The sequence below is a fragment of the Ovis aries genome, chromosome 24 (genome assembly GCF_016772045.2).
Source record: "Ovis aries strain OAR_USU_Benz2616 breed Rambouillet chromosome 24, ARS-UI_Ramb_v3.0, whole genome shotgun sequence".
In the NCBI taxonomy this organism is placed as follows: Eukaryota; Metazoa; Chordata; class Mammalia; order Artiodactyla; family Bovidae; genus Ovis; species Ovis aries.
The window spans coordinates 41,753,099-41,885,468 of NC_056077.1; the positions used below are offsets into that span (position 1 = coordinate 41,753,099).

General features: G+C 65.3%; 8 protein-coding genes across 23 annotated transcripts; 5 read left to right on the plus strand and 3 right to left on the minus strand.

Moving 5' to 3' along the window:
- The first annotated feature begins 13,031 nt into the window (after nucleotides 1–13,031).
- On the plus strand, nucleotides 13,032–14,717 carry PSMG3 (proteasome assembly chaperone 3). Its single transcript, XM_004021069.5, has 2 exons — nucleotides 13,032–13,841; nucleotides 14,248–14,717. The coding sequence occupies exons 1-2, from the start codon at nucleotides 13,626–13,628 to the stop codon at nucleotides 14,398–14,400; spliced, it is 369 nt and encodes a 122-aa protein (XP_004021118.1). The 5' UTR covers nucleotides 13,032–13,625; the 3' UTR covers nucleotides 14,401–14,717.
- A 3,483-nt stretch (nucleotides 14,718–18,200) lies between these two features.
- TMEM184A (transmembrane protein 184A) lies at nucleotides 18,201–31,020 on the plus strand. 8 transcript variants are annotated; one of them, XM_060406099.1, is made up of 11 exons: nucleotides 18,201–18,340; nucleotides 19,955–20,094; nucleotides 20,997–21,232; nucleotides 22,199–22,387; nucleotides 24,744–24,909; nucleotides 25,286–25,376; nucleotides 25,482–25,557; nucleotides 25,673–25,764; nucleotides 26,593–26,762; nucleotides 27,200–27,397; nucleotides 28,090–31,020. In XM_060406099.1, the coding sequence occupies exons 3-11, from the start codon at nucleotides 21,089–21,091 to the stop codon at nucleotides 28,350–28,352; spliced, it is 1,389 nt and encodes a 462-aa protein (XP_060262082.1). In that variant the 5' UTR covers nucleotides 18,201–18,340; nucleotides 19,955–20,094; nucleotides 20,997–21,088; the 3' UTR covers nucleotides 28,353–31,020. The 8 variants fall into 8 exon arrangements, with proteins under 8 accessions (XP_060262082.1, XP_042096108.1, XP_042096110.1 ...); XM_042240174.1 differs by having other exon boundaries at nucleotides 21,122–21,232; XM_042240176.1 differs by having other exon boundaries at nucleotides 21,157–21,232.
- Nucleotides 30,722–41,490, minus strand: MAFK (MAF bZIP transcription factor K). 4 transcript variants are annotated; one of them, XM_042240179.2, is made up of 3 exons: nucleotides 41,414–41,490; nucleotides 33,786–33,865; nucleotides 30,722–33,089 (listed from the first exon to the last, which is right to left on the minus strand). In XM_042240179.2, the coding sequence occupies exons 2-3, from the start codon at nucleotides 33,819–33,821 to the stop codon at nucleotides 32,655–32,657; spliced, it is 471 nt and encodes a 156-aa protein (XP_042096113.2). In that variant the 5' UTR covers nucleotides 33,822–33,865; nucleotides 41,414–41,490; the 3' UTR covers nucleotides 30,722–32,654. The 4 variants fall into 4 exon arrangements, with proteins under 4 accessions (XP_042096113.2, XP_027817077.1, XP_027817076.1 ...); XM_027961276.2 differs by lacking the exon at nucleotides 41,414–41,490 and adding an exon at nucleotides 41,040–41,223; XM_027961275.3 differs by lacking the exon at nucleotides 41,414–41,490 and adding an exon at nucleotides 38,976–40,532.
- A 249-nt stretch (nucleotides 41,491–41,739) lies between these two features.
- Nucleotides 41,740–52,329, minus strand: LOC132657145 (uncharacterized). The gene is made up of 2 exons (XM_060406101.1): nucleotides 44,352–52,329; nucleotides 41,740–41,851 (listed from the first exon to the last, which is right to left on the minus strand). Exon 1 carries the CDS (start codon nucleotides 51,342–51,344, stop codon nucleotides 50,421–50,423), a length of 924 nt encoding a protein of 307 aa, XP_060262084.1. The 5' UTR covers nucleotides 51,345–52,329; the 3' UTR covers nucleotides 41,740–41,851; nucleotides 44,352–50,420.
- A 3,451-nt stretch (nucleotides 52,330–55,780) lies between these two features.
- INTS1 (integrator complex subunit 1) lies at nucleotides 55,781–80,634 on the plus strand. Of its 2 annotated transcripts, none has more exons than XM_042240170.1 (47): nucleotides 55,781–56,145; nucleotides 56,792–57,082; nucleotides 59,201–59,397; nucleotides 59,488–59,625; nucleotides 59,874–60,033; nucleotides 60,133–60,238; nucleotides 60,332–60,518; nucleotides 60,602–60,747; nucleotides 60,981–61,122; nucleotides 61,356–61,532; nucleotides 62,018–62,126; nucleotides 62,681–62,801; nucleotides 63,145–63,222; nucleotides 63,795–63,952; nucleotides 64,399–64,495; nucleotides 64,969–65,060; nucleotides 65,218–65,278; nucleotides 65,743–65,940; nucleotides 66,226–66,355; nucleotides 66,541–66,720; nucleotides 67,463–67,612; nucleotides 67,943–68,122; nucleotides 68,267–68,371; nucleotides 69,185–69,352; nucleotides 69,502–69,613; nucleotides 70,262–70,423; nucleotides 71,081–71,227; nucleotides 71,383–71,481; nucleotides 71,711–71,835; nucleotides 72,100–72,354; nucleotides 72,546–72,705; nucleotides 72,913–73,053; nucleotides 73,200–73,374; nucleotides 73,453–73,576; nucleotides 74,167–74,297; nucleotides 74,638–74,767; nucleotides 74,856–75,082; nucleotides 75,164–75,287; nucleotides 76,233–76,366; nucleotides 76,661–76,853; nucleotides 77,305–77,432; nucleotides 77,741–77,853; nucleotides 78,639–78,752; nucleotides 79,609–79,679; nucleotides 79,892–79,983; nucleotides 80,091–80,200; nucleotides 80,321–80,634. In XM_042240170.1, the coding sequence occupies exons 1-47, from the start codon at nucleotides 56,088–56,090 to the stop codon at nucleotides 80,434–80,436; spliced, it is 6,612 nt and encodes a 2,203-aa protein (XP_042096104.1). In that variant the 5' UTR covers nucleotides 55,781–56,087; the 3' UTR covers nucleotides 80,437–80,634. The 2 variants fall into 2 exon arrangements, with proteins under 2 accessions (XP_042096104.1, XP_027817035.2); XM_027961234.2 differs by having other exon boundaries at nucleotides 74,680–74,767.
- A 2,268-nt stretch (nucleotides 80,635–82,902) lies between these two features.
- On the plus strand, nucleotides 82,903–107,577 carry MICALL2 (MICAL like 2). Of its 5 annotated transcripts, none has more exons than XM_060406104.1 (17): nucleotides 82,903–83,771; nucleotides 96,355–96,403; nucleotides 98,018–98,159; nucleotides 98,896–99,074; nucleotides 99,708–99,820; nucleotides 100,081–100,824; nucleotides 102,246–102,505; nucleotides 103,296–103,386; nucleotides 103,947–104,107; nucleotides 104,452–104,610; nucleotides 105,161–105,225; nucleotides 105,312–105,432; nucleotides 105,559–105,649; nucleotides 105,771–105,844; nucleotides 106,350–106,464; nucleotides 106,838–106,884; nucleotides 107,384–107,577. In XM_060406104.1, exons 3-17 carry the CDS (start codon nucleotides 98,075–98,077, stop codon nucleotides 107,476–107,478), a joined length of 2,400 nt encoding a protein of 799 aa, XP_060262087.1. In that variant the 5' UTR covers nucleotides 82,903–83,771; nucleotides 96,355–96,403; nucleotides 98,018–98,074; the 3' UTR covers nucleotides 107,479–107,577. The 5 variants fall into 5 exon arrangements, with proteins under 5 accessions (XP_060262087.1, XP_060262086.1, XP_060262085.1 ...); XM_060406103.1 differs by lacking the exon at nucleotides 82,903–83,771 and adding an exon at nucleotides 88,657–88,948; XM_060406102.1 differs by lacking the exon at nucleotides 82,903–83,771 and adding an exon at nucleotides 89,037–89,952 and having other exon boundaries at nucleotides 106,845–106,884.
- Nucleotides 84,428–88,438, minus strand: LOC105604880 (uncharacterized). Its single transcript, XM_012104899.5, has 2 exons — nucleotides 87,734–88,438; nucleotides 84,428–86,930 (listed from the first exon to the last, which is right to left on the minus strand). The coding sequence occupies exons 1-2, from the start codon at nucleotides 87,920–87,922 to the stop codon at nucleotides 86,490–86,492; spliced, it is 630 nt and encodes a 209-aa protein (XP_011960289.2). The 5' UTR covers nucleotides 87,923–88,438; the 3' UTR covers nucleotides 84,428–86,489.
- Nucleotides 91,922–96,340, plus strand: LOC132658592 (uncharacterized). Its single transcript, XM_060406106.1, has 2 exons — nucleotides 91,922–93,347; nucleotides 94,128–96,340. Exons 1-2 carry the CDS (start codon nucleotides 92,368–92,370, stop codon nucleotides 94,459–94,461), a joined length of 1,314 nt encoding a protein of 437 aa, XP_060262089.1. The 5' UTR covers nucleotides 91,922–92,367; the 3' UTR covers nucleotides 94,462–96,340.
- Nucleotides 107,578–132,370: the final 24,793 nt, after the last annotated feature.

A 132,370-nucleotide genomic window follows, 5' to 3' on the forward strand; every position in this document is an offset into this window, starting at 1 on the left:
GGCCGTGCAAGGCCTGTGTGTCGACAACCAGGCAGGCAGCCGTGAAGGTCACCGTCTCCAGCTGCGCTGGGTGAAGCCTGCTGTCCTCGCTCGTTTGGGGAGGGAAGGGATCGGCCGGCGGTGCTCAGGACCAGTGCTCACCCCCCAGAGTGTGTGGCGGTGGGGGGGCCACAAGGGACTCGCTGGCGGCGGCTGACCCCCGGAGGGCCCAGCAGAACCGCAACCTGGGCGGATGTCAAGCCCCCACTGGGTGCCCCCGCACACCGGGAGTCTGACCGGTCGCACGGGAGGGAGGGTTGGCCAGGATGGAGGCGCGGTGCGGCCCGCCTGCCCCCGTTGGCGAGGACAAGGACAGACACGGCGCGCAGGAGTTTGAGGCCCGTGCGGGAGCTGCGCTCACAGGGGTCCCTCGAGCGTCTCTACAGAAGTGCCTGCCGTGGCTGGGACGGGCCATGCCCTTCGTGGCGGGCGGGAGGAAGGCGGACTGAGTGTCAGACGGGGTCGAGGGTCGGAGCTCATCGCTGGAGAGGCAGCGAGCGGGGCGGGCAGGCGAGCTGGGCTGCCGGCACCCCAGGAGGGACCAGAGACACACAGCTGCAGGCGCGCAGGAGCACCCACGTGCAAACACTCGCCCACGCGTGTCCGCACAGCGCACCGTCCCCAGCAGCCCTGCCAGCACGCACCGTGAGGCCCTGCACAGGGGCGTGTTTTATTGTTCAGTAGCTCAGTTGTGTCCGACTCTCTGCAACCCCATGGACTATACCCCGCCAGGCTCCCCTGTCCATGGGATTCTCCGGGCAAGAACAGTGGAGTGGGTTGCTGTTTCCTTCTCCAGGTGATGTCCTGGAAAAGGCAAAACCGTGGGGATAGAGAAGAGCCCAGGGATCATGGGGGCCGGGGGCCAGGGGGAGCTGGGGGCGGGGCACAGGGTCACGGTTATGGGTCGACACATGTATGTCAGCACTCAGGATGGCATGCCAAGGGCAGCCTCCGCATGGACATCACGCCTCAATTTTTTAAAAGACTAAACACCCGCTCTGAGAGTCCTGCTGTTCAGGGAAAGTCATGGCCCCGAGGGCCCCAAGGCTGAGCCCCAGGGGAGGCTTGTTCTCCGTCCCCCAGCCGCCCAATCCTGTCTGAGTGATGCTCCGGGGCCACATCCCAGCAAGGGGCAGCTCGGACCCTGCAGCGGCCCCTGCAGAAAGCCTGGAGAGGCCCGCCCTCCCCGCGGAGTCTGCGCAGCCCAGGCTTCTGACCGTGGACAGCGGGGGAGGCACCTGGATGCCTGACCTTGCTCCCCTTCTCTCTGCGGCACCAGGAAGCACAAAGCTAAACCTGAGGCCAGTCTTGGCGAACGTGGGACCCACGGCCGCGACGGTCTTGTCCAGTGGGACTTCCTAGCGCTGAGGGCAATGCCCACACGGGGCTCACCCCACGGGCTCCCAGGTGCCAGGGCTGGGCCTGAGCTTCCTGCTAGCCCTGCAGCCTGCGGCTCAGAGTCCAGGCCCCAGGACAAGCTCGGCAGGTGACTGTGGCATAAAGTACAGATGCTGACACCTCTGAAGGACAGAGAGTTTCGTCCTCAGGTGGCTCCTTGGATGGGGAGAGAGGCAGAGGAGGAGGCATGGGGAGGGCAGGGAGAGAGTGGGAGGGTGGGTGCCCTGGGGTGGGAGGAAGAGTGGGTAGGGGGGGAAGGGGGGGAGGGAGGGGAGGGAGGGGGAGGGGAGCAGGGAGGGGGAGGGGAGCAGGGAGGGGGAGGGGAGCAGGGAGAGTGGGGGGGTCGGCGGGGAGGAAGAGTGGGGGGGGAAGGGGGAGGGAGGGGCGATGGCGTCGGGGCGGCGGGGAGGGCGGCGGGGAGGGCGGCGGAGAGCAGAGTCGGCCTCTGGCCTCTGGGAAGAGGCAGGACGGCTGATGAGGTGGGAGGGCCTGAGGGGAGGAGGCGGACAGGGCCGGTCCTCCGCCCACACTGGGGTTGGCCGGTCCCTGCTCCACACGCTGAGCGAGTTCTGCGGCCTCTGCTGCCCCCCAGGGGTGTCTGCTGGTAACGCAGGGACTCCCCGCCCAGCTCCTCCGTCCCAGACCGTACTCAGACCCCAGCCTGGGTTCACCTGGGGCTCGGGGTGCGTCTGCACAGGACAAAACCCCCTGACAGCCAGGGGTACCTCTCCTTCCTTCCCCTTTGTATTTCTCTTCTGAAAGATGCTACAGATTCAAATGGGACAAAAATGCATGGCCGTGGAGACCAGAAGTCCCGCCTAACTCTTGACCCCCACCACCCCAGAAGGCCAGCGTCGTGACGGGCCTTCTCACCGGGCAGCGGCCCTGTGTCTCAGGACCTCGCTGCGTATGCATCTGCCTCCTTGCGTTTCAGAGCTGTCTGCCTGGAGGAGCGCTCCCCCTGCGCTCTCAGCCTCCTCTGAAAGTCTCACCGGCTCCCTTTGTGGGGCGGGGCTTTTCCTGCTTCTGCCTGACGCCGCCTTGACCTGCAGCTGTTTGCTCGTCGTTGGCCTCTTGTCTGCAGTGAGGTGGTGGGCATCTGGGGGCCCTCAGACCAGCTCCCCGCAGAGGATGTCCACTGACTGAGTGAGCCAGCAAGCATTTCACCGCTGGATGGATGGAGAGGCGGGCGGAGAGCGCAGGGATGAATGTGTGGATGATGGACATACAGATGCGTGCACGGATCTGAAGGCTGGACGGTCTCCCACTGTAGGGACGGCCCGCCTGGGGTTTACCCGTGTGCCTGTCCGTGGACACCTGGGCCGCTTCCACTCCTGGCTGCAGGGAACGATCCCGCGGTGAGCATGCACGTGCGTGCTGGCATATCGCTTCAAGGCCCTGCTTTCAGTTTTTCTGGGTGGATCCACCTTGATCACATCATGATTCCGTGTTTTGAGGAAACGCCACATGGTTTTACCCAGCGACCGCACCATTTACAGCCCCCCGCACAGCGCCCAGCGCCCAGCTCCCCCACACGCCAGCCAACGCTCGTTCTCGCCACGTCTGTGCATACATGAGCCACCCCAACGGGTGTGACGGGCCCCGTTTAAAGGCAGTCACTGCTGGGAGGGGGTGGGAGTGTCCGACTGCTCCTGTCTGCTCTTCACGTGAACCATTTCCATGCCCTTCTTTAATTTACAAAGCTGAGGATTCACTCCTGACACACAGATCTGAGTGTAGACGAGTGCTCAGCCACCATCACACTCGGGACACGGCAGATCCGTCCTCCCCCGGGCGTCCCCCATTTTCATTCAAGCCTGCTCCTCACCCCCGCCCTGCAACCACTGACCCCTACAGAATCCTGCCTTTTCCAGAACGTCGCCCGAGCTGACCCACAGAGCACACTGCCTTGGATGCTTGGCTCCCTTCCTGGCCGTTCTTGAGGTCCACCCGCCATCAAAAGCCCCGATAACGCCGTCCTTCCTGTCAGAGAGCAGTGCTCCGTCCGCAGATGTACACAGCTTGTCGTCTGTTCGCCTGCTGCAGACAGCCGGGTCTTATTCGGGTTTTGGTCAGTGCGAATGCCTGTGTGCAGGCGTTGGTATGGGCATGATGTCCGTGTCTCCCAGGTAAACACCAACATGTAGGGAGTCGTGTGGCAGGCGCGTGTTCACCTCCGCGAGGAGCAGCCACACTGCTTTGCAAGGTGCCTGTCCTGCTCAGCAGCCCCAGCAGCGGTGCAGGGGCGCCCCAACTGCTCCGAGTTCCCGCCAGCACTTGGCGTGGTGGGTCCCTGCGGAGTTCACCGTGTGTCTTGCTGGAGACGCTCTAGTACCCACATCTCTTGTGGTCATCGGCCCACACTGACTCACAGAACTGCAGATGCTGGATTTGGAAAAGCCTTCAAACTCTTCTGAGTCCAGTCCCCTCAGCGCAGACACCGTAGCACAACCATTACCCCCAGTGACCGCCCAGCCTCAACACCTCCGGAGATAGCGTGCTCACCACCTCCCATGGGAGGCCCAGCATCCCCGGGGGCCAGACAGTCCCTGTGTTGTGCCCAGTCTGCCTTCCCAGACCCTCTGCGGGGTACAGGCCCCCAGCCGAGTGCGCAGATGCAGAACAGCCTTCAGAAAGGTGAGCCTGCCTCTGACCTCCCCAGACAGCTCCACGCCCTCCCTGCTTGGACGAGACCAACGCCAGGTTCCCCATCGCAGGCCCGGAGCTCAGAGGATAGATCAGAGGCACCTGGAGGCCACCCAGTCAGTTTGCCCATTTCCAGTTCAGTTCAGCTCAGTCGCTCAGTCGTGTCCGACTCTTTGCGACCCCATGAATTGCAGCACGCCAGGCCTCCCTGTCCATCACCAACTCCCGGAGTTCACTCAGACTCACGTCCATCGAGGCAGTGATGCCATCCAGCCATCTCATCCTCGGTCGTCCCCTTCTCCTCCTGCCCCCAATCCCTCCCAGCATCAGAGTCTTTTCCAGTGAGTCAACTCTTTCCATCAGGTGGCCAAAGTACTGGAGTTTCAGCTTTAGCATCATTCCTTCCAAAGAAATCCCAGGGTTGATCTCCTGCAGAATGGACTGGTTGGATCTCCTTGCAGTCCAAGGGACTCTTAAGAGTCTTCTCCAACACCACAGTTCAAAAGCATCAAGTCTTCGGCGCTCAGCCTTCTTCACAGTCCAACTCTCACATCCATACATGACCACAGGAAAAACCATAGCCTTGACTAGACAGACCTTAGTCGGCAAAGTAATGTCTCTGCTTTTGAATATGCTATCTAGGTTGGTCATCACTTTCCTTCCAAGGAGTAAGCGTCTTTTAATTTCATGGCTGCAGTCACCATCTTCAGTGATTTTGGAGCCCCCAAAATAAAGTCTGACACTGTTTCCACTGTTTCCCCATCTATTTACCATGGAGTGATGGGACCGGATGCCATGATCTTCGTTTTCTGAGTGTTGAGCTTTAAGCCAACTTTTTCACTCTCCTCATTCACTTTCATCAAGAGGCTTTTAGCTCCTCTTCACTTTCTGCCATAAGGGTGGTGTCATCTGCATATCTGAGGTTATTGATATTTCTCCCAGCAATCTTGATTCCAGCTTGTGTTTCTTCCAGTCCAGCGTTTCTCATGATGTCCTCTGCATATAAGTTAAATAAGCAGGGTGACAATAGACAGCCTTGATGTACTCCTTTTCCTATTTGGAACCAGTCTGTTGTTCCATGTCCAGTTCTAACTGTTGCTTCCTGGCCTGCATACAGATTTCTCAAGAGGCAGGTTAGGTGGTCTGGTATATCTTCTGCTTCTGTTAGGTCCATACCATTTCTGTCCTTTATCGAGCCCATCTTTGCATGAAATGTTTCCTTGATATCTCTAATTTTCTTGAAGAGATCTCTAGTCTTTCCCATTCTGTTCTCTTCCTCTACTTCTTTGCATTGGTCGCTGAAGAAGGCTTTCTTATCTCTCCTTGCTATTCTCTGGAACTCTGCATTCAGATGCTTATATCTTTCCTTTTCTCCTTGGCTTTTCGCTTCTCTTCGTTTCACAGCTATTTGTAAGGCCTCCCCAGACAGCCATTTTGCTTTTTTGCATTTCTTTTCCATGGGGATGGTCTTGATCCCTGTCTCCTGTACTATGTCACAAACCTCATTCCATAGTTCATCAGGCACTCTATCTATCAGAGCTAGACCCTTAAATCTATTTCTCACTTCCACTGTATAATCATAAGGAATTTGACTGAGGTCATACCTGAATGGTCTAGCGGGTTTCCCTACTTTCTTCAATTTAAGTCTGAATTTGGCAATAAGAAGTTCATGATCTGAGCCACAGTCAGCTCCTGGTCTTGTTTTTGTTGACTGTATAGAGTTTCTCCATCTTTGGCTGCAAAGAATATAATCAATCTGATTTTGGTGTTGACCATCTGGTGATATCCATGTGTAGAGTCTTCTCGTGTTGTTGGAAGAGGGTGTTTGCTATGACCAGTGCATTTTCGTGGCAAAACTCTATTAGCCTTTGCCCTGCTTCATTCCGTATTCCAAGGCCAAACTTACCTGTTACTCCAGGTGTTTCTTGACTTCCTACTTTTGCATTCCAGTCCCCTATAATGAAAAGGACATCTTTTGGGGGTGTTAGTTCTAAAAGGTCTTATACGTCTTCATAAAACCGTTCAACTTCAGCTTCTTCAGCATTACTGGTTGGGGCATAGACTTCAATTACCGTGATATTGAATGGTTTGCCTTGGAGACGAGCAGAGATCATTCTGTCGTTTCTGAGACTGCCTCCAAGTACTGCATTTCAGACTCTTCTGTTGACCATGATGGCTACTCCATTTCTTCTGAGGGATTCCTGCCCGCAGTAGTAGATGTAATGGTCATCTGAGTTAAATTCACCCATTCCTGTCCATTTTAGTTCGCTGATTCCTAGAATGTCGACGTCCCTGAGGAAATGGAGGCCCAGAGCACGGAAAGGCACTGTCCGTGCTTGTCAGATGTTAATGCTGAGGCCTAGGGGCAGGGCTTCCTCCTACCCCATCCCTGCGCCCACCCACCACCCTGGAGCCCTGTCTCACACCCCTACTAGAAGACGCTCCAGCTTGGCCAGCCTTTATCAAAGGCGTACGCTGGCTTTCTGTCCTCTCCCTGTAAGAGAGGAGAGGACGAGCAACGACCAGCCTGGCAGGCTCTGTCGTTCAGCTCAACATGGGCGACAAGATGGCTTCTCACCAGGGGAAGTAACTTCTTAAAATGTTGAAAGAAAGGCTTTCAGAAATTGCACTTGGATTAGGGTTTCATTTATTAAAGAACTAAACAAATAGTGCAAGATATGAATACAAGGAAGTTTTCAGTGTCTCTAATGGGGGCAGGAAGCTTCACTCCAGGAACAAAAATACTGAAGCCTGACTAAGTTCGGCAGAAAACAAGGCGACGAGCTAAACTCTTAACTCCTCGCGCTGCTGAAACGAGGTCTGAGAACAGAGGGTTTTCTTTGTGTTTACCATGTGACATTAAATAAAAATACTCCTGCTGACATAAAGCTCCAAAGCTGGGGCACCGCTAGGCCACGCAGCAGGCACCCGGCCGGAGAGACGGCACCCGCCTCCACGGGCAAGTGCTGCTTCCGCTGCGGGCCTGCGGAAGGGGATTTATGCCCTTTCCGGGGAAACACTCGCCGGACCCTTACAAACTGGGCTCGGTGTCTATGGTGTTTGTTTCCCTCAGGAAAATTCAGAATTTCTGGGAGTCCCAGGGGTTTGTTCCTGCAATAAAATACACGTGATTTTCAATGGGCGCCTTTAAACTTTGTGTCCTTCCCCCTCCCTCCCTAGTTTGTAAAAGATTCACGGCTCGCCATCTTCCCAGATAACCGGGTGCAGTGGAAGGCCACTCCTGGGCCCCAGAGCCTCCTGGCCGGAACTGCCATTTCCGTGCTGCTACTCAGTCGAGGCTCTTTGCAACCGCGAGCGGGGGCGCCCCCCACCGCACAGGTAACTGCCGGGCACGCGGCCACACCTGGAGGCTAGGCTGCACCCTGCCGAGGGCAGACAAGGAGCAGGGGCAGGCTGGGGGTGACAACCGGGGTCCGCAAGCACGAAGGCGCTCCACCCTGGGCCCCAGGGCTGCCGGGCGGCCAGAGGCCTGCAGACGCCCTGAGGCCGACCCTGAGGCTGACCGCGGTCGCCGCGCCGGCTCTCCCGGCCCCGCAGCTCTGCGCCTGCTTCTGAATGCGCATCCTGCTTCCGCGAGACGCGGCTTCTGCGTCACCGCAGCCTTTCCCCAGAGAGGGGGCCACGGCATCGGGACCCCACGGCCCCGACGGTCCCTGGGACGCTGCTCTGATGCCAGACTCGGCATCGAGGGGACTCAGGGACCGAGCCTCTCCTGGTCTTTCTGCTTCTTGCAAGGCCCGGCGCATGGAGTGGCTGGTGTCACGGATCATGCGAGGGCCTGTGCGCAGGGCACTGCCAGTGACACTCAATGACTCATGAGGGGAAGGGGACTCTAAGCACCTCGTACGGGACAGGCCCTAAAGGAGGCCCTTCTGCAAGTGGGATGTCACTTAATCCTCCCAAGTGTTGAACGAGCAAGAATGGGTTCCTCCAAGAGGGAAAAGCACTGACCCAGGCCACAGCACAGATGAGCCTCGAACGCCGAGGGAGGAGGCCGGACATGAAAGGCCACAGAACGTCAGCCCATCTGTAGGAAACGCTGAACCAGGACAAGATGAACCATAGAAGCAGAAAGTGAATGAGTGGCTGCCAATGGGAAGTCCTGAATATTCTGTCAATCCACTCACAACCTCTTCTTTGACGCATATTATTTAGGAGTATTGTTTAAGCTCCTAGATACATGGGTTAATGCTTTTGCGTTAACTTTTTCTTTTCTTTTTTTGACCGAGCCACACGGCTTGCCGGATCTTAGTTCCCCGACCAGGGACTGAACCCACAGCAGTGAAAGCTCTGAGTCCTAATCACCAGACAGCCGGGGAACTCCTGACATTAACTCATTTTAAAAACAGTGGCTGATTCGAGGACAGGCGCGTGACCCAGGATGGTCTAAGGAGATTCAGTCACGGCACTTGCGCTGAGGGCCCAGCCCATCCACGGGTGGGGCCCGCGCCTGCAGAGCTGAGAGGTGGAGGGGGACGTCGGGGCTCCGGTCTTCTCTGTACAAGCCCGTCTGCTCTCCTTTTGGGCAGAAGATGGTTTCACATCTGTGTCTGCCACCTACACTTGAAAAAAACCCTAGCGGATGCAGCTTTCTCACTCACTCGATCTCTATGACCTAAATGTAACGAAATCCCTGCCTCTGATGGCTGTGTCTCAGGCCTTCATCACAGATGTGATCTGCAACGGCTGCGACCCAGACTGGCCGAGAGAAGTGACAGCGAGCATCGTTCATGCAGGTAAAGTGGCGCTGGGACTTCCCCAGTGGCCCAGTGGTTAGCACTCAGCGTTTTCACTGCGGCAGCCCCAGGCTCAACTGCTCGTCAGGGAAGTGAGATCCTGAAAGCCAGGAGGTGCAGTCAAATAAACAAGTAAAGAGGTTCCACTAACTGCCGCGTCTCATAAAAGTTTAGAGGGGTGTTGCCTCTACAAGACCGAGGCAACCCTGGCAATGCCTTACCTGTTCCAAGACGGCAATACCCGGAAGTCCTGCTGGTCCAGGTGTCAGCTGCCTGAGTGCCTGCGGTCGGAGGCTGCAGAGGAAAAGAGGCCTTGTCACAACACAAGGAGTTTCATGAATGAATTGACTATTTGCATAACTGGGCTCCGCTCAGGCGTCCCTCACTGTGTAGCTCCAGAATCTACTTCTCTCCGCCTCTTTCTCTGTCTCTCTCTCTCTCACACACACACCCCCAACACTGAACGCCCTGGGAATCGTGTTGTGAGGCTGCGGAAGTGCGGTGCAGATCAAGTCAGATTATAAACCTTGCAAAAGATGCAACATTTCAGAAAGTCCATAAACGAAATGCTGAGGGATGTTCAGACCTGGCCCAAAGCCATTGGCAAGTGTGGGAGGGCCTGACTTCCCTGAGGCCCAGGGAACTGACAGAGCTGGTGTCGGGCTGGGGCTCCCACTGTGAGTGACGTGAACAGCAAAGGGCTAGGAGAGGCTCCTGGGGAAACGGATGGCGAGCCTGTGTATCTCAGCACAACTGACGGTTTTTATGACAGAGCTGAGAAAACCATACACGACGTGGAGGAGGACGTGGAGAGCAAGCGTTCAATTTGTTGGAAAAAGTATGACCTGCCAAACCAGCACCTAGCGGATCCTTCGCTGGCTCTACAGCTTATCACTGCAGTAAGAACCTAAATGTCCTTGAATGCAAGACACATTCAAGACACTCCCCCTCCTTTTTTTCCAAGGTAAATTCTCAAACTCTTCTGCCCCACTGACCTCATTACTGCGTCACCCCCATTTCCAGTGAGTTCACCTAAGGGTGGATCTTTCTTTCCAGTTCGAGTCTCATCTTGCACTCAAGCAGTCGAGGGCAGGCGGTGACCTCCCGCTCCGATATTGTAACTGTAAATTCTGCTCACACACCCACTCAGGCCACCAGGAAGCCCCCCGCCTTGACGGCCATCGCCGCAGTCTGGGACGGCTCTCACCTCATGTGTCCTCCACGCTCAGTCTTCACCAAAGATCTAAACCAAAGACACCATCATAAAAACAGTATCCAGCTTAGGGACCTCCCTCGCAGTCCAGTGAGAATAAGAGCTCACCTTCCAGCACGGGGGCTGTGGGTTCCCACCTTCCAGCACAGGGGCTGTGGGTTCTATCCCTGGTCAGGAAGCTAAGATCCCACAAGCCTCACCGCCAAAAATCCAAGACATAAAACGGAAGTGATATCACAACAAATTCAACAGAGACTTAGAAAACGGTCATCAAAAAGAGTCTTTAAAAAAACTATCTACTTTGTTCTTCAGCATCTCTTTAATAAAAGCGATAAGCTTATTCCAGACTCATGGGGTTGTTTTGTTTTGGGTGGGGTTTTTTTTCAGGGGGTCAGATTTCTTGTACCTATTTGCCTTGAGAGAGAGAATGCATGAATTGGTAAATAAAAGTAAATGAACCTTTTACAGGTTTCACACGGCAATACATTGGCAATTGGCTTTTAAGGCATGTGCGGATGGATGGGTTTTTAAATTTAGAGCCAACAAAAACCTAGACCCTCCTGAGAAACTGTATGCCTCTTCTTTTGAATATTCGAACCATGAAACTCCTAATCTTTCCCTTGGTGAACTGGCTGCAAAAAAGCTCAAAATACAAGGTTTCTCTTCACTTCTATGTCTGTCTTGATCATGTTTTGCAGGCAAGCCTTTTGCTTTCATGCCACCAGAAATCACTGTGCACGGAGCAAGTTTCATTTGACATAACCTGGATTGTGCACGGAGTTATTAAACCCTGAGAAAAAGCAGTAAGGATAGGAGGGTGCCAGCCAGGGCTTCCCAGGTGGTTCAGCGGTAAAGAATCTGCCTGCTAAGGCAGAAGGCACAGTTCCAATCCCTGGGTCAGGAAGATCCCCTGGAGGAGGAAATGACAACTCACTCTGGTATTCTTGCCTGGGAAATCCCATGGACAGAGGAGTCTACTGGGCTAGTCCACGGGGTTGCAGAGAGCTGGACATGACAACAGGGCTTCCTGAGGGGTTAAGTGATGTGGACAGACCAGGCCGGGGGGAGCCTTCCTTGAAAGGCTGTCAGGAAGCCGGACAGGTTTCTGAGGGGGTGTTCATCTCTTCAGCGAGAGGCTCAAGACTCTGATTACTGCAGAGTCAGCACAAGACCCCCCACCTCTGCCAACATCACTTCAGCTCAGAGAGAGAGAGATGCATGTGGGGGTGGGGGTGGGGGGCTCTAAGACCCCTGGGGGGACCAGAAGTCATCCTGCTGCAGGACAGCACTGCCCCCGCTCTGCCCCTTTACCTGGGCGTGCGCATCAGGAGACCAGTAATCAAGAGTAAGTTTCGGAAGCCCAGATCCCGCCCCTCTCAGCTTTGTGACCTGGGGCAAGTCCTGCGAGCCTGAACATACGGTCTCTACAACGGGGATGGTAACGTGTCTACTCAGCGGGGTTGAGGTTGGACGCGTCACTGTCGGAAAGCACGTGGCACAGCTCCTGGCACACACTACGTGCCAGATTAACGCCAGCTGTCACCATCCCCTCGGCCGTGGACGGCTGGCCCGGAGGGGCTTTCAAGGGTAGAGGCTCCTGGAGCCACCTAGAGGGGTTCACCGGCCTTAGTCAGGGAGCTCCCTAGAGGCCCAGTGGTTAAGACTCCGCACCTCCAATGCAGCAGACGTGGGAACTGAGATATTCGAAAGTCAGAGATTGCAGCAAACCGCTTTTGGTTGCACCACGCGGCATGTGGGGCCTTAGTTCCCCGACCAGGAACGGAACCCTGCGCTGGGAGCATGGTGTCAGCCACTGGCCCACCAGGGAAGCCCTCTGAACTCTTTCCCAACTAGGCGCTCACTTCTGGACTTCTGTGACCCCCGATCCTGCATGTCTGGTAACCGCCAAAGTCTAACCAGTTCCTCATCCCCCACCGTCCCCCAGGTGGTCTGAAGCGTCCCTGGCCTGCCTCCAGCAGGAGTTCTCCTGGGTTTTCCTGCCTAGAAACCCCCCACCCCCCTTTCCCTTAGTAATTTCCCACCCACTGACTCTGTCCTGATCTTTGGCTGTAAATCCCCACTGGTTCCTGCTGCTCTAAGTGAAAAACGTCACGTGCTGTATCAGTAAGCAAAGAATGCTGCCACCTACAAGCCGTCACATCACAGTTGCCCGACGGTGCACCCTGAGGGGACTCGGGGTGAGAAAGCACGAGAAGGCACCCCAGGAAGCTGAGGTGCACATCAAAGGAACGTGGGAAAGCGCTGAATTCCTGGAGATGCCTGGTTTTCCTTTATTAAGCAATCTTCTGACTTTCGGACTACCCGGTCTTTGTTGCAAAAACCTTATACACCCTGGCTCCTCCCTTACCTCTTCGGGGCAGTCCCTCAGTTATCTGGGATGCTGCGTCCTGGGCTCAAGTCCTCAGTTTTGTCCAAGGAATAAAACATAACTCCCGACTTTTAGGTCGTGTGTTTTTTTTCAGTCAACAGGCATTTGGGATGAACCCAGAGGGCCCCACACTGAGGTCTCTTGCGCCCTCCATCAAGGGTCCTGACTGGGACGTTTTCGGTGCTTAAACTGGCGTCCGGCCCTGCTTCTCTCTCAGCTCCCCGTGTTTCCCTGAAGGTCCTGGAACCCATGGCCAAGGGCCAGAAACCCCGTTTCTGAGGCTCCTCAACCACAGAGCTGCAGGGTCTCCCTCAGGAGGGCGCGAGGACGCCCTTCTGGAGAAGTCAGGCGCCCCTCGCCTGAGGGCCAGGGGCCGAGAGGCCCACGGGTTGGTGCTGCAGCCTCTTTCCGCAAACATGGCGCCCAGCCCTTCCCGCGCGGCGGCGCGGAACCCCACAGCGCAGAGTCCCGAGGCCGCAGCAGGAGCCGGAAGTCCCCAGGCTGCACTTCCGGCGGGGGAGGGCTCGGCGCTCGCGGGGCGGGGCCTGCCGGGGCGGGCCCGCGGGGCCTGCGTGCGTCACTTCCGGGCGCGGCGCGGTGAGCGCGGGCGGCATGGCGGGTGGCGGGGTAGTGGGCGTCCCGCGCGGCTGGAGCCGGGCGGAGGGGCTGGGCGCCCCCGGGGGCGCCGCCCGGCCCCCGCCCTCTTCCCCGCGCTGTGGTGGTTTTGCTGCTGCTTCTGTGGGACCGACGGTTTCTCAAAACGCAGAAAACGATTAAAACGATTAGTGGGCGGACCGGAGGGGCGGCGGAGGCGCGGCCCTGCTCTGCCGGGTTTCCGAGTCTGCGGCGCCCACTCCCCTGCGAGGGCGGGCCCCGGGACTCAGGGAGGGCCCTCGGGGTGGGGTGGGGCCCCCGCGCGGGGAGGGATTGTCCTCGTCTGCCTCCTCAGGGAGAAGCGTACTTTGACATCCAGCCTGTGTGTGTCTGAGTGAATCCAGAAAGTTCCGGGCGAATAAAGCCTGTGTGGGCGAACAGACAGGCTTGTGAATGGGCCAACTTGTGTTTCTCTTTTGATACCAAATAGTGTTTATTCTGGAGCTCCCAGGCTATCTGCCATTGACTGATTTCCTTTTCTGTTTTTTTCCTTAACATAAATGAAAGGTGCCATTGAGCAGACTCAGCCATGGAAGGTAAACCATTGTTGACATCCAAGCAGAAGACTGCAGTGGTGTGTGGAGTCCCCACCCAGGTGGTCTGCACAGCCTTCAGCAGTCACATCCTGGTGGTGGTGACCCAGCTGGGGAAGATGGGTACCTTGGTCTCCCTGGAACCCAGCAGCGTGACTGGCGACATCGGCAAGCCTGTGCTGACCACTAAAGTCCTCCTCGGGAAGGATGAGGTAATGTGGTTGGGAAGGGCTCCCCGTGCCCGTACTTTGTCAGGATGGGGAGCGTCTGGAGGCAAGCACAGCCCCCGTCCCCCGCCACCTCAGCCCAGGGCAGCACTGTGCGGGGCCCCCAGATAATTTGAGGGTGTCCGCCTGCTGCGTGCAGCCCGTCGGCATTTTATCAGACAGATGCACAGAGGCACTGATTCTGTAACGTAAGCCTCATGGTAATGAGTTCCTGTTCTGCCCTGTTCTGGAAAGATCATCTGTGAGGTCTGACAGGGTTTCCCTCTGTGGACTCTCACGGCCCTTTCAGTAGAGATAACCAGGAGAGAGAGGAGCCGGGAAGCTGGCCTGGGCTCCTGAGAGGTACTGGGTGAAGGCAGTTAAAGTGGTCTTCTCCCCTTGCCCTCGTCAGCCCCTCGTCCATGTCTTCGCAAAGAACCTGGTGGCGTTTGTTTCTCAAGAAGCTGGAAACAGAGCCGTTCTCCTCGCCCTGGCCATGAAGGACAAGAGCATGGAGGCGGTGAAGGGCCTGAAGGAGGTGATCCAGACGTGCCAGGTGTGGTGACGCTGGAGTGGCCACCCCTGCCGTCCGGGAGGGCCCTGCGGCAGCTCAGACACCTCGAGGCTCTGAAGGCGCTCCTTTAGTTAGGAGGAGGCGCTCTCTGGCTGTGGCCCTTGGAGCTGGAAGAAACACAGACGCCTCAGGCTGACGTTGGTTTGGAGGCGGACGGCCCCTGTGGAGGGAGGACAGGAAGCGTGTCCTGAGGCGGTTGTGCATCCTCCCCAGGTCCAGAGAGCCCCTCGCGCGTGAGAACTGAGTCACGGCCCTCAGTTGTTGGGGGATTTCTTTTATTATTAAAAATAAATGCATATCCCCAAATACCTCACCGTTCTTCTTAACGATGCTGAGAAACGTCAAGCACTCGATACGCGTTCACTTCAGTGAACAGCCGAGGGAAGGAAAACCTATTTGGCAAAAGCTCGATCTGAGGTTCATGTGGTGAGATGGTTCCAGGAGCTGACTCTGCCCCTCCCTCCTCCTCCTCCTCTTCCCCTGGCTTTTCTGATCCTTCCGCTGCCCAGACGCGGCTCACAGCCTCCTGATGGGCTGGCACCCTAGCCTCCAGAGCCGTGTGCTTAAAGGTGGAGGGTAGAGGCGCATCCCCCCACAGGCGCTGGTGCTTATGGGGGTGGCCGGGGGGCAGAAGTGCAAACTGGGACTTTAGGGGCTGCTGAGGACTGGTGATGGTGATGGTGAGACCACGCTGCTGGTCTGAGAAGGACTCGGGTGGGGTTGCTGAGCATGGGACAGGACAGCCGTGTTCAAAGGCTCGTTCCCTCAGCAGATGCTGGGGCCCCTGGGGAGGCACGTCCACAGCCCCTTGGGACCATCGGGTAAACCCGCAGGCACACACCAGCTGTGGGGTAACCCGGTGACCTGTGTCAGGAGGGCCGGGCAGTCATACAAAGGTCCAGCAGACTTCTGGAGCGGTGCAGATGCCCCTGTGTGGGGAGCTTGAGGGATCCGGAAGCCAGGCCCCCACCAGGGGAAACAGGCAGATCCATGCCGGGCAGCTCAGGGCTCTTCGGCGGCTACATCTGGTGGGGGCTCCGGGTCCCACCTCCCTGCTGCTCGCTCTCAGCCCCGGCCTTTCTCCTGAGAAGACCCTGCCCGGCGTCTGCTCTTGGAGGGCCTGCACGGTCACTTTAAAAGCCTGAAAGCAGCTGGCCAGTTGGAGAAGGGGAAGGCCTGTCCACCCACGAGAGGACCCGAGGGGCGACACAGGTCACAGCAGGTGTGGGGACACGCACCTGAGGAGAAGAGAGGTGCTGGGGGTCAGCAGGGCCTGGGAATGGTGGGGGGCGACGGCTCCCGGAGAACCAGCCCCTGGCCGGGCACTCGGGGCAACGCGAGCTCTGCTGGGCCAGAGCCGCCTCGATCCGTATCAGCCTGTAATTAGCACGCTTGTCATCTGGGCATCAGACGCGTCCGGAAACGTGCTTCTCCTGCTTGTCCAGCCAGGAGCCTGAACCTCGGGTCAGGCTCCAGCCTGGGGCCAAGGCGATTGGCAGCTTTGGTTTTCCGACTCGGCCCCTAAATGTATGAGAGGTCCGGCTCACGCTGCCCGTTGGTGAGCTCTGGGCTCACCCTTCAGTCCTGGTAACATTTAATCCTCCCGCCCACCCCATGAGGTCTACACGGCAGTTGAAACGGAGGCACGCTGCCACCAAGCGGCAAGGCTAGGGTTTGAAGCAAGCAGGGGGCCCTGAGGCCACGCCCTTCACCCGTCCCCAGGCCCCTCCCGGACACTCCTTGGATGAGCCGCACTGGCTTTCCTAGTAGCTCAGCTGGTAAATAAGCTGCCTGCGATGCAGGAGACCAGAGCTTGATCCCTGGGTTGGGAAGATCCCCTGGAGAAGCGAAAGGCTACCCGCTCCACTACTCTTGCCTGGAGAAGTCCATGGACAGAGGAGCCTGGCGGGCTCCAGTCCGTGGGGTCACACAGTTGGACGTAACCAAGCAACTTTCACTCTTCCACACTGTTTACCCGGCCCCAGCCCCACGCTGGCACTCCCTGGTCCCTTTTCTAAGGGACAGGCCATCCTAGTCGACGCTGAAGGCGGACGTCCCTCCGTGCTCTGCGTGCAGGGCTCCAGTGCAGCCTTGTGCGGAGGCCTCCTGCACGCCAAACCCTGGCGGCGCCCCTGCCATCTGACCGAGGCCTGGTGACTGCGTTAAGAGGCAGGTGGGCAGTGGAGGCAATCAAGGCTCAGCAGGACGGGGCAAATTGCTCAGACCCCCAGGGGACCGCCCCCAGGAGGCAACACACTTGAGCCTGTCGTCTGTGCTGTCCCACAGCTGCCCGCCTGGAATGTGGGGGGACGGCTGACGTATAATCGAAACCAGGGTCCCCAGCACTGTCCCAAGTGGCACTTACAGCTGCCCAAAGCTGTCTGGTAGCTATCGAGAGCAAAGACTTCCGTCACTGAAGCCAGCGCCTCGCTGCTCTGCTCTGCCTTGTAAATCAAGACGAGCGGCTCGTGTGAGAAGGCGCTTGGCCCTTGCCTTCCCCGGTGCTCTGCTCGCAGCTGCTGTATTTCAGGAGGAGAGATACACGCTCCAATAAAAAGGCCCTTAAAGCCGCGCTTTCCGCAGGCAGGGCTGTCGGCTTCGTGGAAATTGTTGCTCCTTTTGATGGAAAGGCTGCACATGGAGCTTCACCCACAATCGAGCTGTAAGTACAGCTCCCGGCGATTTATGGCCGAATGCGGGTAACACATGCGGGGTCGGTGTGCCAGCCCCTGCAACGCCAACAGGTGCAGGAAGCGCCCTTGTTCAAGGCCGTGCCCTTGGACCAGCGCAATGTGGGGTGGACGCGCGGTGTGGTCTGTGTGGACGCACGGTGTGGGGTGGACGTGGGGTGGGGTGGGGTGGTGAGGACACCCCTGCTGCTGAGCTGCAAGCACGGAAGTCCACGCGCTCCGCTTGCTGCCTTTTCCTGAGTGGATGCGGGCCTGCAGCCCCAGCTGAGTCAAGGGCAAGTGGGTCCCTTGGCGGTCATCCTCGGTTATCCATACAAGCAGCATGTCCGGGGTTTGATGGCGCCCTGGATCCCCCTGAACCAGTTATGACAGACAGCCCACGGAATGAGGCAGCGGGCGCGGGCCCAGCTGGATAAGCTGGCGTCAGCCGTTCTGTTTCGCGCCTTGGAAGGTAACTGGAGATCAGGAGGGGGTGCTGGGCAGGGGACGAGGGTGATGGCTGGGTCCGCGAGAACGCGCTCAGAGCTGGCTGAGTGGCGTGGACGGTGAGTGCGCTGCCGGCTTTCACAGCCACAGCTGGAGAGCAGGGGGCAGGCCCGGCTTCCTGTGGGCACCAGGGACATCAGGAGGGCACATTCTACATGGACTGCGAGACGGGGGCGGTGCCGGAGCCCCGGGAGGCGCGGCTCCTTGACAGTTGAGGGCAGAAGGGGCAGAAGACAGGGAAATGGGGCAGCATGAGCAGAGCAGGGCCGGGTGGGGAGCTCCGGGGGTCAGAGGCCCCGTCACCCCCTCAACCCTCGCCGCACGCAAAGCGGGCCTCAGACCCCCGGCCACACGGACGGGCCGGGCAGACGCAGGGCCCAGAGCCACAGCGGTCAAACTGGCCCAGCAAGACCCGCGCCGGGGGTGGGGGCCGGGGCAGCCAGGTGGGTGGTGGGCGGGAAGGACTGCCGGCCCCAGCCCTGGGCAGGGCACAGCGGAGGGTGTGGCTGGGCTACCCGGGCAGGTAGGGCCGGCCCGGCAGGGCGGCTGGGGCAGGTGGCAGGGAGGCGCTTGCTCGGTCTGGGGCAAGGCCAGTGCTTTCCCAGCAGCAGGCTTATCGACGGGCCCCGGCCGCCGGGAGGAGGCACGGCAGAGGCCTGGAGGTCTGGCGGTGGTGCCGGACAGCCCGCCACCCCCTCAGGCCCGGAGGCCTGCGTCAGACCTGCCTCAGGGGCCCCGAGGGCATGACCAGGGAGGTGAGCTGTGTGTGTGTGTGTGTGTGTGTGTGTGTGCGCGTGCGTGCGCATGTGGGCACGCCCGCACACCCAGGAGAGAGATGTGTCTAGGCTGGACCCCTGTGCACCCCTGGAGAGAAACGTCCACACCCTGAGATTCTGAGCTTCACAGCGGTTCTATCCGCAGCCCACCTCCACCCCAGAGGCTGTGCCCCCAGCCAGGCAATCCATGCCCTGGGTGCCACCGGGTGGTCAAAGAGGGCCTCAGCCCGGTCAGGCCGGGCCCAGGTCCGCACCCCTGCCCCAGAGCCACCGGGAAGAGTGGCCCCCCCAGGCAGGCGCCAGGGCTGGCAGTCTGCTCTGGGGCAACGGGCAGGTATGGACAGGCCCTGGGCAGCCACAGGCTCTCCCAGGGACCGAGGCAGCAGGCCTGGGAGAGACTCGGCTGGGCACGGGCAGGAAAGAGGGCAGGATGCAAGGAGAAAGCCTCGCGTGGGTCCCCGCATGTTGCAGGGCAGGGCTGGTTGGCTCGGTGACGGGGCAGCAGAAGGCTGCCCATATGCGCTCGCTGGCGGGACCCTCGCCCAGTCCCCGGCGGCGGCAGCCAGGCCGCCTTTGGGAGGAGCGAGCAGAACCTCCTGAGTCCCGCGCTGACCAGGGCTGCCCTGCCGCACACGGCCATCATCACCCACGGGGCCCGGAGAGGCCGCAGCTGGCCAAGGCCGCAGACACTGAGGGGCCCGCAGGGACCCAGGCCTGTCTCTGCCCAGGCTTCAGGCCCAGGGCCCCACCCAGGCAAGGAGCCGGCACCTTGGACAGAGGGAGGCCATGCTTCCAAAGCTGCCCCCACACTAGAGCTGGAAGGCCTCTTAGCCCCCGCCCCGCTGAGGCCCAGACGGAGTGCAGGAGGGGCTTGGGCCCCCCAGGCTGGTGGGTGGCCAGGCCAGGACTCATCCCCCGCAGGCTGCAGAGGTGTTCTGGGGGCCTGACAGGCGCCCAGCGCAGGCCGTGCTGGTGTTGGCTGAGTCAGCGGCCGTTCTGCAGGCAGCAGCTACAGCCCAGGGGTGCGTCCTTTCGCCGCTCGTGGGCACTGTCAGCGAGGGCCTGGGGGGCATCAAAGGACCCTGGCGGGCTGGCCCAGGGCAGGTGCTCTCAGCACGGGAAGGGCCTGGATGTGAGGAGGGCGGGCAGGGAGAGTCTGCCCCTGCGTGCCCCCGGACATGTCCCCAGGCAGCAAGCCAGCCTAGAAAGGGGCTGGTTCGGCCGGGACGCATGGAGGGAGGTTCAGTGCCCGACCCATGCTGAGCGCCCCAGGCGTCAGGTCCCTGAGGTGAGGGACAGGCGCCGGGAAAAGGGCACTGAGGTCTGTGACAGGCCCGTGGCGTCCCAGCCTCCTGCAGCCCGGCCGGGAGCCGCTTGGGGCCCCGTCACCTGTCAGGGGACCCGCAGTGAGGGGCCTCAGCCTCTGGGTGGGCAGGTTTGCCCCGAGACAGGTTCGGTTGGTGTCCAGCCCCAGGAGGGCAAGCAGGCCCAGCCGGACCGGCCACCTCTCCCAAGGAAGTGTGGCTGTGTGCCTCCTTTGGCCAAAGAGTCCCATGGTAGCCGAAGAGTCAGCCTCCCCCTGGCCCTTCCCAGGACAGAGATGCTGAAGCCCTCGCCTCCCCAGACCCAGGACCCTTCGCCGGTCGTGCGCGGTTTTGACACAGTTGGTCCTTCCCTCTAAGCTGGAGAAGCCACGCCTCACCCCCCCAGGGCCCCTGATCCTGCTGCGCCTGGTACGTGGCCCTGCTCTGCGGTGTGCGGTCTGGGGTCTGGGGCTCAAGGAAGGAGCAGGTGGGGCAGGGCCTGCAGTCTGCACACAGCACCCCACGGAGGGGCTGGCGGAACCCAGACTCACCTACACAGGCGAGAAAGCAGAGGTGAAGGGGCCTCCGAGGAGGCCGGGATCCTGGCAGGAGGCAGGGCTGAGGCAGCCGCTGGGGTGACCTGATCAGGAAGCCGCAGGACAGGCGGGCGCCCAGGCTTATAACGTGCGGCCACTGTGCGGTGGGCAGGCGGGGCTGGGGTCTGCGGGAACTCGCGGCGGCGGGAGAAGCCACAGGCCGCAGCGGCCACCCACCAGGCAGCGTGGGAGCCCACAGGCAGGGAGCTGGCTCCCTGGGGCCCGGATGTGGGCTGGGCAGGGCACAGCGATCCTGACGTGCCTGTGAAATTGAAGGAGGTGACATTTGGGACAGAGGACGAGGACACTGGGCCCAGGGGACCCCGGCCGAGGCGGCCTGCAGGGGACTGGGGGAGGGGCAGTCCCGGGCTTCCCGGGTCAGGACCAGGACCTCAGGGCATGTCTGGGGGCTCCCTGAGGTGGACAGGTGCAGGCACAGGGACTGGCAGCCTCCCTGGGGTGCCCCCATGCCCCTGGGGAACCCCAGTCACGTCCCTCCAATGACTCCCACCTCTGAAAGGAGCCTGATGCCTTGACCCAGGGCCTCGGGGAGGGTGGGCAGCACCAAGGACGGACCGTACGGGCAGGTACCCGTGCTGATGCCCGCCAAGGCGCCCCCCGCCTCCTCCTCTGAGGCCAGGCGGGTGAGCCACCCCCCGGGCCCTGGGCCCAGGGCTGACCCTGCAGGCCTAGCTGCCTTTCTCACTCACCTGGGCCCCTCCTCCCCTCCCCCAGCAGACAAACACAGGAACGCTTCCAGTAGACTTTTTGGGGCTGGGACCCGGTGATAGATTTACCCATTTTAAGGGGCATGTAATCCACCCTCTATGTCACGCTATGCCCACTCTGTCTCCTGGGAGAACTCCATCAGCCCGACTGAAGCCCGTACCCACAGGGGCGCAGCCCACCCTGGCCCGCTGCAGACCCGCCCATCTCAGGCCCCCGTGGGCCTGGCCTCCTGGTCCACACAGGTGAGAGCTCCTGGTTGCAGGCAGTCCCACCAGCCGCCTGGAGCAAGCAGCCGGGGGAAGGATAGGGTGTCAGGGGAGGGGCCCGCCCTCCGCGCCGCCCCTCTACCGGCCCGCCCTCCGTCCAAGGCTGGGGGGGCCATGGGGCTGTGCCTGCTGGTGGCTGCCCCTCCCCCGGCCTGGTGTGGCCTCCTGAAGGTAGCCCGGTCCCACCCCCACCGGGGCTGCCCGCTGGGTTCACTGGCCACGTAAACGACCGGCCTGGCTTCCCTAGAGGCCCGGCCGCTCAGAACTAGCCCGGGAGCTTCCTGCCCGAGAGGTAGGTGCAGGGCCCTGTGACCAGGGCCGGAGGGCGGGGTGGAGGCCTCGAGTGCGAGAGCGGGGAGGCGCCTGGCGCCCCAGCAGGTTACAAGAGGCTGAAGAGCGGGCACCCAGGATGGGCGAGCGGTCCTGAGGTGGCCAGGGGCCCCGGCCAAGCAGGACGCCAGATGGTCAGGCAGGCAGGCTGGATGGGTGGGTACCGGGCGCGCCCCTCACCCCGTCTGCTGCTGAGGGCAGGGCCGGTCTGGCTGGCCTCCCAGACCCCGTCCCCGGCGGGCAGGCCCATGGGCGCTCCCCGACTTCCTCTGACGTCTTTGGCTCCTGGACGAGGACTCCCCGCAAGCCCAGGACACCAGAGGGGGCACCGCCCCAGGTCACGGGCGGGCGGCTGACGTCTGCGCCCGGGCAGCCGACACCAGGAAGGAGGCCACCTCGGGGCCGGGCCTTGGAGTTGGGTCCCGGCACACAGAGGGCTGCCCAGAGCCCAGGCACACGGGCAGGAGGGTCCGGCTGGCACTCTCACGGGAGGGCCAGGGGCCGAAGCCCAGCATGGCCACGCAGCCCAGCGCTGCCGCCCGCCCACATGCCGCCCGCCCCTGGTGCACCTTTGCCCCCTCCACGCCCCATGTGCCCTCCTTCCCTCTGCAGATGACTGACGGCCCCAGGCTCCCGGGCACCCCCTTGGCGTGGACACCGCTGGCCGGGCCTGCGGGGCCGCAGATGGAGCGTGCGGGGAACGGCTCCCAGGGCCCCGGGCCCCTCTTCCTCACCTCGCCGCTGGCCCGCGGCGTCTCAGGCGTCTTCGTGTGGGCAGCTCTGCTGCTCACCGGCCACCAGGTGAGCCTCCCCTCGGTGCCCCCCGGGGACCCGCAGCCCAGCCCCAGGGGGCCTGCTTGGCCTTGGGGCAGACCCGGAGGCCTGGCCGGCTGGAGGAGTACCACCCGGGGGCTCACCACAGCTGCGTGGGGCCGGGAGGGGGCGGTCAGGGGACGCAGAGCCAGGCGGAAGACGGACAGCCTCTGCCCAGCAGTGGGAAGAACTCTGGCTGGACGCCCAGCCCCCCTACCCCGCCCTGGGGCGCTTTGTGAGCCCGTGGGCCCGTTTGCTGAGGTCAGCAGCAGGGTCCCCTTTCACAGCTGAGGAGACTGAGGCTGTGAGAGCCCGGGGGTCTTTCCCAGGCTCGTGTTGCTGGGAAGGGAAGAGTACTCTGCTCCCAGGGTCAGAGCATGGCTGGAGGGGCCCAGAGCTGGGGAGCCAGGTCGCCCCAGGTGGAAGTGCCGGGCCTGGCAGAGAGATTGAGGAAGTGGCTGGGGTGGGGGTGAGAGGCAGTGCTTGGGGGCAGCGCTGGGCAGTGGGTACCAGGCATCGCAGATAGCAGAGTGGCTCGGGAGCCCAGGACCAGCCCAGGGAGGCATGAGCAGAGGTGGGCGGGAGCGGGCTGCCCGGGCTGGAGGCACTCCCCGGACATGCGGGGGTTTGGCCCTCAGCCAGGGGTGCTGAGGAGCCAGAGGAGGCTGCGGTTGGGCACCAAGGGCAGGGTGGCCCTGTAGGATGGCTCGGCTGGCACTGTTGCAGGCGCTGGGCTGGCGGAGTGAGCCTGGGGCAGGGGCAGTCGGGAGGCTGGCTGGCAGGACAGCAGGTGGCCAGAGGCCTCGAGGCAGGGCCGTGGGGGCCGATGTCCCCCCAGTGAGAGTTGCCCCCAGGGTGGTGCACGTCTAGGCGTGGCCTCAGATAACCGGTCTAAGGGGGACGGGGCAAGCATATGAGGGCGGGCCAGGTGCAGCTGAGAGCGGCAGGAGGAGGCGGCCCCTTCCTGTTGGGGCCATCCAGGAGGCCTTCCTGGAGGAGGCAGTATTTGCCCTGAGGTTTAGCAAGCTGTCCCGGAGCGTCTGGACGGGGAGACAGGACAGGTGGGTGGTGCGTTTGCATCACACGGAAGCCAGGCCTTCTTCCTGGTGGCAGCATGGCTTTAGGTTCCCAGGCGGCTGTGCTTTGTGGGACAACAAGCACCTGAGGGGGCGGGGCACCCAGCGTCCTAGGTCCAGGCTGTCCCAGTTCCAGCCACAGTCTGGTCCTTGGCTTGGCCCTCTGTCCAGCACTGACCTTCCGGGAGCGTGTGTCTGGAGCCCAGCGTCCTGGGGCCTCATGGCCTGGGCAGGGCTGACGGAGAGCCTGTGGGCGGCACTTCCCAGGCCCCACCGCCCCCTCCTCCCCCGACCCCGATGGGGAGTCCCTCACTCTCCACCCAAGGGGACAGAGAGCGACTCAACCCTCACTTTAAAGACGGGGTACTGAGGCCTGGGAGGACAGTGGCTGGCCTAGGCCCACAGCAGGCAGTGCCTGCCCAGGGGCCCAAGTCTGTCTCCTGATGGCTGGTCAGGCCGTGCCCTTCCCACTGCACCCGCTGGGCAGGGAGCGGCTGATAAGGAACCTGACTGACGCCAGCCTGCCCCCGCCACCCCGGGCTGTGCCCCCAGAGGCTGGGCTTCTGTGCTCAGCCTGCCCTCTGCCTGCCCCTCCCCGCCCCCCCCCCCTCCGCCATGGCTTCCTCCAGGAAGCCTCCCAGGGGTGCTGGGGACCACGCCCAGCTACCTGTTTGCCTGGCTCCCTGTGCTTCTTCCCCTCACTGCTTTTTCACGTCCTCATAGAAAACAAGGACGATGTGGGAAGGTTACAGGCGATCACGGGGACCACCCCTCTGTCCCTCTCATCCGGGGACGTCCTCCCCTTTGTCTCTGCCCGGCTGCGGCACACACCTGGGCCCCACTTGCTTTGCCGTCCTGTAGCATTCTCTCGGAGCAGCTCCCCAGGCTGGTGCCCGGGGCTGAGGGTTGCCCTCTTCGAGGCAGTCACGGGCCCACCACCAGGCTCGGTCTCCCGTGTCCCTACGATGAACGTCCTTGAACGTGAATCCTGTCTTCGTCTCTGAATAAATCTGTTCCGTGGGCTAAGTCCCAGGAGGGGTGGGAGGCATCAGCTGTTCTAACGCCCCCATGTCGCCGTGCCACACTGCTCCTCAGGCCAGCGCACACGCCCAGCCCTGAGGTGAATGAGCGAGCACACCCATGACTAACCGCGTGCTCCTGGGGCGCAGCGTCCGCCCGAGGCAGGGCCTGGGGAGGCTGGCTCTACCTTCTCCCGCTGGCGGGGGCCGGGGGCGGGCAGCGAGCCCAGGCCTGCCTTTTCCGCCCAGATCTACCTGCACCTGCGCGCCTACACGGTGCCCCAGGAGCAGCGGTACATCATCCGCCTGCTGTTCATCGTGCCCGTCTACGCCTTCGACTCTTGGCTCAGCCTCCTCCTCCTGGGGGCCCACCAGCGCTACGTGTACTTAGACTCCGTGCGGGATTGCTATGAAGGTGGGTGCTGCTGGCTCTCCAGGGCCCAGGGAGCGAGTGAGGGACTCCCAGGGGCTTGCACAGCCCCTGCCAGCCTGAGTCTGGCTTAGCGAGGACCCCACCGGATGGCCAGATCAGCGGTGCTAAGGAGACTCCCAAGGTGGGGTGGGGCTGCAGCTGGGCCGGCCCGGAGCCTGGGAGAGGTTGTGGGCCAGGTCGTGGGGGGAGTCAGAGCCACACGTGGCGGGAGTTCCCCGCCGCGGGGAACGTCCCAGGGCTGGGCTGCGAGCCCCATGAGGAGGGGGTCTGTGTCTCTTGGGCAAGGGAGCCCAGGAGCTCTGTGCAGCCAGCAGGCCTCGTGGGTGGCCCAGGCTCAATGCCCACAACCTGCTTGCAGCCTTCGTCATTTACAGCTTCCTGAGCCTCTGTTTCCAGTACTTGGGGGGCGAAAGCGCCATCATGGCTGAGATCCGCGGAAAGCCCGTCAGGTAAGCTTCTGCCCAGAGCCCGCGGGTCCCCCACCCCCTGCTGGGCAGCCAGGCCACTCTGGGGGTGTCCTCCGGGAACACGCCTCAGGGACTCCTGCACCCCAGGACCAGCTGCTTCCACGGCACCTGCTGCCTTCGGGGCATGACCTACTCCATCGGCTTTCTGCGCTTCTGCAAGCAGGTGAGTGCCTGGGCCCCCCGGCCAGCCCCCCCACGGCCCCTGCGCGACGAGCGGGCTGGGCTGGCTCCTCACCAGCGGCCCCAGCCGCCATCCTCAGCCGTTCCCCGACCCCCAGGCCACGCTGCAGTTCTGCGTCGTGAAGCCCGTCATGGCCTTGGTCACCATCATCCTGCAGGCATTCGGCAAATACCACGACGGGGACTTCAAGTGAGGCCCGGCTGGCATGCGGGCAAGGCGGGGAGGGGGCAACCTGGGGGGGCTGGAGAAGGAGGCAGGGCTCAGCGCAGGGGGAAGGGCCGGGGGCAAAGCTGTGGCAAACAGACCCTTGTCACAGGTGAGCCCTGGGGACCCCAGCGCCTCGAGGCCCCGACCCCACGGCCCCCGGACAGCCAGGACGGAGTTAAGGGCACCCAGTGAGCCAAGCTCCGCCCTCGCACGTGCCCCTGGGCCAGGGCCACAGGCACATCCCACACGCACGCGCACTCCTGCTCACGTCCCACACGCACGCGCACTCCTGCTCACGTCCCACACGCATGCGCACTCCTGCTCACGCCCACACGCACGCGCACTCCTGTATATATCCCATATTCATGCGCATGCCTGCTCACATCCCACATGCATGCGCACTCCTGCTCACGTGCACACATATGCTCACACATGCACATGTGCAAACACACGCTCTCACAGAGGAGCGCACACATAAGGCTCACGTGTACACGCGTGTGCACGCTCACACGGTCACATGCACACCAAGGCCCGCACACGACGTGGGGTTGCCTTGCACAGGGCTGTTCCCATTGCGGAGGTTGGGGAGGGGCAGCGGGTCTCCTGTCTGGAGGGGGCGGGGTCTGGAGACCAGCGGCCGCCAGCTCCTCGGCCTCCCACCCTGGGTGCCCCTTGCGGCCCTGGAAGGGGGGGCCCAGGTCTGAGTCTCTGCGGTGCCCAGGCTGGGGGCTCAGGCCAGTGGCACAGCGGGTAGGGTGGGGTGGGCACTGGGCTGTGGCCGCCCTGACGGGCTCCCGCCCTGGCCCGCAGCGTCCGCAGCGGCTACCTGTACGTCACCCTCGTCTACAACGCGTCGGTCAGCCTGGCGCTCTACGCCCTGTTCCTGTTCTACTCCGCCACCAGAGAGCTGCTGCAGCCCTTCGAGCCCGTCCTCAAGTTCCTCACCATCAAGGCCGTCATCTTCCTCTCTTTCTGGCAGGGTGGGTGGGCACGTCCCTAGTGCCCTCAGGCCCAGCCCCACCCCCAGCTGCAGCCCCGGTCAGCGGATGGCCCTCTCAGCAGAGGAGACAGCGAGGGCCCCAGCAGATGGGGCCTGATGTGGGGAGACAGGACGCCCAGAGGGGTGCTGGAGCCCTGTGCCCACCAGCCCCTGGGCACTCCTGGTCCCCACTTCTCAGAGGACAGTGAGCAGCTGGGGCCAGGGGGAGAGCAAGACAGGCCCTTGGGGATTCTTGATGCCCACTGTGCCAAGGACCCAGCACTGGAGGCGCCCAGCCCCCCTGAACTGAGCTCAGACCCTGCAGACCCCTACCATGCTCACGCAGCCCCAGCTGGGTGGGGGGCTCTTGGCTGGGGTCGGCTCCCATCCAGCCTCCTGTCCGGAGCAGCTGACTGAGCGGCAGTCACCACCCCCCAGGGCTGCTGCTGGCCATCCTGGAGAGGTGTGGGGCCATCCCCGAGGTCCAGGTCACCGACGGGAGCACGGTGGGGGCCGGCACGGTGGCCGCCGGCTACCAGAACTTCATCATCTGCATCGAGATGCCCTTTGCTTCTGTCGCCCTGCGCTACGCCTTCACCTGCCAGGTGTACTCGGAGAAGACAGAGAGCTCGCCAGGTGTGCAGGGCCCGCAGCCCGGGTGAGGGGCGCCTGGACCGTCTCGAGGGCAGGGATGCTGAGGGGGCCCTGGGCAGCCCCCAAGCCACGCCTCTGTTCCCCATCTCACCCTGGTGGGCAGGGAGACAGCCCCAAGGAGGGAACGAGCCCCCAGCAGTGTGTCACCTCCACACAGTCCCAGGGAGGAGACCAGGGGCGGGATGAGCTGAGTGAGATGGCGGGACCCGGCGTTTGGGCCCAGGGTCCCTGTAGTGGTAGACAGTTCTTGCCCCCGTCCCCACCAGCACTCCCAGGCGCTCAGACAGGCCTGGCAGGAGAGTCGGGGGGCTGGCTGGCACTGGTGCCCCTAGAGAAAGGCCCATGTGGGCAGGGACGGGCCTCGGCCTGGACTGGTCAGCCTGGAGCGGTGAGGAGGTGAAGGAGTCACCCCAAGGTGGAGATAAGGTGGGGCCAACCCAAGGCAACCTGGCAGAGGGTCTGGGCTGGGAGCGCCCCAAGGCTGGGCTGAGATCCAGGGGTCCTGGAGTCACCCCTGCTGGCTGAGCCAGGACCGGGACATGCAGAAGAGAGGCCTCAGCCCTGGGCAGTGCTCAGGCTGGCAGGGAGGAAGCCAGGTCCTGGGGGCTGGGAGCACGAGGGGCGGGGTGGTGCGTGCCCAGGGAGCGTGCAGCCCACCCGCCGCCCACCCCCAGCCCCCTCAGCACCCATGCAGAGCATCTCCAGTGGCCTCAAGGAGACCATGAGCCCGCAGGACATCGTGCAGGATGCCATCCACAACTTCTCCCCCGCCTACCAGAAGTACACGCAGCAGGCCACGCAGGAGGCCCCCCGGCCTGGCCAGGGCAGGGCGCCCTCACCCCGCACGCCCCCCCACAGCCCGGACGGCGGCCCTGGCGGGGGCAGGAAGGGCCGCCACGTGGAGAAGAGGATGCTAATAGCCGCGGAGGAGCTGTAGGGAAAGGACAGGGCGCCCCGCCCACTGACCATCTTGCCAAAAGGTCAGGCCTCTCCTGGGAGCCTCCTGCCCACCCACCTGTGGCCGGTGGAGCGGGTCACCTGGTAGCCCTGCCAGGCGCCCAGAGGCCGCTCCCTCACCCAGTGGGCCTGCAGCCCCAGAAGAGGGCACTCACGCCTCTCTGGTGACCCCAGGGACCTGCCAGGCTCCCCCGGCCAGCAGCTCAGGTGGCCTCCCGGTATAGACAGACCCCGGGCGGGGCAGCGGTGGAGGATGCTGGGCGGCTGGGAGCTGCGGGCCACACGGGAGGGCTCCACGCGGGCTGCGGGAGGCGGGGCAGGCTTTGGAGGGAGGTCAGCCGGCCTGCCAGGCGCAGGGTGGGCTGGCTGTGGGTCGGAGGGCGGCAGGGCCCCCAGCGGAGAGCACAGGGTCTCCTGGTGAGCTGCACGTGTTGATACATAAACAGCCGGGGCTTCCAGTGCCTCCAGCGGCCTGTGTCCCTGCAGGGTCAGCACTCCAACGGACGGATCGCAGGGTGGGGGGTGGGGGACAGATGACACCACCGTCCTAAGCCTGGGTGCTGCGGGGAGGGTCTCATCCACCGTGGGGCGACCGGCCACGGTCACAGCTCGAGCAGGCAGGTGAGGGGCTTGAACCCGAGATGTGGCAGCCTGCCCCTCGTGGGCCCTGAGATCCAGAGCCTCCACTCTCCTGGTGTGAGGCCCTGAGCTGCCCCGCCTGGGATGGGTTGAGGAGGCCGGGTGTGCAGAGCCCAGAGGCCAAGGAGGGAAATGGTCCCTGGAGCCGCCTCCCCATCCTCTCCCCTGCCCTGTGCCAGGCTGGCGTGCGGGGGGAGCCTGGGACCCGGGAGGGGGAACAGGAGGGGGGAAGTGAGGGCGGGCCCCAGGCATAGGGGGTCAGCACGTGGGGATGGAGCGGCAGCCACCCGGGAGGCTGAGTCAGTCCAGTGTGTCTGGGGGAAGGAGGAGGGCGGGGGCAGTGGCCCGGCTGGGTGGGCAGGAAGGCCCAGGCACCAGCCAGCCGCGACGCCCCCTGCCTCCCAGTCACTGGTCCTCACCTCACCAGGCAGAGAGCGAATGGCCGAGGGGCTCGGGGAGGCTCAGCCAGGCAGGAACGGCCTGCGGTGTCTGGGCCAGAGCGTCACCCCTGGGCCTGGGGACACGGGGCTCAAGGCCAGCAGCCTCTCCCAGGGCCCAGCCTGCCTGCCTGCCTGATGAGATAGGCTGGCGTCCTCCCTGCCACCCCCTGGGAAGTCCCCACCTGCCTTATCGCCCTCTGCGGCTGTCAGACCAGCTCGGGGAGGCCCCTCGTCTGTCAGCTGGTGTGGGAGCAGCCACGGGGCTCCCCAGAGACGTGCCGGCCCAGAAGCGAGGTTTTCTGGAGGCTATAGGACAGGCACCTGACGCCCAGGCTCCATGGTGAGCCAGGGGCGCGGCGGCCTGGAGGCCCTTGTCCGCACGGACCCCCGTGCGGCGTGAGTTGCCCGAAGCTGTGCACCCAGAGGGCCCGTGGGCCAGGCCTCCTCCTGGAGACCCCAAAGTGGTGGGGTCCTGGGGATGGGGGAGCACCCATTGTGTGTGTGTGTGGCTCTCTCTCACAGACACCCATACACTACACAGACGCTACTGAGAAGCAGCAGGCTGGGGCTGGGGTCCAGCCTCGCTGAGGGAAGGCAGGGGGGAGCTGCGTGCCCGTCCCCACACCTGACTCCACGGAAGGGTGCTCAGGGCAAGCAGGAGGAGCCGGCGGAGGCCGGGCATGGACTCTCGCGGAGCGGCTGGCGCGGAAGCAGAGTCCCTGGGTTATCAGGTGCCGCCCAGGTCAGCTCAGGCAGGGGTGGGCAGGAGGGCCCCCAGCGGTCAGAAACGCCGATCAACAGCTCCCCTGCAAGCCTCTCTTCAGAGGCTGAGTGCTGACCCGCCTGACCCTCGGCAGGTCCGTGGGGCATGGAAGGGGCGGCATCTGAGGACGGGTGCCCCACCCCAACAGGCCCAGGCTGGCTGGGCCCTGGCACTGGCTTTCAGGGGAGCCTGCCTCCTTGCTTTGCCCCACACCCCGGACAGACCCCAGCTCTGCCGCCTCCTGTGGGCTCACTGGAGCCCCAGCCAAGACAGCCGAGCGGGCGTCCGCGACGGGGTCTCCACGGCAGGACAGTGGGGTCCCAGGGAGCCCACCCACCGCCGCCTGACCCCCGCCCCACGCAGCCCGGGCCGCCCACCCCCGGCAGCTCTGCTGCTGACCCAGCCCCGGGGGGCGTGGTCACGGCGCTGAGTGCCCGCAGCCCCCTCAGGCTGGGGAAGGACAGACAGACGGCTGTCCCTGAGCAGTAGCCACGCGGCGAGACGCCGTGAAACCAGAAAACTCTTTATTGAAAGGTACAAAAGCGTCACAGCAGAGATGTACAGCAATAAGTTAGGCGTGGCCGGCCGGGCGGGCCGCTTCGCACCTCAGGGCCACGACATAGGGTCTCTTCTCAATAATTTATATCATGATAAAGGCAGCACAAAAATAAATATTGAAATGAAACTGCTGAGTGGCCGGAGGTGTGGGAGACGGCTGTGGAGCTGGCGCGCAGGGCCCTGCTGCCCGGGAGCAGGGGGACGGGCCTGTCTTCTTAAATAAAAAAAACCATATATTGAAACCGTGACAGTGAGACACCAACGCTCTGAGAGGAGGAGGGGCACACGGGCCTCCCAGGCCTGGTCCTGGGGAGGGGGCGGCCCGGGGGGCAGCACTGGGCGGTGGGCGGCCGACTGGAGAGGCCAGGCGTGGGAGGGGGTACCCCCCCCACCACCCGCACTGCCAGTCAGCTCTGCTCTATAGAGATTTACAGTATCAAATAGGAAGAAAAGGTACGAAAATCTGAACGATAAAATGTGTATATAATTTTTTATATATATATATACTTTTCTCTCTTTTAAATATCCCCATGGTTCTTATTGATATCCAATGTGGATTACCTACCACGGCTATGGTACGGACAGCTTCTCTACACTCCCGCCTGGCTCTGAAGGGACCCAGACGTCCCCCCTAGACCACGCCTCCCCCCAAACAGGGGGACACTTTCCACCCGCAGCCCTTGGGGCCCTGTGCCCTCCCCGTGCGCCGCCGCCTCCTCCTGGGTGGGCTATCAGTGGGAAGCAAGCCGAGGAGCCGGGAGCTGGAGCTGAGAGCTTCCGGCCCGCGGGGGTCTCGGGGCTCACCATGCACCCCCACCACCCGCCTCTGGGCCGGGCACCTTCCCAGGAAGGGCAGGAAAGGGCGCCCAAGCCTGGCCACGCTCGGGGAAGGGACACCCAGCAAAGGCCACCCGACCATCAGTGGCTCCGAGTGCCGAGAGGGAAGAGCAGATGAAGGTTCCAGGCAACGATTAAGCACCAAGGCGGCAGAGTGCCATGTCCTCCGCCGACCGTCCGCGTGCCCCCGAGAGGCTGGTCCCTGCCGCCGGCCCAGCCCAGCGCCCACCCCACCCCCGTCCTCCCCTTCCCTCACCACCACCACTCCTCGTCCGCCAGCCCACCCTCCTCCCTGCCTCCCGTCTCACCCAGCAGGACCTCGGCCGCGGCCAACTTCACACCTGCTCCCCAGAGAACGTGCCCCCCCCCCCGGGGCTCCCCTCTCCTGGCCAGGTGGCTGCTGCTCCTCGCTGGGGACCGCGCCGGGCCACCCGACACGGAGGGGAAACGCAAAGCGTGTGCGGGCCCAGTGACAAGCCGCTCCCGAGGCCGCCAGAGCGGCGGCGCCCCGCGGGAGGGCAGCACAGGTGCGCGCATGTTCACACGCACAGGCGACCTCGCACACGCTTGCACGCGCACACAGCCCTTCCTCCGCCCACTCAGGGGGTCTGGGACTCTGGCCGAGGCTGCAGCGGGATCACAGTGCTTGGACCCTGCGGGGGGGCGGTTCCTCCCGGGCGCCCAGGTGCAGTCAGCGTGTTGAAGGGGTGCTGGCCCAGTGGGGGCCCGTGCAGGGTGTGGACACGCTGCCGCGTGCGGACAGGCAGCTCGAGGGAGTGGTGGAGGACGTCTGGGCCAGGGGCCTCCCGAGGGCCTTCCGTCCACACCCCCTGCCCCCGCCGGCGCAGGACAGAGCCTAGGAGGCGGCCCGGGGCGGGCGGCGGAGCCCGGGGCAGGCGGGGCGTGCAGTGCGCGTGCGTGTGCGCGTGTGCAGGGCGGGCGGCGCGCGGAGCCCCGGCTGAACCCCGTCTGTTTGCGCGGGCCGGTCCGCAGGAGTCCGTGGGGCTCCCTCTCCGCGGGACCACGCCCCTCGGCCGGGCGGGCACTAGGAGGCGGCCGAGAAGGGCACAGAGGCGGAGGCGGCCATCTCGGCGGACTTGACGATGGTGATGACGCTGGTGGTGGCCACCTTGGGCGTGACGGGGCCGCGGGCCACGGTGCGGGCGAAGGTCTGCAGGGCCTCGTACTTGGCCCGCAGGGCGTCCAGCTCGAGCCGCATGCTGCTGTTCTCGCGGGCCAGCTTCTCCACCTCCTGCTGCAGCTCCACGCGCTGGCGCTCCAGCTCCTCCTTCTGCGTCACGCGCTTGATACGGCAGCTGGCCGCGTAGCCGCGGTTCTTGAGCGTGCGGCGCCGCTGCTTCAGGCGCACCACCTCCTCGCGCGTGAGGCCCCGCAGGTGCTGGTTCAGCTCCCGCACCGACATGGACACCAGCTCATCGTCGCTGAGCGCCGCGGCGTTCTCGCCCGCCTCCTTCTTGACCTGCGGGGCCACGGCGCGGGGTCAGCTCCGGCGGCCAGGACTCGGGCAGTGAGCAGCGCGAGGGACCGGGCCCCTCTGCCCCCCAGGCTGCCCTCCACCGGGCATGGGACAGGCACTGCGGCCTCACCGGGCATCGGGCACACACAGCGCGGGGCATCCCGAGGGAGCCACTGGCTACGACCTGCTGTGAGCCGGCTACCCCAACCCCGCGAGGCCGGCCCAGCTGTGCTGCCGTCTGGGGACCTCCAATGCCTGGTGCGGGCTGCTGGTCAGACAACTGCCCCGCCTGCCCTGCGCGCCCCTCCGGTCCATGGGGTGTCCCCAAGGCCACCTTGACCCAGCGGAACCCAGCAGGGCCTGGAGGTCTGCAGGCCACACACACACAGAGAACCGACTCCGGCCAGCCCTAGGGGCTCTGCGGGATCAGAGACCACGCGCCTACATACGGGTGCTGGGCTGACAAGCACATCCTGGCCAGCAGGCACCCACCCCTCCTCCCCAGCATCTCCTGAGGCCGCAGCCCTGACTCTTCCCGCCTCCCTCAGATACTTCCTCCAGCCTGCAGGCCCCTCCCCACCCTGCTGACAGGCTCCCCCCACACACACGCCAGGGCAGTCCCGGGCTTCTGGCGCCAGAGGGGGCCTCTCCCAGGCGGGTGCCCGGGGCAGAGACGGGGCTGCGCCCACCCTCCCTTACCTTCAACGCCTTGTTCGCCTTGGGATTAGTCGTCATAACCTGGGCACAGTCACCCGGACAGAACCACCTGGAAACGGTAGCTGGAAATCAGAGAGACGCGTGCGGTCAGTTTCTGGTGGGGGGTGGGGGGACAGGCCACTGTCACGAGTGACCCGAGCAGGGACAGCCCCCTGCAGGGGCACCCGGGAGGCCCCACTCCCCAGTCCGCACCATCCGGTCACAGCTCCCCGAAACCGAGGGCATCCTGGTGGGCCTGAGCCTCTGCCGTGGGCAGAGGGGACGCCAGGTCACTCCCTCCAGCCCGGAATCTGCCCGTGGGGCAGCCTGGACACACCTGGTCCAGAGCCAGCAGTCGCGGTGGCCGTCCCGCCCGCAGGGCCCCGGCCATGAGCGCCGGCGCCAGGCAGGAGCCGCGGCTGCTTCCTGCTCTCGCCCTGAGCTGGACGGCGGCACCTGGGCAGTGCTCGGGACGCCTCGCCTGGGGGTCCACGTGCGCAGCAGCAGAGTCCCTTCCCGGGAGGCCACGCCTCAGCCGAGAAGGGCGCCGGCCGCAGGGACGTACCCACCCGGGCGGGACCCCGTCACCCTGGAACCGCCTGGCCCCCCACAGGAAGGCCCCCTTTGGGGAACCCCAGCCTTGCTGAGCTTGCCCCCACAACCGGTGGGGGCAGCCCCACCCTCCCTGGAAGACCCACCTCCTCCAAGGGCACTGCAGCGGTGACATCACCCCCTCCACTGAGGCTGCCCCACAGCCATGACCCGAGGCTCAGAGGGTGAGTGGGGGCTCCCGCCGCCGGCCAGCCTGGGACCGGGGGAGTGGGAGCCGCCGCCTCCAGTGCCCACCGCCCGTCTGGCGGGCGCCGCCCCCGCCGCCCGCCGCCCCCGCCCCATTTTCGCGTCTGCATTGTGTCACGCATTCTAATCATTCATGAAAAACCAGCCAAAGCATCCCAAGCATGAGTCCCCCTGATAGTTGCCATGGCGACCTTGGGAAGTAGCCAGCCCCGATGGTCGTCATGGAAACGGGGAAGCCCACGGCAACAATGGCTCTGGGCAGCCGAGCCGACAGCACAGGTCACAGGTCGTGGGGTGGCGAGCAGGCCCCCCAGGCCCGACGCGGGGAAGGGTGCGGAGGACCTGGCCCGACAGCACAGGTCGTGGGGCGGCGAGCAGGCCCCCCAAGGCCCGACGCGGGGGGAGGGTGCGGAGGACGCGGCCCGACTCGTGCAGGAGTCGGGTTCACGGGACCAGGGCCCGCCCCCTGGCTCCGAATGCCACAAGGTGAACTGAGCAGAGACAGACGCCCGAGGAGGGTCTGGGGCCAGAGGCGGAGCCGCAGCAGAGGCTCCGTCTCAAGGTGAGGGGGACCTGCTGGGCAGTCTCCCCCTGCAGCCCGAGACCCTCACGGTGGCCCCGCCTGGACCCCCCCAGGCACTGGCCCCGCCTCTGGCAGCCCGCCCACCCCTCAGCACCAGACAGTCTCTGCTCTCCCAGCCCTGGAGGCACCGGGTCCCTGGGCCCTCTCGAGCTCACGCGTGTGTCCATGGTGGACACACGGCCACCCGGGTGACCCCACAGGAGGTGAGAGCTGCCGCCTGACTGCGGCCTGACCCCTGGGGACCCAGGGCGCCCCGTGGGCCACCCCTCCCTCTGGCTTGGGAGTCAGCCCCGGCCTGGAGAAGCCACTGCGAGGGCCGGCAGGCCGGGTGGCTGAGAGGCCATGAGAAACTTCTCCACGTTGAGCGAGGAGGGGCCGCTATCATTCCAGCCCGCTCCCAGCACGCCAGGGCATAGCTGGGCGGTGAGTCACCAGCTGTTTACAGAGCTGGGCTCACATTCCCACAGGCGGAGGCCCCGCCCACCCCCGGTGGGAAAAGGAAGGGCAGGGGGCCTGCGCTGGACCAAGCAGACCCTCAGGGACGCGCCAGCCTGGCCGGGACAGCAGCGCCTTCCCAGGGACGCCTCCCCTGGGGACCTGCCCACCGTGACGTTGCCGGGTGGGGCACCCAGGGGCCCAGGACGCACACGGGACTGGGGCTCGGCACCCCGTGGGCTCAGCAACCCAGTCCACCGGGTCAAGTTGGCCACAGACCCCAGGCCCCACGTCTGCTGGCGCTGAGCCCACCTAGTCCACCGCCTGGCCTTTGGGCCCAGGACCTGGGCGAGGAGCCTGGGCAGAGACGGGGGAGGGCAGCCTGGCTGGGGTACCCCCGGGGCCTGCCCTCAGTCCTCAGGCCCCCACCCAACCAGACAGAGCCGAGGGGCTGTCTCCAGCCTCTGAGACAAGCCGCGGGCAACACCCTCTCCTCCCTGCCGGCCTTGGCCTTCTCTTCTGAAAAATGAGGGGATCGGAACCAAGGGCCCAGTGCCAAGCGTCCTCAGCCAGGCCATTCCGGTGACCCCGGAGACAACACCCTGACCCTGGGCTCTCACCCCAGGGGCTGCACCAGGACCCTCACCCCAGGGGAAGGGGGGCGAGCCCCAGGCAAGCAGATGCCGGCCGGCCCCCACAGACCCAGGCGTTAGCGCTCAGCTTCCAACGCCCTCAGGGCCCAGGGGCTCACGTCGAAGTCAGGCTGTGGGTCGGCGGAGCCCTTCCATGGACTCAGTTAGGGAACTCAAACGGCAGGCTACTTGGCTCTCCCCAAAACACCCCCAGAACCGACCTTACGTCACTTCAGCCTTCAGAAAACAATAGCTTGCTTTTGGAAAGAGGTTCGAGAAGAGTTTTGCAGGTGTGAACGAGAGTTTGTAGAACAGCTGACTGGGAAGAGCTGCCCTGAAAGGGTGTTTGTGACCCCGCAGCCGTGCGGGCCAGCAGAGCTCAGAGGCGGGAACCGGCCGGGGAGACGGCGGCCAGGGGCAGGCAGGGCACCCAGGGCCAGCGCTGCTGCGTCGGAGCCTGGACCCTCCACACACCTTCCCGACAGCCCGGCCAGCGGCTCATCCTGGTGCCGCCACCCGAGAAGCCGGGCCCGCGCCAGGCTGGGACACTGGATGGGGCTGCGCTGCCCCCTCTCCTGCCCCTCAGAGCCGCTGGTGCAGCGAGCAGCCAGCACCTCTCCCAGGAACACCTCCCAGCCAGCTTTCGGCTCAGAGGCTGCTTTTCAGCCCAAAGCCAGAAACTCCGTTCCGATGTCCAGCTGAACACGAAAGAGGACGTCCTCTGTAGGGAAGGGGACCCTAGACAGAGGTAACCCTGGGGACCACGCGGTCAGCGGTAAATTCGGGAGCGTCCCTCCCCTTCTGGGCCCATGAGAAGCCTGGCAGGGCAGGGCGCCCGGGTCTGACAGCGCAGGACTGCCCTTCCAGCAGGCAGGTGAGCCAGGGCCAGGATCACTTCCTGCCCTCCTCCTCGCAAGTCCCTGCCTCGGCTGAGACCTGGCTCCCGGGGTGGCACATGGCCTGACCGGCCCCTGTGTGCTCCAGCCCTCACTGGGCCAGGCCAGGGGCTGGGGCCCAGGAAACCAATTCTTCCTCAGGGCAGCCACTGGCGAACGGGGCTGCGACCCACCTGGGCAGCCCTGGGCTTAGATCAGCCAGGAGCAAAGGGGCTTCGAGAGTCTCAGATTCTCACCGGACTGCACAGTCTGCAAGCCCAGGCCGTGAGCCCAGGCGGGAGAAGCCGAGTCTCCAGCGTCAGCGTCGAGCAGGGCAGGCTCCCGACACCTGCGGCACTCAGCTCAAGAGAGGGGGTCGGAGGGGACCTTCCGTTGCCAGGCCTCAGGGGTGTCTGGGTGGCATGGCAGCCGAGAGTGAACCTCAAAGCCAGAACCACCATGCCGCGCTGCCTCTGCTCTGGGGGCTGGGGGCCTCCTCTCGACAGACCCCTGGCCGACTGCCCCTCGGGCTGGTGCCACAGCAGGAGCCTGTCTGCCGAACAAGCGCCCGTCGACTCATCCGACCCTGGAAGCAGGTCCCAGAACCAGGAGGGCACCCACCGCCTGCGCCAGCTCCCTGAGATGGGGGTGTGTCCCGCCGCGCCCTGCCGGCCACCCCACCGGCCCGGCCCGCACCCAGCCTGCAGGCTGGCCCTGGCTGGCTGCCCTCCGGCAAGACGTGACTGTCTGCCTGGCCTGGAGGACGTCTGGTCACCTTGCCTTTGCAGCCCGAGGAAGCTGTGTCATCCTGGCCACGTCCAGAGGTGACTCAGGCAGGGCTAACAGAAGGCTGAACGCCGCCCCACCCCCGCCACCAGCTTCAGGCACCTGCTCCCCTGGAGCCCCCACGGCAGGGGGTTCTGCTCTGCCCCAGCCCCGCGGGGCCGGCCAGGGCTCCGACCGGCCCCACCTCTCTGTCCAGCCAGGGACACGACGGCCGTGGACCACCCCAGCCTGCACGGCCCCGGAGACACCTGCTCTCGTGCTGCGCTCCTCCTGGGTCTCCAGCTTGGGTGGCGGCCCCAGGCCCACCCCCCCACACACACACCTGCTGGCCTGGCCTGCGTCCCCACCGATGCTGCAGCCCTTCGGCACCGCCCGGGCACGGGCCCCCGAGTTCGGTCTGGACCCGTCCCCGCGCCTTAGCTCCCACAGGCAGGCGGGGGAGTCCCTCCTGAAGCCGTCACTCCCAGGGCCACCTGTCACCACGCCAGGCCTCCCCCACGGGCTCCCTGAAGCCCCCGCCCATCTGTGCCGGGGACGCCCCTGCTTCCAAGCTCCCGCCCCTCTGCCATTGCCCCCTTCCTTCCCTTGCTTCACGTGTGGGAGGTGGGCGCCCCTCCTGAGCATGCATCCAGGGCGGTGCTCAGGACCAGGGCTGGCCCTTCTGTCCAAGGCCTGCCTCCCTCGATGGGCAGAGGGCAGGGGCGCTCTCACCTCCCCACTCCCTGCGACTCCTGGCAGGTGGGAGGCCCGCTGCTTGAGCAGATGCCAGCACCTGCATGAGGGAGGGGCCTGGGGCGCTCCACCCTATCTCCTCTCTGCCCCTCTGCCCCAGGCACCCAGGTGGGCAGCGCAGAAAGGCAGGCCAGCCACACCAGGTACTGGGCGTGGGGCCCGCCCCTCTGGCAGGTGAGGCGCTGGGAGGCTGTTTCCTTGGGGAGAGCTGTGTGTCTGTAGACTGAGACCCTGCAGGTTCATCTCTACCTGCTCTAAAATCCTACAGCTGTAAGATGACACTCTCAATTTCCTGAAACTGTAAGAAAGAGGAAACACAAGTCTGTGACTTATAAAAAGCAAAAGTAAATACCGGAGCAACGCATCTTCCACCAGCCGAGAACAGGGAGGCGGGGAGCAGAGAGGAGAGTGAGTCACTGTTTACTGCCCCAAGAAGCAGCCACGCAGAGGACTGTCCCCACTGGCCGGGGCTCCATTTCCCGTGCGGACTGGACCTGCTGTCCACAAAGTCCATCCAGAAACCTTTAGACTCAGGAACAGCCAGGACACAGGCAGGAATCCTGAGACTGTAAACAAACTCTCCAGCTATGGCAGAGCCTGAGAGAGAAAGCACGCACCGCAGTGGACAAAGAACGGCCCGGAAAACGACCTCGCTTGGCGGCAGCCTCAGCCGCAGGGCTGGAACGCAGCGAGCCCCGGAGCCGACTTCCCCAGTAGCCGCGATTCAACTCCCATTTTTAGCAACTACCTTGAAAGTGAACGACGCTGAACTTGGAAGCTGCCCCTTAAAGGCCAGCCCTGCTCAAGCATGAGGCACAAACGCGCTCGGGTGAGAAGCCTCGCTTGTGGTTCTGAACCAATAAATGTTTTACTCTGGAATACCGAGCGGTCCAGCTTTAAGTTGTAAGAGCAGACACCCTCTACCGAGCTCAAACATCCCTCCTGGACCCAGCGAGGGAAGCTCTAGGACAGGAGGCAGCCATCCACAATGCAACAAGCCGCTGGCGTGCCCCCCCCCTCCCCCGCACAGCCCACCTTCAGTGCTCCAGGCCCTCCCACCTGCTTGAAGGAATGCTTTTTAAAAAAGGGTCAACCCCCCCACCAGCCAGCAAAGACAGCAGGCTTGCGGACTGGGCTTCAGAGATGGCAGGCAAGGCATTCGGTCACCCTTCACTAAGACTCCTGGGCAGCAACCACTGTGCTGGCAAAACCTGGTCGATGCCAACAAAGGGGCGAGGGGAGGGCAATGGGCAGCCAAGCCACTGATCTGTCACTATGGGATGCCTGTGGACATCCGAGTCCTGGGACCGTGGGAGAACAGGCGCCTGGCAAGAGGGGGCTGAGTGGCAGTCAACTCTGAATGGACTGTCAGGGGGAGGACCTCACTTCTCTAGGCTACCCGACCGTGGGGAAGGTAAACAAGAGCGTAATCATTAACACGAGACGGAGAGCAGGGGACTTCTAGCAACGCAGCCGCAGGCTGCTCCCGGAATGTGGGCAGAAGGGGCGAGTGCCGCTTGGTTGAGGGCTCCGGGACACGTGGCGAGTGAGGACACTGCTTCGGGGGACAGCGGACGGGGGGCCAGGGCGGAGCGACCGTGCTTTCCCAACGCAGACCCGAGGCCAGGTGGCGGGGCAGGTGTGTGGAAGCGCGCGGTGTCCGGAACTCAACACAAGTAGCGAAAGGCCTCTGTTTCCAGTTAGAAGAGGCGGAGACCCCCACTCAACGAGGAGAAAGAGGAGACGCCAGCCACGGACTTCGGGAAATGACGCGCTCGTCGCCCCCCTCCCCACCACAAGCTCCCACGCCGAGGCCTCCCTCGGTGAACCCCGGCAGGTCGGCTGCTCGGACAGGGACCCGGTCAGCGAGGCCCCTGCTCCTCGCCCTGCGCACGTCCGGCGCGGCGGGGACCCGGGCGCGCGCGGGCAGCGCAGGCCGGGCCTGAGCGCCGCCGGGGCGGGACCGCGCCGCCAAGCCGGGCAGCGCCCAGGTGCGCGAGGCCCGGGTCGCCCGGGTCGCCATGCGCTCCCTGGCACGTGGCCCTCGCCGCGCCCCCGCTTCCCCCAAGCGCATCTCCGGGGGCCCGGAGGGCAGAACAGGTGGGGCGGGCCTGGCAGGGGCGTCGGGCCCGCCGAAAAGCCGCGCTGCCCACCCGACCCTCCCCGGGCCCGCCTGGCGCCCGCCGCCCCCGGACGCGGGCCGGGGCGCAGGGATGGGGGCGCGCCCCCGAGGAAGGGCCCCCCGGCCCGTACGGCGCGCTCGGGGCGGGACACCCGACCGCAGGTGCGCCGACCGGACCGAGCTCCCGAGGCCCGACACCAGCGGCCGCGGGTCCGAGGCGGCAGAGACTCGGCGGCGGGCGCGCCCCGGGCGGCCCCACGGCCCCCCGCCCGGCCCCGCCCGGCCGCCCCTCACCTGGCGTCGCGCGGGGGGCGCGGGCGCGCGGCGGCTGCTCGCGGGCACGCGCTCTCTTCGCGCTCAGTCTCGCGCTTCCCGTCGGCCGCCGCCTCCGCCAAGCGCTCGGGCTCCGACCTCGCGGAGAACAACAAGTCCCCCGCGCCGCCCGCCGCCAGCCCGCCCGCCCGGCTCCCCAGCATCTGACACCGCTTCCGGGATCGGCGTCGGCGCGCGTCACGCCGCCCCGCCCACCGCGCGCCGCCCCGCCCACCCGCCGCGCGCGCCAGCGCCCCGCCCACTCGAGGCACCACCCACCGCGCGCCCCGCCCCGGCCCGGCCCCGCCCAGCGGAGGCTCCGCCCCCGAGCCCACCTGCGCGGAGCCGACCCGTACCTGTGGCGCAGGTGCCGCGCGCAGCGCGCGGTGGCGGCAGCAGTCCCCAGACGTCGAGAGCCGGGAGCACCCCCAGTCTCCCTCGAACTCGTCCGCTCTCAGCTCGGTGGAAGGGCAAACTCCTGTCTGCAGTCCACATCCGTATTCGCCAGGTGGCCTCCCGAACCTAACCTTAAACGCCCCCCACCCCCCAGGCCCGCGCATCCCTGAGACTCACCAGGGCCCTCAGAGAACCCCCGATCTGCCCAGGGTTGGCCGCGGGAACCCCTGTTGGGGAGTCCCTGTTGGGAACAGTCTGGTACTTTCATCAAAAGAGAAGGTGGGTCTGGGACACACCAACCTCCCCGTCTTGGGTGGGGGCCTGGCCCCACCAGTGAGGGAAGAGCCCTGACATGCCCTCCAGATAGGCAGCGCTGTCTTTTGGTTTCCCAGTTTGACCTAGATGTGGGTAAAGAGAACAAGAGAAAATGGTGTTACATGGTTTCAACCCAGAGCCTCAGTGTTAAGGGGCTCCAAGACCCCTGGCCTGGAAACAGTGCCCACCTAAGGCCCAGCTGATGGTTGCTGTGGGGTGGCAGACCCCGAAAAAGCAGAATAGAATGCCGCCCAGACTCAGGCCAGGGCCAGCCTGGGAGAGGAGAGCCCCCTCCTGCTGCACGTGGAAGCTGAAGCTGGGGAGCTGACCCACACCCCCTCCCCAGCACTTGGACGGCAGGCGGGATCCCTGGACGGTTTCTGGATCCTTCTCGGAAATAATGAGCTATGTCCATGAGGCCACATTTCTGAGTTCTGAGACAGCAGGAAAAGTTGCTAAGGCTGGTATGAGGGCGGGGGGCAGGGGGGCGGGAGGGGGCCTTGAACCATCTTGGGCCCTTCAGAGTGTATCCCGGCAACAAATGGGAGCAAGTGCCAGGAGTTTTCGAGTTCCCACGACAGGTGGGTTTCCTTCTGAGCGACCTGCTCTGCCAGGGTGCCCTGGCCTTGTGGAGCCACCAGGCACGCTGGGCTTTGCCGACGGCCTCAGCAGTAACAGCTGCCAACAAACACAGCGGCGTTCGCCTCTCCAGGATGTTTTCAGAGCTGGAATTTGAAAGGTGTTTCCCCTTCTCCCAGCCCACGCCCTCCCGTCCTCAGATTGTGGCTCTCTCAGCAGGACACCACGGTGAGAGGTCAGCGTGATGGACTCTCTCCTCACTCTCCTCATTCCCCTCACTGGCCTGCAGACTCTGTATTAGCTTGGTTACCAAGGGCGCTGTCTAAATGGCCTCCTCAGTGCCGCGACCGCCCGGCACGCAGAAGCGGCAGCAGGTGGATGCGGGAGCCGGAGGACACACCTGTGCTGGGGCTGATCACGTGGGTTCACTTCTGGGCCTCAGTTTCCTCAGCTGGAAAATGGGCTTGATAAACGAACTTCTTTACGAGACAGAAACTGACTCACAGACTTGGAGCAGGAGCTTATGGTTACCAGGATGGGGGCGGGGCGAGTGTCGCGGGGCAGGAAGATCGGGAGTTTAGTACTGACATGCGCACGCTGCTGTAGTTAAAACAGACCACCAACCAGGTCCTGTATCACAAGCTCCCTGAATAGCACAGGGAGCTCTGCTCAATACTCTCTAATAACCTAAATGGGAAAAGAATTTGAAAAACAAGATACATATACATGTGTGACTGAATCACGTTGCTATGTACCCGACTAACACAGCAATGGCAATCTCCAACATAAAATACATTTTTTAAATAAAAAATAAGATGGGCTTGATAAAACCAAAATGAAGATGGGCTTTTTATTTTTAATTAATCAATTACTTGGGCTGCACTGGGTCATAGTTGCGGCATGTGGGATCTAGTTCCCAGACCAGGCATCGAACCTGCGCTAGCAGCCCCAGGCCCCCCACCCTGGGAGCACAGCATCTTAACCACTGGACCATCAGGCAAGTCCCGAGGTGGGCTTTTTAAACAAGTGATGTTGAGACAACATGATAACCATTCAGGATAAGATAAAGCTGGGCCCATAATACTGGTATGGCAGTATTATGCATCTCAAAGGGATCAAGTAATTATTAATAATACTTTAAAAGAAACCATGAAATGATGAGAAGGTTCTGGAAATGGACGGCAGTGGTTGCCCAGCAATGCGAGTGTGCTTGACGCCCCTCAGCTGAAACTCCAAAAACAGTTAAAATGGAGAATTACGCCTTATTTGTATGTCACCACCACACACACACAAAAAGCTTAAGAAACCATTCACATATTGAAGAATACATGAGTGACTTCCGTTATAACTTCTCAGTGGGAAACGGTTTCTTCAGATTATGATGAAAAATCCAAATACGTAAAAAATGACTTAATAACTTCCCTGGTGGTACAGTGGCTGAGTCTGCCTGCCAATGCAGGGGGCCTGGGTCAGTCCCCGGTCCAGGAAGATCCCATGTGCTGCGGAGCAAGAAAAGCCTGTGCGCCCTGGAGCCATGCAGTGCAGCGAGAGAAGCCTGGCACCCCGATGAAGAATAGCCCCCACTCAGCACAACCCGAGAGAGCCCACGAGGAGCAACAAAGACCCAGCACAGCCACAAAACACTAAGAATTTTAAAAGCAATTTAAGGCAAAAGTCACCATAAGCAAAGTTACTACACAAAGAATAGACCAGGACTATTCTCCTCGTACGCAAAGGACTCCTAGAAACGTAAAAAGCAAATAAAAGGCGCAGAGGATAGGAAGAGACCAGTCACTGCAAAGGACATCTACGTGACAGACGCAGCAAAGACGCCCATCGCAGAGAAGACGCACATAGCCATGCATTGCAACACCACGGCTCATCTTCCAGGGTCCAAAAGCCAGAGGACGTCCTTGATGGAGAGGCTGGGGAATGAGCCCTGGAGCGCACTGCTGGGGGCGGGGGCGGTTGGGGGGCGTATCTGGCAGCTTCTTCCATACTTACCTTGGACCTTACTTGACCTCAGACCCAGTCACTCACTTCTGGAAATGTGGGCCACACGTGCACCTGGTCACATGTGAAGTTGTGGGTATATGAGCTCACCGTTGTGGCGGCACCTGTAACAAAGAAGATGGGAAACCACCGCCTCCCCATCTCATCATCAAGGGACCCGCTGAATAACTGTGGAGCGCCTGCACGACAGAGCACTACGCAGCCGTGCAAGCAGAACGCGAGAGCCCCACGCACTGATACCAAAGACCTCGGTCTGTTTACACGAAGTCAAGGTGCAGAGCTGGGGGGTGATGCGCTACCTTTAGTGTGGAAGGGAAGGGCATGAAAACGGAGAGTCAGCGCTCTGTAGCTTCAGATGCAACCAGTCTCAGATTGAAAATATTCAGGGGTAAAACTTCTCTAAAGTTCCAGAAAGCAGAAACTCGAGTCTGTGATGCACCGGCAGCTATTTACATAGAAATTACATCGTGTTAAGTGTCACAGGTCGGAGAAGGCGATGGCAGCCCACTCCAGTACTCTCGCCTGGAGAACCCCAGGGACGGGGGAGCCTGGTGGGCTGCCGTCTATGGGGCTGCACAGAGTCGGGCACGACTGAAGTGACTCAGCAGCAGCAGCAGCACGTGTCACAGGTAATCTAGAGATGATTGAGAGTATATGTGTGTAGGTTTCATGCAAATACTGTGTGATTAAAAAAAAATCATTTTGCTTATGCCTCACTGCATATGGGATCTTAGTTCCCTGACCGAGGACCGAACCTCTGGCCCCTGGAAGTGAAAGGGCAGAGTCTTAACCGCTGGACCATCAGGGAAGTCCCCTGTGCTATGTCATGGAAGGGACTTGAGCATCCCTGGAGCTTGGTTTCCATGGCGGACGTTCAGCAGTATTCACTTCTCTACCTGCAGAGACAGGCTGGGGGCAGAATAGAAGCCGGGGGCGAGGGCTGCCTGTGGCTGGCGGGGCCAACGCTGCGGGGACAGAAATGAGTGCTTTGTCAGCCTCTGTGCGTCAGTTCCACTGGCAGACCGTGCAACGTATTAGCTATTCAAAGCTATAAAGTCAAATTAAAAGTGAAATAAAATGGAGGGAACTAGGCTGAACTCACAGGACCGTCGTGAGAGTGCAGTTTCTAAATGGCTGAGAAGACCTTTGCACAGCCCTGGGTCCTGGCTGGCCTTGACAAATAGCCCTTTTATGATGGCTTTATGGTGAAGGCAGAGCTGGTTACCAGATAAACGGCTCCTCTTTGCCCTGGGAAGAGGCTTGTGACCTTCAGGGCCCCCGCCTGCAGCAGACAGACCTGCCTGTTGCCCAGCTGGGTAGAGCTGGTTCCCAGGGAGGAGTCTGGGCCCCCCTCCTCGCCCAGGATCCACCCGGCTTCTCCCTCCTCCCAGACAGCTGGAGGCCATGGGCATACTCAGGTGGCCCTGGCCAAGGTCCGGGTAAAGGGAGGGACACTGAGGCCCGAAGAACAGTGACTCTGTCTGCAGGGAGGGGACGAGCAGCCCGCTTCAGCCCGGGGTCTCCCAGCAGTTACGACCCCTCAGCATCCCCACAGTTGCCCTCAGGATCCCGGACCCCTGAAAGGGGGGGTCTGGAGCCTTGGGTGCGGGCGGACAGGCCAGCAGGGCTCTGGAGGAACCACGGGCTGGTGCTGGCCCTCAGGCCTGCGAGGGGCTGCCCTCGCTGGGGGGCGTGTGCACCCGCTCCAGGACTTGGGCCCTCCCCCAGGGGAGCTTCCGGGGCCAAGGCCCCGCCTGGGAGTGCAGAGCCGCCCCGCTCCTTGCAGCCTAGGCCCCACCAGGAAGCAGGGGTTGGGGGGCGGCTGGGAGCCTCTGCCTGCTGGTTCCCACCCGGCTTCTGGGGCGAAGGAGGTGGTGGTCTGACCGGGACCGGGCCGTCTGGAATCCTCTGTGTCCCAGCGGTCTCCTCCCCCTCTAGCTCCGGGGAAAGGGCCCCTCCATCTCCACCCTGGGAGGGGAGCAACAGGCCACTGAGGGAGGAAGCGGAGTCAGGCTCCCAAGGGTGCTGTGTGCCTATGGCCCTCTCTGCGTCCATCCGAGCAGGGCTGCCCGAGGATCACACGGGGGAGCTCTCCGTGAAGGGACGAGACCTCAGTTACTGCGGCCGTGACGGCCCCAGGTTCACGTTACTGGGTAATAAAGCTGGTGTCCAGTCACACTTTGAGAACAACTCTATCAAGTGTCCTAAAGAAGTTACGTCCCTCCACCCCCCACAACCTCCCTGCCCACCACCTCTCCCTGGGGCCTGGGGCTTGAAACCGGCTCCTGGAGTTGTGGGGGTCCTCGCGGGCCTGAGCCCCCACCCATGGGCCTGCACTGACCCTGGGAGTTAGTGCCGGAGTAGAACTGAGTTGCAGGAGCCAGGTGGCAGCCGGGTGCTCTGCAAAGCTCCCGCTCCCAGGTGAGGGTCCCGTGACTGCCCCACCCTGACATTTCCAGCCCATCCGCAGCGGCCAGCCAGGGGGGCCATGCTGGCTGACCTCGTGGTCTGCAGCCCCACCCCACACTGGTACCCATGGGCTACCCAGGTGCTACTCGGCCCCCTTTCCCAGGCGGAGCACCTGAGGCCCAGGCGATGGCAAGCTCGCTTGTGGCCACCATCGTCTCACTGAAGATGCTCACTCCCTTGTCTTGGGGCCCCCAGACCCTGCAGGTTATAAAGGAGGAGGGGAACCCGCGGTGACGGCGGCTCTGAGAGCTGGTTCTCACAGGAGCCTGTGGGGCGGGGAGACCGCGTGCCACGCCACGTCCCCTCCATCCTTTGATTCTACAAAGAAACACACCTCTCCTGCCCGTGGGACTTAGAGATGCTGGAGGGCGGGGTTCTCAACCAGGATGATTCGGGCCTGGGGACACTTGGTCAAGACTGGACACTATTTTGTATTTGGGGTCGTCACACCTTTGAGAAGGGACAAAAATTGTGGTCAGAAGCTCCTCTCTCAGTATCCAAAACTAAAAATTCTTTTTCCAAGTCATGCCTTTCCGTCTGGAGTCGTACGTGACCACGATAATGGTCCGTGTTTACACAGCCATGTGGCCTTTGCTTCAGAGAGCACGCCAGGGGCTTCCTCGCCAGTGAAGCCAGCGACGCTTTGCGTGTGTGGGACGGACACAAAAGCCCTGTAGCTTTCCCTGCCGATGCTGTGGGTCTGCTCAAGAGGACATTTTGAGCGGTTCTCCCCTGTCCTACTGAGAAAAAAAATTGCTACTGGCATCTAGCATGCGGTGGCCAGGAATGCTGCTAAACATCCCACAATACACAGGATAGCCCCGGAAAGCAAAGAAGCCTGCAGGGCAGAACGAGAAGGAAATGGCACCCCACTCCAGCGTTCTTGCCTAGAAACCCCGTGGATGGAGGAGCCTGGTGGCAAGGCTTAGCGGCTAAGCGACAGCTATACATACACAGCGGTGAAGCTGCTCAGGCGTGTTCGACTCTGTGCGATCCCATGGACTGCAGCCCACCAGGCTCCTCCGTCCACAGAATTTTCCAGGCAAGAGTGTTGGAGTGGGCTGCCATTTCCTTCTCCAATACATACACACAGTTCCTATCAATAAACAGTATATTGATTTTTTTAAGGATGGTAAGAAACTGCTCTGCGGAAACGCGAGTCTTGTGTCCCCCACGCCCCACAACAACAACAAGAGGAACAGCTGCGTTTTGCGTCCTTCTCGGCCCCAGACGCAGGGTGAGGCCGTCAGACGCCTTCACTAGACGCCCCCGCCGAGGACCCGGAGACACAGCTCTGTCACCTCCCAGTCACGGAGGACAGAGAGCCACGTCTGGGTGACTGTGTGGAGGTGACGTCCGTCCAAGGAGCAGGCCTGCGCACAGTTCACTTTGGCCTGATCTGTAATCGCCCCAAACTGGAGCGCCCGCTGCGTCCTCTGAGCAGCAGGCAGAGCTGTTACCACGCGCTGTGGTCACCGGTGGCCGGGCCCTGAGTCCCGCTTTCAAGACCAAAGCGCGCCGGCCCCAGAGGATGGTGGGGGTGCGTCCACCCCAGCTCACCAGAGGAGCTGTTCGGTTTCTCCAAATACCAGCCAGCTCTGTGACTCTCCAACGCCAGCGGAGTGTCCTACAACTCAATTCGACTCGAGCACTAGGTCCTGGGGTCAGCGCAGACCCCGCAGAAGAGGCTCGGTCCCACGAGGTCCCCCCACGATTTCAGGAGCCCCTTTCAAACCCCAGGTCCCCAGGCTCCCCAGTCATCTACCTGTCTGAGTGCAGATTTGGGGGGTTCCCATGACTCCAACCTCGGGTTCAATGATTCATTCAAAGAGACCCACGCACAGGGTGCAGGAAGGGCTTGTACTCAGGGCAGGGCGTCACTGAGGCTGCAACTCGGGAACGACCGGGGCATGGTCACAGGGAAGGCGTGGGGAGGGCGTGGGCCCGGTCACAGGCCGTGGGTGGGCGGGCAGGGGCGCAGAGCTCCAGCCCGCCCCGCACAGACGTCCTGCCCGCACCGCCGCACCTGCAGTGGCCCGGAGGCTCCTAGGAGCGCTCCTTCCAGAGTTTCCATCAAGGTTTCGCTACGTACACATGATTGATCCAGCCCCTGGCCACTGACCACTGACCTCACCGGAACTTCTCCGGTCCCCCCCGCCCCCACCTCCTCTGAGTTGGGGGTGGGGTGCAGCTGTACGCTCCATCCCCTCCTCCCGGGGGCGGTTCCACCCGAAGGCGCGCAAGGCCCCGCCTCCTTAGCGTGAACTCTGGTGGGGTCCACGGGGGCTTGTTAGGAACAACTGCAGGCAACCCTGCCCTTCAGGAAGCTTCAAGGCTTCAGGAGCTCCCCGCCGGGAGGTCTGCACGAAGACCAGGTGTATCCTTATTTTAAAACAAAGGCCATTCGGCTGTGGCGTGTCTTAGTTGTGGTCCAGGGGGCTAGTTCCCTGACCAGGGATCGAACTCCCGGCTGGGAGCGCGGAGTCTTAGCCCCTGGACCACCGGGGAAGTGCACACCCTTCCTGCTATACAGTGTTGCCGGCCCTGTCTCTCTGCCTCCTGACCTGGAAACCTGGTGTCCCGCAGTGAGGTGGCCGGAGCCGCGGGCAGCTGCCCCTAAGGAGGTCCCGGCCCCTGACCAGACTGACCGCGGGTGCTGCCGTCCGGCCCCCTGTCCCTGCCTCCCCGCCCACACGTGTGCACACACACACACACACACACACACACACACACACACACACACACACCCCAGGACTGCCCAGCTGAGTCCAGTGAGCCCTGGGCCGGGAGAGATGGTAACATGGGCTGTGAATAAAGAGTCCCGTGACCCGTGGGGCCTGCGCCCCCCTCCCCCACCGGCCTCTGCTCAGCCTGAGAATATCGCGGAGACCAAGCCAACCTGGGGACGTCGGACTCGGTTCTGAGCCAAGTTGGAACACGTGACGGAGCGTGAGTCTGTGAGGGCACTTCCCACAGAAAAGTGTCAACTGGGAGAAGCAGGCCTGGGAGGAGGTCGGAACCTCTGCGACATTTGTCTGTGTGTGTATCTGCTTTTAAGTGGGAAGAAGAAAGAAAAATCTGTGAGGGTATTTTTCTAATTTCAAACCTGGGGTACGCTCTTAGCAGGCAACTTGGGCAAACCCCACAAGGAAACTGAACCCGGCGGGGAGCGGGGAGGTTCCGAGGCGGTGTCGGGATGGCAAGACGGGAGCGTGGACTCGGGGCTGCCCTGGGCAGAGGGGCGCCGCCTCGCTATGGGCATCTCAGGACCCCCGTCCGGCCCACCAGCCGGCGGATAGGAGAGAAGGAGGGGCTGGCCTGAGGGTCTCCGTCCGCCGACCAGGGCGAGTGCAGGCCTGGAGGAGACCCTCCCGTCCCGTGAGCCTGGCCCTGACACCAGTGACCCCAGCCCTGCCAGCCCCGTGCCCTTGACCCCTGACCTCTTCTCCCCACTGTAGCTGACCAGCCCCTCAGGTGCACCTGGGGCTTCCCAGCCACGGTGGAGGTGCTCAGCTTCGGCTGTTCTGGGGAGCCTGGAACCCGGTGGAGCGCTGGTTGGGGGGTCGGGCTGGGCCTGGGGTCCCTGCTGCTTCATCCCCTTGCTCTGGCTCTCCAGTGGGGTTCCCTGGGGCCCCAGGGTTCTGAAGGTGGAAGGGTCCTGGCCCTCCCCCGCGCCCCCCGTCCCCGCCGCCCTGGGGCACCCAGCTCCTCCCCGCCCTGCTGTCTGTGGCTGACACTTGCTTCCCGCCGCCTCGCAGGCTCTCGAAGGCGTGGGAGCAGCGTGTCACAAGTGGGTTGGCATTTCCACCGGAGCTGGGCCCTGGGCTCAGTCTTGTCCCCAGAGGCGCTGAGCCTGGTCCTGGGTGCTGGGGTGGGTGGGTGCAGGCCCCACAGAGTGTGCCACCCCTCACTGGGCGGGAGGGGGCGCCGGCTGACATGGGACCATCCCTGGAATCTGTTTGCTGGGCATGCCCGCAGCCTGGTGGGAAGCGTGTCCTCAGAGAGGCTCTCCCGTGGGGGGCCGCCCCCCAGGCCTGCATCCTCAGCCTCAGGTCCCCACACCCGGGTGGTGCTGGTGGAGAAACTGAGGCCTGGGGCCCCTCCGGCGGGCAGCCTTCCTGCTCCCACCCCTTCCCCTGACGGGTCAGCTTCCTCGGGAGCTGCCTGTTCTATTTTCAGACCATTGTTGGAAGGCGCTTCCCACCTCCGGCCAGAGGCAGCCTCCCTGGGGCTTCCGCGCCACCTCCCCGGCCCCCCAGCCCCAGGAGAGGCTTCAGGCGGGGTGGAGGTGTGGGGGGCATCCAGGGCCCCCGCTCCGCAGCTGGCCTCACCACAGCCACACCCCGTGGCAGGCCCCTGAGCCCCCCGACAGCCCTGGCGTTGGCGGAGGGAATTCCCGAGAGTCCCCACGGCCGCTGACTCACGGCTGACCCCGTCTCCAGCGCAGACGAGGTGGCTTCTAGATTTAGGAGCTGATGGGCCCCCAGCCTGTGGTGGTCGCTGGGGGGCGCCCATCTCCCAGCCCCCGCAGCGTGAGTGCTGGGCCGGGCCAGGCCTGGCTGGGCTGGGGACCCCTGCCCCAGCCAAGGAGACCTCAGCTGGAGACCCCTCGCCCCCCGGGGCTGGAACCCAGCTCAGGGGGTGCCCAGGGCCCCAGACAGGAACAGCTGCTTCCTGTGTGGAGGCCGTTAGACCACACGCAGCTGCAGCCCTGCCCCCTCCCCAACCAGGGGGGCCGGGGTCAGTGCCTCTCACCTCTGACCCCCACCTCCCGGTCCCCTCAGCTCCTGAGACCAGCAGGTGCTGGGGAGGGGCCGCCCTCCTGCCTCCTGCAGAGCCGCGGGGGCTTGGTGGAGGTGTGTGCCTGCCACACGGCTGCCAGGTCAGGAGTCTGGGGGCCGAGGGTTCTCACCATGGCTTCGGGGTCACTGCCCAGATGGCCTGGAGCTGCGGGGGTCAGAGGCCTGGGCTTGTCCAGCCGACGCGTCCATCCAGGCTGAACCCCATGCTGGCCCTTCCCGGCTTCTCAGGTCGCGACCTCGCTCTGCCTGCCCGGTCCACTCACCCCACCCACCTTCATCTGGCAGGGGACACGCCGGCAAGGTGCTGCTGGGGGAGGCAGGAGGACGAAGGCCTTAAAGACGGAGGTAAACGATAGGATTTCAGGGTGGCGGGGGCTCCAAAGGGAGCTGCTGGGGGCCCGGGCCACGGTCCTGGGGCGAGGGTGGCAGCGCCTGGGGTTTCTGATGCAAGAAGAGCCTGGGCGGGCAGAGGGCCTGAGACAGGAGCCTGGCGCACGCAGAGATGAGAAGGCTGGGGTGCCGGATGGGCTTGGGGGGGCGGCAGACCAGGCGAGGGTCCTGGGAATGCAGCTGACGTGGCGGGAGGGTGTCCCCAGGACACAGGTCCACCCCGGACACCCTGAGTGGACGTGCTGGGAAACAGGGTCTTGGTGGCTCTAATTCGGGGAAGGCCCTCGAGCTGGGGTCGTCTGGGTTGGGGGGGCCCTACATCCACCGAGAGAAAAGGGGACCAGAGAGGGGCAGCCTGGGGATCAGGCAGCAGAGACGGAGGATGCGGCCGGAGCCCAGGAGCTGGTGCCCTGCGAGCTGGAAGGGGCAGAGGGCCCCTCCTTGGATGCCCAACCTCGACGCCCAGCCTGCAGGGCACGCTCGTGCTCCAGCCGCCCGGCAGAGGGGCTTCCCTGGGAAGCTAACGAATGCAGTGGGGTCTCAGGGAACCTGTGGAAAGCAGGTCCGCCCCCCAGACTCAGTTCTGGGGGCAGACCAGGTGGCCCCTCGCTGCCCCTGCAGCCCCTTCCTCCCTCCTGGGCCGGGCGCAGCAGAGCTCCAGGTGGCCGGCCGGTGCCATGGGGGACGGGCCTCCAGCGCTGCTGCCCCAGAATCCCAATGGGAAAGATCTGTCCGTCACCCCTTGACCTCTGACCTCTGTGACCCCAACCTCAGCATCTGGGGCTTGTCCAGAAAGTTCAGGCAGGCAGGCAGGCTCCATTCCACAAGGGCTGGGCGCTGTCCCTGGGGCACTGCCCGTGAGCACAGATGCCAGGTGTGTGAGCTGCCAGGGTGGAGGCGCCAGCAGGGGGACGGCCACCGCCTGCCCCGGCGAGGGGAGCCTGGAGGACTTCATGGAAGAAGGGACTGTGCTGGGAGGCCGGGCTGTGAAGGAAGAAGAGGCTGTCCAGTGAGAAAGAGGCTGAAGTCCCAGGGAGAGGCCAGGGTGGCGACTGCCTGCCTGGACCGTGCCTGCCCCTCCTGGGACACAGAGGGAGGCTGGGGCCTCAGCAGCCCCCGTGGGAGGAGCCGGGACAGCCCCGTGGGGCAGGCGCGCTGCCCTTCACTCCCTAGTGGAAACCTTCTCTGGGCCACTCACATATCAGTGAAAACGAGGCACCCAGAGAGGCCGCTTGCCCGGCCGTCCCCGCCCAGCCCGGCCTGCTGGGCGTGTTTGCCAGCCCGTTTCCACCATTAGGCAGATGTGTTCACTTCCGACATCCTGATGCACGGGGGCTTCTTCCCTTCGCCACCCACCGGGCTGTTCCATCACAGGAGGTCTGCTCGGCCCTTCCGCAGCAGCTTCTGACGAGCGCGCCGTCTGGACGCCCTATGGCTGTGCTGATCGGTCCAGGCAGCCGGACCCCGGGCCTCCAAGAAGCTCAACTTGGTGCTGGAATTCCTGCACATTTGGGGTCAGACCCTAGGTGTGCTGGCTGGGTCAGAGGTCGGGCACAGCTGACAGAATCAGGTTGTCGCTAGACATCGCCCCCTGGATGGTTGTACGCTCAGGTGGCGTGGGGGCGGCTGGAGGCCCCGGGGGAAGGCCAGCTTCGGCTGAGCCTCTGCCGGAACCTGGCCTTGGCGTGACGGCTCCCTGAGCCGTCTTCCTGGAGCCCCGCTGTCTGCAGCAGTCCCAGGTTTAAGGGAGCCTCTCCAGCGCAGCCAGGGGCAGCCTTGATGAGGAGCGCTGGGTGGGCAGCCGGGAGTCTGATGCAGAGGGGTTGTCTTTTTTGTTTGTTTCAATTTTTAAAATTTATTCTTAATAGAAGGATAATCACACTACTGTATCGGCATCTGCCGTGCACCAACACGGCTCAACACGGCTCAGCCACAGGTGTGCGCGTGTCCCCGCCTCTGCAGCCCCCTCCCACCTCCAACCCCATCAGAGGGGGAGTGTCTTGACCTGTGCGCCCAGACGCAGCCCTGGCTGTCCACCCACCCCAGCGCCCCTCCAGCCCAGCCTCCCCGCCGGTCTTCCCTCTCGGGAGGCGGGCACCTCTCTCCTCACTGAGTGTCCCTCCCTTGCTCCACCCTTTACTCTTCACCATCCGCTATTCCTCTGGGCAGACCAGCTCCAAGGAGGCAAATCAGAGTCCAGCCCTCCCTGCAGCCTCTGCTGAGCCTTTGGCCCTCTAGCCCCCGCTCCCTGCACCTGGAGGTGCTGGCTTCCTGGCACCTTCCGGAGCTTGCCTGGCACCACCCGGGGGTGCTCAAGGTCAGCCCCTCTGGTGTTGAGGGTCCCTGGAGAGCAGTCCTTCCTGCAGATGCCCCTGGCAGCCTTTAGACCCTTGGCCTAGAACCTCAGCACCCCAACTGCAACTGATGTCGTCACAGCAGAGGGAAGCGTGACCTCGGCCCCCCCTTACCCCAGGTGGGCAGCAGACCCGCGGGGGGGGTGGCGGGGGCGGGACTGGTGGGGTCAGGGAAGGCCCCTCTCGGGCTGGGGCTGGGCTGTGAGACCCACACAACATCTCTGCTCAGGGGGTTCCCTGGCAGCGCGGTGGATAAGAATCCGCGTGCCAATGCTGGGGACACAGGCTCGGTCCCTGGTCCGGGAAGACCCCCCATCCCGTGGAGCGACCAAGCGTCTGCACCACAATTTCTGAAGCCCCTGCACTCAGGAGCCCGTGCTCTGGGACAAAAGAAGCCACTGAAGTGAGCCGCTCGCACCCCAAAACCGTAGGGAGCCCGCACTCGCCGCAGCTGGAGGGAGGCCCACACTGCAACGGAGACCCAGCGCAGACAAAAGCAGGTAGACTCAATTTTAAAAGCCAAACAAGAAGCCACCTCTGCACAAACACCCTCACAGAGACGCGACCGAGAGCGGCAGGGCTGCTAGCTGGCGAACGTCCCGGGACGCCGCCTCCGTGTGCGCTGCGTCCGGCAGCGTCGGGGCTGCCGAGAGGACCGACCGTGCGGCCGGCGCCGGCCCCGGCCCCGTTCCCCGGCAGGGGTGTCTCCAGGACGCAGCCCTCTCTCCGAGCGCCATCCTCGGGAGGAAGGCCGGCGCGGGGCTCGCAGGGCAGGCCCCGGCTCTGACGGCCGCCGGCAGCCGGTCCAGGGCGTCTTCGCTGACGCCCGTCCGCAGGTTTTCACCGGAGCCCACCCCTCTGCGCCGCTCAGAGCTCAGCGCCGCGCCCGCCGCAGCGGCCGCGGAATAAACTCCGCTCCGCGGCCCCCACGCGGTGCTCGGTCCCGGCCGGGAGGTGGGGCGGCGCGGAGGCCCCGGGAGGAGCCGCGCGTGGGGGGCTGCGCGGGGCCGCACTCGCGCGTGGCCGGCGGCCCCGTCCTCAGCACGGAGCGGGCCCGCTGCGCCGGCCGGCGCCCCGGGGCCGCGGGAGGCCCTGCCCGCTGCCGGCGCGGCCCCCTCCCGGCGGCCGGGCTCCCTCCGGGGCGCCCCAAGGGGACCCCGCAACCTGCCCTGCGGCCCACAGGTGGGCGAGCACGTGCGGGGAGCGGCCGAGGCCCCGCTTCCGAGCTGCGCGCCCTGGCGCGCGACGCGCAGTGAGGGCAGCCGCACCTGCGGGGGCGGGCCGAGGAGGCGGCACCGGCCTCCCGCCGCCAGAGGGCGCTGCAAGCACCGCGGCCCCGCTCGCCTTCCCACCCTCCTGCCCCGCCCCTCGCAGTTTTGCTTCCGGGTGCTCCGGAAGTCGGGCTGGAAGGACGACTTCCGGCTCCGGGCGGCCGCGGCGGTACCCGGGCGCCACTGCGATAGGCACCTATCGATCTCACCAGAAGGGACTGGGCCGCCTCCGCCGGAGAGACAGAGCCTCCCGGGATCCAAGGCGCAAAGGCGGGGTCGCGCGGCCGCTTCAGGAGTTGCTGCCCGCGGCGGGGCGGAGCGTTCGCCCCGGGCCGCAGTCCCAGATTGGAATGAATGGGCGAGCGGCGGGCTGCTGACTAGCGCCGCTCTTCCCCCCAGCGCGGCGTCGGCAGCGCGGAGCGGCGAGGGCTCGGGGGCAGGATGAACCGGGCCAAGCCCACCACTGTCCGCAGGCCCAGCGCTGCGGCCAAGCCTTCGGGTGCGCGGCCTCTCCCCGCGGCACGCGGCGCAGCGCCTAGGGTCGCGGCTTTGTTTCTCCGAGCCGAACGCGGTTCCTAGGAATGTTGTCTCGGACAGCAGTCCTTGGTCCCGGGGGCCCTGGGAGTCCCGGGACGGGGGTTTGGGACCGCTGCCACCGCCTCCTCGACCCAGGCCGTCTCGTTGGTCTGTGCATCCGAGGCCGCGGACAGCAAGCAGCCCAGGAGTGCCTGGCGGGAGGAGGGGGCGGTACAAGCAGGGGCTGACAGCGGGCTGGAGCCAGACTGGCCTCCAACCCGCGCTCCGCTCCTCCTAGCTGAGTGGCCTGGGCGCTTTACCTAACCTCTCTGTGCCTGGTGGTACTCAACCTGTAAAGTGAGGTTAATGATGCCTGTTTCAGAAACTTGCTGAGGGTGGAGGGAACGGATGCTGATCGGCTGGAAACGGCCTGGTCTGTAGTCAGCGCCGTGTGACTGTGCGTTGTTGCTCACTGGCCAGTCCCAGCACTGCTGTGGACTTGCTGGGTGTCTTGTTTTTTGGCCTGCCCCAACCGGAGTTGAATCCCCATGGAAATCGTGGGAGGTTGGAGTTGTTCTCGGACTCCCTTTCCACCTACCTGCTTTGTGAAGGCGCGTGTCCCTCTGTAGGTCACCCTCCACCGGGAGACTTCATTGCTCTGGGCTCAAAGGGTCAGACCACTGAGTCGAAAACAGCCTCCACCCTGCTGAAGCCTGCCGCTTCCGGCCTGCCCTCGGAGCGGAAGCGCGATGCGGCCGCTGCATTGGCGGGTGCCTCGGCGTTGCCTGGGCTCACCAAGCGCCCCAAACTTTCCTCCACGCCCCCGCTGAGTGCCCTGGGACGCCTGGCTGAGGCTGCGGTTGCAGAGAAGCGTGCCATCTCTCCCTCCATTAAAGAGCCATCCGTGGTCCCGATTGAAGGTAAACACAGCCTCTGGACATCTCCCAGAAAGCACAGCCCCTGCCTCGTCCCAGCACCAGGGTTCAGAAAGGCTACTTCCAGGCTCAGCACTGGAGGCTCTGGAGAATGGAGGATAGGAGTCAGCTGTGAGTTTGTTTTCCAGAGCATCTCATAGAACCGCACCTCTGCTTCAGACTGACAGTGATGAGAGGTGCTTGGCACTCAGGGCAAGGTGGCCCACATCGATCCGGGGCCGCTGCTGAGTGTGCGGCTCCGTGGCCCTCTCTGGGGAGCAGACAGCCGTGCAGGGGGCTCCTGCATTGGAAAGCCTCGTACGGATTTCTGTTGGCCCTGCTCCAGGGCTGGAGCCGGCGTGAGCCTGATGCCCTCCTGGAGAGCTGCCTGCTCCGGTCCTTGGGGAACAGGCTCACTCTTGTTCCCTTTGCTGGTCTGGCGTATTTTCTGAGGCTGACTCTGTGACAATTTTCTCTGAGCACAGGAAGTCCAGGGCAGTGCAGACAGGTGCTGTCCTTGGGGGCTGTGCGTCTCGTGAGGACCCTGTCCACCCAGGATGAGGTGGTTCCTGCTGCCTCATCCCTCTTCCCAGTTCCTAACAATGCAGAGTTTACCTGCGTGCTTTCTATCTCTTAGCTGATGAGGTCTCATGATAGCATTAGAGACAGGCCTAAAGCTTACCCACAGAAGCTGTCAGTTCTGCACCTGACACTCCCCTGTTTTTCTGGAGGTCGGGTCTGTTTAACATCACACCAGTCCCAGGTGTTAAAGTGTACAGGTGATCACGAGGCAGCCGGGGAGGGGAAGGCCCATCAGGGAAGCGGGGAGAGAGGAGGCCCGTCGGGGACTGTGGCAGGAAACAGCCCGACAGGCTGGCTGGGATTCGACTGGCAGTGAGAAGCCGTGGCGTGGCGGCCTTCTTGCTGGTGGAGGGGCCCGTGCTTGGGGCAGGGCCGGGGCTGCGCTGGGCAGCGGTGAGACCAGGGCGGAGGCTGGCCTTGGGCTGCACCGAGTGGTGGCCGCCTCGGATCTCCGTCTCAGGGTCCCTCCCCGGCAGCTGGGCCAGGTCAGCGCTGGGAGCACTTGAGGGGCTGAGTCCCAACTCAGGCCACAGCTCTCTCCTCACTGGCCGTGCTTCGGTTTTACTGTCACACAAGCCCCAGGTAAGGTGGCTTTGACGGTTACGTGGAGCATGGTTACGAAAGGCATGTCATAGAAGAAACGCATTTAGCAAAACAGAAGAGGCCAAGTTCAGGCGTCTGGCACTTGGAGTGTCTCCACGGCCAGGACCTTCTGAGCGCCACCCCTCCGTCCTGTCTGTCTGTCTTTCTCCCTGGCACGTGGAAATCACTCGGGGAGTGTCGTCCACCTCTGTCCTCCATGCATTTGAGTCAGAAATCTGTTGCGTCGCCATCACTTGGGTATCTAAAAACACAGTCCTAAAAAAATTTCTGAGTCAGAGAAGAAATCACAGTGGGAGTGAGAGAGTAGGTGGACCCAAACGGTCACACGTGCGGCACAGATCGGACACGAGGGGAGCCGAGCCTGGCCCAGGGGCCCCCAGAGGTGGGGAGCGGGGAGGGGCGCTCTGGTCCCGTCAGAGAAGGAAGGTGCGGGCCAGGATGCCCAAGCAGGTAGCAGGAGGGAGAGAGCACAGGGCAGCTGTGCGGGGGGAGAGTTGGAGCCCCCGGCGGGCTCTCTCAGAGACGTGGGGAGCAGCCTCTGAGGGGCAGACACGGGGAGGCTGTGGTGGAGGAGGAGGCCCACAGGTGGCGCCCGGCCGGCTCGCTTGGAAGCTTAGGAAAAAGGACCAATTTGTAGAAAAAGAGGTGTTCCTAGGCCAGGTCACCCTCGAGTAGCCATGTGGATGCAGTGAGAGGGCTCTGGCAGTGCCCGGTGGGCTCCCGCATGGCCCCTCCTGGGGCTGGTCACTCCTGGGGGTCGGCGACCCCTGCACTGCCAACCTGGCTGCGCCCCTACTTCGCTGGGGACCTGGGGTCGTGGCTCCACCCCAGGCCCTCAGTCAGGTCCCTGGAGGTCACCCTTGGCAGCCCCTGGCCTGGGGGCCCCGTGGGGCGGTCTCGCTCGAGGCTGCCCGCCTGACCGGGCTGTCCCCCCGGCAGTCCCACCCACGGTGCTGCTGGACGAGATCGAGGCGGCCGAGCTGGAGGGCAACGATGACCGGCTGGAGGGTGTGCTGTGCGGGGCCGTGAAGCAGCTGAAGGTGACGCGGGCCAAGCCGGACAGCGTCCTGTACCTCAGCCTCATGTACCTGGCCAAGATGAAGCCCAACATCTTTGCCACGGAGGGCGTCATCGAGGTGAGGGCCGCCGCCCCCTCCGTGCCGGGGAGTGGGGAGGGCGCGGGCGGCGCTGGACGGGCCTCCCTGCCACCGTGCGGTCTCCCGCAGGCCCTGTGCAGCCTCCTGCGGCGGGACGCCTCCATCAGCTTCAAGGCCAAGGGGAACAGCCTGGTGTCCGTGCTGGCGTGCAACCTCCTCATGGCCGCGTACGAGGAGGACGAGAACTGGCCCGAGATTTTCGTCAAGGTGAGCGGCTCCTCCCGGGCGAGCGCTCTTGGTGAAGGGGGCAGGGGGCTGCGGTCGGGGCGGGGGGACTGCTGGACCACCAGGGGGTAAAGGCATCTGAGGGCTGCGTGTGGCAACCCAGGGCATCTCTCCTGACCTGCTGGCTGTGAAGGGGCAGCCGGGGCCTGGGGAGGCTCCCAGCTTGCTCCTGCCCACACGCAGGGGGTCGCAGTGGAGGGCAGGCTGAGGTTCGGGCTCCGTCCTCACAGGTATACATCGAAGACTCCCTGGGGGAGCGGATCTGGGTGGACAGCCCACACTGCAGGACCTTCGTGGACAACATCCAGACGGCCTTCAACACCAAGATGCCCCCCAAGAGTGTACTCCTGCAGGGGGAGGCGGGGCGTGGTGGCGGGGACCTCAGTGCTGGTGAGAGCCCCTGCGGCAGCTGGGCTGGGGTTCCCTGTGGGAGGGGCCTGGACATGCGGCGCCTGGGGGAGCCGTGTCCACTAGGCGCTCTTTCTGCAGGAAGCAGCCCACACCCGTCCCTCACGGAGGAGGAGGACAGCCAGACGGAGCTCCTGATCGCCGAGGAGAAGCTCAGCCCCGAGCAGGAGGGCCAGCTCATGCCCAGGTAGGTGTGCCACACGCCCCCCGCCTGCATGGCCCCAGGAGAGCACCCCCCCCGCCTGCCTTCCTGCCTGCTGCCGTCCCCCCTCTGGCCTAGGTACGAGGAGCTGGCGGAGAGCGTGGAGGAGTATGTCCTGGACATGCTGCGCGACCAGCTCAACCGGCGGCAGCCCATCGACAGCGTCTCGCGGAACCTCCTGCGGCTGCTCACCTCCACCTGCGGCTACAAGGAGGTGCGGCTGATGACCGTGCAGAAGCTCGAGATGTGGCTGCAGAACCCCAAGGTGAGGCGCGGGACGCGTGCGCGGGGCCCTTCCGCGCCCGAGGCTGCGGGGCTGACGGCGTCTCCCTGCCCCCGTGCCCGCAGCTGACGCGGCCCGCCCAGGACCTGCTCATGTCCGTGTGCATGAACTGCTGCACGCACGGCGCTGAGGACGTGGACGTCATCTCCCACCTGATCAAGATCCGCCTTAAGCCCAAGGTCCTGCTCAACCACTACATGCTCTGCATCAGGTGCGCGCGGGGGGGGGGGGGGGGGGGGGGGGCGGGGCCGCGGGGGCCACTGGGGTCGGGCGGCAGGAGCACGGGAGTCTGGAGGGCGGGGGGCGCGGGGCCGCGGGGGCGGCGGGGGGCACAGGGCCACCGGGGTCGGGCGGTAGGAGCACGGGAGTCTGGGGGGCGCGGGGGGCGGGCGGCGGGGGCGCAGGCGGCAGCCGCTGGAGCTGCCTCTGCTTGGCCGTGCCCAGGGAGCTGCTGAACGCGCACAAGGACAACCTGGGCACCACGATCAAGTTCGTGGTCTTCAACGAGCTCTCCAACGCTCGGAACCCCAACAACATGCAGATCCTGTACACCGTGCTGCAGCACAGCTCCGAGCTGGCGCCCAAGGTGGGCCCCGGGGCCCCTGCCCCAGAGCCTGGCTGGAGGAGAGGGTGTGGGCCCGCGGGTGCAGAGCGCTGTGAGGAGGCTCTGGCTGTGCAGCAGCGGCCGTTGGGGCCGGTCCCGGGGTGTCGGTCGCGGGCTCTCTGGGCAGGCCTCCTGTTGGCCCACGAGGATGAGAGCTGCGGGGGCCGCGTGGCCTGGGGCAGGCAGCCTGCAGCTCCCGCGCACTCTCTCCGCAGTTCCTGGCCATGGTGTTCCAGGACCTGCTGACTAACAAGGACGACTACCTGCGGGCCTCGCGGGCCCTGCTGCGCGAAATCATCAAGCAGACGAAGCACGAGATCAACTTCCAGGCCTTCTGCCTCGGGCTCATGCAGGAGCGCAAGGAGCCTCAGTACCTGGACATGGAGCTCAAGGTGCGCCGCGCCCCGGCCCCGGCCCCGCCGCCGGCCCCGCCCCCGCCGCCGGCCCCGCCCCCGCCGCCGGCCCCGCCCCCGGCCGCCGGCCCCGCCCCCGCCGCCGGCCCCCGCGGCCGCTATCTGGTGTGTGCAGAGCGACGGCACCCCCAGGGCCGGGGGTCTATTCAGGGTGGATTTTGGGGGGTTTGGGGAGGCGGGAAGGGCCTCCGGAGAATAGGACTTGGGGCCGAGGGTGGCGGATCTGGAGTGCCGCGTGAGCGGGTCAGCAGACACCCCGTGGGGGTCCTGTTCTCTGTAGGGTAGCTCAGTCCAGCTCTGTGGGCTGAACCTCCCCCTGTGGCCTGACCTGGCCTTGCTGTGCCGGTTCTTGGTCCCTAGCCTCCTGCTGCCCGGCTGGCCGTGGTGGGGGGCGGTCAGAGGGGAGACAGGGATGTGGACCCGATGAGCTGAGCTGGGCTGGATGGGGCTGCTCTGTCGTGCAGGAGCGCTTCGTGGTGCATGTCACGGACGTGCTGGCCGTGTCCATGATGCTCGGCATCACCGCCCAGGTGAAGGAGGCTGGCATCGCCTGGGACAAAGGAGAGAAGAAGAGTGAGGAGCAGGGGGCAGGCTGCCTGCTGCGGGGGGCTCTCGTGGTGGGGAGGCGACCTTGGGTGGGAGAAGGGGGCTCTGCTCTGAGTGTGGGCCTGGGGCGGGAGGGTCGTAGCTGCAGCTCGGCTCCTGGAGTCCCAGGAGCTTTTGAAACTGCTGGTTCCTACTCTGTCCGGGCGGAGAGCAACCGCTCCCAGCCTGGGGTCGCCCTCTGCTGGTTTGCTTGTGCGGGTCCTGGTGCCTTTGGGCTGGGGGTAGGGTGGGGGCCAGGGCAGCGGTGTCTGGGTCAGCCTGCTCTGGGTCATCACTGACCCTGGAAAGGGTTGGCTGCAAGGCCCTTTAAGCGGTTGGCTGGAAGGACACTTGGGATTTCAGGATTTCAGTTCCCTGAGGTGTCCTCAACCCTGGAGGACAGTCAGATACCTGTTCGCTGAGCCTTGCTCCAGCCGTCTCGACCCCGCCCCGCCTTGGCCCCGCCCCGTCTCGGCCCCTCCCCTTTGAGGTCTCAGGTAGCTTGTGCCGCCCAGGCGCCATAACCGTCTCCTCCTCCCCAGACCTCGAGGTGCTGCGCTCCTTCCAGAACCAGATCGCCGCGATCCAGCGCGATGCTGTTTGGTGGCTGCACACCGTCGTGCCCTCCATCAGCAAGCTCGCCCCCAAGGACTACGTGCACTGGTGCGGCTGGCTCTGCCCCGCCCCGGCCGGCCACGCTCCCGGGGCTTGCGGGTGACAGGCCACTGGCTGGAGCCAGGCTCTCTGAGACCAGAGGGGCCAGTGGGCAACAGCCAACGCCTCGTGGTGTCCGAGCTTCCAGCAGGGCCTGGGGGAGGCAGGGTCCTATCCTATCTGGTGGGGTGGGGCGCCCCCTGTTGGGAGGGGCCCATCTCCTGCCAGCCTCCCCGGCCTCACTGCAGAGCCAGGAGCCCGGCCCTCCCTCTGTGCACAGACTTCCCCGCCCATGGGGGCTGATGGGGTGGGGGCCCCAGGACCCCAGCCTGATGGCCCTCCTGCCCTGCAGCCTCCACAAGGTACTCTTCACGGAGCAGCCCGAGACCTACTACAAATGGGACAACTGGCCGCCCGAGAGTGACCGCAAGTGAGCAGGCCAGCTGGCGGGGGCGGGGCCGTGGGCGGTCCCGCCCATACCCTGCGCCGCCCTTTCCCCAGATGCACCGTCTGCAGGCCCCTGTGCCCTCCCGGGTGCTCAGCTGGGCGGGGCCCCACCCCCACCCGGGGCCCCGGCCCCACCCCCACCCCTCGCGTCCAGGCGGCACACACACGTGCCCTCTCTGCCCTCACCGGTCCCCGAGCCAGGTCACCCTCCCCAAGCTTCCGACCGATCGCTCCCGTCTTGCCTCTTTGGGCCCCACCGCGGGGTCAGCATGCTCCCCTCACACCTGCTGGAGCCCTCCCCCTGTCTGGGGGCACGGCTTCGGGGCGAGCTGGCCTGTGGGCCCCCCGGGCCGGGCTCCCACTCAGAGCCCTCCACAGGGCTGCAGGGCCCAGTCCACATAGGCACCAGGCACAAGCGACTGCGAGGAGGGCGGGCAATGCTCCCTCTGTGCCCAGACCAGACTGGAGCTGGGGCTTCCCCTGCCCTGGGGGTGGGCGGGCCCTGCGGGCCTGGGGTGGGCTCCCATGAGCCCGCCTCTGCTCCTCTGCCCGCAGCTTCTTCCTCCGCCTCTGCTCGGAGGTGCCCATCCTGGAGGACACGCTGATGCGCATTCTGGTCATCGGGCTCTCGCGGGAGCTCCCGCTGGGCCCTGCCGACGCCATGGAGCTGGCCGACCACCTGGTGAAGCGGGCTGCAGCCGTGCAGGCAGATGGTGAGGGCCTCCCGCTGCCGGCTCCCCTCCCCGCGACCTCCTGGGCCTCCGTGTGTTCTCTGCACAGTTGAACCTGGCAGGAGTGTCTGTCTCCCACCTCTCTGAAGGGCCGGGGGGGGGGGGGCCTGACGTGGAGCCGTCCCTTTCTAGAGCACGCGTCTCGCTGCTGGTGGGCCTGGGCTGACCTGCAGTGTTGGGGGCTTGCTGTCCCCCTGCCCTCCCTGGCGCGGCCGCTGCACCCACGGGTGTTGGCGCGTCCTTGCCCGTCTGTGAGCCCGGCCGTGCTGCACCCTCGGGCACTGCGCACCCTGGCGCCCTCGGGCTCCTGCGGCAGCGCGTCCCGTGCCTGCATCATCCCTGCCCCACGTCCTTGCTTCCGGACGCCCGCGGCCCGAGTCCGGGTGGGACGCCCACCGAGGGACCTGCCTGTGGCTCCCACATTTCAGACGTGGACGTGCTGAAGGTGGAGCGAGTGCAGCTGATCGATGCCGTCCTGAACCTGTGCACCTACCACCACCCTGAGAACATCCAGCTCCCGCCAGGGTGAGGCCCCGCCCCGGCTGCCCTGTGTCCTCCTCCGCCCCCCTCTGCCGCCTAGTTCCCATGTGTGAGCCAGCAGCCGGGTGTGGCTTCCAGGCGACAGTGAGTTCACGCCGTTTCCTCGGCACTGACGGCGGTGCCGTCTTCGTTTGCCCTGTGCGTCACTCGTTGGCGGTTGTGACAGGGTGGTCTCAGCGCACCCGCAGGGCTCCGCAGCCGTCGTCTGTGTGACTGACAGTGTCGTCCCTCCAAGAAGCCTCTCCCCATCCGCTGGTGCTCCCCTCTCCTTCCCCTCAAGCACATGGGGCCGTTTCCCGTGCATCCCGTAGCTTGGACGTTTCTAGACGTCTCGCCCCTGAGATGTGGCGGCAGGGTGGCCCCTCTCAGGACGCGTGTGCCGTTGCTGCCTGGGTCCCGACCTGTCCGCCTCTTGGACTGCTGGTGCCGAGGCTGAGCTGTGACCACCTTGCTTCCAGGTACCAGCCTCCGAACCTCGCCATCTCCACTCTCTACTGGAAGGCATGGCCCCTCCTGCTGGTGGTTGCTGCGTTCAACCCGGAGAACATTGGTGAGCGCCCCCTGCCCCACCTCGGCCAGCCACGGCCACCTAAGCCTCTGCGGGCCTCGCCTTTCCGGGACGTCCCGCTTGTCGGGCCGGGGGCGGAGCCTGGCTGGGGGCCGGGGTCGGGCCCGGGCCCCGCGCCACCTGTCGCCTTGTGCCGTAGGCCTGGCCGCCTGGGAAGAGTACCCCACACTGAAGATGCTGATGGAGATGGCGATGACCAAGTGAGCCGCTCGCCGCACGCGGGGCTGGGGCGCGGGGCTCGGCTACACTCGGGCGTGTGGCGGGGGCCCCGGCCCTCAGGCCCCCGGAGGGTGCCTGTTGTCTCTGAAGTGGGAGTCGGCCTGGGTGCCTGTGCCGACCGCCTGGCCCAGCGGCAGGGGTCTGGAATGGCCCTCCCCCACACATGCCGCTCTGGGTCCAGGGCCCTGACGCCTGTCAGCCAGCTCTGGAGGCACCAGCGCGCAGTTGTGTGGAAGGAGAGGGTGGCCGGCTGTGGTCCCTGAGGGACATCCGCTCCCTCACTGAGGTCTGATTGTGGCCGTGTTGCCGATGGCCCCGGGACGCCTTGCACGGTCTGACGTCTCCATCCGGTCCTGGGCCGGGGGCATCACCATGGGCTCTGACCCCTACTCTTGAGCGCTACCTGGGGGCGGCACGGCGACAGGTTCCTGTTTCCTGGTCCCAGCAACTACTCGTACCCACCGTGCACCCTGACGGACGAGGAGAGCCGCACCGAGATGATCAACCGGGAGCTGCAGGTCTCTCAGCGGGAGAAGCAGGAGATCCTGGCATTTGAGGGGCACCTGGCCGCAGCCTCCACCCGGCAGACCATCACGGAGAGCAGCAGCCTGCTGCTGTCCCAGCTCACCAGCCTCGAGCCCCAGTGCGTGCGGCCTGGGCCGGGCGGGGCGTGGGGGCATGGCCGGGCGAGGGCGGGGGTGTGGGGCGTGGCTGGGCCTGAGGGGTAGGGGTGGGGTCTAATGGGAGGCCAGGCCACACTGTGTGTGAAGCCAAGAGCCCCCCAAGGCCAGGCTGAGAGGGGAGGAGCCACGGGCCTGTGGGAGGACGGACTGCAGATGGGAGGCAGGCAGGTGCGCCCCCTACCCACTTTTAGCTGGGGGCATTGCACTTGCCACTTTGACACATGCGTGTCGCCTGGCGCTCTCAGAGGGCCACCCCGGAGGCCTCCGCCTCATATCCTGGACCAGGTGAAAGGCCTCAACCAGTCCCTGCGCCTTGGGCACCTGCTGTGTCGGAGCCGGAACCCCGACTTCCTCCTCAACATTATCCAGAGGCAGGTAGGTACCCCTGAGGCTGCGGGGGGCTCTGGCATTCGATGAGACTGTGGGCTGGAGGGCGCGCCTGGAGACTGGGCCCCTCAGCAACGGCTCCGGGGTGCAGGGGGCCGCCTCGTGGGCAGTTGCGGGGGGGAGGAGGGCAGCCGGGCTGACTGGTGAGAGCCGTGTGCCTGCTGCCCGCCCAGGCCTCCTCGCAGTCCATGCCCTGGCTGGCCGACCTGGTGCAGTCCAGCGAGGGCTCCCTGGACGTGCTGCCTGTGCAGTGCCTGTGTGAGTTCCTGCTGCACGACGCCGCCGCCGAGCCCGCCTCGGGCGGGGAGGAGGAGGAGGGCGAGAGCCGGGAGCGGCGGGCCAGGAAGCGGCAGGTCAGCCTGCGCCCGGGCCCACGCGCCCGCCCTGACCCTGTCTCCCGACCTCAGACACCCGGGGCCCACGCGCCCGCCCTGAGCCCGCCACCCTCACACGCCCGCCCTGACCCCAGACGCCCAGGGCCCACACGCCCGCCCTGACCCTGCCACCCTCACAAGCCCACCCTGACCCCTATCCCCTGACCCCAAACACCTGGGGCCCACGCGCCCGCCCTGACCCCGCCACCCTCACACACCTGCCCTGAGCCCGCCACCCTCACACGCCTGCCCTGACCCCCGGAGCCCCATATGCCCATCCCAGGCCCCACGCGCCCGCCCTGACCCTGTCTCCTGACCCCAAACACCTGGGGCCCACGCGCCCGCCCTGACCCCGCCACCCTCACACACCTGCCCTGAGCCCGCCACCCTCACACGCCTGCCCTGACCCCAGACGCCCAGGGCCCACGCGCCCGCCCTGACCCTGTCTCCTGACCCCAAACACCTGGGGCCCACGCGCCCGCCCTGACCCTGCCACCCTCACACGCCTGCCCTGAGCCCGCCACGCTCACACGCCCGCCCTGACCCCAGACGCCCAGGGCCCACGCGCCCGCCCTGACCCTGTCTCCTGACCCCAAACACCTGGGGCCCACGCGCCCGCCCTGACCCCGCCACCCTCACACGCCTGCCCTGACCCCAGACGCCCAGGGCCCACACGCCCGCCCTGACCCTGTCTCCTGACCCCCGACCCCCACCCCCCCAGAGGCAGCAGAAACAGAAGCAGCTGCTGGGCCGCCTGCAGGACCTGCTGCTGGGCCCCAGGGCAGACGAGCAGACGACGTGTGAGGTGCTGGACTACTTCCTGCGGCGGCTGGGCTCCTCGCAGGTGGCCGCCAGGGCGCTGGCCATGAAGGTGCGGGGCTGGGCCCTCCGCACCCCGGGCACGGTTGTCTCTTGTTAACACGACCGTCTTTCTCACCGGGGCTTCACTGGAAGAGACTGTCAGGGAAAAGGGCACGGTAGTAACGTGCAGACACTGGGTCCTGTCCCGCCCGCGCCCTTCCCGCTCTGGGGTGACCGGAAGTGTCCCGGGGCGGCCCCGTGGCCGTCCTGCCGCCCCCCCCCGAGGCGCTGGCTCTGGATTCCCGGGCAGCCGGCCCTCTGTCCTGGCAGCTCTGAGCGCGCGGCGTCTCTGCTGGCTGGAGGAAGCCGGCAGCCCCCGAGCCCGCGTATCCGTTTGCAGGGCCTGTCCCTGGTGCTCTCCGAGGGCAGCCTGCGGGACGGGGAGGAGAAGGAGCCGCCCCTGGAGGAGGACTCGGGCGACGCGGACGCGCTGCAAGGCTACCAGTGGCTGCTGCGCGACCTGCCCCGGCTGCCGCTGTTCGAGAGCGTGAGGAGCACCACCGCGCTGGCGCTGCAGCAGGTGCGGGGGGGGGGGGGGGGGGGGGCGGAGGCGAGGGGCGGGGCACCGAGGGGGCGGGGCCGGGCGTGGTGGGGCGGGGCGGGGAGGGCGAGGGGCGGGGCCGGCCGCGAAGGGAGAGGCTGCTCACCCGGGCCCCCTCTGCAGGCCATCCACATGGAGACCGACCCGCAGACCATCAGCGCCTACCTGGTCTATCTGTCCCAGCACACGCCCGTGGAGGAGCAGGGCCAGCACAGCGACCTGGCCCTGGTGAGGGGCGGGGATGGGGGGAGCTTGTGAGCCAGCCGGGTCAAGAGCGGGCAGGCGGCTTGGCCACACCTTGGCTCTGGGCCCCGAGTGCCGAGCTCCTTGGCAGGGACCTCTGGCCAGAGCAGGAGTCAAGGGCAGGAGCACCCGTGTCTTTGTGGTCACCCAGCGCTGCTTACCTCTGTGGCTCTGGGCCAGCCTGGGACGCGCAGGGGCCAGGACGCGCCCCCTGCTGCTGAGGGGCCCGGTGAGCCGGGCACGGGTCTGTGTTCTCCCGCGGCTTGCTCCTTCGTGGCTGTCTTTCTCCTGACCTTGCTCTTCTGTGGGTTTGTCGGCTGACAGCGCGGGGGTTCTGAAGGCCCCCAGTACCTGTGGAGGGAGTGAATTGAGGGATTGGCTGAGGACTGAGGTTGGTGGGCAGTGGGATTCTGTCCAAGCCTGTGTTCTTGCCGAGGGGCCGGCGCCTCTGCCTTCTGAGTCTGGTCTAGGGGCCAGCCTGCCCCGCGTCACTGCTGCGGATTGCACGCAGATGCCTGCCTGGCCGTGGGCAGGCGGCTTTTCCCCGAGGGCCCCGAGAGGCCTGTGTTCCTGCCACTCCCTCCTCTCCGCGGGGCCAGCCCCCTCCAGTTCACAGCCCGTGCGTCTGAGGGGGTGCACATGGGGCCTCGTCTGTCGTTGGCGTCCTGGCCGGTGTTGGGGTGTCTGCCTAATGGGGTGCAGCGTCGGGTGGCCTTGGACGGGGATGGGCCGTTGGCCGGGCGTGACGGGAGGAGAGCCCGAGCTGCTGACCCCGCCCCCTGCCGCCTGGTCCCCCAGGACGTGGCCCGGCTCATCGTGGAGCGCTCTACCATCATGTCCCACCTCTTCTCCAAGCGCTCCTGCAGCGCTGAGTCGGACGTGGTGCTGGCGGCCCTGCTGTCCATCTTCTCCCGCTACGTGCAGCGCATGCGCAAGAGCAAGGAGGGCGAGGAGGTCTACAGCTGGGTAAGGGGGTGGCCTCGCCGGGCCCGCCCCGCGCCCCGCCCCGCCCCGCCCCGCCCCGCCCCGCCCCACCAGGTCGCCCCCGCCCGCCCCCTCCCAGCCCGGCAGCCGCACACCGTGCCTCGGCCTCTCACGCCGCCTTCTTTCTCCAGTCAGAGTCGCAGGACCAGGTCTTTCTGCGCTGGAGCAGCGGGGAGACGGCCACCATGCACATCCTGGTGGTCCACGCCATGGTCATCCTCCTGACTCTGGGCCCGCCCCGCGGTGAGCAGGCTGCGGGTGCTGGGGCCGGGTCCCCCGGGGAGGCAGACGCCCCTCCTAGGGAGCACGTGAACCTCTCTGTGGCAGGAGTTCTCCGGGGCAGGCGCTGTCCCATCGTCCTGAGATGCACGTGGGTGCTCCGGACACCTGGGCCTGCCCTTCCTGCTGGGTTTCTGGAGGTGGACGTGTGCACAGGCCTGCCCACCGAGGGGCCGTGGGTCCCTGCCACAGGCCTGGGCCTGGCCTTTGACCTGCTGGCCAGGGGCTGTGTGCAGAGCTGGCCGATCCTCCAGCCGCCTAAGGCCTCCCGGGCTGGCAGCTTCTCCGTCCCTCCTGTGAGGCTGATGGAGTCAGTGACTGTGCGTCCTGTGTCCAGGGAGGCAGCCTTAGGCCAGTCTGGCCTGCTGGCTGCCCAGGACTTTGTGGAGACAAGGGCGGGAAGGAGCTGGTTCGGCTAAGCCCACGGAGCCCAGCACACATGCTGGTCTGGGCCTCACCCGGCTTCTGGGGGCCTGGCTGGCTCCCTGCACTTCGATTTCCTTGACTGAGAGGGGAGAGCATGGTGGTTGTGAGGGTTGGATAAGCCTACTCCAGCCTTCAGCCTGAGGTCCCAGAGTGGCTGCGGTGCTGACCGCAGCGTCTCTCCTGAAGCTGGTGACAGCGAGTTCCAGGCGCTGCTGGACATCTGGTTCCCAGAGAAGAAGCCGCTACCCACGGCCTTCTTGGTGGACACGTCGGAGGAGGCGCTGCTGCTGCCCGACTGGCTGAAGCTGCGTATGATCCGCTCAGAGGTCCCGCGGCTGGTGGACGCCGGTACTGCCCGGGGCGGGGGACGGCCCGGGGAGGGGGACAGCCCAGGGACGGGGACAGCCCAGGGACGGGGACACCGGTACTGCCCCGGGAGGGGGGACGGCCCAGGGAGGGGGTCACTGGTACTGCCGGCGGGGGGACGGCCCAGGGAGGGGGATGCTGGTACTGCCTGGGGGGACAGCCCAGGGGGGTGGATGCCGGTGCTGCTGGGGTGGGGGGGACAGCCCGGCGGGGGGGACACTGGTATGGCCCACTGGTATGGCCCAGGGGGAGCCAGGCCTCGCCTCTCACTGCAGGCCGTTGCCAAGGAGAGAGGGCAGCTCGGGGGCCTCTGGCAGGTTCCGGGGCGTCTGTTATTCGGCTCGTGTCTAGATTCTTCAGGGAGCTGACCTTGTCTTCAAGCTCTTATGGTCTTATAGGGCTCCAGAGAGAATGGGGTGCTGGAGGAGGGAGGGAGGCAGGTGGTCTGGACTGTGGGGTGGGCTGGGGCAGCTTGCAGTGAGAGAGAAAAGTGCCCAACAGCTGGGGAGGCCGGGCAGGTGGGGGGCGAGTTGGTTTGGGAACCAGGACACCTGGGCGAGTCTGACATGGGGCGGGGCCGGGGGGCCCGGTGGCTGCCCTTGGGGCTGTCGTCCGGCCGCTGAGGGGAGCTGCCTGCAGCCCTGCAGGACCTGGAGCCGCAGCAGCTGCTGCTGTTCGTGCAGTCCTTTGGCATCCCCGTGTCCAGCATGAGCAAGCTGCTGCAGTACCTGGACCAGGCCGTGGCCCACGACCCCCAGACCCTGGAGCAGAACATCATGGACAAGAGTGAGCGCCGGGCCGCGCCGAGCGCCCCGGGCAGGGCCTCTGGGCGGACGGCCGCCTCAGACGCTGCTTGCGGCTCCGGGGAGGCGCGGGCTCTGCGGGCGCGGTGGGGAGGAACCCCCGCCCTGGCCGTCCGGTCACCCGCGGTGTCCCCGCAGACTACATGGCGCACCTGGTGGAGGTCCAGCACGAGCGCGGCGCGTCCGGAGGCCAGACCTTCCACTCCCTGCTCACAGCCTCCCTGCCCGCCCGGCGAGGTACCGCGCATGGCCGCTGCCCTGCGTCCCCCGCCCGCTAGCGGGCTCTGAACCTCGTGGGCCTCGGGAGCCCTGGCGAGGCTGGGGTACCGGGCGAGAGCTCTCAGGAGGGCCCGTGAGCTACTCCTCTGTGGGCGGTGGGCCCCAGGCGAGCCTGGCCTCGGTTGGCAGGGCCCCAGTGAAACGGGTGGGAGGGCTTCTCACTGACACCGCCTCTCCCTCTTTGCAGACAGTGCGGAGGCGCCAAAACCCAAAAGCAGCCCGGAGCAGCCGCCGGGCCAGGGTGGGACCCGGGCCGTGACACGGGTGCGGGTGCTGGGCCCGGAGGACGACCTGGCTGGTCTACTCCTGCAGGTAGGGCCCCCGCCCCCGCCCCTCCAACCCCACCCCCCGCGCGGGCCCTCGGCCTGGGCCCCTGGGCAGTGGCAGGCGCTGCAGAGCACACGCGTCGTTCCCTGGCTGACACGCTTGCCCACGCGTGTGTGTGCACAGGTCCACACGTGCTCTCCAGGGCCTGTTGCCCTGGGCCCATGTCCCCAGTCCACGGCCCCCTCCGCACGCCCGCCTGGAGAGTGTGGTGGATTAGGGTGTCCACTGACGGCCCCGTTCTCTGCACAGATCTTCCCTCTGAGCCCGGGCCCGCGGTGGCAGAGTTCCAGTGCACGCCCCGCCGCCCTGGCACTGCAGCAGGCCCTGGGCCGGGAGCTGGCGCGAGTCCGCCAGGGGAGCCCCGAGGTGCCGGGCGTGGCCGTGCGCCTCCTGCAGGCTCTCGCCACCCTGCTGAGCTCCCCGCACGGCGGCGCCCTGGCCCTGGCCATGCACCGCAGCCACGTCCTCGCCTGCCCCTTGATGCGCCAGCTCTGCCAGTACCAGGTGGGCAGCGGGCGGGCCGCGTTCGCCTTGCCCGCCCCGTCCGCGCCCGCACACGTGCTCGCCCCATCGCATGTCCTTGGGATCACTCTGGGGAGCTAAACACGGGCCCTCGCCATGGAGGGTGGGGCGCCGTGCGGCGGGTGGGTTCTGGGGGTCTGGCCCTGTCTGAGCCGTGCCTCACCCACCTCCAGCGCTGCGCACCCCAGGACACTGGCTTCTCGTCGCTCTTCCTCAAAGTGCTTGTGCAGGCCCTGCAGTGGCTGGACAGCCCCTCTGTGGAGGCTGGGCCCCTGCAGGCCCAGCTCAGACTGTTTACTGCGCAGTGCTCGGCGCGGCGCCGGATCAGCAATGGTGAGGCGGGGCTCCCGGGCTCTGCCGCTGTGTTGGGGGTCCTGTTCCCAGGGGGGCCCAGCGGTCTTGGCGTGCATGGTTCCAGGAAACAGTGGTTTCAGGACCGGGGCCCAGGGGTGGCCCCTCGGGGAGGGAGTGTGTGTGGGAACTGGGGGACCACTCCCGGGGCCCTGGCGGGGGTCCAGCCAGTCACACTCTCCCCTGCAGTGCGGAGTGGGTTCTTGCACCTGGTGGAGGCCCTGACGTTCCGCGGGGACCCGGAAGCGGTCAGCTCCACCGTGCGTGCCCTCGTGGCCACCCTCAAGTCTGGGGAGCAGTGTGACGTGGAGCCCGAGCTCATCAGCAAAGGTATCTGGGCCGCGGGCTCCACTGAGGACCCCCTTGCCACTCCAGAGTCCCTCTGCCGGGCACCCCCAGCAGAACAGAACCCCGGGAGCGGGGCTGTCTATCCTGGAGCCGGGGCCCGTGTGATGGGCGCCCCCTCTGCCCTGCAGTTCTCCGGGGTTTGATTGCGGCGAGGTCACCTCACTTGGAGGAGCTGCTGGCCGCGCTCCTCTCCGCTGCACCCTCCGTCCCAGCCTCGGGGCCCGTGGCGGTGGTCAGCTCGCTGCTGCTGCCGGAGAAGGAGGAGCCCCTGGTCCCAGGGAAACAGGATGCCGACAGCTGCAGGTGAGCCGGCGGGGCTGCGGTCGCGCCTGGGGACAGCCCCGGGCAGCTGTGTCTGACCCCCGGCCCCCTTCCCTGCAGCCAGGAGGCCGAGCGCCTGGGGCCCTGCTCGGGGCTGCTTGTCGACTGGCTGGAGATGCTGGACCCCGAGGTGGTCGGCAGCTGCCCCGACCTTCAGCAGAGGCTGCTCTTCTCCCGCGGCAAGGTGGGCCTCGCCGTGCCCAGCACTCGCTCTTCCTGTTGGTTCTCACAGGCCCCAGGCTGGAGTCTCATCAGCCGGACAGGTCCTGAGTGTGCCGAGCCAGTTGCCACGACCGGCCAGATCTGGTCACAGAGGCGGGAGGGCAGGGGCGGGGTTGTTCCCTGTGGGCCCAGGTCCTCACAGGGCGCTGGAGGGAGTGGAGCCCAGCTCCCCTGACGAGGGGTGGGGGCTAGAGCCCGCCTCAGGGCCCTTCAGGCCGTGGGAAAACGCAGAAACACTGACCGGGAGGCCGGGGAGGGGCTGTGTGACCCCTGCCCTTGTTCCTGCCCAGTGCTGGCGGGTCTGCGTTTCTGAGGGTGTGGGTCACACTTCTGCGCCCAGAGTGCTGCTTGCGTGTCCCCGCTCTGAGAGGTGGGTTCAGTTCAGCCCACGTTTAATCTGCGGAGGGACCCACTAGCCTGGGAGGCCCTGCCCTGAAGTGACGGCTTCTCTCTGCCCTGTGCTGCCTCCCACGGGCTGCCTGCTGTCCACCGGCCCCACTCACCAGAGCTGGGCAGCCTGGTGGAGGCCAATCCAGGTTTCCTCCGTCCCAGGGCAAAGGCCACCCTGGCCCCCAGGTGCCATCTTTCCGGCCCTACCTGCTGGCCCTGCTCACACACCAGTCCAGCTGGCCCACCCTGCACCAGTGTATCCGCATCCTGCTGGGCCGGGGCCGGGAGCAGAGGTGAGCCCCCCGCCACCCATCAGGCCGGCTCCTTCCTTGTCACCCAGGGCTGTGTGGAGCCGCCCAGCGCAGAGCTCCTCTGGGAGCCTGGCCCGGGGGATCTGGCCCAGCACCACTCTGGCCCCCTCAGGACCTGGCAGGCCCGGGTGGCCCTGCTCTGGGTGGCCGGTCCCCTGTGCTCTAGTCACAGTGAAGGGCTGTTTGTGCCACATGGCTGCAAGCAAGGGTGGGTGGGGGCAGGGCTGGACGAGCTTGGGTGGGTGGCCCACGTCCTCTGCGGCCGGCCAGGGTCCCAGCTGACGGGGCATTTTGCCCGTCCCATCCACCTCCCTCCGCCCAGAGTCACGCCTCCTGCTGGGTCTGGCCTCCCCGCCTCCCCCAGGTTTGACCCCTCGGCCTCCCTTGACTTCCTCTGGGCCTGCATCCATGTTCCTCGGATCTGGCAGGGCAGGGACCAGCGCACCCCGCAGGCAGGTTTGGGGTGTCCCCTGCCCGGAGGGCGGGGTGGCCCAGGCACGGCCGTCCCGCGCGGGGCTGACCGACGGCGTCCAACTGCAGAAGCGGCGGGAGGAGCTGGTGCTGCGGGTGCAGCCGGCGGAGCTCGTGGGGCTCGTGGAGCTGATCCTGGCTGAGGCGGAGGCGCGCAGCCAGGACAGGGATGCGGGTGCTTGCGGGCTGCTCCAGGCGCGCCTGCCCCTGCTGCTGAGCTGCTGCCACGGTGGTGATGAAGGCATCAAGAAGGTGACGGCACACTTGACGGGCTGCGTCCAGCAGTGGGGCGACAGGTGAGGGCCCGCCCGGCTCAGACTGCGCGCGGGGGTGGGAGCTGCCCCGGCCACGCGACCACTGCGTCTGCTCTCCTGCAGCGTGCTGGGCCGGTGCAGCCGCGATCTGCTGGTGCAGCTCTACCTGCAGCGGCCGGACCTGCGGGTGCCCCTGCCCGACGTCCTGCTGCACAGCCAGGGGGCCGCTGGCAGCAGTGTCTGCAAGGTAAGGCCTGACGGGCTCCACAGGGCGCCTGGCTCCTTTGCTTGGGGGTGGGAACCCAGACCGGGAGGTAGGGAAGTGCTTTTTCTCAGAACTCGGTGAGTGTGGATGAGTATCTGAGGGCAGAGCCCACCCTGCCGCCCTCTCCTGTCTGACCTCTTGGAGGGTCCTTCCTCCTCCGGGAAGTCCTCCAGGTGTGGAGCGGGGCAGAGCAGGCATCCCCCCATATCCCTCTCATTCCGTGATGGGGACTGTTGAGAACCGCAGGCTGCACGCTGGGTGTGACATCTCCTGAGCCCTGTCTTCCTGCTCTGTCCCCACACGTCAGCAGAGTCTCAGCAGACTCTCTGCGCGCGTGCTGACTTCAGAGCCTCTCTGCTGGGCCCGTGTGGACAGCGTGTCCCTTCCTGGCTGCCTGCCTCCCCCGCCTGTCTAGTGTGGGTCCTCTGTGTTCAGCATCTGCCTTCCCCTCCTCTCAGTGGTGCCGGGGGGGGGGGGGGGGTGCTGTGGTGGGTCTCCCTGCCCCCTCCCCGCCTTCCCTGGGCAGGGCTCTGAGTCAGGTCTGCCTCCAGCCCTGCGTCTCTGGAGGAGGAGGGAGCGACGTTTCTTTAGCTGTGCTTTCTTTGCTTTGTGTGTGTCCCGTGTCACACACCTGAAGTTAGCTTTACCTGTGGGGTCGGTCTTTCTCACCTGAGATAGTTCAGGGCTTCTGGTCTGTCTGCGGTGAGCGGCTGACGTCGCACTGTGTGCTGAGGTTGGCCGGGACCTCCAGCTACAGCCAGCTTGATCCTCTGAAGCCCCAGAAAGCAGCGGGGGCAGGTTTCTCTGGGACACCATGAGGGTCCTCAGGGACTGTGCCAGGCCCTCGGGGCTGAGCCCTGGTGGGCAGGTGGGCAGGTGGGCATGAAGGCTGCGAGGGCCCTGGCCGTGACTTCCTGCCCGTCTCAGCTGGACGGCCTCATCCACCGCTTCATCACCCTTCTGGCGGACACCAGCGACTCCCGGGCATCCGAGAGCCGAGTGGCCGACGCCAGCATGGCCTGTCGGAAGCTGGCGGTGGCCCACCCCCTCCTGCTGCTGAGGTACTGCCTGTCTGTTCGGCCTGGTGTCTCCCCACCCCCAGCCAGGGGCGGGCCCCACACCTGGTATTCCTGCAAGAATGGGGTCTGCGGCGGTCATCCTGGGGTCGGTCAGGGCCGGAGGCTGCTTGCTGACAAGCCAAGCCTGGGGGGCGGGGCGGGGCGGGTCAGTCAAGCAGCCGCGAGCCTCGCAGTGGGCATCTGTGGGCTCGGGATGGTCTCGGTCCCAGCAGATGAGATCTCTGAGGGGAGGGGCTGGGGGACGCCCAGGACCAGGCGGCTCTGGCTTGGCCGCAGGCACCTGCCCATGATCGCCGCCCTCCTGCACGGCCGCACCCACCTCAACTTCCAGGAGTTCCGGCAGCAGAACCACCTGACCTTCTTCATGCACGTGCTGGGGGTCCTGGAGCTGCTGCAGCCGCAGGTGTTCCAGAGCGAGCACCAGGGGGCGCTGTGGGACTGCCTGCTCTCCTTCGTGCGCCTGCTGCGGGTGGGTGCCCCGCCCCCGCGCCCTGCCGCGCTCCGCCCCCGCCGCCATGCCCCGCCCCCCATTCTGAATTCTCCCCCCAGTCGGCTTGTCCTCCTGCGCCCACAACTGCAGCGGGCTCGGTCCTCCTGACCAGGAGGGGGGGGTCTGTCCCCAGAGGCCGGTGGGTGAGGGCAGACGTGGCTCCAGGGAGCCCTGCAGGAGAGCGGAGCCCCGGGCCGCAGGGGTCAGGGGCCGGGCCAGGCCCCCAGCTGCCCCCTCCGTGGGGAGCCCCTGCGGGGCGTGGGGCGTGCGCCACAGCCACTCCTGAGCCTCAGGGACCCAGCAGAGGGCGGCGCCCGGCGGTGTCCAGCCTGCGCTGTGAGGCTCTGGGAGGGGTGCGAGCGGGACGGGGACACGGCCTCCGTCTGCGGCAGCCCCGGCTCTGAGCGCTGCCCCGCGCTGCCCTTTGCAGAACTACAGGAAGTCCTCCCGCCACCTCGTGCCCTTCGCCAGCAAGTTCGTGCGGTTCACCCACAAGTACATCAGCTGCAGCCCCGCGGCTGCCGTCGCCTTCCTGCAGAAGCACCTGAACGTGCTACAGTGAGCGCGGCCCCGTCTGCGCCGTCTCGGCTGGGCCCGGCGGGGCGGGGCTCGGCGCTGCGAGCTCCCGGGGCCGTGGCGCCCGGGCCACAGACGCTGGGTCTGCGCCAGGCCGCCCTGAGCTGGCTCCCTCCTCCCCGGCCCCCTGAGTCCCCTACCCCCATGCTGCTCAGGCACAGCCTTGTCCGCCCCCCCCCCCCCCCCCCCCCCCCCCCCCCCCGTGTGGCCTTCAGGGAGACCTTGTTGCCCTTTGCCCCTTTCGTGTAGTCCTCACGCAGAGCCTTGTCTCCCCCTCCTTGTCCCCCTAGTGACCTGTCCCTTGACAGCAGCGACCTGGTGATGCTTAAGTCGCTCCTGGCGGGGCTCAGCCTGCCCAGCAGGGACGGCGGGGCTGACCGGGCCCTGGACGAGGAGGGTGAAGGTGAGTGGGGCTGGGCTTCTGCTGGGTGGGGGGCGGGCTGGACTGCCCCAGGTGTCCCTGGGGCGTTGTTGGCCCCGGCTCTGTGCCGCGCTCGCAGCCCCAGGTGGTGCCGTGGCCCGTGTGGCGTCCGGCACCTGCCCTCTGGGACCAGCCAGTCCTCTGTCCCCTCGCCTGGCCGCGTCCACATTCCTGCCCCTCCTCTGCGGCCCTCACCGCCCTGGCAGCGAGCCGGTGCCTGCAGCAGCGTGTCCAGCGAGCGGTGGGTTCGTGAGCAGGCTGAGGACCCAGGGGCCGCCCTGACGCTGGCCTCTCATGGCCCCCGGGGACTGCCCTGACGCTGGCCCCTCACAGCTGTCCTGCCCCGGTTTTGCCCAGTCATTGGTGCTGAGTGTGACTCTCAGGCACCCACCGACACGCCTGGCACAGTGCTGTGTACGGTGGTACCTTTATTGAGCACCTGCTGTGTGCAGGGCAGCAGGGAGCGCGAGGCTCTGGGGAGAAGCCCGTGTCTCCCAGGCGGCCCCCAGCAGGCTTGTGGTCTCATCGTGCCCACTGAGCGTCTGCTGCTTGCTGGCACTGTGCCCGGCCTGGGCAGGGCCACGTCTTCGGGGGTCTGCTGGGACTCCAGACGCTGCTCAGCAGGGACACCCCTCCCCTCCATGCCAGGGCTCTGTGGCTGCAGTGTTGAGTCTGTCTGGGCTGCACAGGCCCTCTGTGGACGGCGGCTGGGGGCGGGCCATCCTGTCCCCCCCGCCCGTGACAGGCACTAGCTTCCTGTCTTGCAGACGAGAGCTCGGCCGGCTCACTGCCTCTGGTCAGCGTCTACATCTTCACCCCTCTGACCGCAGCCGAGATGGCTCCCTACATGAAGAGGCTGTCCCGGGGCCAGACGGTCGAGGGTGAGTTAGGGGGGTGTGCGCCCTCCAGGCCGGGGTGCCCCCATGGTGGGCAGTGGCCCCCATTCTGTTCCTGCGGTCCTGGGTCTCAAACCAGCCCTGGCTGGCTCGGCTTCTCCTGGGGGGCATCCAGAAGATGGCAGGGCCCCTGGGAAGGCTGGGGGGGCTGGGTCTCTGCTCGTAGTGGGGGTGGGGGCACGGAGAGGGGCCTGGAGGAGGAAGCTGGAGACCAGAGTGGGGGGTGGGGCTGCTCTGCTGGCCAGTGTCCTTTGGGAACCCCCTGGAGTCCCCGTGGACACCAGGGAAGGGAGGCCTGGTAGGGAGCTGAGCCCGGCGGCCCCTGGTCCCTTCCGGGGAGCTGAGCCCGGCGGCCCCTGGTCCCTTCCGGGGAGCTGAGCCTGGGCAGCCCCTGGGGGAGGGCAGGGCGGTGTGTCTGCAGCGTGACTCTGAGGTGGGCAGGGACAGATACCCAGGGACATGGTGCACACGCAGGTCCCGGACCCCACGGACCTGGAGGAGGGTCTTGGGGGAGCGTGCACCTCCGGGTCAATCCCAAACCAGAGGTGCTGTCCCGGTGGAGTCAGGAGGGTGGCAGAACCCCAGGCTTGGTGTCCCAAGGTGCTGGGGGCTCCCCAGCATGAGTGAGCGCTGAGGCAGTGTGGGGGGTCCCAGGAGGCTTGGCCACCTTGTTCTGAGCAGCTGTGCTGCACCCGGGACCCTGGGGCCTCAGCCAGGCCGGGATCCCTGCCCAGCCGGTGTGGAGGCAGCAGCGGGCCGGCCACAGACTCCCCCCGCCGCCTCCAGGTTGCTGGGGTTGGGGGGACACAGCTCTGTCACATGTGCCCTCTGCCTGACTTAGATCTGCTGGAGGTCCTGAGCGACGTGGACGAGATGTCCCGGCGGAGACCCGAGATCCTGGGCTTCTTCTCGGTGCGGAGCGGCCGCGGGCCCCGGGGATGCTGGGGTGGGAGGCATAGCCACTGCCATCCCCCTCCCTGCAGGGGCAGGGTGCCTCGTCATCCAGCCCGGGACGAGGCGGCCCAGCGAGGCGGAGCGGGGCTCGGGGAGTGGGGTCCCCGGCCGCGCTCGCTGAGGGGGGAGCCCACCGGGAGGTGGCCCCGCTGACCCACCTTCCCCCACAGACCAGCCTGCAGCGGCTCATGAGCTCGGCCGAGGAGTCCTGCCGCAGCCTGGCTTTCAGCCTGGCCCTGCGCTCCATCCAGAACAACCCCGGGTGAGCCAGTGTCCCCGGGGCAGGGCTGTGGGGGGCCTCGGGGCCTCGGCCTTCCTGGCTCAGGGCGGGGGTGGGGTTCGGGCCCCCTGAACTCGTGGCTCTTTCAGCATCGCAGCCGACTTCCTGCCCACGTTCATGTACTGCCTGGGCAGCCGAGACTTTGAGGTGGCGCAGACGGCCCTGAGGAACCTGCCCGAGTACACCCTCCTCTGCCAAGGTCAGCTTGCTGCCCCTGGGGGCCTCAGTCCTCCGGCCAGGAGCGAGGACGGGCAGAGGCCCCGCCCCTGGCAGTGGCTGGGGCGCGGGGCAGAGCTGACGGGCCCTCCCCCGCCCGCAGAGCACGCGGGCATGCTGCTGCACCGGGCCTTCCTGGTGGGCATGTATGGCCAGATGGACACCAGTGCCCAGATCTCCGAGGCCCTGAGGATCCTGCGCTTGGAGGCCGTGATGTGAGCCGAGCCTCGGGACCACCAAGGCGGGCCACGCAGCGCTTGGAGCCCACACCCAGGGCCCCAGCCAGCAGTGGGGGCCGCCCACCCCAGAGGCCGTCCCGCTTGCGGGGGCTGGGGGCGCAGCCAGGGGGAAGGGCGCTGACGTCCTGTGGGTCGTGGCTCAGAGTTGGGTTCAAATGAAGCGTGTTGAATTCCTTGATCCCACTGCCTGCGTGGTTTCTGGAGACCTGGGGGGGGGCTGGGGATGATGAGTGGGAGCCGGGAGCCTGGCCCAGCCAGCCGGCCCCTAGTGGGGACAGGGCGTGTCCGTCTGGAGACAGGAGGCCCCCTACCTGGGCACAGTCCTGGCCCTCCAGCCAGCTCTCCTTTCTGGCAGCGCTGTGGGGAGAGACGACGGTGCCCGGGCGCCCGCTGCCCATGGGCCTGGCTTCATTGGCGCCTGGGGGAATGGGGAGTGCTGGGGATGCAGACCAGGCCCCGCTCCGTGCCCAGAAGGGACCACAGGGCCTGAGGCCTGAGCCTGCAGGCTTCCCTCCCAGAAGCCTCTGTTCCAGCCGCACGGGGACGGCCAGCCGCATCTGTCCACTGAGCGTGGCTGGCGGCCCCGCGGAGCTGCAATGCTGGGGGGTGGTCTGCCCGGGAACTTGGCCTGGGGCACCGAGGGCAGGGGAGGGCCCTGTCCAGTGAGGGCCCCGGGACCCTCTGGCAGCACTGGTTTCTCCAGGCCAATGTCCATCTTGCGGGGTGACGCTGTCCCCCTCATCGATGCTCATAGCAGCGGGGTGTTCCCCGCACACAGGGCGCCTATGTCTTCCCTCCCACTCCCCCCCCCCCCCCCCCGGGTTCATCACTGCCGCCCCACCCCCCGCATCCAGCAGGGTCACCCGGCTCCTGCTCAGCCCCAGCCACCAGGGGGCACTGAGGCTCTGACGGGCCCAGACCCAGGAGGCCAGCCTGGGTGAGGTGGACAGGCCCGTGGGGCTGAGGGCGGGGGCAGGCAGCGCTCCTGCCCCCAGGGATGGGGCTGTCCTCGCTTGCCCCGCGGCCCCGGGTTGGCCGTGGCCTTGTCCGGCTGCAGGATGCCTCGCAGGACCCCTCCCACCCCTGGGCCCTCACCTAGCCTCCCTGCTCCCCGAGCCTCTGACGGGTCAGCCACGCAGCTGCCTGTGTGGTTGCTCCTCAGTGTCCAGGTCCCGCCCACTCCCCAGTGGAGCCCCAGACCCACTCCTGTCCCGTCTGTGTGGCTCCTGCCCAGGGCACGTGGGATGGATGCCCCTCTTGGGGGCCGGAGTCCCCTTGCTGCCCCTGCAGAGACAGGCATGGACCTGAAGGGTCCCCTCCCAGCCTGGGCGCCCTGCGGGGAGCCCCATGGCACCTCCACAATGCCACAGCCCCCCATCTGGGCCTGGGTGACGGCCATGGGGACACCTGCAGGCCTCACCCGGGCCAGGGTGGCCGGAAACAGGCGCCCTGGGGTTTGGGGGGATGGGGGCTGGGGCGTTTCACCCCAGCATGGGCTGAGGACAGGCCCAGACGGCAGGCAGACTCCAGGGGAGCCTGCGGCCTCTTGTTGCCCAGTCCTAGCAACGTCGGGGCTGAGGCTGGCAGGGAGGCACAGCTGGGCCCTGGGGGAGGGGACGCTGCCCGCCTCCACCCACAGGGGCAAAGGCAGGGCTGCGGGCGGGTGGCTGCGACTCGGTGGCGTCCGTGGCCCCTGCATTCACCAGCCAGGGTTCAGCGTTGCCTGGCGGGTGGGGCCCGCCGGGGCCGCTTGGGGAGCGCATGGCCCTGTGCGGGGTGGGGGGTGGGGGCAGAGCGGGGGTGCGGGCAGCCTCCTGGCTTGGCTTCGTCCCCGTGGGCGCCCTCGGCCAGCTCCACTCCACACAGGGATGCCTGGCCCAGGGCCCAGCGGAGGGGGGCAGGGGTGGCGTGTGCGTGTGTGTGGTGAGGGGTTGTGGGGCCGCAAGGGAGCCCCTCTCAGGGGAGCAAGGCCACCTAACAGGCCCCTGTGCGCAGCCCGTGCAGGCAGCAGCCCGAACCCCGCTCCCTGCATGGTTGAGACTCGGGGCCGCTCCCCGCTGAGCAGGGCGGGCCCAGCTGCCCGGGCGGTGTCCGAGGTCCGGGAGCCTGGCTGGATCCACAGGGCCTGGGAAACGGGCCAGACTGGGGTTGGGGCTCCTGCGAGTCAGGAAGGTGGGGAGCTGAGGGGGTGGGTGGAGCCCCTGGCTCCAGCCCTGATGCGTAACTCCTGCACCTTCCTGGGCCTCAGCCCCCTCAACAAGCAGAGGGAGGCAGTGAGCTGAGGAGTCCCGCTGGCCCCCAGCCCCCTCGCTGTCCGGGGAGGACTGTCAGAAGGCGCAGCGGACCTGGCTTTCCTCACCAGGTGCAGAGGGGTGGGGCCAGATGCACCGTTGCCATGGTGACGAGCTCACCTATGTTCTTACAGCCTCATTAACAAACGCTTCCTGGTTTCGCTTTTTGGTCCTGGCAAGGGGTGGACCCTGACCTGCAGGCAGCCAGGCAGAGGGCCAGAGAGACGTGGGCAGCGGGGGCTCAGGACCCAGGTGTCCTCCCGGAGGTTCCCAGCAGCAGGGCGGCGCCTTCACCCGGGGAGGGCCGGCTCGTGGCCCCGCTTTGCAGCTGAGGCACTGAGGCTGTTGGTCGTTCAGGTCCCATGAGGTCAAGCTGCCCCGGAGTCCTGGGCCCGGACACTCCATCTTTTCCTCCCTCAGAGCAACTGAACCCTGATGCAGCTCGGCCTGGCGGGGCTGAAGGGGGCTATCTCAGGCGTCTCGGCCGCGAGGGCTACGGCGGGGGCTCCCCCAGGGTTGCCAGCCCCTCCCTCCCAGGTGAAGCGGCCCATTTTAAGGCTCTGAGGAGGACAGGCTGACCCCGGGGCCCTCTCCCCGGTCCAGGCCCAGGCTGGGCCCCCAGAGGTCACCAGGGGCTCAGCTCCAGGGAGCTGGGAAGGGCTGTTCCGAGAAGGTGGGCTGTCCAGTGGGTTTTGCAGGATGTGGAGTTTTGCGGGACTCAACTTGCTAAGCTACAGTTGCAGCCCTGGGCACTCGTGCCGCAGCGGGGGAGAGCCTGCGGCCCCGGGTTCCTGTCGGTGCCCTCCCAGTGTAAAGCCTGGCCTGGGAGGTCTGTGGGGCTCAAGGGGCCCAGAGGGTGCGGCCGACACACGGGGCTCCGTGGGCATCGTCCAGAAAGTGACCACGTGCCACGCGCGGGGAGCAGGGGCATTGGGGCAGGACTCCAGGCGGCAGAGCCCTGGGCCCCACTGACCACTGCGGCGGAGGAAGCAGCTGCTGACTGCCGCCTGCTCTGCGCACCCGGGTGAGTCTCTGGGGGGCTCTCAAGGGCCCTCGAGCCCGGCATCCCTGGCCCACATCACCGTCGGCATCCCTGGCGCCCACAGGCCGGGAGAGCCCACGGGATGGAAGCGCCGTGTCAGCAGGAGCTGGGGGGCGCCGGGCCCCAGCCGCCCCATCAGCCCGCCGCCCCTGCCTGGGTGCCCTCGCCCTGAGCCTCTGCTCCACCCCCGGGGTCCTCCAGGCCTGGCCCCTTCAAGGCCAGGGCAGCCGCGTCTGAACTCTTAGCCCCGAGCCAGGGGCAGGTGGCTCGGAGCACCCCAGGCCTCCACGGCCAGCGCAGTGTCCCTGACCACAGCCCCCGCTTCCATGTGATAGAATGTGACAAGGCCTGGGTCTGGGGGCTGTGAGCACAGGAGTGCTCAGTGAAGGGGCCCCATCCTTGCGGCCTGCTCTGTGAACAGAGAGGTGCTGCAGCCTCGCCAAGGACACATCACTGCAGGCAGGGCCGGCTTCCTTCCGCCCTGGTCCTGCTGCCCGGTGCCCCCACCAGCCCCTGCGTGCTGTTAACAGGACTAGAGGGATGGGCCCCATTACACGGGGTTCCTATAAATGGCATGAGGAGAATTAATAATGTATTTATAACACACCGTCGTGGTAGCCGAAAATGATCTATAAATGTGCGGTTAATGTTTTATAATGTTTTTGTAACCCGTTATAAATGATAGATGGCGGACTATAGATGCCGGATCAGATATTCATAATGCATTGTGCGCAGCGCTGGGCTGCTACAGCTCGGGAAAGCCATTAATAATAAAGTGGATGGAAATGTAAAAGTTACCGACATGCCCAGCAAAGCCGTTTATAATGAAATGTAAAATTCGGCTGTTGGAAGCAAACCGTGAGCCCCAGCCAAAGCACCGGCCGGGTTTGCCCGGAGCCCGGGGAAGGAGCGGGTCGTGAATTATTCGTGAGGTGTTCGGACGAGAACATATACCATCCATAGCACATCGTATAAATATGCTATTAATATACGCGAGGCAGCGTGCATTATTCATGGGCCCTAATTAATTAATGGGTGGCCCCCTAAAATGGGGTGTCACAGCTTCCAGCTCCCTCCTGCCTGGGGTGCCGGCATCCACAGCCGCCTGTGTGAGCCACCAGCTGAACTGATGACGGCCTTGGGAACCGGGAGGACGGGATGCCCCTTGGATGCTCTGCTGCGGTCCGTGTGACCCTCTGGGTACCCTTGCAAGTGGCTCTGGTTCCCCTCGGGGTGCTCTGCTCAGCTGTCCCCGAAGCACCCGGCGATCACTACCGCAGCTGCCCTCACTTCCACGGGTCAGCCCCGGTGCTGCTGGGGACAAGCCGCCCGCCTTGCTGTAAAGCTCAGGAGGCTGAGACAAGGGGGGTGACAGATGGGGCAGAGCTGTGCAGAGCGCGGCTGCCAGCCCAGGCCCGCCCGGTGGGGTCCGAGCGTGTCTTCCACACAAGCCCGGGCTCCCAGCCGAGACAGCCCTGCCGCGGGGGTCAGCCTGGGAACCCCTGTGCAGTGTGGCCGCTCCCTTGGGCGTCACGCTGCTTGGCAGGGGACGGGGGCTCTGAGAAGTCCTGCAGGAGGGGCCTTGTGGGTGGGTGCCTTTCCCTTCTTTCTCCGCCCGCCCCTCACTCCCGCTCTGGTTTCCCCTCTCTGCCTCAAGGCTCCAGGCACTGCCAGCTCTGCTGAGTCTGGACAGGCACCCCCGGTTTTGTTCCAGCTCAGGCCGTCAGCCTTGACCACATCTGTTGCTTGCAGTTCAATCTACCGGTTAAAGGGTCTGCAGACCCCACCCCCCCACTCCAGGGTCCCCCACCGCGAGCCTGCCTAGGGGCCCAGCAGGCTCCTGGATGCGAACCTGCTGCCTGTGCCCGAGTGTCCCTGGTCCCCAGCACTGTGCCTGCCAGCCTTCCTCCCAGGGAGGGCGCCCAGCCTCACCCAGAGGTCTGGAAAGCAGGAGTGGGGAGGTTGAGGCCATCTGGCCTGGAAGTCCTGCCCAGGACCAGGGTGGCCACCCGGGCAGGAGGCCGGCCGGGCTGACCCAGGCTCCCCCGGCCCTCCCCCACGCCAGGGCTGGGGCTCCGAGGTCTCAGCTCTGTCTGCTGGCCCGGTGGTCCCCTCTCCCCTCAGAGCCTCATTTTCCTGAGCTGCAGAACAGGTCAGGCCCCGCTTTGGGTGAGAAAATGGGTGTAGACATGCTAGAAAAGGCTGGAGTGGGGCCGGCCTGGCCCTGCTGCCTCCCCAAGCCCCCCAGCCACCCCCACAGCTGGGTCCTTCCATCCCTCGGGAGCTCCTCCACCCCTCGGGCACTCGCCTGGCTTCGTCCCTGCTGCGGAGCTCCGAGCACGCCAGTCCCTGTGCCTGGGACACTCCCCCCTTCCTCTGTGACAAGCCAATTCCCACTTACCCTCAGGTCTCAGTTCTCATGTCCCCTCCGCAAGGAAGCCATCTCCTGCCTCTGGCACCTCGTTCACTATCTAAAGGGACTGTGGGTCCCCTTGGGGCACGGTCACGGGGTCAGTTTTGCCTTTGTCTGTGTTACGTGTATCAGTCAGGTAGGAATGCTAGCTGCTGTAACAAACACGTCCCAAAGTTCCGGCACCTGGATCCAGCCTGCCAGTGTTTCTCACTACCCAGCGGCCAACCTGGTCAGTGATGACCTTCTGCCGGACCTGCACTGTCCAAGCGCCTCCATCGGCAGCCCCATCATCTGGTAAACTCTCCACGCAGCCAGCAGGCCGTGGAGAAGTCAGAGACGGAGCGCACCCACCGCCTCCGTCGGCCACAGCAGTTCCTGACCTGCGGGGAGGCTGGAGACACGGCTCCAGGCAGCGGGAAAGGCAGGAAGAGGCGCGCGTCTGAGGGGCGGTGGTGGGCAGGGACGTGGAGAGGTGACTCAGTGAGGGCTGGACGGCCCGTTCTGAAGACAGTGCTTTTCTGTTGAGTGGGGGCGGAGGGGTTGGAGGAGGGGTTTGAGAAGTTGGAGGGCAAGTTCTGGCTCCCACTGTTGTCGAAGACTTTGTACTGAGAAGAGACTGAAGGTGTCACGCCAGGAGCAGAGGCTTGGCTAGGAGATTCCTGGAGAAACCCAGGCTTGCAGCAGCTGATGGCTGTGGAGGTGGTGGCAACGGTCAGCTTCCGGCTGGACTGGATGTGGGCAGGGGGAAGACAGGAGGCGAGGGTCATGCCCAGGCTTGTGGCCCCAGCAGCAGGACCACGGCGGCGGCTGTGGGTGGGGCTGGTTGGGGGCTGGGAGGCTCAGGAGTGGCTGAGTGCAGGGGGCCCTGGGGCAGAGGCTCTAGGCCAGAGGGGCAGGGCAGGTGTGGGAGGGTGGGGCCAGGCAGCAGCAGATGTGATAAGAGGCCGGACTTCACTCAGAGTGCTCCAGGGGCCAAGTAGGGAAGGGCTCCTGCAGCAGGCTTTCTGGAAGGATCCCTAGGCTGTGGAGGAGGGGCCCGAGGTCAGGGGCCAGGTGTCCGTGGCCTGGACGGGAGGGGCCGCGGCGGGGAGGTATGGGCAGCCTGGGGGTATCCAAGGTAGAAGGTCGCGCTCTCTGTGAGGTGCTGAAGGGGACACTCCACACATGCCGCCTGCCACGCCACTGTCCCCAGAGGTAGCCACGCAGGCAAGGGACAGCTTAAGTTGCTACGAGTCAGCGCTCCGGCCACCTCCCTCTTCCTTCTGAGCCCCCAGCCTCGTCCAGCCCTGTGACCGCCCCTCGTGGCCTTGGCCTTCCCCTGCCTCACTGGCTTTTCCAGTTCTAAATTCTGCCCTGGGGTCAGGAAAACCCACTTGGCTCTAACACTAAGCACCAGCCCAGCCGAGCTGGCAGGACATCACCCTTTGTCCCCCATCTGGAAAACCCCAGCAGGTCAGGGCAGCCGCCACGGGCTCAGGTTACAGGTGCTCCCTGTCTAGTACCTGCTTGCCCCTTATGATGGGAAGCTCACCAGCACTGGGCCCAGTTGCAGAAAGGAGTTGCCTCTGCGCGGGAAGGCCATCTCCACTCCTTCTGTGGGCACAGAAGCCTCCCTGTCCCCTTGCTGGGGCTCTATCGGGAAAACGCCTTCTTTCTTGCCCGCCGCAGCCTTGTCTGGACAAGCCCTGGGCCCGGCCGGGTGGGCGGGGTCGCCGCACATGTCTGATGGGTTTCTGGCTGGCTGTCCTCCTGCACACAGACAGGGTTCCCAGAGAACGCGGACCGCCGGGAGCAGCCCCGTAACTGAGGTCCCCACGGGGACCCTTTCCTTAATAACCTGGGGCTCAGATGCTCGTAGCGGAAAACTGGGACACAGACCAGAACACCGAGACCCCCCAGGGGTCTCGGGCAGGGAGACTCCTGGAGGACGTCGCCCCACCAGCAGGGCAGCCAACGACACCACGCCTCTTCCCCGGCCTCCGCCGCCTCTTCTTTGTATCCGGGAGGTTCACGGGCCCGCCGGCAAGACAGGCCGGATCGGAAAGTCCTTCCAAAGGCCGGAAATGCGAGGGCCGTTCCTGCTGAGCGCCGGGAAGGCGTGGGGGCCACCGGCCGGCCCGCCTGGCGGCACCCGGGTCAGGCCTCAGTCTCGGTGACTGAAGGGTGCGGGAGGCGGCTGGAAAGAACGCGTCGAAGCGCCTCCGCCGGACCCCGGGGGGGAGGGGCGAGGGGGCGGGGACAGGGCGGGGCCTGTGGGGCGGGGCTTGCTCGGGCCGAAGCCTTGCAGGGCCAGGCGGGGGCGGGACCCGGCCGGGCCCGGGGGCGGGGCCTCTCCGGGGGCAGATCCTGACTGGAGGAGTGGGGCCTGGGGGCGGGGCCTGGGGGTAGGGGGCGTGGCTTAGCCGGGGGCCGGGCCAGGCGGGCGGGCTCCGGCCGCGTTCCCGCCGGCTTCTTGTCCTCCTGGGGCTCCTCGGCCGCGGCTCCTCGTCCTCCCAGCGCTCGGGATCGGGGTTCTCGTCCGCCCCCCGGGCTCGGGCCGGGCCGCGGCCCCCCGGAAGCGCTGTCCGAGCTCCGGCGCCGGCCGGGCGGACACCGCCGCCCGCATGGCGGCCATCAAGGCTCTGCAGCAGTGGTGCCGGCAGCAGTGCGAGGGCTACCGAGACGTGAGCATCACCGACATGACCACGTCGTTCCGCGACGGCCTGGCCTTCTGCGCCATCCTGCACCGCCACCGGCCGGACCTCATGTGAGTGCGCCGCCGCCCGCGCGGGGCTGCCCGGGCCGGGCGCGGGGCAGTGGGCTGCGGTCAGGACCCCCGGCCCGGCGGCACGCTCCACAGGCTGCCCCCCGCGGCCTCAGTTTGCCCGACCACCAAGTGGAGCTGGGCCGGAGCCAGGACCTCCGGCCGCCCCCGCCGGCTTAGTAAATCCGTGACTCAGGCCAGCGGCCTGGGCTCTGGCCACAGCCAGCCTTCCTGGCTGGCCTCCCTGGGAAAGGGCCGGCACAGCTGCCCTTCCGGGCCCTCTGAGACCCCCCACTGTCCTGAGACCTAGCCACCAGATCAGGGTCCCTTACTGATCGGACTGACTGCGGGGCACTGCCCCTCCCCGAGCCTGATTAGGCACCTTTAGGAATGCAGCCCAGGGTCACTGTAGGGGAGGAGCCAACAGAGCCGAAGGCTTGAGACCACCCGGGTCCAGGTCCCACTGGCTAGGCCTCAGTACCCTGGGGTGATAGGGCCAGAGACAGGAGCGTTGGGCGGTGGGGAGGTCTGGGGACTAGGTCATGTCCCCCCAGGAGCGTCTCGGAGCCGAAGCTGGGAGGTGGACCCTGCCCTGCTGCCAGGCCTTGTCCCCATTTTGGCCCTTCCATCTGTTACGCACTCAGCAAGCACTCTTTGACTGGGACCCAGCTGGCTGGGACAAAGCTCTGTGCCGTGAGGCCCTGGGCCCCCACAACGTGAGAATTCACAATGAGTAAAGTTCCCCGGGCGGGTGCCTGGGCTGGTCAGATGGAGGCTCGGGAAGTGTGTCCTCAGAAGATGCCTTCAGGGAAAGCAGGGTGTTTCAAAGTTCTCCCAAGAAGTCGTGGGTGGAGCCAGAGAGGGGTGGAGCAGGTTTTCCAGGGAGCCCGCAGATGGGAGAGGCCCGAGGCTGCACCTCCTACAGCAAGTGCTGCCCTCGGGTCTGCAGACCTGGAGACCAAGGCCCAGGGAGGAGGCATCCTTGCTTGGGACAGAGCAGAACCAGGGTTAGCACGTGCCCCCCCGCCCCCCGCACCCAGATGTCCGCTGTACCCCCGGGGACTGTCCCCAGGCCCTCTAGAGGGAAGCCGGTCTTAAGAAAGAGGCCCGCGAGGATTTCCTCCTGCAGCCGGGGGTTGTGAAATGCATGTGTGGAGCCCATGCTCTCTGCCCCCAGCCCCGGCCTGGGGACGCAGCGAGTGTTCCACACTGAACACCTGAAGCTGGGCTTTGAGGGGTGGGCTGGGATCTTGGAGGCTGGGGCAGGCAGGGTCCTGGGGAAGGCTGGCTGGTGACTGAGCCCAGGAAACCTGGAAGGGTCAGCGGGAGGAGTCTGCCACTGGCGACACCACCAGCGGGCGCGACCTTCTGCCAGCCCCGCAGCCTCAGGACACCACATGGGTGTAACTGGAAATTTGGGGCCTTTCCGAGCCCCAGGAGTGCCCGACTGTTCTCAGCTGAGTTGGGGTTGGAGGCCTTTGTGTGTGTGTGTGTGTGTGTGTGCGCGTGTGCGCGCGCGCAAGCCTTTCCCAGCATGCACTGCCCACAGGTGAGCACAGGCGTGCACATGTGGGTGTGTCTGCGTCCTGGCGCAAGCTGGTGTCATGCAGCAGCTCCGATAGCCGTTACTGAGTGCCTGCTGTATACTCAGCACTGTGTGCTGTGCAAGGTGGCCTTGGCCCCTGCCTCAGGCAGGGAGTGATGTAGAGACAGGCACGTGGACAGAGGCTCCAGGCAGCTCCAGGAGGTGGTAAGGGTGGGGCAGGGCTGCTGGGGGAGGAGGAGGCCTCGCCCTGCGTGCGGGATGGCGAAGCCCCTTCCTGCTGGCTTGGTGCCCGTCACCTGCCCCCACGGACTTCCAGCTCCAGGGGGTGGGGGGTGTCCGCTTTATGCATTGCTGTGTCCCCAGTGCCTGGGACAGTATCTGGCACGTGCCAGGAGGTTAGTAGCTAACAGCACGCAGCTGGAGGTCAACAGATGTGGCTGGTGCTTGGGGCCCAGCAGGCGAGACTGTTGCTGCCCGGTGAGGGCTCTGCAGGCGCCTGGGAGGAGCAGATGAGGGCAGAGGCAGCCCGTGGCCACAGAGGCAGGGTGGAAGCACGTGGCTGCAGCCGGGGAGGGCCACAGGAGGCCAGAGGGACGCGGAGCTTCCGCAGGGAGCTCAGCCCTGCCGGCGCCTTGATGTTGGAGTTCCCATCTCCAGCGTGGAAGGGAGTGAACGTCTGTTGCTCCCAGCCGCCCTGTCTGCGGATGCGTGTCACGGCAGCCGTGGGCGGTGCATCAGGCTCCTGTGTGTGGCGCGGGCCTGGAAGGGACGCCACAGATACTAAGTGCTGGGATCCCATGAGTGTGGGCCCAAGTGCGTCACGGGCCTCTGTCTGTGCCCTAAGCACCCCTCTGCCACCTCTGGCTCTGGCCACGCCTCTGGCCAAGGGGGTGGCCTCCCCAAGAAGCTCTGAGTGGTGCAGGATGGGGAGGAAGCACGTGGGAACTTGGCAGGATGGCTGTCCTCCTGGTCAGACCTGGGTGAGACGCCCCCTCCCCCCATCCTGTGAAGACCCCCGGCAGCAGGAAAGCGGACATCCTGTCTCGGCCTCTCCTAGCTTTTCACCCGAAGGCCTTCCCTGTATCTCCTCTCAGGCCTTCCTGCCGCCTGTCTGCTCCTGGCGCCCAGCAGAGGAGCGCAGCCCTGGGGGAGCGGGCGCTGAGCCCGCCAGCGGGGCTCCGGCTGCCTGCTGCTGGGTCCTCACGGCGGCTCTGCCCAGCAGTACCGGGGGGTCCCGTGTGCCCTGCGCTGGTCGCCCGCAGGCTGGCCGGTGTGCAGTGCGTGCTGCGGGTGGGGAGACAGGCTCACCCTGAGGGCTGTGCCTGCCCCCAGCCTGCCTACCGAGCCCACCCTGCAGCTGTAGGTGTCACAGGTGGGCCCGGAGGTGCCTGCCTGCAGGGTCTGCTTCCCTAGTGACGCCACACCTGCCCAGCAGCCTTTGAGCTCAGAAATGGCTCAAAGTAAACATGCCCGTTCCGCCTCCGGGCAGTAAACCTGTGGGGCTGGACCTGGAGGGACCAAGACTCCAGGAGGCCGGGAGGAAGGCGGGCGGGCATGGAGCCAGGGCGGGAGCCCTTCCCAGAGGCAGGGCTTCCTTCTCCAGGGCCTTTCGGGCGGGTGGGCGGGCCGCTGGAGCCTCTGCCTTGTGGAGCCCTGGAGGGGTCAGGAGGCAGGGAGCAGGGCACCGTGGGGGGGTGACCTGACCTTTCCCTGCAGCTCCTATCAGGCTGGGCCAGAAGCAAGGGTGGTGGTGGGGGTGCTCCCTGGCTGCTCCGGGAGACTCACCAGTCATGGGGGTCAGGAGGCCCAGTCCCAGAGGCCCCCACTCAAGAGCTAATTACTGGGCCAGGAAAGAGGGGCCAGGCCCGGGCATGGGATGGCCTCCCCCGACCCCGCGCCCGCGCTGGCTTTGTGGTCAGCAGGAAGCCACATGGGGACCAGGCCCTGGCTATGGCCTCAGAGCTGTAGCCCAGCCCTGTTGTCGCCTTCCGGCCGGCTCTCCAGAACACCTGTGGGAAAAGGCTCTGGTCCGAACCCCCGCCCGACCCCCTGTCAGCCGCTGCAGGAGCCCCAGGCTGGCCCCTCTTGGCTGGGCCTGCTCAGGTGGGGGTCAGTCTGCTCTGGCCTGGGGGAGGCCTGCAGCCGGACAGCAAGCGGGGGGGCATCCTGGGGCCAGCCCCGCGCGTGGGGACCCCTCCCTGCCTCGCCCTGGCTGCCTCTTCGCCCCAGCCCCCCAGCTCTGCCCGCCCTCCCCCGGCCTCTTCCGGGGTGTCTGCCTTGGCGTCTCTGGCCCCAGACCAGCTCCCCCCGCCCCGCACTCCCCTCTGCCCCGTGGCCTCTCCTGTCTCCTCTCTCGGTGCTTTGGTGCCTGTGTGTCCTTCCGTCTGTGCCTCAGCCTGTCTGTCCGTCTGTCCCCCTCTCTGCTCCCCTTCCCTGTGGGATTAACCCCAGATGTGCTGGGGGCACCTGGAAAAAAGGCTCTGCTTCTGGCATTCTCCACCCCCAGCCCCAGCCCCAGAGCCCACCCCCACGCAGCTGCTTTCAGTTCCAGGAAATAAACAGTGTGAGGTCAGCCCTCCAGGAATTTGGAAGGGGGACACACTCCCAAGAGCCCCCGGGGCGTTGGAGGTCAGCAGCCCTGCTCAGCTGTGGCCGTGGGGGGCAGGGGCTGTGCGTGCCCGGGCACTGTGCCAGGCTGGGCGCCGGCCAGGGCAGGGCACGCAGACCCAGTGAGTTCATTCATTCAGCCAGCGTTGCAGCAGTGAACAGATGCCACAGGGGCCCCTCACTCAGCGAGCACCGCACAGAGGAGCTGTCAGCAGCGTTTGTGGAGCACCAGCTGTGTGCTGACCCCAGGCAGGTGCCTTGGAGTCGTAACAGAACATCCATGATTTTATCGTTACTATGGTTATTTTATTTTTGGCCACAACAAGTGGCTTGTGGTATCTGATTTCCCCAACCAGGGATCAAACCCGTGCCCCACCCCCAGAGGGGAAGCACAGAGCCCTAAGCAGTGCGCTGATGGGGAAGTCCGGGAACACGTCTGATTCACCTGGGAGGGGGGTGCTCTGGGTCCCGCCCACAGGTGTGCAGGTTCTGACCCCTCGAGGCCTTGAACTGAAACACGAGCTGGTGATGGGCCTCCCTGAGTCAGACCAAGGGATCAGCCCGCAGGGCCTGCTGGGCAAGGTCCTGCAAACGGGCGGCTGAGGTACAGAAGGAAGCCGTCCCACCGGCCTGTCCAGGAGCCCCGGGCGGGTGTCCGCGAGGCTGGTTCCCTCTGGGCCTCCGCCCTAGACACGTGGATGCGGTCTGCTCTGCGAGCCTCCACTCTGGGCCTCTCTTCGTCCACGTTTCCCGTTTAGAAGGACGCCAGGCGTTTGGGGCTAGGGCCCCCGCTGACTTAGCTTGATTCTCTCTGTGAAGTCCCTGCTTCCCATCAGGGTCATGTCCTGAGGTCGTGGGGGTTAGGGCTCCAAACAGCCCCTTGTGGGGGGGGAATAATTCAGCCCATCCCACCGGGGATTCGCCTGCTGGGAGGAGGCTGGTGGCCTGGGGCGGGCGCTCCTTGGCGCTCTCTGAAAGGGTTTGCAAGGCCCCTCTGACTCTGGCGTTTCCGCCACCCCGCTGGACCAGGTTGATGCCGGCCGAACCCCCTGCTGAGGGGGCCATGAGCTCAGGCTCCGGGAGAAGGCACGCTCTGGATGCAGGGAGCAGCGTGGGCCGAGGCCCGGAGGCAGGAGACAGGGAGTTTGGAGAGAGCCGGGTCTGGGCGGGGCATGGTCTGTGGGACTGGCCGGGGTGGTCCGGCCCAGCCAGGGAGCCTGGGAGGCAGCTTGGCTTTGGTGCTGAGGGTGGTGGCCTGGAACTTGAGTGGAAGGGCGGTTCTGCACCCTCTGCTGGCACACACGAGCCTGCTCAGCGGGGCTGGCCCCGAGTCGTGGGTGCCCCAGCTTGCCCTGGGTTCTGAGACGCTCACTCTGGGTCTGCAGGCGGACAGGGTCCTGTGGGCAGCTGGCTGCCCCCCACCTCGCAGGACGGAGCCGCTGCAGCCCCCCGGGTGGACCGAGGCCCACACAGGGGGCAGAGGGCTTCCTTCTTCTGCTTGTTTGGAGACAAAACAGACCTTGTTATCCTGCCCTGCGGCATCGAGCATCTTGCTGAGGACGTGGCCAGTTTGGTCAGTGACCCAGGGCAGGTCTGGAGAAGAGATTGGGCTTTCAAAGGGGTGGCTGGGGGCAGCCGCCGGGAGGGGGACTCCTGAGCCCCCAGATGCTGAGGTCAGAAGGGCCAGCCTGGCCGGGAGCCCAGCCAGTCCTCCGGCCACGGACTGAGTGGGAGGGGAGGCCAGGCGCCACGCCCCCCTTCCTGCCCTGCCATCATTTGTCCCTGCAGACAGGTCTGCCAGCCGCCCTATCCCCGGCACAAAGCACCTCTGTTCTCCTGGGTGGTCTCACATCTGGGACTGGTTACCTGCGAGGTGGGGGTCCAGGCAGAGACTGGAGGGTCCCGAGGAGCCGGGCAGGGCAGCGGAAGCCCGGAAGCCCGTGGCCGACCCCCTCGACGTGTGGCCCAGGGCCGGCCTCAGTTTCCTCATCTGTGTACCAGGCCTCCCCAGGATGTCAGGGGTCAGGGGGTCAGTGCACAGTCAGGGCTGGGAGCCAGGGACTCCCTGGCCAGGTGGCTGCAGGGTCTCCTCTCTGTGACCTCCCCAGCTTCGAGATGGCCGTGAGCAGCTACAGTTGCCGTCTTAGGTGGGGCCCCAAGAGAAGAGGGCCCTGCCCGGGTCGGGCAGCTCTGGGGTGCAGCCCTCAGCTCTCTCCTGTGCCCCGAGGCTTCCAGAGCAGTTCACCTCAAAGTGGCGAGGCTGCCGCCCAGCACGTGGACAGCCAAACAGACTCGTATGTGACCAGGCCACCCATAGGCGTCGGGTCACCCAGCTGAGCGTCCAGGCCTGGGCCAGCTGCCTACTGGGGCCCGGCTGAGTCTTTGGCTTGGACCGTCGTCCAAGAGGTGCCGTGCGGTACTGCGCGGAGTCCTAGGCCCGGCCTGGAGCTGGTGCAATGCTTCTCCCCTTCTGGAGTGATCTCTGTGCTCCGGCCTCTCCAGGCCAGGCCTGGGGCCCCTGCGCACTGGCGGCAAAGTGCGGGGTCGCGGTGGGTGTGGGGGCTCTCTGACATTCTCAGCCTGGAGGGTCTGCCCACTTAGGAGGACAGCTGGGCAACCTCAAACGCCAGGACTCTGGGGCCTCGACCCTGCTCTGGCCCTGTCGTCCTGCTGTGTGGCCTTGGGCACTTACGGAGCCTCTCTCCCACGTCCCTGTCTGTGAGTGGGGCGGTGTTTGTATGGAGCCGAGGACAGCAGCGCTCGCGGGCGGCGCTGGACTCACACAGGGAGCGAGAGGAGCCCGGAGCTGGCGCGGGGCCCAGCCTGCCCTGACCACCGGGCTGTGCGCACCTCCGTCCGTGGAGCTACTCGCTCTGGGACGCTGCCTCTTGGGAACCCCCAGCTCCCTGCCAGGGGGCCGCCCTCCCTGAGTGGGGGCCTGGCCAGGCTGATCACTCTGCCGCCCGGGGCCTGCTTCCAGCCACACTTAACGGGCGGCGCGGTGATCGGGCGCAGCCTCCACAGGGCGAGAGGTCACGGTTGCAGCTGGGGGCCCGTGTGGGCCGCGGAGCCCAGGTCAGTGCAGGTGCTGGACGGCCTCCCGGGCCAGAGCCCTGCCCTCCTCGCGGCCGCCATGTGACCTGCTCCCTTCCCTGCCCCCACCCCGGCCTCGGTTTCCCCCTTCCCCCCAAGCCCTTCTGGCTCCTCCTTTCTTGGACCCTGAGCTACTTTGAACACCAGTGTTCCTATTTTCCAGAAACTTCGATGCTCTCAGGAAGGAAAACATTTACGAGAACAACAAGCTGGTGAGTGCCCACTCATGCCTCCCCGGCCCATGTCCCAGGGACCCTCTTGGGGCAACGTCCCCAGGGGTTGCTTCAGAGTGGCTGCTGCCCGCAGGCGGTCAGGGGAAGGGCCAGCCTGTGCGGGGCGCCCCCGGCTCCCAGAGCTGCCCCTGATCTTGCCGGCAGGTCCGCCCAGTCCCTCTTCCCGGACCCTCCTTCCCGCCCGTGGCGGAGCAGGGGGAGTGGGTGGGGCGGGGCCCCCGGGGGTCCTGGGATGGGCCTGCTCCCAGGCTAATAGCATCCACTGCTGCCTGGCCCTCCCACCACGGACCAGCCTCAGCGTCTCTGCTGATCAGCGAGCTCCTGACCGCCCGCTGATGCCAGGGCACTGGCCCGTGCTCATGGCGCTCCCTCGCGGGCCCGGCCCGGGTGCAGCCGCCGCTCGGCGCGAGCAACGGGGATTTAAACGTGACTTAATCGAGATGAAATGAAATGGCGTTTTCAGTTCCTCAGTGGCTCTGACCACGTTTCAGACCCTCCCCAGCCATGCGTGCACGGCTTGGAATGGGACACGCGCACCGTGACGGTGGTTAGACCACCTGAGCACGGAGGGCGTGTGTGCGGGTGCCGCAGGGAACAGGCGCAGGTGCAAGGTGTGGTGAGGGGACGGGGGTGCCTCCCTGGATGAGGCCGGGACGGGGGCTGCAGAGGTGAGGCTCCGGGGCTGGAGGGCGCCCTGCTTGTGGGAGACAGCAGGCGGGGTCGGCAGGGACGGAGGGGGAGGCTGGAACAGAAAGAGGAGGCTGGAACAGAGCTGGAGGGGAGGCTGGAGCAGAGGGAGGAGCCTGGAGCGGCCAGCAGCCCCGGGGTGTGGGGAGAACCTGGCTTCTTCTCTGAAGGCTGTTGTGCTGGGAGCCGCCCCTGGTGCCACAGGGTCCGTGCCGGGCAGGGGGCCAGCCGGAGGAGCCAGATCCCGCCTGTGTTTTGAAGGAGTTAGAGGCGGTGGGAGGCTTCTGTATCTGGTGTGGAGGGGCCGTCACTGCTGGGGGGCTGCAGGTCTGCGGGCCCAGGAGCCTATTGGATGCACAGAGATTGGGGGAGTCGTGGTAGTTTAGAGGAGGAAAGCAGTGCGGGCAGGGGAGGCCGCCCGAGGCGGGGCGGGGAGACGCACAGGCCGCGGCCAGTGGGGAGCCCCTCCTGCCGGTGCCCTTCCTGCTGCCCCCGGCTTTGGCCTAAGACACAGGTCCCGGTTGGCCTGGGGAGGGCTTCTCCCATGGAGAAAGCTGCCCCCTGACCTGTAAGGCCTGTGTCAGCCAGGGGCACACAGATTCGGGGGTGGGGGACCGTTGAGGGGCGTCCACGGTGATGGGCTGGAGTCCCTGAGCATCAGGGCCTGGACCAGCCCCTGGCTCCTTCAACCCTGTCATTGGGGTGTGATCCTCATTGTACAGACAGGTAAACTGAGGCCAGGGAGCCCACGCAGGCTGAGCAGACCACAAGCCAGAACCTGACCTTTCTGGGCTCCAGGCGGCTCTGCTGCCTCGGGCCCGTCCCCCTCCTCCAGGGGTAGCTGGTGGTCTGGCCAGAGAAGGGTGGGGTCTCCTGGCCCCCCTGCTGACCCCCGCCCTCCCTCAGGCCTTCCGCGTGGCGGAGGAGCAGCTGGGCATCCCGGCCCTGCTGGACGCCGAGGACATGGTGGCTCTGAAGGTCCCCGACCGGCTGAGCATCCTGACCTACGTGTCCCAGTACTACAACTACTTCCAGAGGGGCGCCCCCGGTGAGCGCCCGCCCCGCCAGGCCCCCGCGGCCCTCCCTGTCCGCTGGCAGACGCACCCAGCTCCCCCGTGCCCCTCCGGGCCGGGGTCTGCCTGTCTGCACCCCGGGGGTCTGTGCCCACAGCTCTCGCCTCGGGAGGCATGGCTGGACCCACTAGGCTCTCAGGCCTGACACAGAGGCCCCCCGTTGGGTGCTGACAGTCAGCTGGCCCCGCAGGGCGAGGCTGGGGGCAGGCTGGGCAGGGGGTCAGCTGGCCCCGCAGGGCGAGGCTGGGAGCAGGCTGGGCAGGGGAGGGGCTGGCGGGAGACGCCACTCCAGCTGCTTTGTGCAGCAGCCCCCCCCACCACCTCCCACCACGCCTCGCCTCACCCTGCTCAGAAATCCCCGGATCACTCTGGGCTCAGGGCCAGCCTGCCCTAGAGCCCCACTTGGTGGGGGAACAGAAAGTCCCTATTCCCTGCCCACAGAGCAGGGCTCTCTGGGATGGGAGAGGATGGGGGGGACGGGATTGAGGGGAGGGCAGGGGATGGGGGAGGCAGGGGAGCGGGGGAGTCCAGGCCCTGTTTCAAGTAGAAGTGGTTGGGGCCACGCCCCCCCCGCCCCTGCCCACACCCCCCACCCCGGCTCCCACGCTGGCACTGGCACCTCCAGGTAACCCACACTGGGTGGGGAGGGGGAGGCTGGACTCTCGGAGCCAGCACGTGGGGCCTGGGCCCTGACCCTGCGTCTCATGCCAGCTGAGCGCACGGCCGGTGTCAAAAGGCCGCAGTCCGATGCCAGTGAGGAGCCGTCTGGAAAGAAGGCCCCGTCCCAACTCACACCCAGCCCGGCCCGGGGACAGCCACTGTCTCCAGCCAGCACAAACCGCACGGTCCAGCGGAGCGATGGGGGCACGGAGGGTCCCCCGCAGAAGGCTGTAAGTGCCCAGCCTCTCGCTGTGGTTCACGGGTTCTCCGCCAGCTTTCCCCGAGCAGGGCTCTGGGCCCTGAGTGTGCCCAGGATGGGGAGGCCCCTCAGGACTCAGACGTGGCCCCAGCTGCCCCCTAGACTGGCCCCCGAGCTCCCTCAATGCTGTGTGATGGTGGGGGTGTGATGGCACCGCACAGAGGGGCGCATGGAGGCCAGGGAGGCCCTGCAGGCCCGGCGGGCGGCAAGCAGCTGCTTCGCCTCAGCCCCTCCCCCGCCCGGCGGGCCCGGAGGACGCGCGGTGTGTCCTTTGCTCCCAGGCCAGCCCTGCAAGATGAGGTGCACACGGGACAGGGTGTGGTGGCCACTCCAGGCTTCCCCGCCTGGGGCGCTGGAATTGGGTTGCATTTCTGCACCTTGGGGTGGGAGCGGGAGGTGTTGGAACCTGTCCTGGTCCTCGGGGCCCCCCAGCATCAGCCCCCAGCCTCCCTCCCCTTGGGCCAGGCTGGAGACCTTGAACGAGTCCAGGCGTGAGCCTGCTCCGGGGCCTCGGTCGGCAAACTGGGATCTTCCGGCCCCTGGACAGCTGGGCGGGCTGCAGGTGGGGGGTGGCGCAGGCAGCTCAGCGGCGCCCACCCCCCAGGGCCAGGCCGCGGGGGGCTCCCTCAGCAGCAGCTGCGGCGTCTGTGGGCAGCACGTGCACCTCATGCAGCGCCACCTGGCGGACGGGAGGCTGTACCACCGCGGCTGCTTCAGGTGGGCCTGTGGGCGTGTGCGCGCGCCCCGTGGGCGTGCTCGTGCGTGTGCATCTGTGTGCGTGCTGATGGGTATGGGCCCTTCCCAGGGTGTCTGCACCCCTAATGAGGGCCTTGGGCGAGACGGCCTCACAGTGATTGGGGGATGGGGTGTTTGTTGCGTGACTCGCCAGCCGCACAAGGGGACACGGGACGCACATGCGTGTGCTCTGGGAGGAAGGAATGAACGCGCATGTGGCTGCAGCCTTCCCCGCCCCCCAGGTGTAAGCAGTGCCCCAGCACGCTGTACTCGGGGGCCTGCAGGGCCACAGGAGAGCCCGGCGTCTTCGTCTGCTCCAGCCACCACCCCGAAACCACCTCTGCCAGCCCCACGTTGCCCAGCCCGGCCTCCAAGCGGCCTGGGGCCATGTCCGGGGACTCGGAGACCCCTGGAGGCCTGAGGAAGACGCGGGAGGTGAGCGGACAGAGAGACGCGGGGCCAAAGGCCAGGCCGCCCGGCTGGGACCCCACGGCAGGCAGCGCGTCTGCCAGAGGTTCCGCTCCAGCTTCAGCCGACCCGCCAGCCCCCGTTTCATCCCGAGTCCCCGTGAGGAGCCCAGCTGCGCCCAGGCTCATGGCGGGCCCCGCAGCGGGTGAAGCCGGAACTCATGTGACCAGCAGCTCCCTGACGGTATGGCCGTCGCCAGCAGGCAGACCCCGGCCCACCGGGACCCCGTGTGCCCCGGACCCTTGCCCAGCCACACCGCAAGGCTGGGCCACACCCCGAGTCACAGCCCCCCAGACCAAACTCAGTTCTAGGCCGGCATCTCCAGTGCCAGGAAGCACCCCGGCCTGGACCCCGTCATCCTCTAAGACCCAGCAGGCTCGGGAGCGGTTCTTCCAGACCCCCGGAGCTGCCCCCAGCCCTGGCCCGCCCGCTGCAGATGCGCCCTCCATGGACGGCCGCAGGGAGCAGGCGCTGAGCTTCCTCCGCAAGGCCCTCCCAGAGCTCGGGGCGCCCAGCAGGTGGGTGCAGGAGGGGCCTGGGGCCCGGTGGGGTCGGGGCAGCTGGGGAGGCGCTCGGGGCTTCGGACCTGCCTGGCATGTGGCACCGGGGCTGCCCATCCCCGGCCTGTTTCCCAACCGGGGGGTGTGGGGACTGAGGAGGGCCTGGTGGCCTTAGGCGGGGGCCATGGCTGGCCCTGTACAGCCAGCCGTGTGTGTGCAGGGGGGCTGCCCACGCTCAGTCCACATGAGGACGCCATGCACAGATGAGGGGCCAGGGCCACTGGTGGTCTGAGCGTCAGCGGGGCTGAGCATGGCCCAGTGTCTTCAGCGCGCGGGACCCAGGCCTGCGGGGTTGTGGGTAGAGGCGGGTCTCCGCGCTCGCATCCTGGGGCTGCTGGCAAGCGGGGCCCGGGCGGCTGCAGCTGCAGGCCTTGTTCCTTCACAGAGCTGGAGGCCCTGGGAACGAGCACCAGAGGTGGGCAGGGCTGCACCCCAACGCAGGCTTGCGGGGGCTCTCGCCTCGTCCGGCTCTTGGGGGCGCCCGTGGCCCCGGCTTGTCTCTGCTGTCTTCACGGGCTCCTGTCTGTCCACCTGTCCTCTCCTCCTCTCCTTTCCCTCTTGTCTTTGACGTCAGGGCCCCCCCCGCACCCCGTCCAGGATGAGCAAGTCGTAGCTTGATCTCACCTGCAAAGAGCCTGTTTCCAAATAAGGTCACGCCCTGAGCCCCTGGGGGGATGAGGGGGGTCCCCATGGCGCCAGTACACACTGGAGGGTCCACGCCAGGCCGGTGACAAGGCTGCAGCCACTGCAGAGCTGTCCCTCCCATCGGGGGCGCTCCTGGCTCGGAGCTGCTGACGCCGGCGAGGGCCAGGGCCTCCCAGGGCGGGCATGGGCAGGCAGACCCCTGCCCCTGCAGCACTGAGGGGTGTCCAGAGCTCTCGGGGGCCGAGGCCGCGTGAGCGCCCCCGGGGTGCGGAGCTCTCGGGGGCCGAGGCCGCGTGAGCGCCCCCAGGGTGCCCCCTGTGGGGAGCCCAGTCTTGGGGGACCGGGGGAGAGAACTTGTTTGCCTGAGCGGCCTGGGGCCCCACTTCCTGCGCGAGTGCGCCCCCAGGGATGCAGTGGCTGTGGGCGGGCCTCGTGCATGTCACTCAGGACGGAGCGTAGACTCTGCCCTGCAGTCCAGCTGCTCCGGGTGGGCCGGAGGGCCAGGGAGGGAGGTCTGGGTGCTGCCCACGCCCTGCGTGTGGTGCCTCGGGGGGTGTTCAGTGCCAGCCGACCCCAGAGCTCACAGGAGGGAGTGCCAAGGCCAGACGTGATGCCCACACCCGCGGCCCTCAGGAGGGTGGGCCTTGGGAAGCATCTCAGGGAGATGAGGGGCTGCCTACTGCCTGGGGGTTGAGGGGGCTCCCACCCCTGCTGACACCTGTGCCCCCCCACAGGGCCCCCACCGCCGCCACCCCTGCTCCCAGCTCCCGTCCCAGATCTGGGGGGCCCGGAGCCAGTCCGCCAGCCAGGGCACCACAGCCGGCGTCCCCACAGACCCTCAGCTCCCCTACGAGGACGGGGCCTCCCCCGGCCCCGGGTGTGGGCAGCGCCTCATGGCCATCCCAGGAGGCCAAGAAGGGCCCAGCTGCCTCCTCAGGGGCCGTCGGGGCCGGTGCTGGCTCCAGGCTGAAGCCAGAGGCCCCGCTGGCCAAGGGTAAGAGCCCCCAGTGTGGGCGGGGCACGGGCTGGGCTGTGGGGGTGGCGGGGTCCCCGGGGTCCTCGCGCCCAGCCTGCCGCCGTGTTGTGGCCGCTGTTCCCAGCCCGTGGTCCTGTTTCACAGCCCGGCTCCTGGGGCCAGTCTCAGGGGCTGTCACCCACTGGCCCAGCCCCACAGCCCTGCCGCCCCGTAGTGACGGCGCTCTGCCAGGGTCCCCCTCCCGGGGGTGTGCACCCCTGGTCCATCCCCCTCCGGGGGGGTGTGCACCCCTGGTCCATCCCCTCCCGGGGGGTGTGCGCCCCCGGTCCGTGCATCCCTCGTCACTGCCCGGAACCGGCCTCGGGGCCTGCTGTCTGAAGGCCCGGATGCCCCCGACTGCCCTGGCCTTGTGCTCCAGGACTGCACACTCGGCTTTTTCTTGGCACCGGGGCTGCCCCTGAGGGCACCCGTGGGGTCACTGGGCGGCTCAGAGGACGCAGGATCCAAAGCATCCTTCCCACTCTTTCGTGGCTGAGTTCCCGGCCGGAAGGCCACTCTGCCCGGAGCCAAGGAGGCCTGCAGTCACCCCACACCCGCACGGAGTCCCCGGGGCTCACGCACCCTGTTTGGCAGCAGAAGCGGGCAGGGACCCCCCAGGCACACAGCACAGGGGGGCGTCCTTCCCAGGAGCTCCCATAGGGAGCGCCCCTTCCCAGGGGCCAGGCTGGCTGTGGGAGCGCCCGAAGTGGGGGCGGTGGGAGGAGCAGGAAGGGCGGCCTTTCCCAGCAGACCGCTTGCTCCCACCCAGGCCCGGGCGCCAGCCCCCAGGGTAGCCCGGAGGACCAGCCGGCAGGGTGGAGGGCCCGCCTGAAGCCCGTGGAGAAGAGCCCTGCAGACAGGTGCGTGCGGCGGGACCCTGGGGCGCCGAGCCTCCCCCGCCTGCGGCCAGGGTGGGCACCGGGCAGGCACCCAGCAGGCGCTTCTCAGGCCGGCCACACGGCAGCCCGTGCGGGTCAGCTGTGGAAGCAGGAGCCTGCGGGGACAGGCCATGTGCCCTCGGGCCACTGGACTCGGGGGGTCAGGCGGCTCCAGGGAGGGTCCACCAGGACCGTCGGATCCTCACTGAACCAGCCTGGAGGCCCCGGGGAATGAGAGCACCCGCGGTGCGTCCCCCCAGTGCTGACCCGGGACCCCCACTCACTGCAGGCTTGGCAGAGAGAGGGGCGGGGAGGGAGAGGGCCGCTGCAGGTCCGCGGTGCGGGGCGGCCTCCCTGTGAGCCGCAGGGGACCCATCCTCATACACGCTCCGGGCACCTGAGCACACGCTTGCACCTGAGCACCCGCGTCTGTGCTCCAGGTGAGACCATCGGGGCCGAGAGCAGCACGCGGACCCCAGGCTGGTCGGCACAGGGTGCGGGAGGCCTGTCTCCCTCCGCTGACCTCCTGCCTCTCTGCCCAGGGTCCCGGAGCCAAAGGAACCTCAGGTCCTGGGAGAGCCGAGGGCAGGTGATGCAGCTGGGAAGGCGTCCGGGAGCTCCAAGGGGGGCATCCGGATCACGCTGACCTCTGTGCGGGTGGACAGGACGCCGGGCACGGCCAACCCCGGGGCCAGCCTCCCAGGTACTGCCGGCCAGAGGCCCTCAACCCTCCTCCGCAGGCAGCCCTGGCCTAGCGGGCCCTTTCCTCAGGGGCAGAGCAGCCGGTGGTCCTGGCGGGCGGGCATGCGTGTGTGAGGCGTGACTGCGCGTCTGCTCGCAGCCACGCTCTGCCGCCCCAAGCAGGTCCCCTGTGCCCTCAAGGGCCAGCCTTCTGTCCCCTTCCCCTCCTGTGGACGTGGCCAGCCGGGCAGACGTGGATTGTGGCCTGACACCCGTGTGGGCGCCCCTCCAAGGGGGCCCAGCTCAGGAAGGCAGGAGGGGGAGGGCATGGGCCTACAGGCCTGACACTTGGCTCGTCCCCACCAGGGGCAGCCGCGTCTGCGTCCGCATCCCCTCTCAGGAAGCTGGCCGTCCCAGCCAGCCTGGATGTTTCTGGCGACTGGCTGCAGCTTGAACCGTCGAGGAAGGAAGGCCCTGCCCGGAGCCAGAAGGAGGAGGAGAAAGGTCCTCCGCAAGGCAAACCAGGTGAGTCCAGGGCATACCACGTTCCTGCTTGGGGCCCTTTGGAGAACATGCCCCCTGGGGCTTTGGAGGATGCGTAAGAGCTCGTGAAGCCTAGAATGGAGGGAGACAAGCCTCCAGTGCCAGCAGAGGCGAGCACAGCTGGACGTGCCCGGGCTCCGCGCGTCTGAGGTGGGGCTGGAGGTCTGGAGGGTCTCCCACGTGAAGGGACAGCGAGACGGGATCGAGGCCCCGCCTGCCTCCTGGAGGCTGAGTCACCCTGGCAGCCACGGGGCCTCTGCTTCCGGCGTCTTGTGGGAAGGGTGGCTGGGGTGCTGGCAGGGCGTCCTTGCTGCCGACCTGGAGGAGGGCAGGGCCCGGATGAGCACGGGGTCTCCTGGGATGTGTCTGCCAGCTCGCGCTCTTCGGGCACCAGCAGGGGCTGTTGGGCATGGCAGGCATACCAGGCTGCCAGGGTGTCCCGGGGGGCAGGGCTGGGTGGCCCCCACTGCAGACTGCGTCTGGGTCACGCTGGGCCTGGTGCCTGAAGAGGCTTGTGCTGCCCCTTCCCCAGGGAGGCCGCCAGGCCCCGCCGGTGTAGCCGCTCTGCCTGCCAAGTCGGCAACCTCCCCAGTCACGGTGAGTGGGCTGGGGTAGGGGTAGGTGAGAAGCTCAGCCCTGGGGCCCGCGGCCGCCCCCGCCTCTCACCACCCGCCCATCCCCAGCTACACCCCGACTACATGCCGCCCGAGATCCAGCGGCAAGTGCAGGACATTGAGAGGCAGCTGGACGCCCTGGAGCTCCGGGGCGTGGAGCTGGAGAAGCGGCTGCGAGCGGCCGAGGGGGGTGAGCGCCCCCCACACCCCGTGTCGGGCCCCCTTCTCCCTCGCCACCCAGCACCCTGACCTGGCTTTGACCAGCGTGGCCCTGGGCCCCTTGGCCCGCCCACGCCCAGCCCACGCCTCTCCGTAGATGACTCGGAGGATGCCCTCATGGTGGACTGGTTCCGGCTCGTCCACGAGAAGCAGCTGCTGTTGAGGCTGGAGTCGGAACTGATGTACAAGTGAGTGTCTGGCCGTGGCCCCCTGGAGGGGCCTTCTCCGTGCACGTACACGGGCGTCCACACAGGTGTGCTTGTGGGTGTGCTTGCGGGTGGCTGGCTCACAGCCACGCCCCCTCTGCAGGGCCAGGGACCAGCGCCTGGAGGAGCAGCAGCTGGACCTCGAGGGGGAGCTGCGCCAGCTGATGGCCAAGCCGGGTGCGTCCAGCCAGTGGCGCGGGGCGGGGCTGCGGGGCTCCGGGGTGGGCTTCCCCGGGCCCCCGGCTGGCTGCCTGGCCGAGACCCTCAGCCTCTCTGTGCTTGGGTTTCATTCCTGGAAAGTGGGGGCGATTCTAGCACCCTCTCCTTCGGTGGTGGTGAGGGTTGTGCAGGGCGTGCTGGGAGCAGCTGACGAGTCTGTTGGCGTCGTGGTTCCTGCGGCTGAGTGCTGGGCTGGGGCTCGGGTCCTGGCAGGCCTGCCCCCACTTGCCATAGTGCCGCGAGCCCGCCGTGTCTGGGACAGGCGGGCGGGCGGTGTTGTGTGCGTGGCTGACAGCCAGGAGGGGCCCGTAGCGCCCGCCTCCCGTTCAGGCGCTGTTCACTCATGCCCCGGGGACCCCCCTTCTCTGCCGCGGGAGGATCCTGACCCTTGGGGAATGGGGACACCGCGTCCCTGAGCAGGGTGGGGACAACAGGGCTCCGCTGATGCCAGCTGTCTCCGCAGAGGGTCTGAAGTCCCCCCAGGACCGGCAGCGGGAGCAGGATCTGCTGGACCAGTACGTGGACACGGTCAACAACCGCAGCGACATCATTGACTTCCTGGATGAGGACCGGCTTAGGTGAGAGGGCCCAGGGGGGTCCAGGTGAGGGGGTTCTGGGGGGGGTTCCAGGTGTAGGGGGTCCGGGTGAGGGGAGCTCAGGACCTCCCCTTCCGATCAGCCGGAGGAGACCCACCCTGTGCATTTCGCAGGGGGGGCCCGAGGCGGAGGGTGGGCCCTGCCAGGCAGCCCGGCTCCCAGGGTCTCCCCTAGTGAAGCCCCTGGTGCACCCCGGCCCTTCTGGTCCCGGGCTACTGTCCCGGGTCCTGCCGGGCCGAGAGGCGGGGACTTGCGCAGGGCAGGAGAGGGTGGTTCCGTAGTGTGGCCCGCGGGCAGGCGGCGTGAGGGCGCCGCACCCCTGCCGCCGCGTGCCCTCACGGCCGCTCCGTTTCAGGGAGCAGGAGGAGGACGAGGTGCTGCGGAGCATGATCCAGAAGCTGGGTGACCGGGGGCTCCGGCGCAGGGGGCGGGGCCTGTGGGGGCGGGGCCGGGGCCGGGGCCGGGGTGGGGGCGGGGCCCGGGGCGGGGGCGGGGGCGGGGCGCGGGGCGGGGGCGGGGCCCGGGGCGGGGGCGGGGGCCGGGGCGGGGGCGGGGCCCGGGGCGGGGGGGGGGGCGGGGCCCGGGGGGGGGGGGGGGGCGGGGGCGGGGCCCGGGGGGGGGGGGGGGGCGGGCCGGCCTGCAGGGCGGCAGAGGCGTGGGGTCAGGAAGGCTCACCGAGAGGGAGTGAGTACCCGGGGCTTGAGGGGCCCCGTGGTCGGGGCAAGGGGAGGCCTCGTCCCCCAGACGCGCCCAGCCCGGCGGGTGCTCTCCAGGCATGCGGTCGGCGCGACCCCTGAGGGCGGCGGGTGGGCTCTGCTGGGGCCCGGGAGGCCCCGCGGGTGGGAGGCCGTGGGGAGCCGGCCTCCAGGTGGGCGAGCGAGGCCCCTGTGTCCGCCCCCAGACCTGCAGAGGAGCGGCGAGGAGCAGAGGAAGAAGCCCCGGTTCCGCTTGTCCAGCATCTGGTCCCCCAAGAGCCGGAGCAGGACCCCCGAGTAGCCGCTTGGCGGCGCTGCAGAACCCTCGTCTGCGGGCCGGGTGGGACGCACGCTGCCCCACTGCGGGGTCGGGGCGCCTCAATAAAGAAACTGACGCGTGGCCTGGGCTCCGTGTCCCTTCCGGCCCCGAGCTCCTGGCAGCCCAGAGGTCTCAGCCACCCTCCGCCTCTGCCGCCGTGTGGACAGGCCTGTGGCCTCGGGCGCTTGCAGCCTCTCTGGCCCTGCTGGCTGCTTCCTGGCCTGGCCGCGCCGACAGGCTGGATGTGAGCCTTCAGGAGCCAGGGCAGGGCGGGATCTCTGCAAACCGCACCAGGTGCTGGCCCCCACCCCCCTCGTGGGGGTCCCTGTCTAGATTGTGACTTTGACCTTTGAGGTGAAGGCCGACTGGGCCCCTGTGGGCGGTGTTCCTGGCGTCCAGCAAGGGAGCTGGGCGCCGCTCTGCCCGACGCTGGGTGAGGGGGCCACGGTCCCGCAGGGCAGGCCTGAGGGAGCAGAGCTTCCTCGCGGCCCAGACCTGCGTCCTCAGCGGCTCCAGCCCGGGCCCCTGGACTGCAGTCACACTCCCAGGGCTCAGCCTCCCAGCCGGGTGTCTTCCTGTGGGGTCTGCAGCCACCGCGGAGCCCACCTTGATGGTCCTGCCCCAGGGACCCTCGGCAACAGCAAAGCACTGACACCCCCCCCGCCTGGCGACAGGCGGCGTCAGGACCCCGTGGGTGCCCATGGGGGTGGGAGCCCCTGGCTGAGTGTGCTGGGCCCACCGGCTCTCAGCTCTCTGTCCTCACGGGCTGTGGGGGTCTCCGCTGGGGTCTGGGGACCCGCAGTCAGGCGGGGGGCTGGTCCCCGGCTGTGCTGCTCAGCCATGTGGCCTTAGGCCGGGGCCCTGCCCTCCCTGAGCCTCTGGTAGCGATGGGCTGCGTGTTCCCGGTGAGGTTGATGGGGTCACGGGGCAGAGCCTGGCCCAGCAGTGGGTGGAGGGGCTCAGAGACCTCCTGCCGCCCCCTGGATCACAGCCAGATCCCGCTGGAGGGCGGGGTGACAGGGGGCTATGGACAGCCCTGGGCGGTCAGTGGGGCCTGGGCCCTGCAGGGACTCGGCCAGGTAGGGCAGCCTGACGTCCTGCAGGCGCTGGGCACGGTGGTGGCTCTGACCAGAGGCCCAGGGCCCTCGAGTGTTAGGAGGAGGATGGGGAAGGGCCCTGGGGCTGTCAGCCTGACCCTCCCTGAGCTCCAGCCCCCACACCAGCCTCCCACGTGGGCCCCTGCGGCAGCGCAGCCTCTTCAACACCAGGGGGAGGCAGAGGGCCACTCAGCAGCGCCGATAGCTGCATTTTACTGACAAGGAGACGGGGGCTCAGAGAAGTGCGGCCAGCCCCCCAGAGTCACACAGCAAGCTAGGTGTGGCCTGGGGCTGGAACCTACGGCCCGGCTCCAGCACCCCTGTGGCAGTGCCCTCCAGGTGGCCCTGGAGCCCGGGTGGGCAGGTGCACAGGGCATCTCGAGATGGGGTGGGAAGGATTCCTCCCAGCGTGTGTGAGATTGTCCAGCCTGTTAGGGGATGGCCTTGGTGGGGACATGCACCTCAGGGGCACCCCCCCGGGGAGAGAGGGCTGCCCTCCATCCTTGGGGCCCTGGAGGCCCCCCTGAGGGTGCTGGGGGGCTCAAGGTAGCAGAGCCCCTGCTGGCGGTCACACCCCAGGGTCTGAGCTGCTGGCAGGCTGTGCTTGCTGTCCACCCGGGGGCCAGCGCCCGGTCATGGCAGGTCAAGCATGGCGGTGTCCTTGGGGGCCGGGGAGTTGCCAGGTCATACAACATGCATTCCATCGGGGGCAGGGCAGGAGGGGTTGCAGGGACCACCCTCGAGGCATGTAGGTGGGGCCCGGCTTCACTGCGGCCCCCAACTTGGAGGAGAAGCAGGTGGTGCTCCCGTCCCAAGGGACCCCAACGACTGCGAGGGGCCTGCAGCCCAGATGGGAGCGGGCACGGCAGCGTGCAGTGGGCTTGAGACCCACCTGTGCATCCAGGAGGCGCTCAGTACGGCCTTTCTCTTCCCAGACGTGGCCCGGAGGAACCGCGCTGCCGTTGTTGGACATGGTGGTGGGCTGTGTGTTCGGAGAGGGCTGTTCCCCGGGGGTCCTCCTGGGGCCCACACACGGGCCTGGGGCCTCACCGGCAGACTTGCAGGGCAGAGGCGAACCTCGGACCGAGGCCTGGCTGTGTGGAGGGTCCGGGGTGTGAGGGGAGCTTAGGGTGGGGAGTGGGCCGGCATGGCTGTGGGAGGAACGGGGAGGTGACCCAGCAGGGCTTCTGTCTGCCGGACGTGTGGCAAGCCCTGACCGCCCCTCACCTGGAGCCCCGCCCTCCACGAGCCTGGCTCCAAGACCGGGCTCTCCTTGAAGAGGCTCCCTGAGCCCCTGGCTGCCCACCACCCGGGCCCATGTGGGGCCCTTGGAGGTCACCCTGGTTTAGGCATTTTGTCTCGAGGGCATTCCACGTCCTTGAGTCAGGGAGCTGGGCCGTGTCCCAAACCCAGGACCATGCCTGGCTCGCAAATGAGCCGAGCACACGTCGGGTGAGTGAGCGAGTGAGGCCCGCCTCGGGATGTGACTCTGGCCCACTCACCGCCCTTCCTGGGCCTGAGCTTTCTCACCCAGTGAGGGGCTCTCGATGCTGCTGGGGGTCCCCCGGCCCCCGGACAGGGCCGGCCTGAGCCCCGGGGTGGCGCAGAACTGCCTTGGGGGAGGGGGCACTGCCCGGGGCTGGAGAGCTATGTGGGCTCACGTGGGCAGAGCGCCCACAGGGTGGGTGGCCCCTCCTACCCTGCTCGGACCTGACGGAGCCGGGGAGGGGTCAAGGTCTTGGGGTTTCTGGGCTATCTCAGGGCTGGTGGCCCCACCTCTCGGGCCCAGAGGGCGCTCAGCCTGGGGAGCCCCGGGCCCCCTGGAGTGTCAGAGGTTCTCCCTCTGGGGACCCCCTCCCAGCACAGCCCGTGCGCAGGAGTTGCGGACAAGCACGCACGTGAGGCCCCAGTAGCTGTAAACAGCGGCGGCCTCCTTCACCCCCGCAACCCCCACTGGCTGGTCTGGCCCTTTCCACAGATGACCCGGGCTCCCTGCGCCCACCCCCCAGCCATCTCCACTCCCACCCTAGAGGGGGTAGGGGCCCCCCTGGGTCAGAGGCAGGAGGAGGAGGGGTCAACAGAGCCATCCTTGGCTGGGCGGGGCTGGCGGCAGGGGGTGTCCGACCGTGGGGGCCAGGGTGCAGGCGTGGCCTCGGGAAGCAGGCCCATCTTGGGGGCCGAGGAGTCAGGTGAGCAGCAGCGCCCTTGCCAGGAAGGTGGTGGGTCCCGGAGGAGGGCCAGGTCGCATGGCAGGCGTGGTGGGGCCTGGACTCTGGTGTCCTTAGCCTCCATCTGGGAGGTGCGAGGGGCGGAGCCTGGGCCCCGTCCAGGCCCCCTCCTGTCTGGGACTCACTGCGGGGGGAGGGCCCCCGGTTTGGCAGGAGCCGCAGTCGCCCCACAGACGAGTCTCTGTGGTCACGTTCTCACCTCTCAGCATCTCGGGGGTCCTGGGAAGAAAGGGCTGCCCAGGCCTCTAGAGGACACACGCAGGGTGTGGCCCGGCTTCTGCCAGCCCACCCGAGTCTCCCCTGGGCCACTGACCCCAGGGCTGGCCGCGGCCCTTCCTGGTGGAGTCAGTGTGAAGGCGCCAGAGGTTGGGCCGGGTCTGCTCCCGGGAGGGGCCTCCCAGAGCCCATGGGCCATGCTCTTCTCTGCCCCCCGGGGCCTGTCCTGCCCTGGGAGGGGTCTCCTTGCCCGTGGTAGACGCAGGGGTGGGCCTAGGTGCATGCACACTAGTGCATGGGGGCTCGTGTGGACCCGCAAGGGGGGTGTCAGACCTTGGCTGTAAGGTCACGGCACTCTGGAGCCCGGGGACCCGGACGGCGCTGTGTGGGCAGTGGACGTGAGCTCAGGGTGGACACCCCCTCAGCCCACAGGCTCCCAGCCCTGCAGGAGGGCTGCGGCAGGAAGACGGGGTCCCGGCCCTCCTCCTGCCCCATGTGTCTGTGGCGCTGCCTTTCCCTGCACGTGGGGCCTCCTGGCCTCCGAGGCTGCTGTGGCTCCCACTCACCCCAAGGACAGAGCTCTGACTCCGGGGCCTCCCCATGCCGCCTCCCACCCCTCCCAGCAGAGGCCGGCGCCCGGGGGCCTGGGGGCCTGGGAACCCCTCTGCAGGTCCAGCCAGGCTCCTCTCCCAGCCGTCCTGTCCCGGAGTCCCAGGTTCTGTGCTGACGGCCTCTCCCAGGACCCTGACGAGGGCAGATGGCACGGCCGCCGGCTCGTTATGCTGCTTGTAAAGAACGTCCCCCCGACACACACCTCACCTGCAGCCGCTGACACCTCCCAAAGTCCGTGAGGATGGAATCCGATCGGAACGCAATCTCCAGGACATCTTATCTCATCACAAATTGAAATTATATCGTATTAAATTAAAAAGCTGAAACCGTTCGGTTCGCTCTCGCACGGCTATGTGAAGCTTCGTCAGTGCTTTTAAGCGCCTGACACTTCCGTGTGGACCATTTCTCATTTATTGAGGCGGGAGGACCTGCTGGGGAGGGGAGGCGAGCGTCCGGCTCTGGGGCTGGCCCCGGGGGTGGACCCCCCCTCTCTGCGAGTAAGGGGCTGGGATCAGGGTCCGAGGCTCCACGGGGGGACAGGGGCGTCTTAGCAGGAAAATGCTGTCTCTAGGATAGCTGGGGAGAGGCAGGAACTGGTGGGACCATGAGGGACAAGCTGAGCAGCTGGAGGTGCAGCGGGGGAAGCCCCTCGGAGCTGCAGGTTGGAGGGCGGGCAGGTAGCTGAGCAGCAGGTGTGAGCCTGAGTGTGGCTGGGCTTCCATGGGACAGAAGAAGCTGGGCTGCAGCCTCAAGTTCCGGCAGAGCCCCCCGCTCGCCAGTCGCCAGTCGGGGAGGGCGCTCAGACGGCCTGCGGGAGGGGGCGCCGCACACCTGCTGTGCGGCCAGTCCCGGGGAAGGCTCGCCCCCAGGGTGAGAGGCGGGCGGGCTTTCCCACACGGCGCCCGCGGGAAGGACAGGACCGCCCATTCAGAGCATTTTATGTTGATCACGTGTAGAAATGGAGACATTTCACACATAGCGGTTCAATAAGATACGTTACGAGGCTGATCTCGTCTCTCGCTCGCTTTTTTAGCACAGATGCTAGGGAATTCGCCACTGCGCGCCCGGCCCTCGCCGCCACGGCCTGAACTCTGTCCGGCGGTCAGGGCTGCTGCCCCGTCAGCGGCTCGCTATGACCCAGCCTGCCCGCTGGGGTCGTCCGCCTGCGCCAGCTCGGTGTCCCTCTATTCCCGCCCACCTCCGGGGGTGCGGACACTGCCCGAGCCCACCGCCTCTGCCCTCCTTCGAGACCCCGCCTCCCCTCTTATCACAGGGCCAGCGGCGCTCTGCACGAGCCGGGCTGAGTGGCCGCTGTCCAGTCCCCACAGGGGGCCCGTTCCCACCCGCTGTCCCCCAGAGGCCCCACCGCGTCCCCTGCGCTGCTTACTCCCAGGGCCCTGCGTGTGCCTGAGAGCAGACCCTGCTGGCTTCCCCATTTCGTCTGGATGTCCCCCTCCAGGGTAGACGGCTCACCGGTATCCTTAGCTCAGGCTAGACAGCCCCCGCCCCAACCCTAGGAAATGAGTCTTACTTAGTACAAGCCAATCATGACCATTCTCATTCCCAATAAAGGAGGCTCTGGGAGGCTCAGACGGTAAAGAACCCGCCTGCAACGCAGGAGACCAGGGTTCAATCCCCGGGTGGGGAAGATCCCCTGGAGGAGGGCATGGCAACCCACTCCAGTACTCTGGCCTGGAGAATCCCCATGGACACAGGAGCCTGGTGGGCTGCAGTCCACGGGGTCACAAAAGAGTCTAACAGGACTGAGAGTCTTGGTACACACGCAGAACCTCCGTATCTTTGGATTTCTTATGGTGTAGGAATTTCCTAGGGCTGCGAAAACAGAGTACCACTAACTTGCTGGCTTGAAAAACAGAAATCTGGGGATTCCCTGGCAGCCCAGGGGTTAGGACTCTGCGCTCTCACTGCCGAGGGCCCGGACACAACCCCGGCTCAGGGAACTAAGATCCCACAAGCCGCATGGTGCAGGCAGAAAGTACCCGGTTCTGGAACCAAGGTGTCTGTGGGCTGGCTCCCTCTGAGGCTGGGAGGAAGGCCTGCTCTGGGCCTCTCCCCAGCTCCTGGTGTTGCCAATGATCCTTGGCATTCTGGCGCGGCTGCGTCAATCTGGTGTTCCTGCAGCCTCTGCCCGCTGTGCAGGTCTGGGTCCAGACGCCCCCTTTCACAAGGGTCAGGGCCCCCACTGACGACCCCATTTCCAAATAAAGTCGCACTGTGAGGCTCCTGGTGGACATGACGTTTTAGGGGACAAGCTACTCTGTATGGGAAAAGTATCGCCTTTTTGTTTTACTCAGATTTCCTGGTATTTGTAGACGACTGGGAACTGATTTCCTGGAGTGGAGGTGTGGCCCCTAGCAGAACCTCAGACGTGGACCTGTCTGCGGGAGGGCCGGTGGGCAGCGGGCAGTGAGGCCTGGCGCTCTGGTTGGAGAGTCGGTGATCCTAATGACGAACTCGTGGAAAATTAGATGCAGCTGTTACCCTGTGCTGCCTTAGCTTCCAGACCACAGATTCATCAAAGCTGGGGAAATATTAGGAAGACACTCAGAATACCAGTGCTAACTGACTGCCTCTTGTGGCCTTTGATAGGTCTTATGAGGGAGGTGGGTTTGGGGTGAAGGGAGCCAACCCAAAAGCTAGAGGAAGGACACTGAGGATTTGCTGACAGAGCACTGCCATCCAGGCTGATGAAGCCGTCCACGGAGGAGCTTTGTTGCGGGAAGAAAGCCAGTTCTCATGGTCCAAGCTAAAGCTCTTGCCAAAAGCAGAAAGGAAGTAGAAGGCTCATCGGGAGGAAAGCTCCCGTTTCTAGGCCTCCCTGCAAACATCCCATTAAGACAGTCATATGATTATGTGAGGTGCCACCGCCCTCCCATCTTTGCTGGACGCCACCTGGGGTGTGGGGGAACCATGGTGGGACTTGGGGCTCACAGTGCCACAGCAGCCAGTTTGGGGCCATGAGGGAAGTCACCACACAGAGGCTGGCAGGCCAGAAACAGGGAAGGCTCCTGGGCGTTTGCTAACATCCTGTGGCTGTTGCCTTGCCCCGAATTAGCCGATCTAGAACCTTCCTATGTGGAGACTTCTTGTTCTAAGGGGTAATAAAGCGGGATCGTGTGAGCCTCTGCCTTGCATGTTCTGATAGCCAAGTCGAGCCCCCTAAGGATGCCCAGCTACGTGTGCAGTCCTTCCCCTTGCCTGCGTGTGCCCCACCCAGACTGTGAGCCCCACGGCCATGACGACCTCGCCTGACCACGCGATCACATACTCCCTCAGGGCCTGCTCGGGGAACGAAGAGGCGGCCCCCCGTCTGTGGCAGCGTGGCCCGGGCCTTGGAGCCCGTCCTCCTGAGCTCCCTGCCCTCCCTGCAGCCTGCGGCGGGTCCGTGGTACGACCTGGAGCAGGGCCCTGGCTCGCTGAGAGTGGAGACCCCGGTGCCGGCGTTACACCGCGCTGCGCTGTGTGCGGGCGGCCTTGTGCACGGCCGGCTCGTCGGGGACTGCGGCCCGCTGGTCCGGGAGCGGGGCCGGGGGGATCTCAGCAGCCCCCCTTTCCTCTGGCCTCAGGTTCACCTGCCACAGGGGGTGGGCAGCCCTCACCCTTGGGAGGGTTGGAGCAGAGTCGGAGAAGCTCTCCAAGCCCAGCTCCACCCGCTGATGGACGTCGAAGAGCTGGGCGCACAGTCCCGCCCCCACCTGCCCCCACAGTCTCCAGTCTTTCTCTGCCGCGCAGGATACTCTGTGCTGACTTCCAGCAGGCCCAGGAAGTCCCCTCTTCTACCCGCCCATTGCAGAAGGCTGGGGTGCTGGCCGGGCACGTCAGCCCGTGGGCTTGGATGCGGGGCTGGGAGGGCTGCCCTCCTCCGCTGGCTTGCTCAGGCTGACCTTGGAGTGACCCCAGGCCCAGTGCCCCGCCTGGGGGTGGCTGTCACCTCAACAGGAGGAGTGGGGAGGAGGGGGGGCGGGGCGGGACCAGCCTGCAGCACTTGGCGGGGCTCCAGGCCGCAGCCAGGTAGCTGGCTGCCTGCCTCCCTCCCTTGGAACTGGGGGGCCCCCCAGGGGACCCCCCGTATCACGTGACCCGTCAGCTGACAAAACAGGATGACTCAGCCGGCAGCTGTCGGCCCCTGAAATAATGACAAAAACAATTAGCAATCCAAGCAGTAGCCTTTCCTTAATTATCTCCTCCGAGTTTAATTAACTAGCTAAATTATCAGCAGTAATGTAGGCATTAATTATGTCAAATTACAGTGTAAAACTCACAAAGTGTGGAAAATGTCAATTCAGCTTGGCTCACCTGCCAAGCGGGGGTGGCGGTGTGTGCGGTACCTGCGCTTCAACCTGCGGGCTGAGGCCACGGGGCCCCGGGCCGGGCGGGCTGGGGGGGGTGCCGGCCACAGGACTGGACGCTCGAAGGTGTGGGGACCGGGGAGCTGGGCCCCGGGGACACGGACGGCGCGGTGGGGACGCTCCTGTGAGGACCGAGGGAGGGAAGGGAGCCGCTCCCGGACCAGATGGCCAGGATGCTGAATTATTAAATTATGAATATTAATACAAATCAGACACAAAAGAGGTAATAATTTTGCTGCCCTACAGAAATAATTAACATAATTTTGATAAATTACATGATAAGAGAATCTCAAAATTGAGGTAGATTTATCTTAATTAATATCTTGGACCGGCTCTGAAAGGTAAATTGTTCCTTGGGGGCTGGGGCAGGGTGAGTCCGTGGTGGGCCGCAGCCCCCGGCCCAGGCGTCGTTTTGTCTCGAGGCCGGGGGGACATGGCAGGAAGACAGGGCACTGTCTGGCCCAGGTGCACTGGGGCATCTTGGGAGCTGGCCCGCTCCGGGCCAGTTTCCCTTTCTGGAAGCCCAACTGGTGGGCCCAGCTGGCCTCGTAGGGCCTTTAGCTCTGCCTGGCACTTTGGTTCTCCCATCGGAACATTCGGCTGTGCCCTGTCACACCTGCCCAGCAGGTAAGCCATGCACCTGCCTGCCTACCTGTACACACCTGGCCGGGAAAGCAGGGGATCCAGGAGCTAGCCCAGCAGCTGGTTTTGAGTCTCCCCTGAGCCTCAGCTTCCCTTTGGTATGATGGGAGTTGGGCCCGGACTCTGAAGACTGTCGGCCACCCCTCCTGCCAGCCCCCATTTCCCTGCCAGTCCTGTGATGGGCAGTGGCGGGGGGACAGTCACTGAACCAGAGGGAGACTTCTGAAGACAGTGGACGAGCCTGGTGCAGTTGGCGCCCGGGACATCCAGGGCCCACCAGCCGGCCAGCCCTCAGACCCCGGCAGCCTGGCCCTGTGAGACTTGGGACCATGGGCGTCCCACCGGGGGGCTTGTCACCTAGGAGGCCCTGGTCTCCTCGAGGCCCCCACTCTGCTGCAGCCGCGCTGGCCTCTCTGCTGTTCTCAAACAGAACAGAGGAGCGCCCGCCTCAGGGCCTTTGCACCTGCTCTGCCGGCCGGTGATGCTTTTCCCTGAGTTGTTGCCTGACTCCCTCTCCTGCTCAGAGGTCTTGGTTTCACAGGGGGCCTCCTGGGGGCTCCCCCTTCACCACCGTGACTTCCCAGCCCCCTGCCCACCTGCATTCTTCAGAGACCTCCAGTCAGTACAGTATGCACCTGCTTATGCACTGCCAGGCGCCCCCCCGCCCAGAACACAAGCCCCACCAGGGACTTGAATCATTGCTGTTGTAAACTCAGGGCTTGGCACACAGTAGGTGCCCAGTAAAATTCTATGGTGTCCTTCACCTGAGGGTTGAGAGGTAACAGGGCCCAGAATACAAGGGCCCAAAGAGTTCTTCCACCCAGGGTGGCCTTGTGGGCCCGGAAACACTTCACAGGTGGGAAACCAGGGCCAGGAAGGCAGCGAGGTGGAAAGTGCTGGTCCGCGGGACAGACTCTGGCCTCTAGACCACACCCCTCTAATCACTGGGCGGCCTCGGCTTCCCATCTGTGAAATGGGAGAACAATGCCTGCCTCACAGGTGGCCCCCAGACCTGGGCTTGGGGGTAGGGAGAGCTTCATGCACCACAGCCAGTGATGTCCAGTGAGGTGACCCCTCGGGGCTGCGAATCTGTGACAAAGGCTGGATCTGCCAGAGCCGCAGGCAGGCAGCCTGGTCCAGGGAAAATGGAAGGCGTTTTTCCCTGTGTGACACGGAGGCCAACTGCTGGGGATTAGCCAGGCCTCGAGTGACATCAGAGGGCAAAGCCCTAGGGATTGGCGAGGCCTTGTGTGACGTCAGAGGGCAAGACCCTAGGGATTGGCCAGGCTTCACGTGACGTCAGGGTGAAGTGGTGGGTGGGAGAGGCCTGGGCAGTCTTGTGGAGGAGGTTACGAATTTTGCACTTAATCCTAAAGTTTAAGGGGGTCTTTGGGGGGTGTGTCAGGCCTGAGTAATGTATTAGATTTGGGTTTGTTTTTTCTTAAATGTTTAATTATGAGACATTTCAAACACACAGAAAACAATATAACGGATACTAGCTGCCTCACCACCAAGACTGTGAGCTCAGTCACGGAGTCGTGTCCGACTCTGTGCAATCCCATGGACTGTAGCCCGCCAGGCTCCTCGGTCCGTGGGATTCTCCAGGCAAGAATACTGGAGCGGGCTGCCGTCTCCTCCTCCAGGGGGTCTTCCCGGCCAGGACCGAACCTGCGTCTCCTACCTCTGCTGCGCTGGCGGACGGGCTGTTTGGTTCTTTACCACTAGCACCACCTGGGAAACCCCCACTCCCAACCAAGACTAAACAGCTGTGAACAGTTCACCACTTTAATCGGACCCCTGGCATGCACTCTCATTTTAAAACATTTTTTATTTTGGGATAGTTTAGATTTACAGAGCAGGTGCAGAGACGGCACGGAGGGCTCCTGGGCACGCACAGGCCGTCCCCACCTCCTGCAACACCTCACCTCGTCTGGTGGGCTGTGGGCGCTGGCAGAGACACCCAGGCTGGTACCTTCCTGGTAGTTCACCCCACACTGGACTCAGATTTCCTTGTTCCCACTAATCCCCTTTCCTGTTCCGGGATCCCACGTGACATTCAGTCCCGGCATCTCCTTTGTTTTGTGACTGTCCTTGCTTCTGAGGGCCTTGGTGGGTCTGAGGGACTCTAGGTAGGCATTTTCCAGGGCACCCCTTGGTTTGGGTTTATCTGAAGCTTTTCTCGGGCTTGGGCAGGGGTTCTGGGTTTCTGGAGGAAGAGTCCCGTCGTCAGATGTGAGTTTTGAGACCATGAGTCTGGCTGCCTGGAAGGTGGTGGAGGGGCTGCATCCAGGCCCCTCAGGGTGGGCCGGACAGGACTCGGGGGTGGGGGTGGGGGGGGTGGGAGAGGGCTGGGAGCTCAGGACAGTAAGGGAGGGGCAGGTGGGCGGCTCAGGAGTTGAGTCTTGAGTGGGGCCAGGAGGACCCCTGTCTCTGGCCTGGGTGCCTGGGTGGGCGGCTGATAGAGCTGGGGAGGGGATGGGGCCTGTCGGGGTGGGGGGTGAGTGGGATCTGCTCTTTTAGAATGTCGCCCCCACTTGGCAGCTCAGGGCCACCATTGCACACTGGGCGGGGGGGGAGGAGAACGAGGGGTCTGTGTCCTGGTGGTGGATTCATCAGGCCCCGTGCTAGGGTATCTGATGACACTCAAGTGTTTAATTACAAGCTTCTGAGTACTGTGTGCTGTGAACGCTGTGGGTGGGGAGAGTTTCGGGCTCCATCCTGCTGGGCGCTGCTTCTGAGCCCCTCAGGTCCAGTCCAGGTGGGGAGGGGGGGTCTAGAGAGCCAGGTGGGGCAGGTTCCCAGGCCACTGAGGCCTGACCTGCAGGCCCAGGGGAGCAGGCGGACCCCAGCACAGGACTGTGGGGGCTGCTGGAGCCGGTGCCCGAGATCTGCGTCACTCAGGCCAGGCAGGCCCCTCCCTGGAGACTGGGTCCTGAGCATCACTGAGAACTCGCGTGTGACCCCGTGCCAGTCAATTCCTACCTCTTGCCTCTGTTTCCTCATCTATAAAATGGGTTCATAGCAGGCCTTAGAGTAACCCATCTTGACCAGGAGACAATGGGGACGTGAGCAGTGCACTCAGCTTCAGTCTCACCCAGCTGTCTGTCTGTCCCTCCCTTCATGTCTATCCTTCCATCCTTCCAGCAACTGCAGGGGACATTTGTCTGCCCAGCATCTGAACATAAGAAATCAGGCATGTTGAGCTGCTTAGCCTGAGCCTAGCCCACTTGGCTCAGCCTACAGCCTGCAGGCACATCTGTGCCGGGCGGGTGGGCAGGTGTGAGCCTGGGCACACCCGCGTGCAGCTGTGTGCACATGTGTGTCTGTGTGGGGGCACCAGGCAAATGGTTACAGCCTGGAGGGACATCTGTCCTGGGCCCTTGGTCTCAGGCCTCCTCACTCTGAGCCAGGGATTGAACGAGAGAATGGAGGAAGTCAGGCCCCGCCCTGACTGTTCTCTGGGGCCCCAGAGGGGAGCCTGTCATCAGCGCGGGGCTGTGTGTGCCGCGTGCCATGTGGCTGTGGGTCCAGGTGGCTGTCCCGCCCATGGCACGTCCCGCCTGCGGTGGTCTTCGGAGCCACGCACGCTTCAGGCTCCCCCAGCTCTGCCCCAGCCTCAGGCTGACTGTCTGTAAGCTGGGTTGAAGGGCTCAGCAGCACCACAGCCCTTGAGCTGTGTAGACGTCCTCCCCACTGGGGTCCCAAGTCCAGCCCCCAGGTCGGGCAGAGGTGGGGGGGGGGGGGTCCTGGCCTGAGGATGGGTGCGGCGATCCACTTCGAGCCCTGTTTACAGCTTCCATGGGGAAGTCGCACTGCCCGCGCCTCCACTGTCCCACCTGAAAAACGAAGGCCCGCTGGCCTGGCTGTTGGGCAGGCTGTCTGGACAGAGTGAACCAGCAGTGACCAGCATCTGTCGCCGCGACATCCCACAATAGGGTCTCCGAGGCTGGTTCTGGAGCTGTGCCACAGCCAGAGCCAGCCCAGGCATCAGCCCATTTTCCAGATGACACCACTGAGGCTCAGAGAAGTGAAGCGACCTGCCCAGAGCCCCACAGCCAGTCAGGGGGCCAGTGGGGTGCAAATGGAGCTGTATGTGGCTGGGGGCCCACGTAGCTGGTGGACAGGAATTCGGACAGCAGGGCCTGGGGGCTGGGAAAGGAGGGCTGGCAGAGGGACTCACCCAAGGTCAGGGACATTGCCCAGCCAGGCCAGCAGCTGCCCCTCCCCCTCCCCCTTCAGGGTCTCCCTGGCGTGACCCCCCCTAGGCGCAAGGCCTGCCATACACTTGGCAGAGGCTTTCCCAGCAGCAGGCTCTTCCCGGCTCCTCTGGTGACTTTAACTGGGCTGGCACCCAGGCCGACACCATCTGCCCTGCCAGCCCCTTCTTCTCCAAGAGGCCCCTCCCTTGCAGCAGGATGGTGGGCGTGGGGGCCTGGGCGGGCAGCGGCACTCGGACTTCCCATCGGGGACTGGCATGGACACTGGGAGGGACCCCGCAGGAGGCTAGGCCGGATGCTAGACCTCCAGAACCACCAGTCCCTGGACCTGCTCAGTCCTTCACGGGTTCCTGGCATCCTGCACTGCCTTGCGGGGTAGGGGGGGAGGCGAGAGGCAGGGACAGGACCTGAGAAAATACCTCTTCTAGCCACCCCCAGTGGAGAAGGCAATGGCACCCCACTCCAGTACTCTCACCTGGAAACTCCCATGGATGGAGGAGCCTGGTGGGCTGCAGTCCATGGGGTTGCACAGAGTCAGACAGGACTGAACGACTTCACTTTCATTTTTCCTTTCATGCATTGGAGAAGGAAATGGCAACCCACTCCAGTGTTCTTGCCTGGAGAATCCCAGGGACAGGGGAGCCTGGTGGGCTGCGGTCTATGGGATCGCACAGAGTCGGACACAACTGAAGTGACTTAGCAGCAGCAGCAGCCACCCCAACACTGTATGGCTGGGAAAGCCAGCCGATGGGGGTCAACCCTACTGACCTTGCTCTGAAATCCTGACCATTTCCGTTCCCATCCCAAATTCCCGCTCCTGTCAGGCCCTGGCAGTAGCCGGGAAGGCAGGGTGACCCCTGCCCGTCACTTCCACATGCAGGCAGGGCTCTGCACGAGCTCCTGGAGCGGCTGTCAGCACGCCTATTGCAAAGCGGTGCGAGGGCTAATGGGTCGGTGCTTGTAAATAACTGTTACTTCATAGTTAACAAATGCATCTCAGTTCGCTGGTCGTGGCTGGACGCACACTGCGCTCAGGCTTCGCCCCCACCCTCCACCCCTGTGGAACCTTGGCGGGTGACGTTTTCCGCATCTGTAAAATGGGGCCATATCAGGGCGGTGCGCTGCGCCCTTGGTGCACATTTAATCCTCGCAAGGGTCCCCATTTCAGCCGGGCCCCCAGAAGCTCAGACCCGGGTGCCCACCTCTCCCAGGCGCCAGTGGCTCAGAGTCCCAGGGCCGCCTCCTGGGGCACGCCTCAAAGGGCGGGGCCGGGGCCTCGGGGCGGGGCCTGGGCCTCGGGAGGCGGGGCTGGGGCTGGGCCACCGGGGCGGGGCCTCGTGTCCCGCCGCGCGCCCTCCGTGCGGCCGGAGCGGGGCCAGCAGGTGGCGCTGCGGCGTTTCCTAAGGCGCGCGGGCGGCGAGGCCGCGCCGGGTGCGGGGGGCAGGTGCTCCGCGCACAGACACGATGTGCACGGGTGCGCGTGCACCCGGTTGTGTGCACACGTAAGCCGCGTGCCTGCGCCTCCCTTACACATATGCACACGCGGGCGCAGGCCCGCGCCGCGCGCGGCCACGCTGGTTCCCTGCTGCACTGAATCCCAGGCTCAGGCTGTCCGCAGACCTTTGTCCCCGCCGTGTCCGCCTCCTGGCCGGCCTCCTCCTCCTGCCGCCAGGGGTTCTGGAGTCTTTCCCCACCCGGCCTTCGGCAGACCTCGGCTCCGGTTTCCTCTACTCGGGGCTGTCAGAGTCTGGGGTCCAACTTGCAGATGGGGAGCCCAAAGGAAGCCCCCCAGCCTGGAGTGGGCCCCTCTATCTGGCCCACCGGCGGCAGGCAGGTCCTGAGCGCGGTGGGGAGAGGGGGCAGCAGGGCTCCCGACCCTGGAGCTGGGACAGTGGCAGAGAGACGGCAGCCCCACTGGGCGCGGGGTCAGGCAGGGCTGGCGGGCAGGTCACTTTGCCGTGATGCCCCATCAACCCTGCCTCCCAGGGAAGTAACTGAGGCCCGAGTGGGCCTGGCGCTGGCCAAGGTCACCCGCAGAAGGGGCCAGGATCACAGGTGGAGGGTGTCTCAAAGCTGCCCTGGAACTGAAGGACACTTATTTTCAGCCTCCAGGCTGTGGTCAGGAAGGACTCAGGGCTGCCCCCAGCCTGCTGTGTGTCACAGACAAGCCCCTGACCTCTCTGGGCCTTGGTTTCCCTGTCTGTCCAGGAGAGATGAGTTTTACCTGGGCCTGCTTTGAAGGTTGGGCCATGTGTCCTCACCCAGGCCCAGCCCCCCACCCCCCAGATGCAGGCTTGTCTGGCGTCCAGAGGCCTCTCAGAGTCGCCGTTCTCCCCCTGAACACAGGCGTCTCAAGCCTCGGCTTCCTCATCTGTGATAAGGGCTGTTAGGCCCACCTCAAGACATGGCAGGGAGGGGGCCGTTGAGACAGGAGTCGCCTGGCCAGGGAGGCCGCCTCCCGTGCACCAGTGCATCTGTGTGTGTGCACGTACGCCTGTGTGTATACACAGAAGTACACGCAGAAAACCACTGCAGTGACCAACGCCCCCCAGTGAAGACGCCCCGCCGCTGGCACCCAGGGGCGACAGGCGAGTGGGCGGCTGGTGCCCGGCAGGAAAGAGCAGCCGTGCGCCGCCCACCCACCGCCCCCCAATCCTGCGTAAGCACAGTTTATCTTGCAGGTCAACATCTTGCATTGTCTGCTCCGCGGAATTGTTCCAACACCCCGGATGCGCAGAGAACACGCCTTAATTAGATTCTGCAGAACCCTGACACACCAACAAAAGATATTAATATCAAGCGCTGCGGCTTCAATCGCAGTGTACACAGACCAGAGAACATTTCGGTGCAAAGAGGTTGTGCGTGTGACAGGTTGTTACTTTACAAGTTGGGGACGTGGGCGCCTGACAGGCCTGGGGGGGACGTGGAGGGGCGGGAGGGGCCAGGACGCGCGAGGCGAGAGCTCAGGGGCCGGGCCTTGCAGGAAGGCCGGGTGCTCAGGGCAGCCAGGATCCACAGGCAGGCCAGGGATCTGGTTATCACTGCTGTCGTTCTTGTGGATAATTCGAGAGATTATTCTGGAGCCCAGCGGAGAGTTGCGTCTGCTCTTCCCAGCCTGGTCACTTCCCAGCCTGATTCAAGCCCCTTGCCCCCTACGCTGGGATATAATGCTTTTCTTTCTATATTTTAATGTTTAAAACTTTCTAGAAAAAATAACAACTCCTGTCCGTAGGGTTGCAAAGAGTCGGACACAGCTTAGTGGCTACACAACAGCAACAACTGAGATAATTCACAAGTGCGGTGGGATGAACTGTGACACCCCCAACAAAGATGCCCTAACCTCCCGTATCTGCTCAGTTCAGGCCAGTCACTCAGTCGTGGCCAACTCTTTGCAACCCCATGGACTGCAGGACGCCAGGCCTCCCTGTCCATCACAAACTCCTGAAGCTTGCTCAAACTCATGTCCATCAACTTAGTGATGCCATCCAGCCATCTCATCCTCTGTCGTCCCCTTCTCCTCCTGCCTCCAATCCCTCCCAGCATCAGGGTCTTTTCCACTGAGTCAGCTCTTTGCATCAGGTGGCCAGGGTATTGGAGCTTCAGCTTCAGCATCAGTCCTTCCAATGAACACCCAGGACTGATCTCCTTTAGGATGGACTGGCTGGATCTCCTTGCAGTCCAAGGGACTCTCAAGAGTCTTCTCCAACACCACAGTTCAAAAGCACAAATTCTTCAGCGCTCAGTTTTCTTTATAGTCCAACTCTCACATCCATATGTGACCACTGGAATGAGGCCTTACCTGGAAATAAGGTCTTTGCAGAGGTCATCCAAGTGAGGGCTTTAGGGTGGGCTCTGATTCAAGGTGACTGGTGTCCTTACGAGAAGAGAAGTCATGGGAAGATGGAGACAGAGATTGGAGCAATGTGGCCGCTCCACCCCAGGAGCCAGGCCTGGAGTGTTCGGCAGCACACCCTAGAGTCCTTGGAGGGAGGCTGGCCCTGCCAACACCTTGACTTCTGGCCTCCAGGACCTGTGGTTCCGGCCACCTAGCTCGTGGTCCTTTGTTCCAGCAGCCGCGGGGAGCTCGCACGCTAGCCGCACCATTCTCTTTTCTGAAGTGTACACTTCAGCGCTCTCAGTGCAAGCCACAGAGCGGTGCGGCCGTCAGCACCGCCTCATCCCAGAACAGGGTCGCCACCCCCAAAGAGACCCCGCCCGCACCAGCAGTCACAGCCCACCCTCCCCAGCCCCCAGCCCTCCCTGTTTCTATGCATGTGTGCATGCCAAGTTGCTTCAGTCGTGTCCTCTCTCTGCGACCCTAGGGACCGCAGCACTCCAGGCTCCTCTGTCCACGGATTCTCCAGGCAAGACTGCTGGAGTGGGTTGCCCTGCCGTCCTCCAGGGGATCTTCCCGACCCAGGGACAGAATCCCCGCCTCTTGCGTCTCCTGCACTGGCAGGTCGGTTCTTTACCACGAGCGACGCCTGGGACACCCCTCTGTTTCCAGCGATTTGCTCATTCCGGACATTTCTCATCGATGGGACATGCGTCCTCCGCGTTGACGTCTTCCACTTTCGCGTGTGCGTCCTCAAGGCCCATCCATGTTGTAGCGGGCTCGGTGCCTCCTTTGCCTCTGAGGCTGCGCCCCATACCCATGCTTGTTCCCCCTCATCCTGTGATGGGCGTCCAGGCTGGCCCCACATTCTGGCCGCTGTGAGTCATGCTTCTGTGAATACCCATGTACAGTTTTGTGCATGGAGAAAGAGTCTCAGTTTTCTTGCTGGACACTTAGAGGTGCTTGAAATTTCTTTGGAAAGAAAGTAGCACAAGCATGTGGTGAAAAACACGCTTAGGGCAGCTCACCGGGCTGGAGCGACAGGCAAGCTTGCCTGTGAGTGCAGAGCCCAGGCCGCCTCTTGTGCAGCCGGAAGGGCTGTGTGGTTGTACAAGGACGAATGTCGACCGTCCCCCTCCCCACAGTGACAGCAGCAGTCCTGTGTTTTGCTGGCCCCATAGTGGCTGGCGAAGGGCGCGTGCCATCCTGGCCCCGACCCAACATGGCACCCCCGCAGGGCAGACGCGGTCACCCAGAGAGCGGGCGCTGACGGAGCCCCGCTGTGCACTTGTGCGTATGGCCAGGGCCTTGGTGGCCTGTGACACAGACCGGCACGGCCTCCCACGTCCAGCCCTTCCTCCTCCGACAGCCCAGAGCCCAGCCCAGAAGGTGCGGTCTCCAGGCTGGCCTTCACCAGACCCTGCCTGCCGCCCCCCGCATGACCTCAGGCAAGCGGTCCTGCTGGGCCTCAGCGTCCTCACTTGCACTCGGGGACAGCCTCCTCTCTTGGTCCCGACGGAGAGCTCCGTTGCCAGCATCACTTGGATTTCATCATATTAACTGTGTTTCCTTATTTTCTGTCTGTCTGATCCTCTGACACTCGTGAGGGCCTGGCTGAGGCACCCCTCCCTCCGGGGTTAGCCAAGTCCTAGAGACAGGTAAACTCACCTGCCAGGGTGCGGTTTTCACACGCAAACCAGCCAGTGCAGAGCCTGCCCACCCCCTTCTCCAGGAGCTGGCACCCTCCTGCCGTTGTCTCCTGCCTTCGTCTCCTGGCAGGTCCCAGACCACCAACGGCAGCCCCGGGCCCGCAGTGCCCCTCACTCGACCTCTTGCCCGACCTTGGGGCTTCCCTGTGTGGCCCTGCAGGAATGTGACAATAACCCGAACTTCCTTCATGACAGGCATGTCCGAGTCTGTGTCCCTCACACCTGATTAAAAGAGATCCCGGTACTAAGTGTGTGTGCTCTGGGCTGGGAGGCTGAAGGCAGAGATCCCCAAGGATGCTCCCAGTGGGCACCACACGGAGGGCTTTTCAGGCACTATCTATCGCCTTTAAGCCTCATGCCGGCCCTTTGGGGCAGAGGCTCTCACGGATGAGAAAACTGAGGCTCAGAGAGGGCAGACAGCTAGCTGGAGGTCACACAGCAAGAAGCTCACCGCAGGGGCGGGCCCCACGACAGTCGGATTCTAAAGCACCCGGTACCCATGGGTGAGGTGGTCAGGTGGCCCACAGGCCTCCCTCCTCCTTGGAAGGGCCAGTAAGTTCTCAGCAGGAGCATGGCAGTCAGTTGTGAGGAGAGGGTGCCCATGGTCCGGGAAGGGAAAACATGACTGCTTAGATGAAACTGCCTCTGATGGATTCAATTACACGTAATTTATACAATGGTGGCTGGAGTTTGCAGCCAAAATATAATAATAATCGCAAGACTTTCCTTCCAGGGCCCCAGAGACAAATTAAAATAATGCAGAGTGAGCTCCTAATTGGTGTGCACCCGACACGCCAGCGCCTGGCTCCCTGAGGCCAGCTGGCCGGCTCGCGTGTGCACCTGTGTGGGTGCAAACGGCACGGCCCATGAGCACCTGGGCCTCGATACAGGCCATCCCCCGGCCAAAGAAGCCCCCAGACCGCGCAAGCTGTCTTCGGAGGATGGAGGCCAAGGCGCGGTCACGTGGCTGCCGCGTCTAGCCATCCGATTGGCCAGCTTTGGCCCCGCCCCTTCTCCACCCCCTGCGGGCCCCACAGCTCCTCCTACCCCTACGCCCCACTGTCCCCACCCCAGGGACTCTGGGACTCACCCCTGCTCAGGGAGGAGAAAGCTCCTAGGAACACTTGTGAGCAAAACAATCTTTTCTTTCTGCTGAGAAATAACGTTCTGGAACCACGGCCAAAAGTGACCACCTGGCATTGGAGGGGGACACGCAGAGGGCCCGGGTGACCTCGAGCAGTATTCACCCCTGGCCCCCAGCCTCACTCTCCTCACCTATACCCTGGAGCGAAGCCCCAGCCTGGGGACCTCACGCTCCGGCCCCAGGGGGCACGGCCCTGCCTGTACTCATAAGCACTGTGTGATGCCTCATCCGTGGGCTCGTGGCCTGGATGACCTTGGGTGGTGGCAGTCTCTGCTAGCCCTGAAGTCGCTGAGCCTTTTTTCCTTGAGAGCACAGCTGCGATGCCCCCATTTTGCAGGCTTGAAAGCAGAGGCCAAGGGGGTGAGGCCTGGCTCTGGGACTCTTGAGGGGTTACCCTCTTGGGACTCCAACAGCCCCCCACTTTCCTTCCATGTAACATCTGGCACCCCCACTGAGCCACCCCACTAACCCACATCCTGCCCCCCAAAGCCACCTCCCTGGCTGTCTTCTGCCCCCGGTGCACAGGGGTTCCCAGGCTCCTCATCAGTGCACGTGTTGGGGCTCAGCACCCAGGAGCTCCCGGGAGCAGGGGAGTGACCGTCACCTCGGTCCTCAGGGCAGGGTGCCACCACGGGCGTGCAGCTTGCGGCCTGGCCCACCGGTTAATGAGATAGTGTCACCCTCCTTCTCCTTTGGAGCAAGGATGGAAATGACTTTATTTTAAAGCAATCAATACATTGAAACACAAACAGATAGAGAAGTGAACAGAGGCACAAGGGGAAAACACCCAGGAAGTGAGGAGGCCGGGGGCCAGCGCTGGGGGATCCTGCATCGGGGGAGGGCAGCTTGCAGACCGATGGGGCCTGGCAGCCCCCTGCCCGCGACCCCACCTGTGGTCCTCCTGGGGACCCCGCCCCACCCTCCTCTGGGAAGAGCCATTCTCTTAGGGGGATGGGGTGCCTGGGGTAGGGGGACCTGGTTAGCAGGGGCTGATCGATCAGCTCCTTCCTCCCTGAATTGATCAGAAATGAACAAAATCATTCTTGGCTAAGGAGACAGAACTCTCCCTGTAAAATGGGGGAGGGTGGGAGACAGATGGGTGTCCCGGCCATGCCACCCGCCTGCCTGGTGCCCATGGGGCAGCTCCTCCAGCCCCTGCCTGTTGGCACTGACTGTGTGCAGCCCTGGCCCACTCCCATCGCCCGGCTCTGGGTCCTGGGTGCAGCCTGCATGCCCAGCCCCCAAGGCGGACTATGTCCTGTTTTACATACGGGCCTGCGGGGGCGCAGGCCTCCCCCCTAGGTGGTGTGGTCAGGGAAGCGGGGTTCTGGGTCCACATGGGGTGTGTGTATGCCACGTGGTCCTCGGAGAGGCTGCCAGGGGCCGGCCTTCCCAAGCCACCTCTGCCCTCCCTCACCTTCTCTGGCCGGAGCCCCTCCTGCCCTGCACCTGCCTGGCCTCCTCCCGGCCTCACTCTGCCCCCGGCCATTTCTCCACTCCTGTCCTCACCTCTCTCCCTTCTCCAGCTGCAATTACAGCTAATCAGATACCTGAGTGGCTTGGAAGCTATTAGCAGCTCTCCCTGCCCGCTGGGAAATCAGCCGGGCTGGACAATTAGCTCTTTAGTTGCAACTCAGATTCTGATGCAAGCAATAAACAACTCTGCACACGGCCCCTCCCCTGCCCTCGGCCTCCGCCACGCCCCTCCTCCCTCTTCCCTTCCTCCCCCACCCCATCTCGCCCCCCCACTCCCCGCCAGGCAGATGCCCAGGGGCGGAGGGGGAGCCCTCCAGCTGTCCCTCCCCCTGACTGGCCTGGTCCAGACACCTGACACTGTCCACAGCGCCCAGCTTGGCGCTGGGGAGGCTGAGCCTCCTGGAGCCAGGAAGGGAGGCAGGAAATGATGACCTGGGCTACGTGGGGGGGTCTGCAGCTCCCACCCCACCCCCCAGGCCGGCCCAGGCTGAATTCTCCCTGTCTGCCGTGTGTGCGTGAGTGCACGCGTGTGTGTGTGTGCGTGTGCGCCCACCCGTGCACGCGCCTGTTTGTAATTAAGCAGTTAATTGCGCCGGTTCTTGATTAGCTTTGGGGGATGGTAATGTTCGAGCGAGATGAGGTGTTGTGTACAGTTCAGAATCATTTAGAGAAATTGGAGCTAATTTTGCTGTCTGCGCTTATTACTGCATTAATTTAATTTGGGTTGCTTTTAGCTCATTAACACATCTAATTAATTCGTTGACATCACTATTAAGATGTCTCTTTGAAATTGGCGTCTCCAGATAATCAGGATGGAGAGGCTGACACGTCGGGCGAGGAGCTGCCTGGGAACGCGGGCGGGAGGGAGGACCGGACCACTAATGAATTTTCCTACAGAGCCGCGTGGTTTGTCAGGAGGTGCGAGGGGCGGAGGGGAGCTGAGACAAAGGAAGGGGGAGCCCGCGAGCTCAGGCAGCGGCTCGCCGGGTTTTAAATATTGAATTGGTTATGAAAACAAACAGACTCCGTGGAGGAGCCAGGAGCCAGGACGTACCCTGGACGGGGCCTCTGCCTCCTGCCTGCCTGCTGCCACATTCCCGGGGCTGGGGCGCCCTGGACGGTGCTGGCCCGGCCAACGTCAGGGTCAGCCTGCACGGAGGCGCGGGCCTGGCGGCGAGGAGGGCACGGAGGGCAAACCTGCCGTGCGGGGCTGAGCGGGGGGAGGTCCCCAGGGCGTGGGGATGACCCGGGTAGAATAGGTGGGTGGCCTGCGGCCCAGAGCTGGGAGTGGTGTCACCTGAGGTCTCGGGGCCGCTTGAAGACACCCAGCTGACCTGAGGCACAGCTCAGGGGCCGGCGGGAGGGAGGCCCCACCCGTCACTGGCAAGTGGTGAGAAGCCCCTGCCCCCACTCACACTGCTCTGTCTCCTTGGACCCCTGTTCAGGGGACAGAGAGCTGACCCCCCCCCCCCCGGCTTTTGAGGGCGGGGCCTGTAGGGGGGCAGGGCCTGTGAGAGGATGGGGCATATGAGGGGCGGGGCCTGTGAGAGGGCGGGGCCTTGAGAGGATGGGGCCTATGAGGGGGCGGGGCCCCGAGAGGCGGGGCCTATGAGAGGATGGGGCTGTGGGGGGCGGGGCCTGTGAGACGATGGGGCCTATAAGGGGGCGGGGCCTATGCGGGGCGGGGCGCTGCAGTGTAGGGGTGGGCTGTGGGTCCTGAGCTGGGCCTCTGCCTCTGTGGGGTGTCCTGGGATCCTGTCTTGTGATTCACCGCCTCACTCCCTTTCCTCATGTTAGGCAGGTAAACCTGTGCAGATGTCCCCTGCTCCAGGAAGACCTCCGGGATTTCCCTGAGACTCTGATGGACAGCAGGTACCCATGGCAGGGCCCCAAGCGGCCGCATGCTCCTTGTACTTAACAAAGTGAGGGCTCTTTCGTCTGCATGGCTGTGCCTAGGAGCCCAGAGGGCTGTGGGCGGGGGTCTTGGTTCTTCTCCATATGGCGGCTCCTTCCCAGCACAGTGACTGGCTTTTAAGAGAATACAGTGGCAGCACCTGGCATTTTTGTGACCTTCCCTTTGAAGTTGCTCTGCAGCTGGTTGAACAGCCACTGAGGTCCACCCAGGTTCAAGGGGAGGGGACATGGACTCGACCACTTGATGGAAGGTTCTGGAAAAGCATGGGGCCAGCAGCCATCCTGCAGAAATGCTGTCAACTGTTCTAGTAAGAGGAAAATGTACGATGTATGAGCAAGAAAACATGAACTGTGCCATTTGATGACTTTGCATATGAGTTAAATATCCTTATATTCTCATTTAAAGCTGACATTGTACAATGCAAAGGTGAGTGGTAAGATTCATGCTAATAATTAAAATTTTAAACATTATTTTTTTACTTAGAATGATGTGAAATAAATAAAACCCACCATCTGGCTTTCCCAGTGGCTCAGTGATGAGGAATCCACCTGCAGTGCAGGAGACTCAGGAGACACAGGTTGGATACCTGGGCCAAGAAGGTGCCCAGCAAACGGCAGCCCACTCCAGAGTTCTTGCTGGGAGAGTCCCGTGGACAGAGGAGCCTGGCGGGCTACAGGCCTTGGTGTTTCAGAGTCAGACACAGCTGAGCACTCATGGCACCAAGGCTATTCAACTGGGAAAGGACAGTCCTTTCAACAAATGGCTGTGGGAAAACTGTAAATCCACACACCAAGAATGGAGAATCCACACACTTCTAGAATGAAGGTGAATCCTTGTCTCATACCACATACAAACATTGACGCAAAGTGGATCAAAGACCTGAACAGAACAGCGAAGCTATAAAGCTCTTAGAACAGATGGGGCCACCTTTGTGATGTTATATCTGGTAGCAACTTCTCGGAGGTGACACCAAAACAGGGGCAACAAAAAGAAAAATAGACAAATTGGAATCATCAAGATGAAACACTTTTGTGACAAAGAACACAATCCATGGAGTGAAAGGCTTCCACAGGAGGGATAAAATATTTGAAAAATCATAAATATGATAAGAGGTTAATATCCAGAAATATGTTTTAAAAATCACAACAGCAATGAAAACTCAACCCAATTAACAAAGGAACAGTAGACATTTCCATATTCATATTCAATGACTTAGATATAGACATGTGTCCAAAGAAAATATACAAACTGACAAGTGCATAAAAAGATGCTCAGCATCATGAATCATTAGAGAAACGCAAATCAAAACTACAATGAGGTAACTACCACTTTACACCCGTGAGGACGGCTATTCTAAAGACGTAAATAAAGTGGAAAATAGCAAGTGTCGATGAGGACCTGGAGAGCCTGGAA

What these genes read in the sequence shown, in the direction of transcription:
- LOC132657145 (XM_060406101.1), bottom strand. Translation starts at nt 51,344, where the DNA reads ATGGGCGCCCCCCAGCGACCACCACAGGCTGGGGGCCCATCAGCTCCT.
- TMEM184A (XM_060406099.1), top strand. Translation starts at nt 21,089, where the DNA reads ATGTCACGCTATGCCCACTCTGTCTCCTGGGAGAACTCCATCAGCCCG. An exon ending in TACCACGACGGGGACTTCAA is followed by an intron (nt 25,765 to 26,592) that starts GTGAGGCCCGGC and finishes CCTGGCCCGCAG; the next exon opens with CGTCCGCAGCGGCTACCTGT. An exon ending in CTTCCTCTCTTTCTGGCAGG is followed by an intron (nt 26,763 to 27,199) that starts GTGGGTGGGCAC and finishes ACCACCCCCCAG; the next exon opens with GGCTGCTGCTGGCCATCCTG.
- PSMG3 (XM_004021069.5), top strand. Translation starts at nt 13,626, where the DNA reads ATGGAAGGTAAACCATTGTTGACATCCAAGCAGAAGACTGCAGTGGTG. An exon ending in TCCTCCTCGGGAAGGATGAG is followed by an intron (nt 13,842 to 14,247) that starts GTAATGTGGTTG and finishes TGCCCTCGTCAG; the next exon opens with CCCCTCGTCCATGTCTTCGC.
- LOC105604880 (XM_012104899.5), bottom strand. Translation starts at nt 87,922, where the DNA reads ATGTGCGGCGACCCCGCCCACCCGGCCGGGCCCAGGGCTTGTCCAGAC. An exon ending in TGCAACTGGGCCCAGTGCTG is followed by an intron (nt 86,931 to 87,733) that starts GTGAGCTTCCCA and finishes GCCCACATCCAG; the next exon opens with TCCAGCCGGAAGCTGACCGT.
- INTS1 (XM_042240170.1), top strand. Translation starts at nt 56,088, where the DNA reads ATGAACCGGGCCAAGCCCACCACTGTCCGCAGGCCCAGCGCTGCGGCC. An exon ending in ATCCGTGGTCCCGATTGAAG is followed by an intron (nt 57,083 to 59,200) that starts GTAAACACAGCC and finishes TCCCCCCGGCAG; the next exon opens with TCCCACCCACGGTGCTGCTG. An exon ending in CCCAAGGACTACGTGCACTG is followed by an intron (nt 62,802 to 63,144) that starts GTGCGGCTGGCT and finishes CCTGCCCTGCAG; the next exon opens with CCTCCACAAGGTACTCTTCA.
- MAFK (XM_027961275.3), bottom strand. An exon ending in AGGCGAACAAGGCGTTGAAG is followed by an intron (nt 33,090 to 33,785) that starts GTAAGGGAGGGT and finishes GTGGCCCCGCAG; the next exon opens with GTCAAGAAGGAGGCGGGCGA.
- LOC132658592 (XM_060406106.1), top strand. Translation starts at nt 92,368, where the DNA reads ATGGCCTCCCCCGACCCCGCGCCCGCGCTGGCTTTGTGGTCAGCAGGA. An exon ending in CAGCTGTGTGCTGACCCCAG is followed by an intron (nt 93,348 to 94,127) that starts GCAGGTGCCTTG and finishes CCGCTGGACCAG; the next exon opens with GTTGATGCCGGCCGAACCCC.
- MICALL2 (XM_042240613.1), top strand. Translation starts at nt 89,675, where the DNA reads ATGAGTAAAGTTCCCCGGGCGGGTGCCTGGGCTGGTCAGATGGAGGCT. An exon ending in TACCACCGCGGCTGCTTCAG is followed by an intron (nt 99,821 to 100,080) that starts GTGGGCCTGTGG and finishes CCCGCCCCCCAG; the next exon opens with GTGTAAGCAGTGCCCCAGCA. An exon ending in CGGCAACCTCCCCAGTCACG is followed by an intron (nt 105,226 to 105,311) that starts GTGAGTGGGCTG and finishes GCCCATCCCCAG; the next exon opens with CTACACCCCGACTACATGCC.